Below are 144,179 nucleotides of genomic sequence, written 5' to 3'. Positions count from 1 at the left end.
ACTGGGAATTCAAAGAATATATTGGGGTTACAAATACCCTCATTTCTTGCTACTGCCATATAGTGCCAGTTTCTGACTGGTAATTCAAAGAATATATTGGGGTTACGTGCACCCACAATTTTTGCTACTGGTATATAGTGCTAATTTCTAACTGGGAATTCAAAATGCGCAAGGCTCCCGGAAACGGACGTGGACGAGGCCGTGGGCGAGGTCGGGGGAATGGTTCTGGGGAGCAAGGTAGCAGTGAAGCCACAGGGCGTCCCGTGCCTACTCCTGTGGGGCAGCAAGCATTGCGCCACTCCACAGTGCCAGGGTTGCTTGCCACATTAACTAAACTGCAGGGTACAAACCTTAGTAGGCCCGAGAACCAGGAACAGGTCTTGCAATGGCTGTCGGATAATGCTTACAGCACATTGTCCAGCAGCCAGTCAGGCTCTGCCTCCTCTCCTCCTATTACCCAACAGTATTGTCCTCCTTCCTCCCAAAATTCCCAAGCTTCACAGAACAATAACCCCAACTGTCCCTGCTCCCCAGAGCTGTTCTCCGTTCCTTTCATTGTCCCTCAACCTGCCCCTCCATGTCGCGATTCCACGGACCTAACAGAGGAGCATCTGTGTCCAGATGCTCAAACACTAGAGTCTCCTCCATCTCCGTTCGATTTGGTGGTGGATGACCAGCAACCCACCCTCATCGACGACGATGTGACGCAGTTGCCGTCAGGGCATCCAGTTGACCTGCGGATTGTGCGGGAGGAGGAGATGAGACAGGAGTTGGAAGAGGAAGTGGTGGATGATGAGGACACTGACCCGACCTGGACAGGGGGGATGTCAAGCGGGGAAAGTAGTGTGGATGTTGAGGCAGGTGCAGCACCAAAAAGGGTAGCTAGAGGCAGAGGCAGAGGTTAGCAGCTTAGGCGAAGCCAGGCCACACCCGGAATCTCCCAAGATGTTCCAGTTCGTACCCAGCCCCGAAAAACTCCCACCTCGAGGGCACGTTTCTCGAAGGTGTGGAGTTTTTTCAAGGAATGCGCCGAGGACAGATATAGTGTTGTCTGCACAATTTGCCTCTCGAAATTGATTAGGGGCTCTGAGAAGAGCAACCTGTCCACCACTTCAATGCGCCGTCATTTGGAATCCAAGCACTGGAATCAGTGGCAGGCAGCAACGGCAGGACAAAGGCCGCCTGCCGTTCACGCCACTGCCACTGCCTCTGCCTCTGCCACTGCCACTGCTGACTGTGCTGGCGATGCACTCCAGAGGACGAGCCAGGACACCACTTCATCTGCCTCCGCCACTTTGTTGACTTCTTCCTCATCCTCCCCTGTTCCTGTCTTATCTCCTTCTCCTGCACCATCAAAGGCACCATCAGGCGCTTCTTTACAACAACCCACCATCTCTCAGACATTGGAGCGGCGGCAGAAATACACTGCTAACCACCCACACACGCAAGCCTTGAACGCCAACATCGCTAAACTGCTGGCCCAGGAGATGTTTGGCGTTCCGGCTTGTTGAAACTCCCGCCTTCCTGGACCTGATGGCAACTGCGGCACCTCGCTATGCCGTCCCTAGCCGTCACTACTTCTCCCGGTGTGCCATCCCCGCCTTGCACCAGCACGTGTCACTCAACATCAGGCGGGCCCTTAGTTCCGCGCTTTGCACAAAGGTCCACTTGACCACCGATGCGTGGACAAGTGCATGCGGACAGGGACGCTACATTTCACTGACGGCACACTGGGTGAATGTAGTTGAGGCTGGGACTGCTTCCCAAACTGGCCCGGTGTACCTCGTCTCCCCGCCTAACATTCCTGGCAGGGACACGAGAAGAACACCCCCCTCCTCCTCCACCGCCTCCTCCTCCGCCACCGCCTCCTCCTCCGCTGTTAGATTGACCCCAGCTATGAGTTGGAAACGTTGCAGCACTGGCATTGGTAGACGTCAGCAGGCTGTGCTGAAGCTGATCAGCTTGGGGGACAGACAGCACACTGCCTCCGAGGTGAGGGATGCCCTCCTCGATGAGACGGCAATATGGTTTGAGCCGCTGCACCTGGGCCCAGGCATGGTCGTTTGTGATAACGGCCGGAACCTGGTAGCAGCTCTGGAGCTTGCCGGACTCCAACATGTTCCATGCCTGGCCCACGTCTTCAACCTAGTGGTGCAACGTTTCCTAAAGAGCTACCCCAATGTTCCAGAGCTACTGGTGAAAGTGCGGCGCATGTGCGCCCACTTTCGCAAGTCGACAGTAGCCGCTGCTAGCTTAAAATCTCTCCAGCAACGCCTGCATGTGCCACAACACCGGCTTTTGTGCGACGTCCCCACACGCTGGAACTCAACGTTTCAGATGTTGAATAGAGTGGTTGAGCAGCAGAGACTTTTGATGGAATACCAGCTACAAAACCCTAGGGTGCCACAAAGTCAGCTGCCTCAGTTTCACATCCATGAGTGGCCATGGATGAGAGACCTTTGTGACATCCTACGGGTCTTTGAGGAGTCCACAAGGAGGGTGAGCTCTGAGGATGCGATGGTGAGCCTTACAATCCCGCTCTTGTGTGTTCTGAGAGAATCCCTGATTGACATCAGGGATAACTCAGATCACACAGAGGAGTCAGAGATAGCATCCGATCCGTCACAGCTGGAGAGTAGGTCCACACATCTGTCCGCTTCATCGCGTTTAATGGAGGAGGAGGAGGAGGAAGAAGAGTTGTCCGATGATGTGATGGTGATACAGGAGGCTTCCGGGCAACTTCGAATCGTCCCATTGTTGCAGCGCGGATGGGTAGACATGGAGGATGAGGAGGAAATGGAGATTGAACTTTCCGGTGGGGCCAGAGGAGTCATGCCAACTAACACTGTGGCAGACATGGCTGAGTTCATGTTGGGGTGCTTTACAACCGACAAGCGTATTGTCAAAATCATGGAGGACAACCAGTACTGGATCTTTGCTATCCTTGACCCCCGGTATAAAAACAACATCTCGTCTTTTATTCCGGTAGAGGGGAGGGCCAATCGCATCAATGCTTGCCACAGGCAATTGGTGCAGAATATGATGGAGATGTTTCCAGCATGTGACGTTGGCGGCAGGGAGGGCAGTTCCTCCAGTAGGCAACCAAGTTCTCACCGGTCCACACAAACGAGGGGCACACTGTCTAAGGTCTGGGACACCTTGATGGCACCCCCTCGCCAAAGTGCCGCCACGGAGGGTCCTAGTGTCACCAGGCGTGAGAAGTATAGGCGCATGTTGCGGGAATACCTTTCCGACCACAGCCCTGTCCTCTCCGACCCCTCTGCGCCCTACACGTATTGGGTGTCGAAGTTGGACCTGTGGCTTGAACTTGCCCTATATGCCTTGGAGGTGCTGTCCTGTCCTGCCGCCAGCGTCCTATCTGAGAGGGTGTTCAGTGCAGCCGGTGGCATCATCACTGACAAGCGCACCCGTCTGTCAGCTGAGAGTGCCGACTGGCTCACTTTGATAAAAATGAACCACCACTGGATAGAGCCTTCATTTTTGTGCCCACCTGTGTAAAGCACCCCAACATGAAACTCCATGTCTGTACTCAACCTCTCCAATTCCTCCGCATCCTCATACTCATCCACCATAAGCGTTGCACAATTCTGCTAATACTAGGCTCCCTCCACCCTGATTTCCCCCAACTCTGCTGGTTAGAGGCTCCCTCCACCCTGATTTCCACCAACTCTGCTGGTTAGAGGCTCCCTCCACCCTGCTTTCCCACAACTCTGCTGGTTAGAGGCTCCCTCCACCCTGCTTTCCCACAACTCTGCTGGTTAGAGGCTCCCTCCACCCTGATTTCCACCAACTCTGCTGGTTAGAGGCTCCCTCCACCCTGCTTTCCCACAACTCTGCTGGTTAGAGGCTCCCTCCACCCTGATTTCCACCAACTCTGCTGGTTAGAGGCTCCCTCCACCCTGCTTTCCCACAACTCTGCTGGTTAGAGGCTCCCTCCACCATGAATTGGTCCAAACTGGGCTGTTTAGAGGCTCCCTCCACCATGAATTGGTCCAAACTGGGGTTTTTAGAGGCTCCCTCCACCATGAATTGGTCCAAACTGGGGTTTTTAGAGGCTCCCTCCACCATGAATTTGCCCAAACTGGGCTGTTTAGAGGCTCCCTCCATCATGAATTGGTCCAAACTGGGCTGGTTAGAGGCTCCCTCCACCATGAATTTGCCCAAACTGGGCTGGTTAGAGGCTCCCTCCACCATGAATTTGCCCAAACTGGGCTGTTTAGAGGCTCCCTCCACCATGAATTTGCCCAAACTGGGCTGTTTAGAGGCTCCCTCCACCATGAATTGGTCCAAACTGGGGTTTTTAGAGGCTCCTTCCACCATGAATTGGTCCAAACTGGGGTTTTTAGAGGCTCCCTCCACCATGAATTTGCCAAAACTGGGCTGTTTAGAGGCTCCCTCCATCATGAATTGGTCCAAACTGGGCTGGTTAGAGGCTCCCTCCACCATGAATTTGCCCAAACTGGGCTGGTTAGAGGTTCCCTCCACCATGAATTTGTCCAAACTGGGCTGGTTAGAGGCTCCCTCCACCATGAATTGGTCCAAACTGGGCTGGTTAGAGGCTCCCTCCACCATGAATTGGTCCAAACTGGGCTGGTTAGAGGCTCCCTCCACCATGAATTTGCCCAAACTGGGCTGGTTAGAGGCTCCCTCCACCATGAATTTGCCCAAACTGGGCTGTTTAGAGGCTCCCTCCATCATGAATTTGCCCAAACTGGGCTGTTTAGAGGCTCCCTCCACCATGAATTGGTCCAAACTGGGGTTTTTAGAGGCTCCCTCCACCATGAATTGGTCCAAACTGGGGTTTTTAGAGGCTCCCTCCACCATGAATTTGCCCAAACTGGGCTGTTTAGAGGCTCCCTCCATCATGAATTGGTCCAAACTGGGGTTTTTAGAGGCTCCCTCCACCATGAATTGGTCCAAACTTGGTTTTTTAGAGGCTCCCTCCACCATGAATTGGTCCAAACTGGGCTGGTTAGAGGCTCCCTCCACCATGAATTGGTCCAAACTGGGCTGGTTAGAGGCTCCCTCCACCATGAATTGGTCCAAACTGGGCTGGTTAGAGGCTCCCTCCACCATGAATTTGCCCAAACTGGGCTGGTTAGAGGCTCCCTCCACCATGAATTTGCCCAAACTGGGCTGGTTAGAGGCTCCCTCCACCATGAATTTGCCCAAACTGGGCTGTTTAGAGGCTCCCTCCATCATGAATTGGTCCAAACTGGGGTTTTAGAGGCTCCCTCCACCATGAATTGGTCCAAAATGGGTTTTTTAGAGACTCCCTCCACCATGAATTTGCCCAAACTGGGCTGGTTAGAGGCTCCCTCCACCATGAATTTGCCCAAACTGGGCTGTTTAGAGGCTCCCTCCATCATGAATTGGTCCAAACTGGGCTGGTTAGAGGCTCCCTCCACCATGAATTGGTCCAAACTGGGTTTTTTAGAGGCTCCCTCCACCATGAGTTGGTCCAAACTGGGCTGGTTAGAGGCTCCCTCCACCATGAATTGGTCCAAACTGGGTTTTTTAGAGGCTCCCTCCACCATGAATTGGTCCAAACTGGGCTGGTTAGAGGCTCCCTCCACCATGAATTGGTCCAAACTGGGCTGGTTAGAGGCTCCCTCCACCATGAATTGGTCCAAACTGGGGTTTTTAGAGGCTCCCTCCACCATGAATTGGTCCAAACTGGGGTTTTTAGAGGCTCCCTCCACCATGAATTTGCCCAAACTCTGCTGGTTAGAGGCTCAATCCACCCTGATTTTCAAAACAAATGTTGGTGCCAACCTCAACTTACTACAAGGGCCAAATTCACTGCTGGTGACAAGCTCTCCTCACTGCAAGTGCCAAATACACATGTTTCAAGGTGTTTTCCTACTGTCAGAGAGGTGGTATTGAGTGTGTAAAGTGTGTAGTTGTTAGGCTGTGATGTTGGGGTAATAGAGGGTCTTTGGTGTGTTAGATGCCCCCAGACATGCTTCCCCTGCTGTCCCAGTGTCATTCCAGAGGTGTTGGCATCATTTCCTGGGGTGTCATAGTGGACTTGGTGACCCTCCAGACACGGATTTGGGTTTCCCCCTTAACGAGTATCTGTTCCCCATAGACTATAATGGGGTTCGAAACCCGTTCGAACACACGAACATTGAGTGGTTGTTCGAATCGAATTTCGAACCTCGAACATTTTAGTGTTCGCTCATCTCTAATATATATATATATATATATATATATATATATATATATATATGGTCCGTTAGTGCTATTAATGAGTTAATACATGCACTCAAATACCTTTTACAAGGTTTTGAGTGATTTCTGGGTACCTCTGGGAGCTCCTGTTACTTTCTGCATTTGTTTACAAGGTTTGCCTTCTGGCTATGTAACTTACAAACTAACCCCTCTCACCTCACTCCCCCTCCCTTCCTGTTTCCCTCCGTTTCATACACTCCCTCCCTTTCTCTCTAGCTATACCGCCCACTACTAACTCTTTCCAAATAAAGCAGGCCTCCCCCCCACATCGTCATACTTACCGATCTTCCTTCCATTCTTCCTCCTGTGGGACAGCCCATCCTTCTTTTCTGACTTCTGCATGTGCTATAGACCCAGTGGTGCTCTGTAGCCGACGACTGGGGTAAAATCGGAAAGGAATAGAACTTGGCTGATATTCAGTTAGTAGAGGTTAACATTGGTGTACGTAACGACGAAAATTTCACATATTAGTAAAAGATATTGAGCATCAGGATCTATGAGAATGTCAAGGATTTTAAGAGGGAGGTTTTTTTCCTGGGAAGCGGGCCTGGAACTGTTCCAGATCATCTACCAGATGCAGTGTTGCTATAACCGTCTTCATCACATTTTAATCTTGGCGCCAGACCTTCTTGAAAGAGTGTTAGCGCTAGAGAAAGTGCAAGTTGGGCCTGTAGCTCTGGATGGCCTTGGTTAGCATGGGTGGCCATTTCAGGCAGAGATAGCAGTAGCATAAAGCTGGAGTCTGCAGTGGGGTGGGGTCCTCAGTTTTCCCTCTGTAACATGCAGGAGGAGGGGTAGTATCTTCCTCTGAACAGCTGTCAGGATCCTGAACAGAGCATCAGTGTCCCTCTGAATGTCCCTTGAGTGTTTGGGATCAGAAGAGATGTAGGGGTGATTGGGAATTTGGATGAAGGATGTGTGAGAGTCTCCGATGTCAAGTTTATTTGTGCTGCCACAGAGCTACTAGCAGCAGGTATTTGGTGCTGGGCGCATGTATTAGGAGAAGATGGCGGCTCACTGCCCATGTCTAGAGAGGGTGAAGTGGGAGTCTCCAACGTAGGAGGGATGTAAGTCACTGGGCCCGCCCAGGAAGTCGAATCTGATTTGAAACTGACGGGCGAGGTGAGTGCAGCTCACAGCAGTCTTTGCAGGCGGTGTTCAGCGTATGAGAGCAGTAAGATGGTGAAAGGCCCCTAGCTGGCCTCAATATCAGATATGAGGAGCTGGTGGCCCAGAGGCTGAAAATAATTGGAAATAGGCACCTCAGGTGTCTGAGGCACGAGGGAGCCTCCATGTGTCTTCCTCAAGTGTATTTTGCCTATTGTGGTGACAGTTTGTCCCCATGTGCTTTGGGCTATCTGGAGAGCTCGGCTCACATATGACTTTTCTCCACCATGGCAGGACCCACTCCCTGCATTTTATATTTTTTTAGTATTTTATTTTGTATATCAGAAGTTTTAATTTTGAGATATGAGTGCTGGTACATACTAGCAAGATTTTCCTAGGAGACATTTATCTTTGAATGTTTATATTTCTATTTGTTCTAAGAACTTATGACCTAGAAAATGTAGCAGTAAATTAGGATTTGTTGTGACATTAGATGGGTCAGCCATGACAGCTTCTGCCTCGCCCATGATAACCTCATTAAGATGAGGTGATGGAATCACATGATTTCCCCAAACCCTTTCTCTCTGGACTTAGATGTTGAAATGTTTCAATTGTTGATTTCCTGGTCTTGCTTTATCAAAAGAAGGAAACTAGCAATTGTAATTCTATCACCAACTTCCTCAAGTTCCAATTATCTTAAGTATCTAGCCTTACACAGCACGGTTCATCCTCACTATATGGCATAAGTATTTATCCTGAACTGCTACACAACATGGAATACATTACATTGTCTTCTATGTGTTATCAAAACTTCTTTCTAGTTATCCTAGTAAAAAAAAAATTATATGGTGAATCCTGTAATGGCTGCTGTCAAGTTTATCCTCACATTGATAATCCAGTTTTAAGTTAAATGGTCACCAACTTTTCAACAAATTTAGCATAAATTAATAGTACAGAAACTTTGTTATATATCCTATCAGAGAAGAATGATTTATTTTCTCTCATATCTGTTTCCCTGCTTCCCCCTTTGCTAAACTGAGTCTCACTCTGAAAATTCTGCTATATTTATCTCAAGATGGATTTCAGGTCACATGCCTCAGTTTACACATCTTCTGAATGAAAGAGTGTGCAGATTCTCCACTACCTACTGTGTGTAGTATTTACTACAAGGAATCTACTACACATAGTCTTTGTAGAAGATCAGTCATATACGTATTCCAAAGAATTTTTGGCTCCCTACTACACCGCCGTACAGTAGAAGGCTTTTTTTATGTTTACAGAATTGTACCATGCACCATTGCATGTGTATTTGCAAAGGAATCCAGGGTTAATGGGGCTAATCATCTTGTGGCAACATGTCTAACTGGAAGAGTTAGGTCCTCACATGAAAAGATGGCTGTTTTTGGAATGGTTGTCGCACAGCCATATCTAAGACCATTAACTTATTCACGTTTGATTTTTTGAAGGACAATTTTTTTAAAAAAGTGACATGCTCTTTGGTTTTCTTGTTGAACATAGATATAGAGATGTGAATTCATTCCAGACATTCATGGGGTGTAAAACGTGTAATGGCTGTTATGCTACTAATAATAATAATAATACATTTTATACATATAGTGCCAACATATTCCGCAGCAATGTACATTTTGTAGGGTTCAAATACAGACAAAAATTAGACATTCCAAAGAAATAGTCACTTCACACAATGGGACTGAGGACCCTGCTCGTAAGAGCTTACAATCTATGAGGTAGCAGGGGCGGAATTGCTTGTACAGTGGTCAGACAAGTTTGTAATAGAGGTTACTGGCTTTACACAAACATAAAACTGTATGAGCCGTCACCAGTTGTGTCCTTTAATGTGCAAATGATGCCTGGACATATAAAGTTAGCCTGAAACGGCATCGTATTGTGTGGAGTAATGTGGGAGCTGGAACAGAGAAGGGTTCATTTTAGGGATTCTAATTACGGTACGGAAGGGTTTACATTAGGAAATGTTAGGAAACATTAGGTTTACATAACAATGTGTCTTTAGTTTGCACTTGAAGCTGTAGAAATTGGGAGTTAATGTGATTGTCCGGGATAGAGCATTACAGAAAAGTGGTACAACTAGGAAGAAGTCTTGTATATAGGTGTGAGAGGAGGTTCTGATAATAGAGGATGTAAGTCGTAGGTTATTAAGTGAACGGCGAGCACAGGTTGGGTGGTAGAAAAAAATGAGGAAGGAAATGTAGGAAATATTATGGAGAGCCTTGTGGATGAGGGTGATAAGTCTATATTGTATTCTATAATGAATAGGCAGCCAATGTAGTGACTGGGACAGACCGGAGGCATCGCTGATAGATGATCCTAGCTGCTGCATTCAGAATAGATTGTAGAGGAGAGAGTTTAGTAAGGGGAAGACCGATTAGTAAGATGCTACAGTAATCAAGGCGAGAATGAATCAGAGAGACAATAAGTGTATTTATTTACTGTTGTATGAATAAACCTCTTCAACGGTTTCAATGGACCAACATGTTTTGTAAAAACAGCACCCTTGTATAAATAAGGCCTTAATGTGGTGCTGCTTTTTTTCAATGATGTAGAAATCATTTCTGTGTTTGTTAAAAAAGCATCATATGGAAACCAACAGGACATGTATTTTGTAGTATTTTTATTGTTTATTTTAGCACAGAATACACCCTGGCATCAAACATATCCTAACACTGAGACAATGAGACAAGTAATGGCAGTTAATTAACAAATACAGATTTTAAATAGAGATGGGCAAACCTCATGAGATTCATTTTGAATATTTGGAAGGTTCATCTGCCAGTTTAGTTTTGTATCGAACTTATTTGGTTTAGACCAGAATTACTATTGTTATACTCTGGGTGCAATAAGTGGAGGGTTGGGAGAGGTGTGGAATATAAACACTTAGGGTCCATTCACACTGAGTATTTTGGCGCAGAATCTGCATCAGAATCAACATGGAAAAAAATCCTACTATTGAAGTCAATGGGAGGCTTTTTTTTCCACGCTGATTCTGACACGGATTCAGCGCCATAATCAGCCCCAAAATACTCCGTGCAAATGGACCCTTATACTCACCTTCCATCACCCATCCTGGGCTCTCTTATGGTTTCTAGTGTCTGTTCCTCAATGTCTCTCCTCCTCTTCAGTCCTCTTTTCTGTCCTCTTTTCTGTCATGTCGCAATGCCTGTGGTCATTGCTGGGGTCCTTGATAGCGCCCCAGAAGTCACTGAGGCTCACTAACTTTATTTCCACTTCCCCACACTACCAAAGGTTTGAGCATACAATTACTAGACTGCTATAGCTTAGTAGAAGGGCTTACCTGTAACTTTCCAGTGGCAAGTCTTCACAAAGCTCCTGTCTGCTATTGAAACCAAACAACTCCCTTGATCTTGTCGTTGGAGAGGGCTGTCTAAGCCCACTCCCTTAAAAATTTCCTACCGGATACCATTGTTGCTTATGGCATCTGAGGGGTTAATTATCCATGAGTTCTCTCTATCATGGACGTTACTGGTAGATGCCAAATTACTGTACAATTATAAGGGTATTAACAATTGCTTGGTATAGACTAAATAACTACATGATCACTTTCTGGACATCTGCCGCACACTTAGTACTACATGTTGTCTTTTGCATGTATGTATATAAAAAAAATAAATTAGCTAAAAAAAAAATAGGAAAAAAAAGGGAAAAAGCAGAGGCCTAGTCAGTTTTGCTGGAGAGCATTAAAGTAATTATATGTATGGCTCCCTCATTCATCAATTTGTGTGACAGTCTCATTAAACGCAGACCTACATTTTATGTTTTGAATCCATTTAATAGGGTGTTTTGTAACAATAAAAATGTCTCTCTGCAGAGCATGAGCAGTAAACTATCAGCTTTATAATAGCAAACGTCTTTAAAATGAATCCATGCGTTGATGGGATACAGCAGATTCTATCAAAGAAAAACAAGGTAGAGTCATATGCAATTTTAGAAATTCCCCAGAAACTGCACATTTCACCTACATCAAGCATTCTTTTGCATTTAAACATGGCCATTAATAGTTAAAATTATTGTTTCATGAAACCACCCCATAAAATTTACATCAAACAATTTGCTGCAGCTATAATGAACTTGTTCTACTATGTTTAATACGGGAACACCTTGAGCCTTAACAAAAGCCTTTTATTTTCTTATTTTCGGTAGAATAAAACCGAATAAGAATATATTAAAATGTGAAGTTCTTTCAAAGTTCACGTAGCTAAAAAAAAAAAAAAAAAACTAGATAGATCATACATACATTAAAGGGAATTTATTGTGAGAACTGAGGCCCCCAAACTGCCTCCAAACTGTTATCCAGGGCCCTAACAGGTTCGTAATAATGTTCTTCGATATTTTGGCAGATTTGCATTATGCAATAGGCATAGGCACCCTGGTCCGTCTCCATTGAGGCCAGACTGACGCCCTGCAGGCAAGGGATGCCATTACCAACCCCATATGAAATGTGCAGTGGAATAAGTTTTACTGACCTTGGCTTCTTCAGCATACTCTGCATGTATAAGGACCCCTTGGTCACCTTAAATCCACTTCCCACAATATAGTCATAGATGTGTACCACCACAATGTGGTCCCTCATTCGTCAGCCAGCAAATGCAATCTCACATATCTGTAGTGATGGTTAAACTGGTTACTTACTCGTATGGAAGTAGTATACATATACGAGAGTCTCTTACATGTGTCTAAGTCTCTCAAAGTCCATAAACCACTCACGTGGTACACGGTCATCCAAATGTCCTGCAACAATTGGTTCTATAAGCTCAACTATGGAATAACTTGGAATGTGTGGTCAGTTTCATACTGAGGCAAAGCAGTTTTTCAGCCATGAAGCGAGGTATGGGAAGCCAACTCATTGGCAACACAATTCACTAGAGATTCGAAACCATGGTTCATAGATGATATATTTGCTGCATTTTGGAAGACAGCACAGAGGTGTCAGGAGTCAGAACATAACACCACTGAAACCCAAACTGATGAAGTGTCACCCAGGTCCTATTTAGGGACTGGCTGCCCCATTGCATAAGTACAGCATTAAGCCAACGCACAGTCCTACTGCAAAGTGTGTTCATTGATCTTCGACCACAGTATAGCGTCCAGTCTATATAAAGGTTCGGCTTCTTCTAAAATGTCTTAAGAGGGAAATGGAACCTTATTTCTTAATGTAAAGAAAAATTAACATTAACCAGCTGTCTACAAATCAATAAGACATGATTCCTAGCTCAAGTAATGCACATCAAGTACATGTCAATGCACAGTAAGATAAAGTAAGACACATCCCAAAATACCATTATAACAGGATATAATAAAGTCACAGGCAATAGGAATCCTCCTAATCAGGCTAGATTCACACTAGCTTTTGAGTCTCTGTAGGAGACTCCGCCATAGAATGTGCCTGAAATCATCTGAAATTTCTACAAGGAGGACTTTTCTCTCCATCGGTTTCAGTATAAAAAAGGCAAAATGGCAGAAGCCTGGTGGTCCCTATCATAATCTATGGAGTCCGTGGGTCTCTGTGTGTCACTGCTTTTTAAGCAGACAGGGTCTCCATCTTTTGGGTGTCCATGCGAACCTGAAGAACAGAAACCTGAATGCTAGTCTGAACCGAGTATCAGGTTGGTAAAAGGGAACTCTGACACCAAAGATATTTCCACCCCTGGCACATGCTCTTGGTACTACAGAGGGTGGCTTGTGATGATGTACCTGAGATATCAATCAACCAGAAGGAGAATCGGTAGGCTTCATATTGTGAGAACTCCTAGTCAGTCGTTTCCGATTTGGCAGTGTGTATTCAGAGATAGCTGTCAATCACTGATTATGACCGCCCACATGACCCCTACTCTTATATGTACTAAACTCTGCAAGACAACAACAAAAATAGGTTCATACGGAATAAACAACAACCCAGCTGAATACAATTTAATTTCATTCAAAACTAAAGTTTGAATTTATCATGGATTTAATGTTCATCCGAAAGACATGACCCAGAATTACCATTTTATCTGAAGATCTAAATAACTCCAGCGTCTTACCATAAAGCACAGTAATTATGATAAGTGACCCAGCTAAGGAGGAATAAAATGACAAAAAAACAAAGCAGTTTGTATTGTAAGCTACCAAAAATAATCATTATAGGTCAAAGAAGCAGAGCAAATTGCCTAAATGGAAGTTAGATTGACAGGATCTGTGTGTACCTTAATGTGATTAATTATCTTTCCATAAAATGTTTGCTTACATTTTAACAGCTGCTCCGTTACTTTGGACGGGAGCCACAATAGCTGAAAAACAAGTCATTGCACAAATAAACAAAAACAATTGATGGCGCTTTAATATGAGAAATGATACTGCAATCTGTAGCGCAGACACTCGCACTCTGCAGACCGCTCGGTGACATTCAGCTCTTACCCACGGTTAGCAGAAGTGCCGATTAATTGCTCTCAATATTCTCTTATGAGTCAGAGTTAAATAGGTCACATTGTTCCTTTCTTAGCTCGCTGTTTAAAGTCAAAGAAATTATAGAAACAGTTTGAGAAATATCACAAAATTAAAGTGTTTTAAATTCATTGCCTAATGTCGTATTATGAAATTTAAAATTTATGACTTAAACTTAAAAAGTTCAATATCTTTGCTAAAACTTTGATTTGGTAACTTTGGCTCTGGACCTGATGTCGTAGTTAGTATACAAGTTAGTATACAATTAGTTGACAAATACATACCTTACAGATTAAGGCAACGTTCATGTTGCGCCGCACGTCCGTCTGCTGCAGATTCGTCAGAAATCACGAACAGTTACCAAGCAGTAATTTTTGGGTATTGGTCTTTTTCTTCAGTCTCCCTCATGACTGTTCAGAGAAGACACTATTGCTGCCTCTGTACCTTGCCATCTTGGTGGTGGGTGAGCTTCTCAGCTACAACACCTTCTCTTCTTCTGAAGGCCTCACCAAACAGAATGATTATTGGACTAGTTATGGTTATGATGTTACCATGTTGGATACTCAGTTCTTATATATCATTGGTTCTGTGATGTCATTACGTGTACATATACATGCACATGGTTAAAGGGATCCTATCATTTAAACACATTTTTTTCTCCCTAACATGTCAGAATAGCCTTAAGAAAGGCTATTCTTCTCCTACCTTTAGATGTCTTCTCCGGGCCACCGTTCGCTTGAAATCCTGGATTTCGCTGATATGCAAATGAGTTCTCTCGCAGCACTGGAGGTGGGCCGCAGCGCTCAAACAGCACTGGGGGCATCCATCTTCTTCAGGAACGGGGTCTTGACGTGTCTTCTTCCGGGGGTTGGCTTCAAACTTCTAGGGCTCGGGCCTAGGGCAAAGCTGACTGCACATGCCTGCCAGCCACAAGAAAGTACTGTAAAGCCACAGTATTGTAAGCGGCCATTTTCTTGTGGCCAGCAAGTAAGCGCAGTCGGCTGCCTGAGACCTAGAAGTTTGAAGCCACTGCCAAAAGAAGACGCAAAGAAGACCCGTAACTGAAGAAGATGGAGGCAGCGTTGGAGAGTTCTCTCGAAGCATTTGGGGACGCCCCCAGTGCTGTTTGAGCGCTGGGGCCCACCCCCAGTGCTGTGAGAGAGCTCATTTGCATACGGCAAAAACCGAGATTTCGAGCGAACAGCGGCCCAGAGAAGACATCTAAAGGTAGGAGACGAATAGCCTTTCTTACGGCTATCCTGACATGTTAGGGCGAAAAAAATGTGTTTAAATGATAGGATCCCTTTTGTGTATTGATTGCTATATTTTATGCTGCCTTCCCTCTTTTCTATTTTAGCCTTACCCTTAGTAATACAATTATATAATCTGAAAAGTAAACACATTGGCTCAGAGTTACCAATAGTGTAAGTCAGAGGGTAGTCTGAAAATGTGCTAGATTTACTACAGAGGCTGATGCTGATTAATAAATCTGATGTATGTTTAGGCCATCTAGTTTAAGTTTATACCACCATTTAGTTTGGTTACTTTGAACTGAATTTTAAAGCACAATTTGGGGTATCTTGGCACATTTTCTTACATTTGCACCATTCTCTCTTTTTCTGAGAAGCCACACTCATATCTGGAAAATTGGGAACATTTTTTAGCTTAAACTAGATGTGCTAAGATGTGCCACATTGTGCCAAGAAGCATCTAAGATGTGTCACAATTACGCCAGTGTGTCGTCGTAACCACAATATTAAATCTGGGACATTGTGTAATATTAGACTTTGACTACAATCTTAATGCTTTAAATGACAGATTATAATTGTGGCTTTGTGTGCAGGCTTTTGCCCAGTATGTTCTCTGTAAGGCTTTATACTTTTTGATGACAAGGTGTATTTTTCTCCAAATTCCCTTTAAAGGGATTTTATCATTAGAAACCCTTTTTAAACTAAATAAACAGAGGAACAGCGTTAAGAAAGTCTATTCTTCTCTTACTTTTATTATCCTGATCCACACCGCCGTTCCTTAGATATACAGTTAGGGCCAGAAATATTTGGACAGTGACACAATTTTCGCGAGTTGGGCTCTGCATGCCACCACATTGGTTTTGAAATGAAACCTCTACAACAGAATTCAAGTGCAGATTGTAACGTTTAATTTGAAGGGTTGAACAAAAATATCTGATAGAAAATGTAGGAATTGTACACATTTCTTTACAAACACTCCACATTTTAGGAGCTCAAAAGTAATTGGACAAATAAACATAACCCAAACAAAATATTTTTTTTTTCAATATTTTGTTGCGAATCCTTTGGAGGCAATCACTGCCTTAAGTCTGGAACCCATGGACATCACCAATCACTGGGTTTCCTCCTTCTTAATGCTTTGCCAGGCCTTTACAGCCGCAGCCTTCGGGTCTTGCTTGTTTGTGGGTCTTTCCGCCTTAAGTCTGGATTTGAGCAAGTGAAATGCATGCTCAATTGGGTTAAGATCTGGTGATTGACTTGGCCATTGCAGAATGTTCCACTTTTTTGCACTCATGAACTCCTGGGTAGCTTTGGCTGTATGCTTGGGGTCATTGTCCATCAGTACTATGAAGCGCCGTCCGATCAACTTGGCAGCATTTGGCTGAATCTGGGCTGAAAGTATATCCCGGTACACTTCAGAATTCATCCGGCTACTCTTGTCTGCTGTTATGTCATCAATAAACACAAGTGACCCAGTGCCATTGAAAGCCATGCATGCCCATGCCATCACGTTGCCTCCACCATGTTTTACAGAGGATGTGGTGTGCCTTGGATCATGTGCCGTTCCCTTTCTTTTCCAAACTTTTTTCTTCCCATCATTCTGGTACAGGTTGATCTTTGTCTCATCTGTCCATAGAATACTTTTCCAGAACTGAGCTGGCTTCTTGAGGTGTTTTTCAGCAAATTTAACTCTGGCCTGTCTATTTTTGGAATTGATGAATGGTTTGCATCTAGATGTGAACCCTTTGTATTTACTTTCATGGAGTCTTCTCTTTACTGTTGACTTAGAGACAGATACACCTACTTCACTGAGAGTGTTCTGGACTTCAGTTGATGTTGTGAACGGGTTCTTCTTGACCAAAGAAAGTATGCGGCGATCATCCACCACTGTTGTCATCCGTGGACGCCCAGGCCTTTTTGAGTTCCCAAGCTCACCAGTCAATTCCTTTTTTCTTAGAATGTACCCGACTGTTGATTTTGCTACTCCAAGCATGTCTGCTATCTCTCTGATGGATTTTTTCTTTTTTTTCAGCCTCAGGATGTTCTGCTTCACCTCAATTGAGAGTTCCTTTGACCGCATGTTGTCTAGTCACAGCAACAGCTTCCAAATGCAAAACCACACACCTGGAATCAACCCCAGACCTTTTAACTACTTCATTGATTACAGGTTTATGAGGGAGACGCCTTCAGAGTTAATTGCAGCCCTTAGAGTCCATTGTCCAATTACTTTTGGTCCCTTGAAAAAGAGGAGGCTATGCATTACAGAGCTATGATTCCTAAACCCTTTCTCCGATTTGGATGTGGAAACTCTCATATTGCAGCTGGGAGTGTGCACTTTCAGCCCATATTATATATATAATAGTATTTCTGAACATGTTTTAGTAAACAGCTAAAATAACAAAACTTGTGTCACTGTCCAAATATTTCTGGCCCTAACTGTATATTCCTCCCGTTCGTCCACAGGACAAATGGCTGATGAACATGTGCACCCAGCGCTTTTTGAAGAAGAGAAGAGGAGCGTAAGAGAAGAGGCGAAAAAGAAGACAGAGGCCATCGCTGGAAAGTTTTCAAGCATCACGGGGGACGCCCCCAGTGCTGCAAGAAAACTAATTTGCATAAGGAAGAAAGAAGATATTTCTAAGGAATGGTGGTGCGGATTAGAATAATAAAGGTAAGGGAAGAATAGTCTTTCTTAAGGTTATTCCTACTTGTATTTAGTTTAAAAAAGGAATTGTAGTGATAGAATCGCTTTAACCAATAAATTACAGTTATTTTGTATAAGTGAAAGACACATAATCCCAATCTCAGTTGAAATATATTTTACTTTGACATAAAAAACATAAATGAAAATATGACTTGTATTGGCTAAGGACTAAAAAAATCTGGGAACTAGATAAATAGCTCTTGATGGTATAATTAAGCCTAGATAGATGTTTGTGTTTTGTCCTATAAGCCTTTTAATTGAACTAAATATCCTCTACATTTTACCCACGCCCATACATCCAGGAATCCAAGTAGGCAGTGTGATAACATTGGCATACATGGCTGCCAGTAGCACTGGGTCACTAGTGGTTATTGATGATGTGACACAAGCACAAGGACAGAAGCAGCCAGATAAATTCTGGGGTATTCAGAGACATACTGTGTGCACAAACCCAGCCAAACTGATTGGTCGACGTTTCATTGTACAGATGGACCATGACCCAAAACATAAGGCCAAAGTGACCCAGGAGTTTATTAAAGCAAAGAAATGGGATATTCTTGAATGGCCAAGTCAGTCGCCTGATCTCAACCCGATTTCACTTGTTAAAGACTAAACTTCAGACAGAAAGGCCACAAACGAACAGCAACTGAAACCGCTGCAGTAAAGTCCTGGCCAAGCATTAAAAAGGAAGACACCCAGATAAAAGTTCTCTAGTGCCAGGCACATCTTAGTGCACAACTTTCACCAATGATGATCCTGACATCCATGCCAAAAATAAAATATTTGCCTGTGAGTGAGCAAAAATGTTGGCGAGGACTTTCTCTCTCCCGAGTAAGGAGAATGAGCATCCTTTGGAGGACTATTTACAGGACAAATAAAATACACCGGTAGATCCAATGGTCCTCCAAACAAAATATTGAAAAAGGTTCTGAGATGTAACATGTCTGATTTACTCTAATTCAGACATATAAATGTAGCATTTCTTCTTGCTTGTGTTCGCCATGTGTAAACAGCTCGGAGAGGAATATCGTAGAATATAAATGCGTTGCTTTGATTCGATAGAAAATTCTTATTTTCTCCAACTCAATGAAAATCATGGAAATATTGTAATTCCAGCAGCTGTTAGGACAAGCAGATTGTACCTTGTTTTCTTCACACGCCAGTTATTTGTAACTCCTAAGTACCTGTATTAAATAGAAGCACTGTGCAGCAAGTGTACGCCGCAACGCGGAACATTTATTGCACAGATTAAGGTGGAAAAACAAAGAAGTCAAACTTGCTGGTTTCCACCTTTCTTACAGAACACGTGAAACCTGGTTTATTTTTTTGAGGGTATGATTTCTGAAATTTTACATAATCCAGACATTCCACCGTCAGCTTCTCCTGGCAAAACTTTAGACCTAACAATAACCTTGTGTATATGGGGCCAAAAACAGCAGAAGTGCCGGGGCATTGAAAGAAGATTTGAAACTTTGCCTTACACATACAAGCTGGCAACAGAAGCCGGGCATTATGCACATGGATACCAACAAACAAGGAGCCTTTCAGCATTTTGACATTAGATTTATCTCATTTGAAGATTAGATAGATCTACACCTCAGAACTTGTGAACTGAAGTGAAATGCATTTTAAGTTTATTTTGTTAAGTCGGTTATGGAAATACTTTTGGTAGAGTGAAATGTTTTACCAAGTAAGTGTGCCCTGAATATACTGTATGTTTTTCCTGTTCAATGGCCTGTGCTCCATCCGGTGCCCACTTTTACTCCATATATTATAAGAGTGGATGATTGTTCGTATGTTTATGCACAAGGAGTGGAGCAAATATACTTAGTTGTCTGAAATGAATGATATTTTACAATGAAGTGCCAGACCTTGTGTCAGCTAACATATGCAGTAAAGAACTAGAGGGGCCCTTGTACAGATGACTGAGCCCACCCAATTTGCTTCTGGGTAGTGAGAACTTCTACAAGATTTCTTTCTAAAGGAAGGCTCTGTTCACATTGCATTTTAGTCTATTGTTTGCAATATACGTAAAGGGATAGACTAGCCACAGCAAGTTACCCCCTATTCATAAAATAAATGAGTATCGCTCTGTATCTCAAGAACTGGGGTGTTGTGACCCTCACTTTTGAATGGAGGGGTTGGTTTGACTGTGCACGGTGGTCCATTTCATTGAATGGGGATACCAGCGCAGTTATTTCCGGTGGTTTCCATTCAATTGAATGGTGCAAAACGTGCTGTCTTACCAGATACACAATTGGGATACACAACACTTCATTTCTTGAGATCAGTGGAGGTTCCAGCAGTGTGACACCCACCAGTCCCCATATACTCTAAATATGGGGTAACTTGCTATAGGTGGACAACACCTTTAAGGAAAGCTCCCAGTATAGATGTCAAATATGTTACCCATTCAGTAGGTCTCCTTTCAACTTAAAGTGGTCAAAAGTACTTTTGATGTCTGTTGACCTAGTATACAATGGTATACCATTTTTTTTTTATTGTATACAATTTTGTGGATGCTATTTTCTGCAGATACATCCAGTAATAAATGTATACCAAATAGTATACATTATTATTTTTTACAATGGACCTAATGGATGATGTATGCCACTGTATGCCTTGGCAGGGAACAATGAAAAATGAGATAGAGACAGCAGGCAGCTCTTCCAGAACGGCTAGGTGAGTACAACTTTTTTTTTAAGTTGTATGTATTACCATATTTTCCAGACTATAAGATGCTCCAGACCATAAGGCGCATCTAGGTTTTAGAGGAGGAAAATAGGGAATAAAATTTTTAAGCAAAAAATGGTAAAATATGTAATATATCGGAGTTGTAGTTTTGTAAGAACTGCAAGGCCATATTGACATGTGACCCTGCAGCTGTACCGGCATGTACAGGGCATCTTTTTTTGCGGGGCCAGATGTACTTTTTAGTAATACCATTTTGTGGAATGTCTATTTCTTACAACACTTTTTATTCTAATCAGAGACGAAAGAGTGAAAAAAACATCGGTTTGGAACTTTTGATTTTCTTTCCTGCTACGACATTAACCATATAGGTGAATATTTTTATAAGTTTGCAGACCGGACGTTTTTGGACACAGGGATACCTAATGTTCAACAGAAATATTCTGCTTTTACATGTATTCTTGGGAAAGGGGGTGATTTAGAATTTTTATTTATTTTATTTTTTTAAAAGGTGTTTTTTTTTTTTGGTACTATTTTATTAGTTCCCCTACGGGGCTTAAAGATTCTGTACATTACTATTGAAGCTAGTCATAGACCAGTTGCAATAGTAATATTGCTATGACAGGCCAGTGGACTCGATCGCAGGCATTAATTTCTGGTCTCCACTGTACATTACAGTGGAGACCCGCCATCATCTTTACAAATGCAGCTCTAATTGTAATAGTGCGAAGGATGCGGAGTTGGGTTTGCTGGGACACCTTGTCCTCGCAGCCCAGGCCCACACATCATCCCACTCCGGTTGCCTGAGAATAAGGCTATATACACACAACTGTGATTAATGGCCATGTGATGTCCATTTTTTTTAAATGGACATCACATGACAGCATCAAATTCAATGGGGACTATTCACGGGACTGTTAATTTGATGGTCCGTAGCAACATATATTTAAAATATAGGACATGTCCTAATTTTATCCATTTTTATGGATCCCTCCATACACTCAAATGTATGGGAGATCCATGAAAATGGATGCCCCTCGCATGCAAGATGAAGACCACAACAAATGAATGTTTTTCATTTTTCATGAACGTTTTGCAACTCGGGGGGTCTGAATATAGGCTGGTTCACCCAACAGCTATAGCCAAGTAAGCATGTCTACTGTCTGGCATAGGGAATAAGGTGCAGCCAAATATCTCTGCCTGTTATATGGCAATGGGTTAAACCATCATCTCATCCTCTTCCCACCAGTCTTAAGAGAGGCAGGTTTTTTTTAGTAATGATTTTATAACACTAAGCCATAAAAGTGCTTTTTCTCAGTTTAGCAATTAATTTAATGTGTTTAGAACTCTTTTAGCTCTTGGCATCTGGTTAGTGCCCTAAAATGATTGTAAATTAAAAAAAAATAATAAAGCAACAAAGCATTAGATATGCGGTGTGTGTACTCTGATGAAGAGTCTTTTTTTACCCTGGAATTCTCTATGAGGTTGATGATCTGTTACATCATAAAAATTCTTATGCTTTCAATTTTGAGATAAAATCTTTAGTGTTGAATTTAGAGATTACATTTTACAGTTCATGGTACATAACCCTGGACACGTTCACGCTTTCACTGTAAATAATTATGTATTTAATGTTTAGTAATTAGCAAATCCGCCGCTTCTGTTAGAGCATGTTTGTTTTACACAGTCACTTAATACAGATAGCGGCTCCTGGGTAACAAAATGCCACAGCTTCACAACTCTAACCATATAAGCAACCTACAAATCAGTAGTTATGTATTTAATAGGCCATTAGTAAGTGGCTATTGTAAATGTGTCCAAGAGACTAATGGCATTACAATACTCCTAAGCTGAATGTGGTCAGTAATACAGTAGCTTATTTTTAGCCTCTCTTAAGGTACCAGTGGACATAAATCACACCCTTGACATATAATCAAGTGGACATAATATATCAGAAGTTGTGGTTGCATGCAATAAGCTGAGATAATATTCGTAAAATCTTATTTTAACCCCTTTTAGCTACAGCCATGGCTCAATACAAGAAAGAACTCTGATTAGTGTAGTTTGACTGTAACGAGTCATTCACCAGTGTGTATATCACATGACCATGGACTGTATATCACATGACTATGGACTGTATATCACATGACCATGGACCATATATCACATGACCAAGGACTGTATATCACATGACCATGGACTGTATATCACATGACTATGGACTGTATATCACATGACCATGGACTGTATATCACATGACCATGGACTGTATATCACATGACCATGGACCGTATATCACATGACCATGGTCCGTATATCAGATGACCACGGACTGTACATCACATGACCAGGGACTGTATATCACATGACTATGGACTGTATATCACATGACCATGGACCGTATATCACATGACCATGGACTGTATATCAAATGACCATGGACTGTATATCACATGACTATGGACTGTATATCACATGACCATGGACTGTATATCACATGACCATGGACTGTATATCACATGACTATGGACTGTATATCACATGACCATGGACCGTATATCACATGACCATGGACTGTATATCACATGACCATGAACCGTATATCACATGACCATGGTCTGCATATCACATGACCATGGACTGTACATCACATGACCATGGACTGAATTTTATCCACTGGAAGTAAACAATGAATGACAGCAAGCAGAGATCTAGAAAACTGTAAGGAATTGATACAGGAAGTATATTGGAAAATTGTACAATTACCGTATTTTTCGGACTATAAGACGCACTTTTTTTCCCCAAAATTTCGGAGGAAAATGAGGGTGCGTCTTATAGTCCGAATGTGTGGGGAGGAGTGGATTTGCAGCATGGCCGCACTACTGCCACCGCTGGTTTTCTTCAGCGGCAGGAGCGTGACAATCTTAGCTGCCGGGGCCTGCAGATTGCCACGCTCCTGCCGCTGAAGAAAACCAGCGGTGGCAGTAGCGCGGCCATGCTGCAAATCCGCTCCTCCTCCGCAGGTCCCGGCAGTCAGTTAGCCCCGGGGCAGGTCCCCACCGGCCCCATACCTTTAGTGATGCAGGCCGGCTCCTGCACGGCGAGGCCGCAGGAGCCGACCTGTTCCGATGAGAGCCGAGAGCCTAATGAAGGCTCCGAGGCTTGTCATAGATATATATTACTATCGCGGCTGGTCTATGACACTCCGCGATAGTAATGTATAGTATCTCCCATAGACGGCAATACACTTGTATTGCCGTCTATGGGACTTGCAATCAAATGATTGCAGGTTCAAGCCCCCTAGGCGGGGGATAATAAAATAGTAAAAAAAAAAATAAAAAAAAAACACTTAAAAAAAATATAATAAAAAATAAAATAAATAAAAGTTCACCTCCTTTCCCTAGAATACATATAAAAGTATAACATTACTGTGAAACATATACATTAGGTATCCCTGTGTCTGAAAATGCCTGGTCTACTAATATTTTTATGTACAGTGAACGTCAAAATCAAAAGTGCTAAACCGCCGGGTTTTTCTCACCGTTTTGCCTCTGAATTAAATAAAAGGTGATCTAAGCAATAAACATTTCCCAAAATGGTATATCTAAAAAGTACACCTGGCCCCACAAAAAAAACGCCCTATACATCCCCGTACAGCTGCAGGGTCACCTGTCAATGTGGTCTTGCAGCTGTTCCAAAACTACAACTCCCATATATTAAATATTTTACTATTTTTTGCCTGAAAATTTTTTTTCCCTATTTTTCTCCTCTAAAACCTGGGTGGGTCTTATAGTCCAGTGCGTCTTATAGTCCAAAAAATACGGTATATTATGCAAGCAACAATAACATACTGTAGATTTACTGGAACAAATATTTGTGGGATGGAATGAAAAACAATTCCACCATTTTTTAGGATTAAGGCCTGGGCCTCATGTTTCAGAAATACGGCATTTTTTGTTGCAGAGGTTGCTCCGTTTTTTGAACCAAAGTCAGGAGTGGAATTAACAGATAGGACTTGTATAAGTGTTTCCTTAATATTTTCCATTCCTTTTGTAGCCACTCATGACTTTGCAGCAAACGTAGCAAAATCTGCAACAAAAAAATGCTACATTTCCACAACGTGAAGCACGAACTGCCGCGGCAAAATACACTGCATTTTACAGTACCTGCAAAGTGAAGGGGATTCTGGTTAATTCCAGCCACATGTTGCAGAAAAAAATCTGCAGCGGAAAAGCTGAGTTTTCAAAACACGCTCATATTTTTGAAAACCACAGCTCATTATACCAACGGAAACTCTGGTGTTTTCTGTATAGGTATAATAAGGGCAAACAGTCCGACGAAAACACAATCCTAATATACCACTTCTGCTATTATGTTTGGTATAATATCGGGAAAGGGTTTAAAGTACTAGAAATTCACAGAATAAAATATCAACCACAATGTTCATTCTGACATAGCTATTTGTCAGTTTCTCTGCGGGATTCTTTATTCTCATTTTAGTAGATTTTATAAACTGTGCAGACAAACATCAAATTATAGAAGAATTTACTGCAGTTATTTATTACAATATGTTTTCACAGCAGATTTGATGCATAAATTCCTGAAAATCTGTTCCATACATCCTGGTTTCTGTAACACATGCAGGGTTTTTACAAACTCCATTCACAAACTCCAGCAAGAATGAGAATTACTCCACAGCAAATACTGTTGGTCTAGTTAGTGGGGCAGAAGGTGTCACTAAGGAAATGTCATCTCTATGAGGCCACCATACCAGAACTTACCGTATATACTCGAGTATAAGCCGACCTAAATATAAGCCGAGACCCCTAATTTTACCCCAAAAAACTGGGAAAACATTGACTCAAGTATAAGCCTAGGGGGGGAGATGCAGCAGCTACTGGAATTTCAAAAATTACCGTATTAGGCCATGTATGTCCTTCTATGAACTGTGGGAAAGAAATATGCATATAAGTCCTACTTGGTAGAAAGGGAGGCCACCTTTTAGAAGATAGCTCACTATAGCTCAATGCCTGGTTTTTCCTTAAACCTAGTAGCATCTTTAGATGGGTTCTTCTTCCTTTTTGGATTGAGGTATTCTGTCTTGGCTTCATTCCTAGATTATGCTACTAATTTTCATTGATCTATAGGGAGCTCCCTTCCAAAACTTCCCCTTTAACACCAAGTAGGACTTAGTTGCTCAATTTTTTCCCCAGAATTCTTAACAGGTGATACATGGTCTAATAAATCCTTATTCTCTCAGACAGCAGTCTCATACAGGTGACCTCTCCCGAATTAGACATAGCATCCCTTCTGACCAACATTGATAACCTCTCAACGAGTCAGTCACATCCCTGCTAGTGCTGATGAAAAGCAATAACCTAACCAAATAATACAAATAAATACAATACAATACAATAACCAAAACAGGAAGGTAACTATTTGGTGCAATGAGAGTTATGGTGGCATTCATTCTGCACCAGACAGCTCATATCAGGATAAAAGCTAAAGCCCCATGCACATGACCAAGTGTGGAGTCCCAGGCAGGTTCCATTTTCCATTCCAAGGAATATAGAGTATTTCCTATCAGGCTCCATGGGAATGGAGCTGAATCCCCATTGAAATCAAAAGAGGATGGAAGTGTTTAACTCTAAGTTGTCACAATGGAAACTTTGTCAAAAATATTTTTTTTTAGCTTATTTGCACAAAAATTTTGTGACTTTTTGATTTCTGCCCCACCAAAAAAGTGAGTAGGAAAGTGGTCATTTTCAAACCATTCCTGACTATGGCTCAAAAAAATGCTAAATCTGCAACATAAAATGCTACATTTCTTCAATTTGGGGCCTCAGCCTAAGGCCTGTTGTACACGATCATGTGTGGGCTGCCGGCCGTGCCGTTCAATCATGGCTGCACACAGATGTCATCCGCATCGGCCATGATTCTACGATCCCATTATTTTATTTAGCTTACTTATATAGCACCATCATATTCCACAGTGCTTTACAGATATTGTCAGTCACTGTCCTATATAGGGCTCACAATCTACATTCCCTATCAGTATGTCTTTGGTGTGTGGGAGGAAACCCACGCAAGCATAGGGAGAACATACAAACTCCTTGCAGATGTTGCCCTTGGCAGGATTTGAACCTAAGACTCCAGCACTGCAAGACTAACCACAGCGCCACCATGCTGCCATCACTGAGCCACCGTGCTGCCGTTCCCCATTCAATGAATGGGGAACGTGGAAGCACAGCTACAAAACCGGACAGGAATAGGACTTTCCTGAGTTTTGCGGCCCGGACTATTGGGCTGACAGAAATTAATGGGTCAGTTGGGACCACATGGTGGCTCAGTGGTTAGTACTGCAGCCTTGCAGCGCTGGGTCCTGGTGTTCAAATCCTACCAAAGGCAAAAAAACATCTGCAAGGAGTTTGTATGTTCTCCCTGTGTTTGCATGGATTTCCATCCCATATTCCAAAAAGACATACTGATAGGGTAAAAAAAAAAAGTACATTGTGAGCTCAATGTGGGGCTCACAATCTACATTAAAAAAATAAAATAAAAAATAAAAGAAATGAATGGGTCAGTGTGCTATCCAGGTAAAACCCGAAAAGCCCACTGACCTAACCCACGGTTGTGTACAATGGGCCTTATAGCTTCATGATACTAATTCTGAACAATTTGTCTAGAGTTTCACTTTAAGAGCTGATATACAGTATATACATATATATATAGCAGGAAGAGTGCTGGAATCTCGCTATATCTCCCCCAGGTTTTTAACTTATGTGTGGTCCATTGCGAGTCTGTAGTAGGTCTCAGCAACAAGGTGTGAGTCCTTAGCTCATTACTGGGCCAGAAAAAATCCTGCACTCCAGTCAGAAGAGTCAGAGAGACCGCCATGTGGCACAGCTATAGATATTTATAATATTGGTTATGTGGCTGGCCGAATCTAGCTGTAACTGGGTAAACTCTTTAAATGCACCATTTGTCTTTATCTGACCCAGGAGAAACAGTCCCTGACGTTCCCATGGTGAAAAGAACTCCAATCAAAAGAACTCCGGTTGGTCAGGATTACGCCAGAGTGAGGAAACCTCAGTGAAACCAATAATGTTTAGGATTTACTTCAGTTTGAACCATAGTCAGGTGAATTTTGATGTAAATTAAGATACAGACGTGGTATGGTCAGGGTAGTTTACCTGTCTGGCATGAAACCAGACTGATTCTCATGTATTAAAGAAGTAGCCACAGTCAGGAGTCTGAGTACGAGGACCTTAGCAATGATTTTAACATGGACAGGCAGTAAAGATAAAGGGCGATAGGCGGCTTTGCTCCCTCAAATCCTTTCCTGGCTTAAGAATAACAACTATGACGGCCTCCTTCTTTGATACAGGGAGCACACACTTCTTATAGGATTGTTGAAACACCTCCAATAAGGCAGCAGAGTTTCTTGATAAGATTTGAAAAAATTTACTTGGGAGCCCATCTGACCTTGGGGCCTTTTCATTGGGAAACATGGAGAAAGTTTCCTGTTGAGTCAGTACCATAGATAGGGCAGGCAAGGAGAGGTCAGCAAGGTAGCCATCTATCATCTCTAGTAGCCACGCATTGCAAGATTTATGAATCACTAAAGTACTCTTGATATGTGCTAATCAGATTTCTTTCCACAGTAACCAACTCTCCTTCTCTATTTAATATCTCTACCACGTGATACTGGGGACTCTGTGCCTTTATAAGCCAACAAATGTCCAGCACTTTCCCCATCTATAAAAGATTTCTGTTTCATAAAGAATGGTTTCTGATCTCACTTAACTAATAAATGATCTCTATAATGCCTTTGAGCCTCCATCAATGAAGACTCAGCCCCATGGGTCAGGCAGATACAAGGTCTGCCTCCATATCCAAAACTCTCTGCTGGAGGAATTCAGTATACTGTCTATTTTTTGTTTTAGGCTTAGTTCACACGTAAATAACGTGAGGCTTATTTTGGTACCGGAAAAAAGCGCTTCCTAATTGGGAAGCGTTTTTTTTACCTTGGCACGCTTTTTGTGGAGCGTTTAAAAAAATAAAAAAAATAAAATGCTTCCAGGCGGTTTTCCCATCCTTTAAAAGAACGTGCTGCAAAAAACGCGTCGCGTTTTTTACAAAAAAACACAACGCGTTTTTTTGCAAACAAAACGCGCTGTAAAAACGCTTCCCATTCACTTCTATTGCTTTCTTCAGGTGGAAAACGCCTGAATAAAGGTCATGTCGCTTCTTTTTCTCTGCTAGCAGTCTACATAGACTAATATTGTATGGAGGAGGATTATGACATGGATTGCGCTGTCAAAATCCTCCTCCATGTCCCCGTGTGAACTAGCCCTTATGGGTATTAATCTTTCCAATATAGTGACTTCAGAAATATGCATTCATATAGTCCCAAACGGGTCATGCAGTCCTGACATTCAAACTATAATACTCCTCTGTGGTAGTCATCAATCTCAACGCAATTGGAAGATCGTTACGGGACAGGGGGCAATGAGAACCCGAGTAGAATGAATATTGTCTATTAGTGGGATACCGTATACCATGGTTGTACCTGAGCCCAGGAGCCTTAGACCAGTACTATAAATAAGACATTGAAGCCAAATGAACCAGTACTAGTTTTGCATTGGGGTACAGGAACTATGTTACGTCTCTGGCCCTAATACTGTATTTCCAATTCTCATCTCTTTCCTGTCCAGCCATGAGCTACAGCCTGAGACAGACCACTATAAGCTAAGTATAACTCATTAGCTCTTTGTGATCTTTAGGGACAATGTCTTGTTAACAAGCAATTTAGAAGAGCCAATGTTCCTTACAAAGAATCGTCTTCATTATTGTAATATAGGGAATTGTATGTCTTTATGAATAAGTGTTTCGGTTCTCAATCAAATTAGTATTAAGCGACAGGGAAAACGTAGAAAATGAAACTTTACATAGTAGCATTCACTTTCATTTTCTCTAATTTAATGACCCATATCAGGTCACAGATAATTAAAGAAGTATCTACTTGTATCCACATCTATGGCTTTAGTTGCACCATTATAATATAACTAGTTACTATATTTTTTGCTTCAGTAAAGAATTAGGTATATAGCATACTGTATTATGAGTTGTGTGTCTAGGTACGTTTTTGATTTTTGTTCATTGTCGTAGTGGGGTTTTGGTTTAATGTGTCAGGTAGTCTGGTTGAATTAAATACGGCTCCTATCAAATTTGTATGGTAATTACAATGCACAACCATAGAATAATGCAGGACTTCAGTTAACTGGGATATTAACTTAGCCAATTTACAGGTACCTGTCAAGTGGAGTCAGGAATATGAAACTCTGTATATAGGACACAGGAAGGGAGTCTGGAAGGATAGTCCCCCTTTAATGGTCACATCCAGGGTTACATGTTTTTGTGTGGTGTGCAGATCCCTGACAGCTTGCACGTGTGGCTTAGTGGATGGCACATTTGCAGCAATGGGTCCTGACCGGAAGTAACATTCATTTGTCAGCTAATGGTGAGTTTGTGTAGACAGGGAGGGGATAGAAAGCTAAAGTGCTGGATCTATCACACCTTGCTATACCACCATATGTCTATGACTGTCATATTTTAAAGCGTTGTTGCTAATCAATAAAGGAAGATATATTTTTACTCAATAAGGACGAGCTGGACGTCAGTTTTTATCGTATTTATACGTGCCACATGTTCTTTTCCGGAGGAATGACACATCCGTGCATTTAGTCCGTCTATTTGTTGGCATTGTAGAGGCAAAATGGACCAAAAAAATTACTTCATTCTAAAAAAAAACTGATTGTGACAATACATTCTGTTGGGGCTGAGATGGTCACAGCAACATAATTGTCAGGGCTGACATCACTATGGAGTCTTATAAAGGGTTGAGTTTTTTTGTTAAAGCATTTCATTACCCACAATTCAAAGACAAAATAACTAAGAATCTCTTTGGCTCTTAAGCCCAGAAGACCTGGTCCATAAGGGGTTAGAACAACATTGAAAACAATGCACAGTGGGCGCAATATGGCCCTACGCCACAGGTCTTCCCAAAGAATATGTATGATGGTCAATGTGAGAAGCTCCAAACATAATGATCACATTGCATCAACAAAGAGGCAAATATAACTAAAGTACATAGCACTTACCTAGTAAATGTAAATAGTAAATGTAATAATGAAAATAAATTACAGATCGATTGTACTGTACCTTACCACTGTGGCATACAATGGATCCGGTCTGAAAAAATAACAAAAATCTAGATGCACAATAACTCAGTAATATAGAAAGAAGGTTAGAGTTGCTTCAGAACAAAGCAAATAATCCTTACACACAGTACTGAAGGTCATATGTCCTGAACTAGTAATATCATAGGGATCTATCATCTAGTGAGGATGGTGTTTGATAGGCAGATGGGACATATAAAAGACGAATATATGTGTCTTTATTATGTTCATCTGAAACAAACCTTAAAGGGGTTGTTTGAACCTATGGACAATTTTCATACTGATGACCTATCTTATGGGACATTGGTACTTCATTTGTGGGCGTCCAACACAGGCACCAATCAGGTGCTCTGACTGCGTCTAGGAGATGAAAGCTATACAGGGGACAATATGGAAACAGACAGTATACAACGTCTGTATATAGAGGTGTTCGGGTACGGCTGCTCTGCTCTTGTTCACTTCGGTAGAAACAGAGCAGCATTAGGCTGGATTCACACTTACTCTAATGCTAGTGTTAACTTAGCGTAAGTGAGACATGGCAGGTGTACAGTGGACAATGCTTTCTGCTTCTGGCACGGTCCCACCATATAGCTTCCAGGGCTCTGAAGCAAACAGAAAAACGGATCAGTGCAGGGTTTGGATGTTGGACCCTCACCAATAAGTGGACAGATCATCAATATGATAATTGTCCGAGGGGTAGATTTAAAGGGGTTGTCCAAAATACTTTCTGTATTAATTCCTCACAGCTTCTAGATCTCTGCTTGCCTCCATTCATTCTGTTTACTTCCAGTGTGTAGAATTCAGTCCATGGTCATGTGATGAACAGTCTTCTTGCAAACCTCCCCTCCATCTCTACCACCAGTGCACACCATCCATATCAGTCCCTTTCTTCTTCCTTCTCCCATGTACAGCTCTCACACACTTCTCACACTCTTTAATCACCCCTTTACTTCTTTTAGCAGTGAAACTAAACATAAGTGCCCACATAAATCACTGAACCACCTTCTGTCTCTGTCCATTTTACTCCTCCTTGCTGCTGGGGACATCTCTCCTAACCCCGGCTCTCCTTCTTTCATTAACTCTTCTTCTTCTTGCACACATAGAAGGCCTACAATCCTCATCAATGTTTACCATGTTCCTTCCCCTCATCTCTCCCCTGTCTCTTTTAACTGCTCTCTCTGGAACGCCCGCTCAGTGTGTAATAAACTAGAATATATTAATGACTTATTCCTTAGTAAATTCCTCAGCCTGCTTGCCCTTACTGAAACTTGGATCCAGCAGTCAGATACGGCCTCCATTTCTCACATACCTCTAGGCCTGATAATAAGCAAGGTGGTGGGGTAGGCTTACTTCTGTCACCACAGTGTATTTTTCAGTCCACCAGTACCACTCACATTTGAAGTCCATTCTATCAGACTTTTCTACCAACTCTCCTTACGTGTAGCCGTGATCTACCGTCCACCTGGCTCACCCTACCAATTTTTGGACCACTTTGCTTCTTGGCTTCCCCACTTTTTATCCAGTGAAATTCCTACCCTCATAATTGGGTGACTTTAAAATACCTATTGACACCCCTGTCTCCCCAGCTGCCTCACAGTTTCTCTCATTAACCACTTCCCTTGGTCTTTCACAATGTTCTTCTTCCGCCACACATGTAGATGGCAACACGATTGATCTCGTCTTCTATCAACTCTTCACAGTTTCTAAATTTACTAACTCTTCTCTGCCACTCTCTGATCATAATCTTCTATCTCTCACCATCAGTGCTATCTCCCCTTCACAAGATACCCCTACCCATCACACATATAGGAATTTGCGTGCTATCGACACCCAGCACTTCTCAGATACTCTAGAGTCCTCTCTGTCCCCCATCTCCTCAATCTCCTGTCCCAATCTGGCCACTAGTCACTATAATGAAACCCTTAAAAATGCATTGGATGAGGTGGCTCCCCCCTCCACTCGTAAAGTCCCACGTAGGAGGCAGCAACGCCACACGCCACAGACACGTTTTCTGCAGCGGTGCTCTAGGTGTGCCGAACGTCTCTGGAGAAAAATCACATTCACCTGCAGATTTCCTCAACTTCAAATTTATGCTTAAAACATATAGTTCTGCCCTTAACCTCACCAAACAAGCCTATTTCACTGCTCTCATCTCTTCTCTCTCAAGCAACCCTAAAAGGCTTTTTGAAACTTTTCACTCCTTACTCACACCCAAGGGGCAGACACCATTCACAGACCTTAGTGCTGATGACCTGGCCACCTATTTCCATGATAAAATGGATAAGATCCGTCATGAAATAACTGCCCAAGCCCCAGGTGGCATTGATTCCCACACCTACCATAGTACGGACCCCCTCACCAACTGCACTTCAGACTGTTCAATCTCATCTTTTGAACCTGTTACAGAAGAGGAAATCTCCCAGCTACTTTCTTCATCTCGCCCTATGACCCACAGTAGTGACCCCTTCCCCTCACACCTTCTCCAATCTCTGTCACCTGCTGTCACGACTTACCTTACTAAAATATTTAACCTCTCTCTCTTCTGGAATCTTCACATCCTCCTTCAAGCATGCTGTTATAATCCCACTATTGAAAAAACCCTCCCTGGTCCCATCCTGTGCTGCTAACTATCGACCTATCTCTAACCTCCCCTTAATCTCTAAACTCTTGGAGCGCCTGGTCTATTCTCGTTTAATACGCTATCTCTCTGCTAACTCTCTGCTTGAACAATCTGGTTTCCGTGCTCTGCACTCTACTGAAACGGCCCTCACAAAAGTCTCCTAATGGCTAAATCCAATGGTGACTTCTCTCTACTTATTCTTCTGGACCTCTCTGCAGCTTTTGACACTGTTGACCATCAACTTCTCCTCACTATGCTCCACTCATTTGGCCTCAACGACTCTGCGCTCTCCTGGTTCTCTTATCTCTCAGACGGCACGTTCAGTGTATCATTTGCAGGCTCCGTTTCTTCCCCTCTTTCCCTTGCTGCTGGGGTTCCTCAGGGCTCGGTCCTAAACTCCCTGCTCTTTTCTCTCTACACAGCCCCCATTGGACAAACCATTGCCAGATTTGGCTACCGGTACCATCTTTATGCTGATGAAACCCAATTATACACATCTTCCCGTGACATAACCCCTGCACTAATACAGAACACCAGTGACTGTCTTTCTGCTGTCTCTAACATCATGTCCTCGCTATATCTGAAACTAAATCTCTCTAAGACTGAACTACTACTGTTTCCACCATCTAATACATCTGTCCCTGATATATCCATTGTAGTCTCAGGCCTTACTATAACTCCTAGGCAGCAGGCCCACTGCCTCGGGGTCATGTTTGACGCAGACCTTTCCTTCACCCCTAATATTGAATCACTCGCACGTTCATGTCACCTCCACCTCAAAAACATCTCTAAAATACACCCTTTCCTTACCAGAGATACATTAAAGACACTTATTGTCTCTCTGATTCATTCTCGCCTTGACTAATGTAACTCCTTACTAATCGGTCTTTCCCTCACTAAACTCTCCCCTCTACAATCTATTCTGAATGCAGCGGCCAGGCTCATCTATCAGTCTAGACGCTACAGTGATGCCTCTGGTCTGTGCCAGTCACTACATTGGCTGCCTATTTATCATAGAATAAAATATAAAGTTATCACCCTCATCCACAATGCTCTCCATAATGCCGCACCTCCCTACATTTCCTCCCTCATCTCTGTCTACCACCCAACCCGTACTCTCCGTTCACTCAATGACCTAACACTTACATCCTCTATTATCAGAACCTCCCACGCTCATATACAAGACTTCTCCCGAGCTGCAACACTTCTCTGGAATGCTGTATCCTGGACAATCAGATTAACTCCCAGTTTCTACAGTTTCAAACGCAAACTAAAGACACATCTTATCAGACAGGCCTATCACAATTTCTAATGTAAACCCGTCCATACTATAATTAGAATCCCCAAAATTTAACCCTCCTCTGTCCCCGCTCCCACATTACCCCACATGGTATGATGCCATTTCAGGTTAACTTTATATGTCCAAGCTCCATCCACATGTTAAAGGACACCACTAGTGACGACTCATAAAGTTTTATGTTTGTGTAATGACAGTAACCTCTATTATAACATTGTCTGACCTCTGTATAAGCAATGCCACCCCTGCTACCTCTTGTGTCACCCCCTCTACCTCATAGATTGTAAGCTCTTGTGAGCAGGGCCCTCAGTCCCAGTGTGTGAAATGACTTTCTTTGTTATGTATCTTTCTGTCTGAACCCTACAAATTGTACAGTGCTGCGGAATATGTTGGTGCTATCTATCTATCTATCTATCTATCTATCTATCTATCTATCTATCTATATACATATATATTACAGCTCATTACCAGGCAGATGTCTGATTACTGAGCTGTGACTATAACTAGCTGTGCACCTGTGTGCATCATATGACCATGGACTGATTTGTATTTACTGGGAGTAAGCAGAGTGAATGACAGCAAACAGAGATCTAGAAACCGTAAGAAATTGATACAGAAAGTATATTGGAAAATCGGATAACTTTTTATTATACAAACAATAAAATGTGTCTCTCAATATTGATCTGAAAGTGGCCAACCCCTTTAAATGAGTAGGTTTCCAGGACTTTGCAGGATTTGTACAATTGACAAATATAATTTCTTTAGGATATTTACCTATGTGTTTATATAAAAAAAAACAAAAAACTTGAAAGTCTTCAGTAGGTGATACCTTTTTTAATGGCTAACTCATAATGATGACAGATTATAACGTTTCGAAGCTCTCGGATTCTTCTTCAGATATAATTAAAAACAATTTCTGAAGGCTGCATATTTATGTACAACAGGACACATAGGGATAGGATTTTAGGAGGGAGGGGGGAAGAGGCTTATTGATATATACACGTAAACAATTCCACAGTTCCCAGGTTCTTATCTTTATGGCTGTCTAAGTTCAGTGATTTCTGTAGGATGACATGAACCCATGTGAAAGATTCATTCCATTCTCCAGAGTGTTAAATAAGGTCATGCACTTGTATTCATAAATCCTTCTCTGTTTCCTTGATTTAAAATTCTCTCTTAACATCAAAATTTTCATGTTATTGGTGATATTATGATGTTCATTGCAGAAATGTTTTGACAAAGGAAGGTCCAGTCTCTAATCGTATGGCGATGTGCGTTCATTCTCATTCTGAGCTTCTGACCGGTCTCTCCAACATACAGATTTTCAGTTTATAAGCAGTTTACATGCTGTCCTGCTGAAAACCTCACCGATTGATCCCTACTGTAATCTGTTAGAAAAAAAACACCAATTTATAACAGCCCTGTAGCACCACCACAGGGGAAATGAAGTATTACAGTGCCAATAAAATCAATGAGATAGTCATGTAATGCACAAACTGCCTAGTCTTCCAGAGAGAGAGAGAGATGCTGTTTGTAGCTGCCCTGGGGAACTGATGGAGGGTCTCACCTCTACTAACTCAGAATTTCCTAACAGGATAACGCTATGCTTACACTAGTGTTGGCCTATTCTTTGTTCTGGTCTGTCAGGGGATCAGAACAACGGATAGGCAGACCACTACAACTGCGGTCACATGCAAAGCCTGACAGATCCCATTAACTATAATGGGATCCAACTGATGAAATAGTTGGACTTGCAGCAGTTTTTCATCTAGCGATTTTCAACACACACTGTGACAGAGTCTCCAAATGGAGAAAACAACGCACATGTGAACATAGCCCTAATCTGCTCCCCAGAACTGCATGTGAACCATGACCAGAGCTTGTAAGGAATGTTCCCAGCAGAATGCAGACTATTCTTTGGGCATATAGATAGATAGACGGGCACATAGGTAGTTTTTTCCAGTTATCACCGAGGCTGGCAGAGTCAATAATGTTGATAAGCAGGAAAGAACTGCAGAGAGTTAAGCAAACACAGGTGCCTGTAGGATGTATCTGCCGACACTTCCCTCTCTCCACGTGCTGCTCATGACCGTATACTATATGTGTAGTTTACACAGAGACTACATTGTTTGTGGAAAGAATAATGCCTCTGTTTTACTCTGATGAACATATGAAAATATGCTGTCATAAAAAAGAAGGATTTTATGTACTGGAGGGGGAAGGGGGAGGCCAAACAAAAGTACAAGGCGTACAAGTACAAGGATATTCCACTACTTATACTGTAGTACGGCAAACATTACATGGCGTACTTGATTCATGAAATGTTCCTTACTTTTTGTATCTTTTAAAACCAACTGACCCTAGTTACTGTCATAGGCCCCCGGATCTGGAGCTCTATACTTTCTGCCTGATGGCTTGGAATGGAGGCTCAACTTCCACCTGTATCGGTGTGTTCTGCGGTGCTTATGACAGAGCAGGGAGCTAGCTGTAAAGCCTCTGCTCTGCCATAGACATACAATGACATGCAGGACTGCCTGGCGCACGTGGCATGATAAAGTCACTGCAGGAAAAGGCCACTTAGCTGCTCCACATATTGGAAGATCATAATAAGGAGACTAAAAGTTTTATTATTTTTTGAAAAGAAGTGCGGAGGGCTATTACTGCTAAGGGGACACTTATTTATGATCATGCAACTATTATTTACAGGTGGAATCATATATAACATGGAGACTTACTTATAACGGGGGGGTGGGGGGTGGGGGGACAACTATTTTCAAGGTCAGGCTATAGTATTTTAAACAGGACTATAATAAGGGGGAACTATTATTTACAGTGGCTTGCAAAAGTATTCATAACCCTTGAACTTTTACACATTTTGTCACCTTACAACCACAAACTTAAACATATTTTATTGAGATTGAGATATCCAACACAATGTAGCAGATAATTGTGAAGTGGAAGGAAAATGATTCTGGTGATGATGGCTTTCTAAATGTTAAATAAAAATCAGAAAAGTGTGACGTGCAAAAGCACTCAGCCCCCTGCACTCTGATACCCTAAATAATATCTTTTTTTTTCACACAATAGCTCTTTGGGGGGTATTTTAACATTATATTTTCTTTATGATTTTTCCTGTAATTGGGGCTCATACATTAGCCCTAGTTACAGGTGAAATATAGCTTACTAGTATTAAATGCAGATAATAATAACTTCTGCAGTTCTTTGCACCTGACAGAGCATGACCGCTATGCCAGTGGAAAACCTGTATCATGGCTCCCATAGCTGTGTAGGCAATGCTCATCGTGTATTTTATATACATTGTTCAAGAAGGTAGTGACAATAATAAACGGTTTTCCCCTTTGTTTTGAGAGTCGCTATCATAGAAATTGTGCAAGCTGCTAACACTCTGCAAGAACAGGAACGCATCTTGAAGAGATAATTGCTGACTGCCCAGACGTCACTAGGCAGCCAAGAAATGGTTAAAGAAGATTTCTACTACTATACCTCATTTTGATCTTCTGGACCAGCAATGCAGGGTAATAAAAAAAGACCGTTCACAACTTCCACCAATGCAAGTTCTTAGCACTTCTTAATAACCGCTTCTCCACTGATTTCAGCACAGTTCAGCACAGAATTTTTCTCTCTAGCCCCCACCATTCCCAAGTAATCAGTGCAGGTAGTTTTGGTACCTGATATGCTAGTTAAGCTCTGTAATGTTAGAAGGGGTGGTGTCAGACAGGGGCGTGACTCAGAGCTCCAATCAGAGGCAGCCAGTGTCAGAGCTCAGAGTCACACCCCTTGTCTGCTCCTGCCTGACACCGCCCACCTGACAGTACAGAGCCTAAATAGCATATCAGGCTGCAAAAATAACAGAATTGATTACTTGGGAATGGTGGGGGCTAGAGAAAAAATTCCAACTCTGCCAGAATGAGCGGAGCAGCAGCTATTCATGTAAATAGTTGGACTGGGCAGATGCATTTCTTTTCTTTCAGTCGTACAAATTATATTATTACATGATAGAATTAAATTGTTTAATAATTGGCGACAAATATTAATTATTTTGTTATATTGCTACTAATGTTTTAAAAAAATTTTCATAGAGTTTTTTTGTAAATACAATTCTAACGTACATAAAGAAATGTAAATTGTAATGTGAATGCATCTGGAAAATGATGGTTAAATTATACAGTCTGTTTAGGAGCTTCATAATAGTCAAACAGGCAAATTAACTTTTTATTATGTTGTAATATAATCATCGAAACAACAATAGTTATTTAGAGAATGTTTTGTGTATCAGGACAAGCAATTATCCTTCCTACTGCAGAGTAGACATTTTAAGGAGGCCGCCATTACTGGTCCAGGCCTGCCATCTAGTGGTGGAGAAGTGAAAAGCCAAATACTGACATAAATACTGTTAGACATACAGTAAACAAAGGAAACAAAAGGAACAAAGATGTATTTACTATCACTACCACCAATTACAAAACCTGCACCAGAAGTGTTTTATAGTTGAATCTTTTTTATTGTCTTTTTATGCGACTCTTAATGATGAAGAACTTAAACAGAATCTGTCACCATGATTTTCACCCCAAAAAATAAAGATAAGGCTATATACAATAATTTGTCCCTTTCTATAGTCATATATGGGTTTTCCAGCATTGCACATACATGGCTGCTTTGTTGGCTGGGTTGTGTGTCATGTTCCATTTCAGTTCCATTTCCTTCAGTTGATTCAAGATGTCACACCAGACCTAACCCGTGACCCACTGTGGAGCTGCTGCTTCTGCAAGAAAAAAGCCATGTTTTTTAATGCTGAGCGACCGCTTTAAGGGTCCGTTCACACGGAGTATAGTGGCATTGATTCTGGCACGATAACTTGCGTAAGAATCAGCGCTGAAAAAACCACTCCCATTGACTTCAATGGGTTCAGTTTTCTGCACGGAACACATTGAAATCAAATCAATGGGTAGCTTTTTAACCCATTGATTTCAAAGTGTTCCGCGTGGAAAACGGAACACATTGAAGTCAATGGGAGTCTTTTTTTTGAGCGCCGAATCTTCCGCGAGTTATCGTGCCAGAATCAACACCACTTTACTCCATGTGAACGGACCCTAAGTGTACGGCATTACTTGCCGCATGTCTCAATAAAACGGTATGAAGCTTTGTCCCAGCATCACTTATGTATGTTATGTGCCTTTTTCTTCTGTTAATATTTGTCCAGTGTATCAAAGTATGTTATACTGTTCAGAATCCTTAGGGTGTGTGCACATGGAGGAATTTGGGGGCAGATTTCACCCCTGAATTCTGAGCAGATTCCTTTTGGAATCTGCCACCCATTGTATTCAATGGGAGGCAAAGATAGCATCAGGACACAGAAAAAAGAATCGTCTTGCTCGATCTCGCCATGGATTCCATCTGCGGGGTCCGCAGCTCAAAACTCCCTCCTGATTAGGCCCATTTATGCGGCGATAGAATACTGATTCAATGTATTGGCATCTCGTCGATGCTAGACTGCAATGAAAATACTGGCGGTGGAAAGTTAAGAGGAATTCCTCTTCATTTTTCGCCGTGTAAACATACACTTAATGCCTAGTATACCGCAATGACGAGCCTTGTGAGTGATTGACATCTGTGACTGGTACATTGGACTTTGTACCACGCATCAGGCCACAAGCCACACAACCAGTGGCATAACTACCGGGGTAGCGGCTGCCACAGGGCCCGGGACATTAGGGGCCCGGCGACAGCCACTACTCCTGCTGGTTTTTTTTTTCTTAACAGGCCGAGTAACTCCAGCCGGTAACAGCATAGCTCCCTGCATGTCCTGCATTTATACTCCAGTCCCGCACAGCTCCCTGTGGTGTTTTACTTATTAAAAATTTTTCCACCCTCTTAAAACAAATAAAATGTTGTAACTGTGATAAGAGTGGGGGAAAGCTTGTAGTCACATGACTAGGTGGGCGTGTCTTTATAGCCTGTGCAGTCCTGGAAGAGATGGATAGATGTGCTGATAGGTACTGAAGGGGAGGGGGGATGTGAGATAAAGGATGGAGTGTGTGTCTGTGTGTAAGTGTGTGTATATGTGTGGTGTGGACCAATTGAGGAGCAACAGTAACCTAGGGGCAAAGATGGAAGGGGAACATTATACTGGGGGAAGAGATGGAGGGGAGGACATAAAAATGGGGTAGAGATCAGGGGGCGCATGAAACTGGGGCAGATGGAGGGAGGACATGAAACTGGGGGCAGATGGAGGGAGGACATGAAACGTCATGTGATGTCCGTATGTCAATAAAGATGGCCGACACCACCGAAGACCGCAGTGGAGCCGGAGATAGGTAAGCAACATTTTTTTTTTATGTTTGTATTCCCCTGGGTCTCCAATTATTATACTCTGGGGTCTGAAAAGACACCAGAGTATAATAATTGTTCATGGGTGTTCATTATAGGGCATAATACTGTGTGCAGGGGCCACTATGGGGCATAATAGAGCGCACAGGAATGCAGCGGGGGTGGGGGGGGTTGGCGGTCGATCGAGGTCTTCGGTATGGGGGGGCCATGTCAAAAGTTTGCCACGGGGCCCTGTGATTCCTAGTTACGCCACTGCTCGCAACCCTTAGATGCCCCATTCCTTTCATTCAACTGGTACCTATGTCTTTAAGAGACAGCTACAATTGAAAATAGCAGCATTAGCAAGGAAGCCTTACTAGGTTTTGTGTTCCTTGTGATGCAGGTTGAACAATGACATCTTTTTGCCACTTGCATCATTTCACGTGAACTGGGCACAAGTGGCTGGATGACTGAGGGTGAATGTGGAGAGGTAAGTGTTGGGTACTGTGGTATCTTCAGTGGTCACAGCGACTACATAAATAAATTCATGGGCCACAGATGCAGCAGAAATAAATTCAGGGGACACAGTGATTGCATAACTAAGTTCAGGGGACACATTGAGAGAATATATTTATTCAGAGGGCACAATGGGGGTAGAAATTTATCCTGGGGAAAAGTGTCAGCATATATTTATTCATGGAGCACAGAGGGCATGTTTACTCAGAGTATACACTGGGATCTATGTTTATTCAGGGACAGTGGGGGCATATGGGCATTTGTTTGCATTTATTAAACCCCCTAGGGGTCTTGAATCCCAGGAGGTCTGATCACTAATGCAATGAATTATAATGCATTGCAAAAAATCATCATTTCTTTTGCAGGCTACATAGAGTAACCTGCAAAAGAAAGTGACTGCAGACAAGGCTCCGGCTGTCATGCCAACGTGACATTGGCCCTAAAGCTTGTGCCGGCGATCACTGGCAAAATGGTGGTGCCCCTCTCCCGCTCTGAGATTCTGACCCAAACCTCATGCTCGGATACGCCACTCTTTTCTTGGCAATACTCCCAGCTCTCCCATTTTTTACTCCTCTTCATGGTCTTCCCGGGACCTTCATAGGCCCCTGTCGCCGTTCAAACGTCTCTGTATTACTCCCTCCCCTCCCTCTCACACTGTCTCCCTTCTCTATGGTCTTTTACTGGTTGGGGCTGAGGATTCTCTTCCGTCATTTACTAACGGGTGGGAGAGGGAATTGGGGGTCTCGTTCCCTCCTGGTGTGTGGTCATCGGCCTTTCGTGCGTGTCATACTTTCTCCATATCATGTCGGGCGCAAAAGACCAACTTTAAGATACTTTCCAGATGGTATAGGGTTCCGGCCCTACTACATGATATTTATCCCTCCACCTCTGATAGATGCTGGAGATGTCTCTCCGACCGCGGCACGATGGCCCACATTTGGTGGGGATGTCCTCTCCTTCGTCCCTTTTGGACTGGGGTCAGACAGGTTATTCGGCAGGTGACGGGGATTGACTTGGAAGATGACCCGGCCCCGCTACTTCTTTCCCTATTCTCCCGGATGTTCCATAAACCCACCCGTAGACTTCTTGGATTTTTATTGGTGGCAGCTCGCTCTGTCATTCCCAAGTTATGGAAGTCCACGACCCCTCCCTCGCTCATTTGTTGGCTGAATGAGGTTCTTGCCTTGCGAACTATGGAGACCCTGGTAGCTGAGCTCCGCCAAGATGATACCAAGCATCAACAGACCTGGCTTCTTTGGAATCATTTTTATTATTCTGCCGACTTCCGTTCCCTCTTTCCTTCTGTGTCCCCTGTGTAATGTCCTCCTGTGCGGTTTGTCTGTCAAATTTTTCCTTATTTCCTCTGTCTACTGATATTCATATGTTCTGAGGTTTTCGCATATGTTTTACTTCTCAGCTCTGCTGCGTCAGAGCATTTATCTGTTTTTTTGCCCATCTCCCACCCTTCACCTCCCCCCTCCCCCCCCCCCTTTCCACCCCCTTCTTTCCCCCCCCAAGTTTTGCCATTATTTGATACTTCTCTACATTATTTCATAATAAATGGCGTTTTACAGTCAATGCGAATCCCATCCCAATGCAGTTGTCATGTGTGTGTGTATATATATATATATATATATATATATATATATAATGTGATCTATTTGCGGCAGAGAGCCTGGGGCAGATGTGAATCAATACTTAGAATTTGAAACAGCTCAAAGGTGTCAAGTGTAAAATGCTTTCAGATTGGTCATCCAGAGGCTTTTTCACTCGTGCCTAATTTTTTAAATTTAGAATGGCCAAACAAAGGAAATATAGAAAACAACAATTGACAAGCCTCAGGGGTGCTGGACAGAATGGAGCTTAAAAAAATAACAGTATTTCTGTTTTAACCCTTTAGTGACCAGCTGGTTTTGGACCTTAATGACCAAGCCAAATTTTGGAAATTTGCCCTGTGTGACTTTATCAGTGAATAATTCTGTAACAGTATTAGGCATCCAAGCGATTCTGATATTGTTTTTTCGTGACATGTTGTACTTTACTGAGAAGATAAAATTAGACTGATATAACTTGAGTAAATTTATTAAAAAACTCACAAATGCTGAAAATTTTAAAATCTTTAAATGTTTTCCATTTTCAGCTGCGATATTTCACATATACAAAATAATACAGGGCAAAAAAATTTGTAGTTATATACTTCCAAATGTTCCTTTTGTGTTTCAAGCATATTTGAAATAATTTTAGCATATTTGAGTAATTTAGACAATTTACAAGTTTCTAAGCAAATTTTAGACATTTTGAGTATGTGATTTTTTTTTCCTGTACCAAGCTATGTTTGCAGACAGGAATTGGTGGAATAATGACAAAAACTCCCATTAAATGACCCAATTTGTAAAACTAGACCCCTTCAGGTATTCTTTGAGGGGTTTAGTGAGCATTTTGATCAAACAAATATTGTTTTGCAAGAATTATTACAAATTACGAAAAAAAATACATTTTTTTGCACACAACACATCAAAAAGAAGAAACACACCCCAAGATATATCACCCCTACAAAAAATGTACACTTTGTGGCCTTAGTCCTATGTACGCACGTACAGTAGGGCCCAAGAGGTAGGGAGGGCCAAATGGATTTCAAAACACAAATTTTGCTTGCAGATATTTTAGGCTCATTGCACATTCGAACAAAATTTGAGTTGCCAAAGCAATTGAAAACCCCCATAAATGACACCATTTTATAAACTAGACCCCTTTAGGTATTCATTGAGGGGTATAGTGAGTATTTTCACCCCATCAGTTTTGAAAAACTTTGTGTCAAACAAAATTTTTTATATTTTTTACACAAAGTGTCATTTTAAAGGCAGGGTTTTTTGCACATAACACATGAAAATGAAGAAAAACACGCCAAAATAGATGACCCCACTTCTCCTGTGCTCAAAAATGTACACTCTGTGGCATTAATCCTATGTACGGACGCATGGTAAGGCCCAAAAAGAAGGAAGCACCAACTGGATTTCAAGGCATTCTATCATTAAAATCACATTTATTTTCTCGATCACATGTAGGAATAGCCTTCAAGAAGACTTTTCATCAGCTGGGCACATGTGGTTTTATATACCGCTAGAGAGCCGACAGTGCGCTGAATTCAGCGCACTGTCGGCTTTCACCATCTGTGCCCCAGGTGAAGAGCTATCGGTGCCGTTACCCTAGCTCTTCACCGTCAGAAGGGTGTTCCTGACAGTCAGTCAGGAACGCCCTTCGTCACAAAAGCGCTTATAGCACTGTACTGTAAGAGCGGTGAGGAACACCTCCCCCAGTACTAGTCTATGGACGAGCACTATCAGGAGGGGAGGGGGCGTTCCTCCCTGCTCTCACAGTACAGCACTATAGGCGCTTTTGTGAAGGGTGTTCCTGACTGACTGTCAGGAACGCCCTACTGATGGTGAAGAGCTTTCTAACGGTATATAAAACCGCATGTGCCCAGCTGATGAAAGGTCCTCTTTAAAAAAAAGGCTATTCTTCTACCTTTAGATGTCTTCTCCGCGCCGCCGTTAGGTAGAAATCCCGGTTTTCGTCTGTATGCAAATGAGTTCTCTCACAGCACTGGGGTCGTCCCCAATGATGCGAGAGTAATCTCCAGCGCCGCCTCCATCTTCTTCAGGAACGGCCTCTCTGCGCATCTTCCTGTGGAGCTGGCTTCAAATTTCTACACATGCGCAGTTGGCTCTGCCATTGGGCCTCAGGCAGAGCCGACTGCACGTGGCTGCCTGGTGTGAGCAGCCATTTTCTTGTGGCCGCTTACCCCAGCTTACCCGACTGCGCATGCTTAGAAATTTGAACCCAGCTCCGGAAGACGAAGCGCAAAGAAGCCGTTCCTGAAGAAGATGGAGGTGGCTCTGGAGATTTTGGGGGGAATGGGGGGAATTCAGAACACTGTCAGCTTTCTAGCGCTATATAAAACCGCCTGTGCCCCAAGTGACGAAAGGTCCTCTTTAACGTGAATACAGTCGGTGGTGCCACATACTAACAGTCACAGAAGGCAGCGACACCTGCTCTTACCCGCTCCACTCTATCATCTACCAACACAAAACTGACCCTGTAGCAGGGAGGGAAATTGTACACTATGGAGAGTGAGGAGGAGAGGGGTACACAATGAGAGCAGGCAGATGAATCATGGGAAATGTAGTAAATAACTGTGATAGGAGCGTATAGTCGAATAAAACAAAACAAAGGGTGCACAAGGGAACAGTGAGTATTTAGCACTGCTGTGGATGTTTTTGCAGTTAATGTTTGGAAGCGGGATAACGCCTTTATATATAGACCTAATCTTCTTTATCTTTTTATTGAAAAAAGAAACATCCTGCATGAAATCTACAGCAAGAAAGTATAAACCTTGCCTTTCATGCTTCCTCTTCAGGTGTTGTCCACAGTAAAAACAGCAACTAGCTAACCGTATGTGACCTTAGAGCTGATTCATTACTGAGATAAGGTTAAATATAGTTCTAATCTTTGCTCTGTCTATTATATTCTTATAATCCCACCTTCTTGGGATTTCCCGTAAACTATCAAAATCATTGTGTGAAAGTGAAAGTAACCAGAGTCTTCATACGCAGGGAAAATCCTGGTATAACATCACATGCAATCTGCCATCATCTTCACTGTATCTGAGGCTGTACAGGAGTAGCTCTGCATCTTACAGGGAAAACACAAGATTCAGAGAAAATCTAAGAGTAAGGTGAGAAATGGATGAATCTGATGGCGGGAAAGAATTACTTTATTATTATTATTAATTATTATTATTATTGATTCTCTTATCTGTTCTGGCTTGCTACAGGTGAAGAAGAATCTGGAATATTCTGGAAATAACATTAATCTTGAAGGTAATCACTAAATCTTTCATGCACATCAATAGGTTTAGATGAAATCTCTGCATTACATGTATTATAAGTACAGTGGCCTTGCAGTGCTGGAGTCCTGGGTTCGAATCTGACCAAGGACAACATGCATGGAGTCTACAGGTGCATCTCACTAAATTAGAACATCATCAAAAAGTTTTTTTTTGTTTTTTTTAGTAATTCAATTGAAAAAATGAAGTCCATATATTATATTGAGTCATTGCAAACAGATTGAACTGAGGAGGGGGCGTGGCGGAGTGGGCAGGGCTTAGCGAAGGGGGCGGGGCTTAGCACCATTCGCAGGCAGAGAGCAGGCACGGAGAAGACCTGCTCTCTGCCTGAGCGTGAGGGGAGGCTGCTGGAGCAGCGCTGCTTCAGCGGCCTCCCCAATCCACCGCTCCGTGCTGTCCTGGACTGGCTTAGGTAAGAAAAAATGCCGCCCTCCCTGGGGCCCTGCCATAGCGCCGCCTGAAGCGCTCGCTTCAGGTCGCCTCATGGGAGGTGCGGCGCTGGTCTGGAGTCTCTCATCTTCCTCTTGACAATACCCCATAGATTCTCTATGGAGTTAAGGTCAGGTGATTTTGCTGGCCAATCGAGCATAGTGATACTGTGGTTATTAAACCAGGTCTTGGTACTTTTGGCTGTGTGGACAGGTGCCAAGTCCTGTTGGAAAATGAACATTCCATCTCCAAAAACCTTTTCGGCAAAGCGAAGCATGAAGTGCTCTAGAATTTCCTGGTAGACGGCTGCGCTGACTTTGGTCTTGATAAAACACAGTGGACCTACATCAGCAGATGACATGGCTCCCCAAGCCATCAGTGAATGTGAAAACTTCACACTAGACCTCCAGCAGCTTGGATTGTGTACTCTCCACTCTTCCTCCAGACTCCAGGATCTTCTAAATGAAATGCAAAATTTACTTTCATCTGAAAACACCTTTGACCACTGAGCAACAGTCCAGAACTTTTTAATGATATTCTAATTTATTGAGTTGCGCTAGTATGTCAAGGCTCTTTATTTGTGGGACAAGTTTTACTTTTTATAGTACCAATGTTTGGTATGTATGACTTTTTGATCACCTTTTATTGCTATTTTTTGGGGTTAGTGAGATGATCAAAATACTTTAACTTGCACATTGTCGTAAATCTTTTTTTAAGGCATTCACCATACAGGATAAATCATGCTATTTTTGGATAGTGGAGACATACATATACGCATATGGGGATAAAAAACATTTGTTTATTTTTTGTTTACGTTATGTTGTTAAATGTAAAGGTGTTTGTTTTTTACTTTATATTTGATTATATTTTATTTTAAACTTTTTACATGTCCTACAAGTTGACTTAACCTGACTAGAACCTGGGATCATCACAACTAAGTTCCCTATGGGAACTGTGCATAGGCAGTCAGGAGCCAATGGCAGTGGAGGCGCAATCTGACCCCCCACACCCTGGAGGGTCATCAAGGGGGTTAATCCACCAAAACCAGAGTATCTTCCAACTCCGGTGGTTGCCATTGGGCTGTGTTGGCAGATGAAGATTACAGTGGTAGCAACCTCATATCAGTGAATAGAGTGCCATTCACAAGGAGGATATAGGGTAATTGGATACTGACCCCCCCCCCCTCAGAAGTTAAAAAAGTGCTGCTGGGGTCGGTTCCTAGCTCTTTTTTGCTGTGGACCAATATGTGGGGTCTTAGCCTTAATAACCAGGTGTCTGCCATCGTTTAAAAGAAATAAGCTGAATATTTGTATACTGTCCACAGAGTAATTTCTTGCAGTTAAAGGGGTTGGCAGCTTTCTTCTTCTCACGAAATGACCTTGCATCCGTATGTCATATGGCAATGCTACAGTTCATTCCCATTAAAATGAGTAGCACTGAGCTGAAGCATGGCCATGTGACTAATGAACTTGATGTCACTTCCTAAGAAGAGGAAAGCAGCACCATTTTCTAATCATACACATCATACACATCCCCTTAGGCCGGGTTCACACGACGTCTTTTGGTACGTAATGTGCCACGTAGACGCCGCGGGATCTTTTGCGGGCCGTATACTCTCCCATTGTTTTCAATGGGAGCCGGTACCGCAAAACCTCCCGCGGCGTCTACGTTCCACATTACAAACCAAAATACTCCGTGTGAACCCGGCCTTAAAGTGCCAGCTGCTTAAGCAACTAGGCCATATACATCAAAAGATTGTGAGCTCACAATGTACTTTTTTTTTCCACTATCAGTATGTCTTTGGAATATGGGATGGAAATCAATGCAAACACGGGGAGAACATACAAACTCCTTGCAGATGGTTTTTAGCCCTTGGCGGGATTTGAACACCAGGACTCCAGGGCTACAGTGCTAACCACTGAGGCACCGTGTGGCCCCCAGGGTTGTTGTAATTCATGAGGATGAAGTAGAAATTTTTGGTTACTAGGCTCACGCATTTAAGTCACACCAGTCCTTCAAAAAAACAGAAACCCTGTCAGAACTGCTCATATAGGAACATTTGTCCTTCCTCTATTCTTCAGAACTGCGGTGGTGATCAGCTCGGTAAACAATCAATAACAATATCTCATGAGAAGAGGGAAATCTGGACAACACTCACTAATCTGCATAATGTACTTTATTCAAACAAAGCTAAGCAAGAAAATATTGGGGAGCAGTTTCTGCCGTCTTGTGGTACAGACTTCCGCGATATTGTCCTGCTCAGCTTTGTTTGAAGAAGTACATTATGCAGAATGATGAGAGCTGCTTGGCTTTTCCTTTTCTCACGTGATATTACATCTGACAGTGATGCCATGACTTTGAGTCAGAGTACTATACCAACTCTGCTGTCATAACACTTAAGTCAACAAACCGACTTAGTACCAAGAGCTCTCCTAGAGCCGCTTCAGGTGAACCCCACAAAATTTGACGAATATAATTGAGGTTCGGTGCTATTGTACTCTGGGATCTCCTCAGAGTATAATAAGTAGCGGCAAAGGAAAGTGATTAAAAATAACAAACACTTATACCCACCTTGCCTCACCTGTCCTAGGCATCCTCACTCTGTCTGGCTCTCTTCAGCATCTTCTTTGGTCCTCTTCTCCCTGCGACTGAGGTGATGCACCCCAGACTACAATATTCCATGCAGGAAGAACTGGTACCATTCAATTACAGTACATACATTTATTTTTAACTAAGCATATATTTTATGTATTTTCCAGCATTAAACTACCTATATTTTCAACTACAATGGCAGCCCTACTTATGATGAACCAAATGCAAACCACAGGAACTTTCGGCTTCTGTGACCCACCATTATCTTCAAGGTCAAGTCAGCAAATATACAGTGCTGAAGCTGAAAAGACCATGGATTACATAAAGAATAATCTGAGTCATATAGCAAAAAACCGCAACATCCAGGAACGTGTACTGGAACTTGTAAACGCTATCAACCAAGGTACTTACAAATTATCTACATCAGCCATAAACCGTAACAGTGGTCTAGCAACATACGCACTTCAATGGAAGTGCCAGATATAGCAGATCTGTATACTGTCTGTACTACTAATTTGGCTGTCTCCAGTTTTGGAGAATAGAATGAAGCATTGCACATGCTGCCTGACCACTGCATTCAGAATAAGACACAAAGCTCTTCCATTCTCCTAACCAGCTGGGGTCAAAGTGGTTGGATCCCATCAATCTGCAAGTTATCCATGATCTTATAGTAGTTTCCAAAATGGGGTCATATTTCTGCGGACTCCACTTTACCAGCAATTCAGGGGCTCTATGAAAGCAGTAGGACATCCAAAAGCCAAACTGTGCTTCAAAAACAAATAGGGCTTCTTCCCTTCTGTGTGTGGTTATGTGCCCAAACAGCAGCTTATACCCACATATGACATTGTTAAGTATGTTATCCGTACAACTGTGTCAAACAAGTCGGAATAAACTACTGTCTGGCCACACAGCAGGCTGCAGATGTGAAGGATGACTATGTGGCTTTTGGAAAGCAGATTTAGATTTTTTGTTTTTTTGGATACCATATCATGTTTAAGAGAAGCCCTAAAAGGTCCCTGCAAAATTGGATCACTTCTTGGAGAATTCCAATTTACTGGTTCCCCCAGGGATTTGCAAAAACAATATGGCATCCAGAAACAATCTATAAACCAAAAGCTAAAAAGAACAGTGCTCCTTCCCTTCTGAGCCCTGCTGGCATATTTCTCTAAGGCAGGATTCACTCTACCGTTGGATTCCGTTATGAAGGTGCCGTTAAAAAAAAAAAAAAAAACATTAGCATCAGTTAGTAGAGATGAGCGAACAGTAAAATGTTCGAGGTTCGATATTCGTTTCGAGTAGCCCCTCAATATTCAACTACTCTAATCGAATATCGAACCCTATTATAGTCTATGGGGGGAAAATGCTCGTTTCAGGGGTAGGCAACATTCGATCAAATTATACTTACCAAGTCCACGAGTGAGGGTCGGGCTGGATCCTCCAAGAAGTCTTCTCCTTGCAGCGTCCCCGCGGCATCTTCCGGCTGTGAATTCACTCTGCCAGGCATCGGGCCTGGGCAGAGGCGACTGCGCATGCCCGCACTACAAGCGGACATGCGCAGTCGGCTCTGCCCAGGCCCGATGCCTGGCAGAGTGAATTCAGAGCCGGAAGACGCCGCGGGGAAGCTGCACGGAGAAGACTTCTAAAGGTAGGAGAAGAACCAGCGTTGATTGGCCGACTGTATAGCATTCGGCCAATCAATGCTGGTTCTGCATCGAACTTTTACATTCGAATAGCGAGTGGTACTCGATCGAGTGCGAGTATTTTGAATACCGTAGTATTCGATCGAATACCTACTCGATTGAGTACTACTCGCTCATCTCTATCAGTTAGTGTCAGTTTTTTGGGGGGTTTTGTCTCTGTTTTCTGAGCATGCGCAGATAAAAAAGACACAAAATAACAGACAGTAACTGCCGGCTATCAGTTACTGTCCCTTACTGTCTGTTACCCATAGACTCCGTTAAAAAATGATGTCCATCATGAATCCAATTAATTTTTTTTTATTGGACACAAAAGTCCTCCATGTAGGATTTTTGTCCACAAAAAAAAACAGACATGTGTCGGATTGGGTGTATAACGGACACAAGCAGTCACTAGCGGATAAAGATAAAATCCCAATGAAATCAATGGAATTTTTAACTAACAGCTAGTGTCCATTGCTAAAATGTTGTAACAGACAATAGCAACAGACACTACAGGCAGTCACCAATGGCAGTGTGATCGCCCCCTAAAAATTTCCATATTCATTTTGTAGATTAATTTTTGGGAAGCACTTTAGGGCTCAAAATTATAATAATACCCCTGAGTCCTACTTTTTTTGGGGTATTCCATTGTATTGGTACTCTAGGGGCTCTGCAAAAGCGACGCGACACCTGAAAACTATTCCAGCAAAATCTGCCATCCAAAAGCCAAATAGCGCTCCTTCAGTTCTGAGCCCTGCCATGTATACAGCAATTTGCAACCACATATGGGGTATTGCCATGTTCATGAAAATTGTTTAATGATATGTGGGGTGCTTTTTCTCTTTTAACCCCTTGTGAAAATGAAAAATGTGGGGATAAATTTATGGTTTATTGGAAAAAAAAGTCATTATTCATGTTTCAACGTTAAATAAATCTGTTTCACAGTTGTGGGGTCAAAATATTCACCATATCCCTTGATAAATTCCTTCAGGGGTGCAGTTTCCAAAATGAGGTCATAATAAAACTAATATAAATACCGTATCACTGTAATTGTAAATACCCACTGGACAAAGTTGCCGTGTGTACTTAAAGGGGTATTCCCACGTCGCATACTCACCAGTCTTCACTGCTATAAAATCTTCTTTCTTCCTGGTTTCTTGCATCATTTGGTGGGCGGGGTTTCACATGCAACCTGCCGTTTAAAACGCAATGTATTTCTGTTGCATTTTTTGGCTGTGATTCGCTGCGTGGGGCCTCACCCTTAGGATGGATGCAGATTGTGCACAATCTGTCTGTATCTATCATCATTGACTGTAATGTAAAAGACAAGACAGAAACATGTTCTTATCTTCCATTTTAAAAGTAATCTTCCATTTTGTATTATACATTACAGTGAATGATGATGGATGCAGGCAGAATGTCCTCTGTCTGCGTCTCTCATATTAATATTAGTTTTTTAGACCGTTGCTTTGATCCTAAAATGGATGGGAACATCAGATTTCAAACTGAACTGAGCCTAAATAGAAAAGCAAGTGAAGTGCCTTCTCATAGTCACCACTAGGGGGAGGCTCAGTGAATTGTTATAGCTACCTTTGAATTCAGTGTTTGCTCTAAGAATCTCATTGCACTGCGGATCTATATCAGGCAACAGTAGTGCAGCACCAACCCCTATAGCAGTTACATGATCGACTTCCATGATGTATATGCCACTGTATTCAGCACTAGAACTAGATTCCCTGTGGTCCCCTGACTATTGCAGTGTGACAACATTGTCCTGTAAGAGTTTGATTGGTATAATTAAATTATGTATATCTTATTGGTTTTTTTTTTCACTTAACCAATGCACATCTTATGTATTTTCTAGCCATAATATGTCGTGTAGCTCCACTTGCAATGAGAACACAGGTTGTACAAGCGTTGAACACCGATGATAATCTCTCGACACTTGGGTTCTTAAATGAGCTGCACAACAAAACTCTACAAGAAACACCTAATGTTACAGCTGAAAAGAAGTCCTTCTTAAGGAGATTTGTGGATTACATCAAGGCTATTCCGAAAAAAATATCAACATATTTCCTCAGCGAAGCAAAATTTGCACAAATGGTGTGCCAAGTTGGAATGGGTATTGACTATTTCATTTACAAGATATGTAACCTACTGACAGATTCATATAACTTTAAAGAATTGTCTTTGAAAGAACAATCAGTAAAAGCTATTTGTCTTGGGATTGCTTTTGCCACTGACTGCGTCTTTACCCAGTGCTTGCCAGGTTTGCCCAGTGTGGTAGGTCATTTGGTCGGGATCGTTGTAGGATTGGCAGGACCATTTGTTATTGATCATTTAATGGATTTAACTTCCTGGGTGTACAAAAAAATAAGTGAATTTGTACGTTCCCCTAGATCTCCTGCTATGATTAGTAACTCTAATCGACTGGCGCTTGATCCTACAGTTTTTCTTGGGGTATTCCCTTCCACAACGCTAAGGGATTAAGGAATGATTACTATGTCATTAAAGCTAAGACCCCACATAGCGAAACACAGTTAAAAAACGCAGTAGAAACGCATCACGTTTTTTCTGCAGCACTTTACATTGCGTTTTTGCTGAGTTTTTCTGAGCGAGTTTTCTTCCTCTATTAAAAATATAGAAAAATGCCAGTGTTTCCGCTGGTATAATTCACATGCTGTGATTTTCAAATCGCTTTTTTTGGAAATGCAGCTTTTCCACAGCAAATTTTTTGCCGCAATGGATGGATGGAATTAGCCAAAATCTCATACACTTTGCAGGTACTGTAAAACGCAGCGTTTCCACAGTGGCAAAAACACTGCATTTTTCCATAGTGGGGCTTTAGCCTAAGGGTGCATTCACACTTCGAATACGCTGACTGATTCTGAACGTTAAAACACGTTCAGAATCAGCGCGTATAAAGCAGATCCCATTCATTTCAATGGGAAATGAATGGGCTGCTTTTTTTCTCTACGAGCGCTCCCATTGAAGTGAATGGGAAGTGTTTAGAAGGGCTCGCGTGTACGGCTCGGAATGAACCGAGCGCTTACGCCGTGTGAAGGGGCCCATAGAGAAAAAAGCAGCCCATTCATTTCAATGGGGAGCGCTCGTATGCCGACTCCCATTGAAATGAATGGGATCTGCTTTGTACGTTAAAACACGTTCAGAATCAGTCAGCGTATCCAAAGTGTGAATGCACCCTTAGGCCGAGGCTTAGCAAAAAATCTCAAAAACCTGGGGGAGATATAGAGAGATTCCAGCACCCTGCCTGTCACCTTCTCACTATATACAATTATATATATAGATAAATGAAGATAGAATGATATTACATGAGCAACAGTCACTAAAACACTGCTTTTTGTGTCTTTTGAGCAATTCTATAATCATATAATAAATATGTTTTGTATGCTTTTTCTGTGATTTAATACAATTGTGCTGGTTTGGAGATGTACCTTATACCTTGTATTCATGTACTGACTGCATTCTATATGGATTTTTATTATATGCTACATTGTGAGCCACTGAAGTGTACTAAGTTTCCATTATTTCACAATAAAACACTGCTATAGTACGTACATTGTGTAATGATTCAATTTTTGGTTTAGCTCAATAAAACTAAATAAATATTTTCATGTGACTTTCAGATCTGTGCTAAAAATACAGTCATCAATATGAGACTGGCACCCCAACCAGTCAGCTGTTTGAAGAGATTGCTGTGAGATACAACTAACCAAGCACAGCATCATACACTCTATTATAGTGGGTGTACTTGGTACTGCAGATCAGCCCCATACATCAGAATGGGACTGAGCTGCCGAATAGCCATGTGACTGATGAAAGTGATGTTCCAGGAAGCAGTGCTCACTAGAGAATTGCTGCCATTTTGTTCAGCTAATCGGTGGGGGTTCCAGGTATTAGATGCCAACCAATCTAATATTGATAGCCCATCCTAAGGATAGTTCAACAATACATGGGAACCAGAAAACCCCAATAATGACATTGTCCTCATAATTATTGTGCCTATTTAGATATCCTTAAAGAGGACCTTTCACCATCTGAAGCACATATGGTGTAATACACCGCTAGAAAGCCGACAGTGCGCTGAATTCCACGCACTGTTGGCTTTCCCTTTCTGTTCCCCCGGTGAAGAGCTATCGGTGCTGGTACCGTAGCTCTTCACTGTCAGAAGGGCGTTCCTTACTGTCAATCAGGAACACCCTTCCTCACAGTAGCGTCCATAACGCTGTACTGTGAGGGAGGGATGTTCCTTACTGCCTAGCGATGACGCTGAGCTGTGAGGAACGCTCTCCTCTACTACTATCAGGAGGAGAGGGAAGCATTTCTCACCGCTCTCATAGTACAGCGCAAAAGACAATGCTGTCAGAAACGCCCTTCTGACAGTGAAGAGCTACAGTACCGGCACCAACAGCTCTTCACCGGGGGCACAGAACGTGAAAGCCGAGTTCACGGCACTGTCGACTTTCTAGCGGTATATAAAACCGCATGTACCCCAGGAGGTGACAGGTCCTCTTTAATGCTGCCACCCATCATCCAAATGTCACCCAATTTCACTACAATAAATGCTACCACCTACCATCCAGCTTCATTAATGCCACCACCCTCTCCTAGTACAGATAACGCCATCAAGTTTGATTTTACGTGTTTTGGTGGAATCTTTTGGGGGTCTGAAGTGGTGACAGCTGTTGAATGTGAGGGTCTACCACCATTTTGGTGTTATTCCATGGCCATCAGGGTAACACTGAAAACTGGTCCCTGAGCAAGGTGAAGGATATATGAAAAAGACTCGGTGTTCTTTAATGGGTTTAGAAACCTTAAAAAAATGGCAAAATATATATGGACTGAATTTATACAGATCAACTGGTGTGATCTCTAAAGCCAACAAAATTTGCTTTTATTTAAAACTGTGGTCAACCAGCCAAAATGTACCAGTGTGTTATTTTCAGGGTGATTTTGAACATAGGCCTTCCCTCAGTAGTAGAAGAGTGTACCTACTAAATCTACTAAGATCCAAAGTGTCCAGAAGAAATATGGGACAGAGGTTAGAAAACACCTCTAGGAGAGGCTAAAGGTAGAGAAGAGATAAAGAAAGTGTCTCATCTAATACTAGTCTCCCCCCCATTTTGTATTAATCAGCTATTTTTTTTTATCTTTTGGCAGTTTCTTTGTATTGCAGATGTGACACCATTGTCAGTATTTTGTGCTCTAAAAGGCCACACTGGCGGTATTATTACAATGAATTAAATAAAGGAAAGCCATGAGTTATTATTATGGACTTTACCAATTCTTCTTAACCCCTTAACGCTAAATCACGTACCTGTACGTCAGGGAATGTGGTTAGTTCCCGCATTCCCACGTACCTGTACGTGATTGAGATTGCACGGGCTCAGAAGCAGAGCCCGTGCGATCTCCACGGGAGGCCGGCTGTATCTGACAGCCAGGCTTCCCCTGTAGCAGCAGGGACGGTGATTGCACCGACCCCCGCTGTTTAACCCTTAAGGTGCCATGATCCATAGTGATCATGGCAGCCTAGGGGTTTGGCCGGGCTATAAATCATGTTGCCGGCAGCAGGAGTCTGTGTAAGCTGTAATTTACAGCTACACGCTGCTCCTTAATCCCTCCCCCCCATCGGAGCGAGCTCCGATGGGGGGGAGGGTTAACCCCTTGGATGCCAGGACGAGTGAAAGCTAGTCTATGCATCTGCATAGCTAGCTTCCTCTATAGACTGCAATACACGTGTATTGCAAGTCTATAGTTAGTATAGAACCAGTGATCCTCTCTGATCGCAGGTTCTAGTGTGCTTACAGCACAAATGTAAAAAAGTTTAAAAAAAAATAAAAATAATAAAGTGTGTAAAACAAACAAAACAAACAGTTACATTTCTTGTAAATCTGGAAAATCGCTGTTACACTTGTAAGCCTTGTAACATTCAAAATAAATTAAAAATACAATCAAAAGATGATGCCGATATAAAGCAGAGATATGGGAGATAATATTTATTAATGTATTTGGGTGGTATGACTATCTGCCTGAAAAGCAGAGAATTTCACATTTTGAAAATTGCAATTTTTTCCAAATTTCCATCAAATTTCCTATTTTTTTAATAAGTAAATACAAAAATATTGATTAGTGTTTACCACTAACATGAAGTATAATGTGTTACGAGAAAACATTCTCAAAATCACTTGTGTAAGTTAAAGCGTCTCAAAGTTATTGCCATTTAAAGTGACATGTCAATTTTGAAAAAACAGGCCTGGTCCTTAACATACTTTTGGGCTGTGTCCTTAAGGGGTTAATGATCCTATCTTCCTCCCCCCCACCCCCCAAGTGACCTCTCAAGAATAGTAACCATCACTGCTGATCTGAAGACGTACTGACCAAAAACATTAGAAACAGTTGGTGGCTCAAGCATAGAATCCTGGCAGTGCAAAAACCCTGTGTATTGTACTTTAGTGTGTGTTGCTAAGAAAGTGCGCACATATATTTAGGTTGTGTTTTGTAGAAAGTTAAAAAAAACTTAGTCACTAGTGAGTCTGAAGGACACCGTAATAAATAATGATGATCGGTATCCCTGTTTTTTGCTGGAATTTCCCTTTTACTTTATAACTAGCAGCACTTTATACTTTCATACTGAGCTTTAAAGGGGGTATCCAAAACTGATCATTAATGATCTATCCTTAGGAATAGGGTAGATAATTAGCTGAGATTGATCCAACCCTACACCTGGGACCTGTGCCGATCAGCTGAGCTGTAATAGTGGTGCTAAGAGACTGTACAGAGTCTTTTTTAATTTAATTATTACATATCAAACAAAGTGTATCATCTACCTTACAACCCTATAGGCCAGAAGAGGACAAAAACTAAAAAAAATAACTCATTTCTACGCAACTAAGGCTGCCATACTTCCCATTTTTAAGATTTCCTCTGATAGCTATGATACCATTTTTCATATACCAAAACAGGGATATCACTTCTTTCCAAACATTTACTGGCGATAACCACTTTCTTAATATAATCAATCTGGGCAAAAATATCAATTTAGTAATTACTTTAATATATTTCTGAGAACCTCTGAAACCCTTTACTCAACTGAATGGTGAGATGTACACTTGTGCAGCCCTTCTATTTGATGAAACACTTCCTACCAAAATGCCCATATTTTAGGACAATCCCATAACAATCAACACCCCCTTCCTGTGAACCACAATTAGCACAGTTATACATTGTTCTTTTCTTACAATTTATTTTAGTAAGTACCTTGGTGTAAAATACAACCCAGTGTGATAAAACACTGTGCCATCCTGTGATTATAACTAAGCAAACCTCAAGCAATTATTTCCTAATCGGCATCATCTAATACTGACACTCTGATCAGCCATTTCTCTTATATTATAATTCAGGGTAGGGCGCTATCTGCTTCCAGTTTTGTGTGCTGTTTAAAAACAGCTGATCCGTTCGGGACCAGGTGTAGGACCCCTACTGATCTCATATTAATAACCTGTCCTAAGAATGGGTCATTTATTGTCAGTCATGGAAATCCATTTAAATGCAGCTTTAACTCATTACCTGCTACTGTATCTGGCCCACAATTTTTGAAAGTCAAAAGTTCAGCCATAATAGCCTGAGTAATGTTGTATGAATATACAGTATAGCAGGTCCAGTGGCGTAACTAGGAATGGCGAGACCCCGTGGCGAACGTTTGACGTGCCCCCCCCCCCCCCCCCGACATCGAAGACCTCGACCGACCCCCTCCTCCGCACTCTATTATGTCCATTAGTGTCCCCTGCACATAATATTATGTCCCTTACTGGCCCCTGCGCACAGTATTATGTCCCATAGTGGCCTCTGCACACAGTATTATCCCCAATAGTGGTCCCTGCATACAGTTTTATCCCCCATAGAGGCCCCTGCACACAGTATTATGTCCCTTACTAGCTCCTGCACACAGTATTATCCCCAATAGTGGCCCCTGCATACAGTTTTGGGACAGTCTTTCAGACCCCAGAGTATAATAATAGGAGACCCAGGGGAATAAAAACATAAAAAATTACTGTTTCTTACCTGTCTCCGGCTCCTACGTGGTCTGTCCCTTACTGGCCCCTGCACACAGTATTATGTCCCTTACTGGCTCCTGCACACAGTATTATGTCCCTTACTGGCCCCTGCACACAGTATTATCCCCCATAGAGGCCCCTGCACACAGTATTATGTCTCTTACTGGCCCCTGCACACAGTATTATCCCCCATAGAGGTCCCTGCACACAGTATTATGTCCCTTACTGGCCCCTACACACAGTATTATCCCCCATAGTGGCCCCTGTACACAGTATTATCCCCAATAGTGGCCCCTGCACACAGTATTATACCCCATAGTGGACACCCATAAACAATTATTATACTCTGGTGTCTTTTCAGACCCCAGAATATAATAATAGGAGACCCGGGGGAATAAAAACATAAAAAATTACTGTTTCTTACCTGTCTCTGGCTCCTACGCGGTCTTCTCCGCTGGCATCCTTATGAAATGACGTCAGATGTCACATGACCCGGGACGCAGGCAGAGACGTCAGAAAGGAGGCCTGGCAGGATCGTGGAGAGGTAAGTAACACTGTTTGTTATGTTCCCTTACCTTTCCCGATCCGCCGATCATTATACTCAGGGGTCTGCAAAGACCCCCGAGTATAATGATAGCATTTGTGGGGCCCGCGGTGTCACTTGCCGATCCCGGCCCAGCCAGGATCGGCAAGTGAATAGGAGCCGTAACGGCCTATTAAAAAAAAAACGCAGTGGTAGCGGCCGTCATCGGGCCTCCTCCGCTGCCTCTATGGTAGTTACGCCCCTGAGTAGGTCCTTTCTCAGGGTGTCATGTAGGCTACCATGGGCACTATAGAATACAATGGAAACTGTAAACACAAAATACCAGTTTGATTTGTGAATGTGTTTAGGTTCCAAAGCAAAAACAGAACCCATTACCTACTATTGTGATACAAACATTTGCAACAAAATATTCTACAATGCTATACAATTGTCTATGCTGTGTAGGAAACTTACAACACTGCATAGTACTGGATTCTTTGAACTCATGTGATTTTTAGACAGATGGAAAAATGTACAAACAACTTATAGACTGTGGGGACCTCTAGTGTCTTATTGATAGAAAGAACTTACATACAAAACTGACTATAAAGTACAAGTCACCTCTGAACAACATTCTGCAGTCAATATATCAAATTAATTTGCATAAAAAGTTAAGCAATTTTTCCAAACACAACTAAAAAAAAAAAAAAAAAAAGAATTGATGGAATAGAATAAAACTTCCTCCGTGTGAATGATTACATGTACATGTACATTACATGATGATGTATGTAAGTGGTTACAATATTAGGGTGCATGCACACTACGTAACGCCGGGCGTGTATGAGAGCCGTACACGCCGGCATTTCAGCAGACTGCCGAACACTTCCCATTCACTTCAATGGGAGCGCTCGTAACAGCGGCGTTTACGAGCGCTCCCATTGAAGTGAATGGGAAGTGTTCGGCAGCCCTGCTGTAACGCCGGCGTGTACGGCTCTCATACACGCCCGGCGTTACGTAGTGTGCATGCACCCTCAGAGCGAAAGGAGAGGTTAATTGGGGAAAACTATACAAGTGTAAGGAGGCTCTAGTACCCTGTTGGGGATAAAGACATACAGGTTCTGTACGGTACCCTGCGGCACACTTGCCCACAGATGTTACGGCCATAGATCATGTATAATCATAGGATGCCAAAACTGGCACACAGGCAGGCCAGGGAAGTCTTGGAGTCTGGCAGAGACATTCATAGGAAATCTATGCTGTGTTGTAGGAGAAAATGAAAATTGTCAGACAGGCAACTCATGTGTTCTATATATGGGGACATATCGCTGAGCTGTTAGTATCACTACTACTGATAACTGACTGTGGTATGCAAGAACTCCCCAGATTATCACACCAGCAGTTTGGGCAGTGTCACTCCAAAGCAAAGGTAGGATTGAAATGGTCACTAAGAGGCCTCCATACTCAAACCCAACTATTGTTGGATCACAAACAGAGCCTAGATTTATTGCTAAAAACATAGCAGTCCAGGTGTCTCATTCACAAGACAACTGCAAATTAAAGCGACAGTGCTTGGCTGTCAATGGCAGGACATATAATGGGCACCGTGACAAAATTTCCTTATGTTTAGCACTTGGAATGGTTTGGGCATAAACTGAGTATTGAACAAAGGTGTCACCTGTGTCTTCTCCACTGGTGGTTTGTCTTAGCCACCTTGAGCCTGTTCACCATGTGTACAAGCTCTCATATAACCACTGCTCACTAAGAGCTAGCTCAGAATGCCCTAAATAGTGGGCAATTCAATGAAACAACATCTGTCAACAGGACAAAATGTGTTCAAGTGCAACGTAGAGGATGTCTAGAAGTCAGTTATCTCTCAAATAGGAACTCTACCCAAATGTAACCTATGACAGTGATTTTTATAGGGCAGCAGGGGAAGCATTTTTATGCCCTCTTGTGGTAAGACTCTGCATCAGACCTCACCTGTAATCACTGACATGTCTGCCTGAGATATAAGTGCAGGTTTTTGCAGCAATTCAACATTTCCATCTGGGTGCATAATTTTTTTTGTCAATGAGTGTATCATGCGGGGAATTTTTTAAGTCAGTTTTGCTTTGGTGTAAATTGCACCAAAAGATATCCAATGTCGCAGACTTACTCCGCTCTACTCTCATCCACTCCTCACACAACCACCTCCAAGACTTCTCCCGTGCATCCCCCAAACTCTGGAACTCCTTACCACGACACATAAGACTGACCCCCCACAATCACAGGCTTCAAGAAGGCCCTGAAGACTCATGTATTCAGGAAGGCCTACAACCTCCAATAACACTATCACCGCACCGCCATCTGTACAGTCTCCCCCTCTCCTTCTGTCTCTATCCCCTTCCCTCATAGATTGTAAGCCCTCGCGGGCAGGGCCCTCTACCCCGCTGTGCCAGTCGGTCACTGTTAGTATTATATCTAACTGTATATTCTGTGTATTGTATGTAACCTCCAAATGTAAAGCACCATGGAATTAATGGTGCTATATAAATAAATAATAATAAATAATAATAATGTCACATAATGTTTGGTGGATGCTGCTCCCCTTTCTATGCCATCCACTTACTGGAGTAAGATTGCGACAAAGTTGTAGCTGATAAATCTGGTAAGGACAGGTAAAGCATGCCCACTTTCCCAACCCACTTTTAAAAATGGAGTCAATGGTGTGAAAATCCAAAATTTTCAATGCAAGCAAGCTCAAAAAGTGGTAAATCCCTTATATGATCACAACCCTCGATAGCATGGCTTCTGAACCCCCCCCCCCCCCCCCAGTGTATTACTTACCCTTGTACTAATTCAGAATTATAGCCTGTACTCAGGAGTATATCTATAGAGGGTGGAGCGGTAGAAGGACCCTGACCCTGACGGAGCACCGAAGGTCCCTGTGCAACATAAAGTATGCCACTATTCTAAATGTCACAAGGTAGATTTCGCATTGGGTTCCGAAAGCTTCAAGTTACACCTCTGCCTGTATTGTACTTTAAAGCAGCATGCAGGTTATCACAGGAAAAAAATTTGGCCATGAAAGAAATCCCAGGTTAATTTACATTACTAAATAGCTGATGCAAAGATGTAAAGAGTATACCTACCAAGCAGTAACTTGGATCAATAAAAATAAGTAAAAGAACATATGTACAAAACATTGATGCAGAATATTAAAATTAAAAAAGTAATATTATTCAAATAAATGGTTATCAAGTCACAAGTCATCCAAAACAAGGTACCCCCTAGAAACAAAGGTTAGGGGATAGTTTATTGTATGGTGGGGGTCCAAACATCAATAAACAGATTTAAAAGGGTTACTCAGTCACAGGATGTTCAGAATAGTTACCCCCTATCAATAACAAGAACTGGGTTGTTTTGGTCTGAAATGCACAACAAAGTACTGTACTGAGCTACTGTATTTCTGTCAGGCCCATTGAAATGAATGGTGAGGTGTGCATGTCCAACTATCTGCTCCATTGTAACTACTGTGCAGAACACCCAAATTCTAGTGATAGGAGGTAACATATTTTGAACTTCAAGGGGTTTTCTGGGCAAAAAATGTTTGTTTTTTTTAATAAATGCACCCATATACCTTTATCTGTGTTCCAGGTGTCTCTGGGAGCTCCTGCATTTGTTTATTTGATTCAGCTTCCTGCTATGTAACTTCCACATTAAAGGGGCTCTATCAGCAAAATCATGCTAATAGAGCCCCATATATGCGTGAATAGCCTTTAAAAAGGCTATTCAGGCACCGTAAATGTTATATTAACCCCCGGTCCCGTTTTTAAATAAAAGGATAAAAACATATCTGCAAAACTTACCTGAACGTGCACCCTGGGCAGGGGTGCATGATGCTACGTCAGCTTCGGGCACGCCTGCCTCTTCTGTCTTCTTGGAGTAACGCCCTCTTGCTCCGTGTCTTCTTCCGGCTTCTTCTCGTGAAATCCCGCGCCTGCGTAGTAGCGCTTCCATCCGAATCGCTACTGCGCAGGCTCAGTCCCCGTAGACGTACGCGACAGTACTGCGCATGCGCAATACAATCGCGAACTGCCATTAAGTGAAATGGCAAGTGAGCCTGCACAGTAGCGATTATTAAGTTCACCTTTAATCTCTTTAGAAGTTTTTCTGGGCTCTTTTGTTACCATTCGTATTATCCGTCTCTTTGATTTGTCATCAGTTTTCTTCCTGCGGCCACGTCCATGGAGTTGGCCACAGTCCCATGCATACTAAATCTCTCAATATTATGTGCAACTGTAGTCACAGGAACATCAAGCTGCTTGGAGATGGTCTTATAACCTTTACCTTTAACCTTGTCTATAATTTTCTTTCTAACCTTCTGAGACACTCTTTCCTTCGCTTCTTCTGGTCCATGTTGAGCCTGGTAGACACCATATCACCAGACAGCACAGGGAGTATCTGTAGCCCTATATACAGGCCCACTGACTGATTAGAAGATTGTAGGCACCTATGATGCTAATTAGTGGACACACCTTGATTTAAAGGGGCTCTATCATTGGGAAAAGTCATTTTCACTAAGCACATTCTTGCATAGCCTTTAGAAAGGCTATTCCACACCTACCTTTTGTATGTAAATTGCCTCAGTTGTTTTTGAATAAGATTGTTTTTATTCATATGCTAATTAGCCTCCAGCGAGCACAGGAAGTCTCAGCGAGCACACAGAATCTTTATTTATTACTACTTTTGTCAGATACAAGTGATTTCTGTGACCATTGTGGGTTTTTCTTTCATTAACCACTTCCGGACCGCCCATAGACTATATACGTCCGGGAAGTGGTTGCCTAGTTCTGACAGGATGTACCGGTACGTCCAGTCAGAACACAGCAGCTGCACGGAGATCGTGCAGCTACTGAAGCTGGGAGCCGGCTGTAACTTCAGCCGGAGATCCCAGAGAGATGGCAGGGAAGATTTATTACCTCCCCTGCTATCTCGATCGTTGTGTATACAACGCTCAATGAGCGCTGTATACACAGCTATGGACGCTGCCATAATTCAGCTGCCCTCTGACCCGGCGGACACGTTATCCGCCGGGAGCAGCGTCTTGCAAGAGCTGCTAGGTCCTACAGGACTCAGATCAGCTCAGTAAGCTGTGTATACAGTGTGCAGGACGCTGTATTTCGTCTGCAACTGGGGTTAAATGTAGCAGCCCCAGTTATAGGAGAAATCAGCCTCAAGTACAAAAAAATAAGTGATCAGATGTCCCCAAAGGTCTCTTATCACCTTATGGGGACACAATCTGAAAAAAAAATAAAAAATATAATAAAAAAGTTTTAAAAAAATGTAAATAAAATAATAATAAAAAATAAATAAATAATACGCTAATAAAACGCTGTTGTTAAAGGTTATAGCCCCACCCCCGACGACACATACAAAATAAAAATTACCGTAATGGAGAGGAAAAACTATTTTATAAAGTTTTTCAGTGACACTTTGTGTTATGAAATAAAAAATAATAATAAACTGACACCAGACACAATTTCCCTCCTATTTTGTTTATATTTTCCTTGATATAAAAAAAAAAAATGAAAACACATTTGAAAATAAAAATAACATAAAAATAAAGCCCTATCTGTCCCCGAAAAAAAGACGCAAAGAAAAATTTTACAGACCTCAAAACCGCACATACAAAATAAACCTAAAATGTGTCTGGTCCTGGACCACAAATTGGCCCGGTACTGAAGTGGTTAAACAAAGGGTACCAACAATTTTGGCCATGTGTGTATGTCATGGTCTGGTAAGGGGATAAAGTGAAGGGTTTGCCAATCTCTATTTACTATTAAAGCGACTGCAGTTAGGAATTACATTTACATAGGGATAACTGGTAAGACTGTAACTATGAAAGGCAGACGGTATGTCAGGTATGTCACCTTTTGTACAGTGGTTTCAAATATTTTGGCATTGGAAAACCCCTGGAGAAATGTTATCTCAAGGAAATTCCTTACAATTTACATTGTGTGCAGACACAATGAACAAATTGAGCTGAGCAGAAACCACATCTTAACTTCCTTTCAGTTAGGCCAGCTGATCAGTGCGGGGTCTGGGTGCTGGACCCTCACAAATCAAATAATGATGTGGATAGCTCATCAGCATGAAAAACCACTGGGAGGCCAGAAAACCCTTTAAACCTGGCAATTCATAAGTCAGTATTGAAGAGTCACTGAGGAGCATTATACTTTGTGTATACCATGTGGGGTTCACTGAGTCGCCAAACTGAGGAGCATTGTACAATTTGGCGACTAGAAATCTTTTTTGGCTCCTAAATATTTCAGCTTAGAAGTCAATGGCTCTTAAGCATTTTCTAAATCTGGAGAATTGCATTTGCACTCCAGAGGTGACTCGCCAGCACTTCCTATGTGTCAAGAGGTAGCAGCTAGTAGAGAGAAGACCAGGACTGCAAAGAGTTGGAATGGAAGTGTCAGCAAGGTGAGTATGGATAGCTTTAGCTTAGGCCAATATTAGATCTTTGGGGTTCCGACACCCGGGATCACTGCAGATCAGCTGTACCAGGGCAAAGGTAAACATTACCAGGAGCAATCCCACCCTAACACAACACATTCTCTAGTAGGGCTGAGCTCCTGTACTGAAACTAACAGCAAACTCATCAGTCCACACCACTCGCCACACTCAAAATTAGGGGAAGATGGGGAGTGAGGTAAATAATAGTAAGTTGTGATTTTTGTTTTGCACAACACTTTGGTTTACACAAAAAAAAAATGTGACTTTTCATGCCTTGCATGCCAGAATACTGATGTACAAAGCATGATAATTCTTCTCGGATGTAGGGCCTGCTTTAGTCTTACATAGCTCTCAGTTCACTCCATGTCAAGCACACATCATATTACGTAAGGACAGAGTCTTTTATGCCGCTTTCCCTTAATGGTGCCTTAGGCGGCTGCCTAGCCTCCTCCTATCTATGGTTAATTATTATCATTCGTTTTGTACCCTCTGCAATTATCTTGGCACTGGGAGGCATTATACTGTGTGATGGGCTACTGGGGCATTATATTGTATGGGAGACATTAAGGGGGCATTATACTGTGTGATATTTCACTGAGGGGGGCATTATATTGTATGGGGCTGATATAGAGAGGCATTAGGGCCCCTTCATATGGAGTATACGCTCGCTGATTCTGAACGTGTAACACATTCTGAATCAGCAGCGTTAAAACAGATCCCATTGCTTTCTATGGGAGACGGCATACGTGCGCTCCCCATAGAGATGAATGGGCTGCTTTTCTCCCTATTGCTTTCAATGTGATACGCGCGTATGCCAGCACCCATAGAAAGCAATGGGATCTGTTTTAACGCTGCTGATTCAGAACGTGTTACACGTTCAGAATCAGCGAGCGTATACTCCGTGTGAAGGGGCCCTTATAATGAGTGATGGGTTACTGGAGCATTATAGTGTATGGGGGCCATTAAGAAGTCATTATACTGTGTGATGTTCCACTGAGGGAGAAATTATATTGTATGGGGGCCACTATAGAGAGGCATTATACTGTGTGATAGGTTACTGGGGCATTATACAGTATGGGGGCCATTAAGAAGTCATTATACTGTGTGATGTTCCACTGAGGGAGAAATTATATTGTATGGGGGCCACTATAGAGAGGCATTATACTGTGTGATTTGTTACTGAGGCATTATATCGTATGTGGGCAATTAAGGAGACATTATACTGTGTGATGTTATATTAAGGGGAGCATTATATTGTATGGGGCTTATAAAGAGAATCATAATCAGTGATGGGTTACTGGAGCATTATAGTGTATGGGAGCCATTAAGAATGCATTATGCTGTGTGATGTTCCACCGATAGGACATTATATGGTATGAGGGCCACTATAGAGAATCATTATAATGAGTGATGGGTTACTGGGGCATTATAGTGTATGGGGGCCATTAAGGAGACATTATACTGTGTGATGTTCCATTGAGGGGGGCATTATATTGTATGGGCTTATATAGAGAATCATTATAATGAGTGATGGGTTACTGGGGCATTATAGTGTATGCAGGCCATTAAGGAGACATTATACTGTGTGCTGATCCACTGATAGGACATTATATTGTATGAGGACCACTATAGAGAGGTATTATACTGTTTGATGTTCCATTGAGGGGGCATTATATTGTATGGGCTTATATAGAGAATCATTATAATGAGCGATGGGTTACTGGGGCATTATAGTGTATGCAGGCCATTAAGGAGACATTATACTGTGTGCTGATCCACTGATAGGACATTATATTGTATGAGGACCACTATAGAGAGGTATTATACTGTTTGATGTTCCATTGAGGGGGGCATTATACTGTATGAGGGCCACTATAGAGAATCATTATAATGAGCGATGGGTTACTGGGCATTATAGTGTATGCAGGTCATTAATGAGACATTATACTGTGTGATGATCCACCGATAGGACATTATATTGTATGAGGACCACTATAGAGAGGTATTATACTGTTTGATGTTCCATTGAGGGGGGCATTATACTGTATGAGGGCCACTATAGAGAATCATTATAATGAGCGATGGGTTACTGGGCATTATAGTGTATGCAGGTCATTAATGAGACATTATACTGTGTGATGATCCACTGATAGGACATTATATTGTATGAGGACCACTATAGAGAGGTATTATACTGTTTGATGTTCCATTGAGGGGGGCATTATACTGTATGAGGGCCACTATAGAGAATCATTATAATGAGCGATGGGTTACTGGGCATTATAGTGTACGGGGGCCATTAAGGTGACATTATACTGTGTGATGATCCACCGATAGGACATTATAGTGTGTGTGGGCCACTACAGAGAGGTATTATAATGTAGTGATGAGCCACTGCGGGGGCATTATATGATGTGGGGACACTATGGCGGTATTATACTATGTGGGAACCACTGATTTAGCATTATAATGTCTGCCCATCACTTAGGAGAGGTTATATTGTGTGGTGGCATCATCACTACATTGAAGGGCATTTTTCAGTGTTGTGGCACTAAGACACAATGATATGAATAGGTGGCTTGAAGGGTGACATTGGCGGCCACCACATATCCATCTTTCTATCCCCTGGAAGTTGGGAGGCATGTCTTATGAAGATAATGTTGGGGCCCATGTATGAAGTCTATGCTCTGGGCCCGGCAATGTGCTACTAGCTACGCCCATCGCCATTTTCTCGCCACACACCAGGACATCCGCTCCAATGACCAACACCACTGGAGCCAATGACTACAGGGAGTCCTGGGAGCCCTGGCAGCGCATGCGTGTTCGCTCACGCTTGCGAGGAGTGTCGTGGACGAGCCCGTGATTACGTCAGCGCGGCCGCTAGTAGCAGTGACGAGGAGAGTCAGATCATCCGGACATGGCGTACGCTTATCTCTTCAAATACATTATCATCGGTGATACCGGTAAGGAGCGGCTCGGTTTGTGCAGGCCACGGCGGCTTTGCCGTGCTTTATAGCGCCGCGCTCAGGACGGAGGGGGTTCGGCCACTGTGCTGTGTGCAGGAGGCTGTGCGGGCGGGGCCGGCCGGTCTTCCCATTTCCGCAGTGTTGGAGTAGTTGACGTGGTGGATGCGAGCGGTGCCAGGGCCCGGGCAGCGGATGAGTGTAGGCCCGGGGTCCTGCTGTGTGTCCGGGGTGTGGAGGCCGCTGGCAGACATAGCAGTGTGAGGGGCTGCTGCCCGGGTACCATGGTGCCTGTGCTGGGGAGTATGTGGGTGTACGGGGCGGTACCGGCACCTCCAGCTGTTTACTCCACACCGGCTACATGATGTGTATGCTGGCAGATCTACTACCTCTATGACATCACAACCCAGCAGTATACACATAGAGATCCACTACCTCTATGACATCGCAACCCAGCAGTATACACATAGAGATATACTACCTCTATGACATCACAACGCAGCAGTATACACATAAAGACCTGCTACCTCTGTGACATCACAACGCAGCAGTATACACATAAAGACCTGCTACCTCTGTGACATCACAACGCAGCCGTATACACATAGAGATCCACTACCTCTGTGACATCACAGCCCAGCAGTATACACATAGAGATCTACTACTTCTATGACATCACAGCCCAGCAGTATACACAGAGATCTACTACTTCTATGACATCACAACCCAGCAGTATACACATAGAGATCTACTACTTCTATGACATCACAGCCCAGCAGTATACACATAGAGATCTACTACTTCTATGACATCACAGCCCAGCAGTATACACATAGAGATCTACTACTTCTATGACATCACAACCCAGCAGTATATGTACACATAGAGGTCCATTACCTCTGTGACATCACAACCTAGTAGTATGCACATAGAGATCCACTACTTCTATGACCTCATAACCCAGAAGTATACACATAGAGATCCACTATCTCTGACTTCACAACCCAGCAGTACACACACAAAGCTCAACTACCTCTGACATCATAACCCAGCAATACACACATTCAGCTCTGACATCATATTTCAGCAAAGTATGCATAACCTCTGTGACATCGTAACCAGGCAATACATACATAAAGATCTATGACATCATATCCCAGCAGAATACACATAAAGGTTGCTGATTTCATAACCAGGCAATAAACATATAAAGATCTACTTTGTCTATGGCATCCTACCCCCACAGTACAAAATAAAATCTACTGCCTCTATGGCAACCCAGCACTAGATACGTAGAGATATATGGCCTCTATGACATCATGTCTCAGCATTAGACTGTAGGTTCTCTATGACATAATTGTGGGGGTGTCCAAGATCATTGTTTACTTCTACAAGGCCTAGTATAGCTCTATATGTATTGTTGTATTTCTTCCCACCACCTGCCTTCTGCTGTCCTCAGTGAAGTACAATCTCCCACCCTCCTGTGCCCATGTGGAACTATGGTGGTAATATATCTGCGGCCTAGTCAGCACTCTGGGCAAAGGGAATCCCCCAGATTAAGGACAGAAAGCTCTATTACAAAGTTTACTTTCAATTGTATTGCCTTGCAGAATGCTAAAAAAAATAAATGTCTAGCTCCTCTAAAGACTAAAAATAGCCGTCAGCTGAAGACGTCCTCGCCATCTTCCATATATGTGTGCTCGGCTCAGTGTGTATGTGTTCTCAGTGAGCTCTTTTCAGACACCCCACTTCAGAAAAAAAGATTTGGGCATTTTGGAATGGACAGCTTGAGGCTACCCGCACACGACCGAGACTCTGTGGCCCCATGCATGTCTTTCAGTGAGCCTGTGTATCAGTACAGACCGGTAAGACTTGTCCTGAGTTTTGCCCTGGGCTCACTGGCCAGTGTGTATGTGGCCATACTGATGAGTGGGTCACTGTGATAGCTATGAAAAAAATGACCCTATGCCTGGAGCCTGATTCTTTTTTTACCTCAACTGCTGATAGGGGAATGTTGGTAAGCCCCCCCATACATGGTAGATGGTCAGATAGACCCTCAGTGGGTTTGATCTGTTATTGTAATGTATATAGGGTAGAATCTGAAATTTCAGGTGTATTTTGCCTTTTATTCTCAATACTTGGCACAGTGAGATACACCCAGCAGTCTGGTGGGGTCAGAGCACTGCAGAAGTGTATTAGCATGTGACATGGAGTGAACCTAAAAATAGCAGCTTTGCAGGGTCATGTTGTTTTTCTTGGGTGGCGGGGGTTGTCACTGGTAGCTACTGTATTTTCTCCATGCCACTCACTGCATCTCAGCTAAAGCAACTCTACAGGGTAAGGATACCAACACGCAGCTCCTCATGGCATAGCTTCCTGGATTTGCATGATGTGGGAGAAGTGACGTTTTCCAGGATTTAGATATTCATGGCCCATTCTTAGGATAGATCATGGATATGCAATTGGTCAAGGTCTAAAACATACAGTCCTATGAAAAAGTTTGGGCACCCCTATTAATCTTAATCATTTTTAGTTCTAAATATTTTGGTGTTTGCAACAGCCATTTCAGTTTGATATATCTAATAACTGATGGACACAGTAATATTTCAGGATTGAAATGAGGTTTATTGTACTAACAGAAAATGCGCAATATGCATTAAACCAAAATTTGACCGGTGCAAAAATATGGGCACCTCAACAGAAAAGTGACATTAATATTTAGTACATCCTCCTTTTGCAAAGATAACAGCCTCTAGTCGCTTCCTGTAGCTTTTAATCAGTTCCTGGATAAAGGTATTTTGGACCATTTCTTTCTACAAAACAATTCAAGTTCAGTTAAGTTTGATGGTCGCCGAACATGGACAGCCCGCTCTCAAATGATCTGAAAACAAAGATTGTTCAACATAGTTGTTCAGGGGAAGGATACAAAACGTTGTCTCAGAGATTTAACCTGTCAGTTTCCACTGTGAGGAACATAGTAAGGAAATGGAAGACCACAGGGACAGTTCTTGTTAAGCCCAGAAGTGGCAGGCCAAGAAAAATATCAGAAAGGCAGAGAAGAAGAATGGTGAGAACAGTCAAGGACAATCCACAGACCACCTCCAAAGAGCTGCAGCATCATCTTGCTGCAGATGGTGTCACTGTGCATCGGTCAACTATACAGCGCACTTTGCACAAATAGAAGCTGTATGGGAGAGTGATGTGAAAGAAGCCGTTTCTGCAAGTACGCCACAAAAAGAGTTGCCTGAGGTATGAAAAAGCACATTTGGACAAGGCAGCTTCATTTTGGAAACAAAAATTGAGTTGTTTGGTTATAAAAAAAGGCGTTATGCATGGCGTCCAAAAAGAAACAGCATTCCAAGAAAAACACATGCTACCCACTGTAAAATTTGGTGGAGGTTCCATCATGCTTTGGGGCTGTGTGGCCAATGCCGGCATCGGGAATCTTGTTAAAGTTGAGAGTCGCATGGATTCCACTCACTATCAGCAGATTCTTGAGAATAATGTTCAAGAATCAGTGACGAAGTTGAAGTTACGCCGGGGATGGATATTTCAGCAAGACAATGATCCAAAACACCGCTCCAAATCCTCAGGCATTCATGCAGAGGAACAATTACAATGTTCTGGAATGGCCATCCCAGTCCCCAGACCTGAATATCATTGAACATCTGTGGGATGATTTGAAGCGGGCTGTCCATGCTCGGCGACCATCTAACTTAACTGAACTTGAATTGTTTGTCCAAAATACCTTTATCCAGGATCCAGGAACTGATTAAAAGCTACAGGAAGCGACTAGAGGCTGTTATCTTTGCAAAAGGAGGATCTACTAAATATTAATGTCACTTTTCTGTTGAGGTGCCCATACTTTTGCACCGGTCAAATTTTGGTTTAATGCATATTGCACATTTTCTGTTAGTACAATAAACCTCATTTCAATCCTGAAATATTACTGTGTCCATCAGTTATTAGATATATCAAACTGAAATGGCTGCGGCAAACACCAAAATATTTAGAACTAAAAATGATTAAGATTAATAGGGGTGCCCAAACTTTTTCATAGGACTGTAGGATCCCCACAGGTCAGCAGTTTGAAGACGACACAGTGCTTCGGCCTCTTCCCTGTACTGATGATGTCATGTTTATTGGTCACATGGTCTCCCATACAAGTGAATGATGCTGAGCCGCAATATAAACCAAAACCACTACCAAAAAATATATACATATATATATATATATATATATATATATATATACACGGGCACTGTGCTTGGTATTAGTTGAAGAGGCTATGGGTGCATTGGGTCATCAGTATGTGAGCAGCTGGTTGGAAAAGCCACAGCGTTCACTAGTCAACCCCACCTATCCCAAGGATAGGTCATCAGTAGAAAAGTCCTTAAAGGGATCCTATCATTGTCTGTAGTGATTTTTAACCAAGCATACATTTGCATAGCTTTAGAAAGGCTATTCCAGACTTACCTTTTGTCTAGTAATCCTCCCAGCCATTTTTGAATTAGCCCGCTTTATTGATATGCTCAGTGAACTTATTCAGTGCACCTTGCTGGCTAATTAGCATATCAATAAACACGGTTCAATTCAAAAACGGCCCGGAGGATTACTAAATAAAAGGTATGTCTGAATAGCCTTTCTAAAGTTATGCAAATATATGCTTAGTTAAAAATCGCTAGAGCCAATGATAGACTCCCTTTAAAATGGCCCCTAGATGGACAGGACACATCACCGCTCCCATTCACCTTTTTGGAAGCGTCGAGGGATAGCTGGGTGCTATTTGCTATCTCCAAAAATCTAAATCGCGCTTCTTTGAAATGGTGAATTAATTGAAATAATGATTTTCCCAACCCAACCCCCAGGCCTTTACAGGTTTTTATTCATTGTGGTCCAGTCTCAGGCGTGACGCAGTATAAATGGAGCTCCCGTTTTTTAGTGCAGTTTGGTGAGATGGAAATGGTGTGTCCTCTTCATCCATGTGGATCATGTTGTTGTGCAGTAATCCAGATACAAGTGATGTGCTCAGTAAATGCCTTGGTCGGAGTGGAAGTAATGTCAGCTCATCCTATTAATAGTATACATTATGTGGCAGTAAGTATAGAGGAAGATTAGTCAGCAATTGGGCAGTGTCCCGTGGGGACGGAATACCAATCCTATACTTTCTTACCCTTTATATAATATATTGTCTGACACTCTATAGTCTCCTCTGTACGGAGTCTCGTTGGGTTTCCTACGGACGTCTAGAGATGTTGTTGCTGGGCCTTTGTGGTCTGGCTGGTTTCTTCATTTTATAGGATTTTGGCAGTCGTTTTGATGGCTCTTTCCTGACTTGACCGTATCCACAGTCCACAATCTCTTGGTTAGAGTACACAATTTTTAGATTTTCTTGCAGTTAACCCCAGTATTCTACCCCATGTTACTTTTTAGGGCCCCATTCACATAAGAAAAAAATTGGCTGAACCTGCTGCTTTTGGAGGAACAAGAAGACTTTCATATGTATTGGGACTTACTGTCTCTCCACAAACAGAAGCGAGAATGATTGTACATGTTACATTTCACTCCTATAGTTCTCTGGAGAGATAAGTTACCACTAGGGGTGTCTGGCTGCGGCTTACACCCCTTTGGTTATATTTGAATGATGGGTTAAATCCAGTGGTCAGGAGCATGGGTAGGGAACCTTCGGCTCTCCAGCTGCTGTGAAACTACAACTCCCAACATGCTCCATTCACTTCCATGGGAGTTCCAAGAACAGCAGAGCAAGTATGCATGCTGGGAGTTGTAGTTTTGCAGCTGGAGAGCTGTACGTTCCCTACCCCTGGTCTGGAGGAATAGCTGTTAGTCAAGTAATCACCTGGTGCGCACAGAGTTGGCGTCAGCAGCCGAGTGGGTCCCTGGCACTTGCCCAGGTTTGCTGACTGCGACCTCTAGAGGACCCATGAGGTCATGACCTCAGGGGGGCTCGAAGTGCCCTTGCTGTAATTTTTTTTCATAGGATATTACTTGCTGGATTAACTCCAGCAGGTAACCGGCCCCATTTACTTACTGATCCTTGCTCCTACCCATAGCTGCCTCCACCTTTCCTTCAGTCCACAAACAATCCCGTGTGTCTCATATGATGTTTTTGGTGCTGAACAGGCCTGGAAGGCTGAAAGGGAAGTGAAGGCAGCGGTGGACTGATAAGTAAGTGCACGGGCCACAGCAAGAGTATTTGTTGGGCAAACCTAGTGAGATACGTCTTGCGAGGATCGCCTGCTGTTCTCGTTCAGACCAAAGATGACCAAATCAAAACTGCTATTATTATACCATGGATTAATTTCAGACCCCAGAGTACAATGAGCGGAAGCCCAAGCAGAGGTGATCAAACAAAAAAAAACAAAAATGTTACTCACCTCTCCTGGGCTCCGTTGTCTCCCAGCTGTTTTCAGGCCTATTTAATTACTTCATGTAGGTTAAGCCAGCGTCACAACATACAATGTCACCAGCCTAACCCACATCTGTCACCTCATTGACAAGGCCCGAAGACAGCAGGGAGTCGCACTGGAGCGCACAAGAGTTGTATAAAGGGTGCATTCACACTGAGTATACGCTCACTGATTCTGAACGTGTAACTCATTCCGAATCAGCGGCGTTAAAACAGATCCCATTGCTTTCTATGGGATCCGGCATACGTGCGCTCCCCATAGAAATCAATGGGAGGCTTTTTTCCCCTATTTCTTTCAATGTGATACGCGCGTATGCCAGCACCCATAGAAAGCAATGGGATCTGTTTTAACACCGCTGATTCGGAACGAGTTACATGTTCAGAATCAGTGAGCGTATACTCAGTATGAATGCACCCTAACATTGTTTAGTCACCTCCCCTAGGTCTCAGATCAATATATTCTGGGGTCTAAAAAGACCCCAGAGTATAATATATCGTGGAAGCTAAACCCCTAAAATTTCAAGATCTGCCAAGCCCAGGATTTTTGCAGTATTTGCAATGAGCACTGTAGGGGCCACTATGGTACATTATTCTATGTGCAGGGGCTGCTATGAGGCATAATACAGATGAAAGCGATCATTGAGCTGTTAAACGGATCAGGCCTCATTCACATAGTAGAATCTGGCGCTGATTTTGTGGCGGATTTGGCCTCCTAATCGGCGGCAGATTCTTCCCTCATTCTGCCTCCAGTTGAAAACTATTGGCGCAGGGTGCTGAAAAGGCGCCCTGCTCGATCCGGCTGTGGATTCTGCAGCTGATTAAAACATGTTCTATCTACTTGTATGTAGTGGTCTGTATTACGGTCTAGTCGGTCCACCTCAGCAAAAAACAACCAACTTCAGGTTTATTTAGTTTTTTTGCTGTGGCTTTCATGAGTTGCGCCAAAAAGGCCCCACTGAAGTTCTGTCGCCCAAGGGCCCACACAAACCTTGAGCGGCCCTGGGCACCTATTACAAGTATGGACATGCATTATCTGAATGCCACCCAACATTTCAATGAGGCTGTCCTGATGCTACCCCTGCCTATCAAGATGTTCAGTCCTTTGTTCTTACCGGAGATAAGCGACCTCCATAGGAGGCTGAGCATGTCTTATTTCACTTGCGTGCTATAGCAAATAGATGTATATGAGGTGTAATGTCTTCTGGCCAAATTGTATTGGTAAGGTATACAGGAAGCAGAGATAAAGAAATGTGGGGCTGGTATAGCTGCCCTGTCTTAACCTGACAATAGATTTCTTTTCTTTCTTGACGTTCTTCTATAGTGGTAGCACAGGATGTCCTCATAGATATTTGTATATACATTTTAGTGGTCAGTATACCTCAGAGCTGTACCGTATTTTCCGGACTATAAGGCACACATAAAATACTTCGATTTCCTCAGAAATCGAAAGTGCGCCTTATAGTCCGGTGCGCCTTATATAAGGCTTGAAGCGGCGGCACGCGAGGAGTTAAGCGGCGGCCGCCGGCAAAGTCTCCATGCCGCTTCCATACATTGCAATGGGAGCGTGCTATTCAAATAGTATTCGTTCATCTCTAACTATTTGAATAGCGCGCTCTCATTGTAATGTATGGAAGCGGCATGCAGACTTTGCCGGCGGCCGCTGCTTAAAGAGATTCTACTAGAGATGAGCGAGTACTGTTCGGATCAGCCGATCCGAACAGTACTCGCTCAACTCTAGATTCTACCATTAAAAGAACCTCTTCCCCCTAACCACGTCGGAATAGCCTTAAAAGACTATTCGTCTCTTACCTTTCCCATAGCCAGCGCCGCCTTCTCCCTGAGCTGTGTTCGCGCCTTCCGTGTCGTCTTCTTTGGGCCTCATGGATGACGCATGCGCAGTCGGCTCTGGCTGCGAGAGCCTGTTAGAGCCGACTGCGCATGCGTCATCCATGAGGCCCAAAGAAGACAGAGACGGAGCTGCGGAAGAAGGCGGCGCTGGCTATGGTAAAAAGGTAAGGAGATTATTCCGACGTGATCAAGAAGGAAGTTCTTTTAAAGGTAGAATCCCTTTAACTCCTCGTGTGCCGAGCGCTTCCATTCATTTCAATGGAAGCGTGCCATTGAAATGAATAGAAGCGGCTGGCACGCGGGGGGTTAAGCGGCCGCCGGCAAAGTCTGCCGGCCGCCGCTTTCAATCATATAAGGTGCACCGGAACGCGCTGCGCCTTGTAGTCCGGTGCGCCTTATATATGGACCTAGGCAGGACTATAAGGCGCTCATGGGTAATGCGCCTTATAGTCCAGTGCGCCTTATAGTCCGCAAAATACGGTAGATATTTAGTACTAGGTGGCAAAAAGTGGACAAAAGACATAGTTCTACTCAACTCTGTGGCCCAACTTCCTGCTGTCTTCTGTGGTTCTGGCTGATATCAGGGACCACTTATTGGGCCTCAGTGTTATGTGGTGTTGTGATGTTTACGTTTCTGCTTCATAACGGCACGTCACTGAGTCCCAATCATTGGTCCCTGACATCAGCCAGAACTACAGAAGACAGCAGGGTGTCGCACTGGAGAGGTGAGGGAACCTTAAGCAGTCAGAAGTAGATACTAGCACATAGAAGACTTGTCTTAGGGTGAATTCACACTGAGTAAACGCTAGCTTATTCTGAACGTAAAACACGTTCAGAATAAGCGGCGTATAAAGCAGTTCCATTCATTTCTATGGGAGCGGGGATACGAGCGCTCCCCATAGAAATGAATGGGCTGCTTCTTTCACTCCGTGCAGTCCCATTGAAGTGAATGGGGAGTGCCGGCGTGTACGCTCCGGCATGAGCAGAGCTTGCCGTATACGCCGGCACTCCCCATTCACTTCAATGGGACTGCACGGAGTGAAAGAAGCAGCCCATTCATTTCTATGGGGAGCGCTCGTATCCCCGCTCCCATAGAAATGAATGGAGCTGCTTTAGACGCCGCTTATTCTGAACGTGTTTTACCTTCAGAATAAGCTAGCGTTTACTCAGTGTGAATGCACCCTTACATTGCAGGGATTTTCAGAATGTTTAGTCCCTTGCACAGAGCAACAGTTTGAAGGTGTCGGGAGAATCATCTCCTCCCATCTGCATTCACAGTTTGAAAAGGCCAGCCCCTCCCCCGTCCACTCAGTGTGATCTGTCTTGCATCTATGGAGCAGAAATTAGCTTAGCAACAGGGAGACTTAACTAGAAGAGTGCCACCTAATGGCAGGATCTTTAGGAAGGTTTTCCAGGCAAAAAGCAGCAATATATTTAAATAAAGTAGATTACATTTTGGTCCAGAATCACCTGCTCTACTAAATAAAACTACATTATCTGAAAAGTTAATGATCGTTTAACCATTTGAATTGCAAAGGTCGGTTTTCAGGGTGAAACCTGCAATAAATCTTAATCCAGGGTCACCTTTTCATACAGCTGTAGGGAGTAATAATCCCTAACAAAACAAAGTAGTGACAATAACATACATATGTAAGTTTCGGGAGGAGGGGGGGCACTTTGGTCTTCCCTTTCAGCAAATATGGTTTAGACGTATTGAACAATTGTTTGTATTATCAGAAACGGGCCTTTGTGGTCACATGTCCAGTTACTGTGAGTGACTATGGCTGGCCAAAATCAAAGACTAAGTTGCTAGCGATGAAGATTTCACACCACACAAGAATTGGTATAAGAGCTTCTCTCGTAGCCTCCGCAGTGCACACAGAGACGTTTTATCCACATGTGCAGGTTTTTAAAATCCAGATACAGGAAGTAAACAACAGCAAGCTCTATCATGAGTCTGATTAGTAAGTCGGGGTATCCGCCTCCTGTGATGTCACTTCCTGTGATGTACCAGGCCCTCCCATGCTCTCATGGGAAACCCTGTAGAATCTCCTTGTGTCCACATGGTCAGGTCTACATGAGAGCACAGACACCTTTTATGATGTCTGATACGCTGTCAAAAGCTTATAATACTCAGGAATGTTTTTGTAGTTTCAATCTTCATAATCCCATACATGTATTACAGTGTATACATATGGGCATAATCTTTGGTTTAGCTCTGAACTCCATCCACAGCTAGCCACTAGGTGTGTGAGGGGCTGGGGGTCAATTGAATTTTATCTGTCCATGCTTTATGACAGTGATTGCTTAGAGATGTCCTCTGGAATTGTCTATTCATTGACCTGGTCTATTGTATTGGCACTTTGAAATGTTTAACCACTTTGGCCCCAACACCTACATGTCCATTGTCTCCAGCCAAAAGGAGACACCTCAAATCAGCTGGAGTGGGACTATTGTCTCCCCAGACAACAATGGATTACAAGATGCCAGCATGGACATATGATTTTAGTTTCAACCTGGGACAAAAAGGCATATTATAGCTATATCCAGATATTGCTGGCATTGTCTTGTCACGTAATATCATATTCAGCTTGAAACATAACTAGTTATACTGCAATGTTTTTGTGATCATATATTTACAACCGTCACACTGTGTTAATGTTCTAGTGTCTTTATTTAATATGACCACTATTTGCAATGTGTAATATTTTGGAGCCGTCTCTAGCTTTTTCTTACCCCCTCTAGTTGTGAATAGTTTGAGTCGGGTGTTACCAGACGGTCGGTGTGCGAGCGGCTAAAGTGGAATTACAGGCTTGTTTACATATAATCCTGTCCTTCCATTATATGCCAGGAGCCAGATTTGCACTTCAAGGCTTTCTCACAAAGGAGATTCATTACCTGTCTACAGGATAAGTTCACTCCGTCCACATTAACGCAGATTTACTAGTGCCGTCTAAAAGTAAGATCGTGCACGTGTAAAAGAGACGCCCTTGAATTGCACCAGATTTATCAAAACCTCTATTATAGAATAAGTCCGGCGCACTCACTGTCTAGACTAACATTACACCTGTTAGGGGACATTCACACTACCATTATACATTTTGTACAATGAGAGCAGCAGTGATGGAGCCCTCTCTGTCTGTTCTTTCTCATTGACTCTAATATAAAAAACACGACAGAAGCTTTCTTCCATCATGTTTGTATACCTTTGTAACGGAAGAAAAAGTCACGCATGCAAGAGTTTTTCTCCCTATGAAATAACTTTCCATCATGGGGTTTTTTTTTTTTTTCTTTACATTAAAGTAAATGCAAAGGTACAGGAATTTGAAGCTGATTTTTCCACTTGTTCAAATTCCATGACAAAATCTGTACCCGCCAAGTGATATTTTCTACTTCCCATTCTCTGCCTGAAGATGGAGTATGATGTTTATTTTTCTGCTAGCTGAAAAAAATCTGCTTGAGGAAAAAAGCATCTGACTCCTATTGAAATGAATATAGTCTGAATTTGGAGCTGATTTTGATGCAGAATGTGTCAAAGTTTTGGCCCTTTTGGCACACAGCGTCACAGTTAAATCCAAACCATTTTACCGATAAACTTCATCCCTTGTCTAGGGAGGAACAGAGAGCGCCTAAGCCATAAAAAAGGGGGAGAATAAGCTGCTGATAGACATCTCTAAGGGTGCATTCACACTGAGTAAACGCACGTGTATTTTTGCAAAATACACGTGTAAAAATAAGACTCCCATTGACTTCAATGACATTTTACAGGCGTATTTTTTACACGTGTAAAAAATATCATTGAAGTCAATGGGAGTCTTATTTTTACACTTGTATTTTGCAAAAATAAACGCGCGTTTACTCAGTGTGAAATGCATCCTAAGGGCTAGTTCACACAGGGCAAGTTGTCAGCGGATTTTGACACGGAATCCGCCTCCAAATCTGTTGCTCCCATTGACTTCAGTGGGAGCCGCTCAATGCTTTTTTCCACTAGCTTGTAGCGGGAAAAAAAGAAGCAAGCTGCCCTGTTTTGCCATGGATTCTGCGGCTGATTCGGCCACGGCGCAACTCTCCGGCCCATTGATTTGGCCCTAATCCATCGCGGAATGCCACGACAGATTGTGTACACACGTAACCCCATGTGAACTAGCCCTAATGGTGGGTCTATCTCCTGTGAGAACAAAGGATCAGGCATGCTGAAATTTAACATGTCCAATCTTTTATTTCCCTTCTCCCCTCCATTACAAATTAAATGTAGGTTTGCAGCAAATTTTCTCCTGTACACAAACTCTTAAAAAAAAAAAAAAAAAAAAAAAAGTAATTTTGCAGAAACCAAGCATTTGGCTAAGTTAGGGATAATTCTTACATCAAAAATGGACTCCCAGCTAACACCCTCGCCCCCCTCCAGTCCACCTTAAACTGCGCTGCTCATTTAATTCACCTCACCTCCCGATCTTCATCGGCTGCTCCCCTCTGCCAGTCCCTCCACTTGCTACCCATAGCCCAGCGAATTGAGTTCAAGCTAGTAACACTAACATACAAAGCCATCCACAACCTGTCCCCTCCATATATCTCCAACCTAATCTCCCGCTACCTGCCCACAAATAACCTCAGATCCTCTAATGACCTCCTACTCCGCTCTGCTCTCATCCGCTCCTCACACAACCGTCTCCAAGATTTCCCCCGTGCATCCCCCATACTCTGAAACTCCTTACCACGACACATAAGTCTGATCCGCACAATCACAGGCTTCAAGAAGGCCCTGAAGACTCACCTATTCAGGAAGGCCTACAACCTCCAATAACACTATCACCGCACTGACATCTGTACCGTCTCCCCCTCTCCTTCTGTCTCTACCCCCTTCCCTCATAGATTATAAGCCCTCATGGGCAGGGCCCTCTACCCCACTGTGCCAGTCGATCACTGTTAGCATGATATGTACCTGTATATTCTGTGTATTGTATGTAACCCCCAAATGTAAAGCACCATGGAATTAATGGTGCTATATACCGTATTTTTCGGACTATAAGACGCACCGGACCATAAGACGCACTAAAGTTTTAGAGGAGGAAAATAGGGAAAAAAAAAATTAAGGAAAAAAAATTGGTGAAATATTTAATAATATAATAATATAATATTTCACCAATGTAAATAGAACCGGGGGCTTTCGGACACAGGGATACCAAATGTGTATGTGTTTCACAGTAATGTTTTTGTTTTATATGTATTGTAGGGATATGGGGGTGATTTGAACATTATCTATCTAATCTATCCTATCTATCTATCTATCTATCTCCTATCTGTCTGTCTGTCTATCTATCTATCTAATCTCATCCATGGATGGAAAGAGACACCCTGCAGTGAAGCTATGTAAGAAGAGAAAAAGGGGCGGGCCAGACGGGTGAAGGAGGTGTGGTTTTCTAAGCAAACTTGAAAACACACCTCTTTCACCCGTCTGGCTCGTCCCTCCTTCACTGCCTCTCACATCTTGCTCCGGCAATGAAGCCACACAGACAGGGAAGTAGGGGCGGGCCAGACGTGTGAAGGAGGCGTGGTTTCAAGCTTGCCGAGAAAACCACGCCTCCTCCTCCCGTTTGGCCCGCCCCTCCTTCCCTGTCTGTGTGGCATCATTGCCGGAGCCAGATCTGAGAGGCAGTGAAGGAGGGACGAGCCAGACGGGAGAAGGAGGCGTGGTTTTCTCGGCAAGCTTGAAACCACGCTTCCTTCACCTGTCTGGCTCGCCCCTACTTCCCTGCCTCTCATATCTCGCTCCTGCAAACACGCGACACAGACAGGGAAGGAGGGGCAGAGCAGGCAGGCACCGTGCTGCTCTCCGTGCTGCTCCTCATAGACAGGACACAGACGCTGCACACGCTGCATTCGGACTATAAGACGCACACACATTTTCCTCCCATATTGGGAGGAAAAAAAGTGCGTCTTATAGTCCGAAAAATACGGTAAATAAACAATAATAATAATAAAATAATAATGTGCCTAACCAGACTCCTCCTCGTAGCCTGTCTGCTGGCAATGGCAGGTTCTTCTCTCTTGTCAACCTGTGCAGTTGGCAGGAGGAGACAAACCTGCGTCGGATGTATCAGAGTGCTGCTCCTGGAACCAGTTTGCTGAATTTTTTTAGTTTGTTTTGACACAAAACAAGAAAATAGAGATAAAAATCATCAATAGGCTTGAAACAACGCAGGTTCTGGCCGTATCGTCTATCCTTCTGTAGCACTCTGTGTAGTGTCATTTTTCAGTGTTCTTAAAGGGATTCTATCATTAAAATGCAATTTTGTCTGGGTAACCTGTAGGAATAGCTTTAACGAAAGCTATTCTTCTACCTTTAGATGTCTTCTCCGCACTGCTGTTCAGTATAAATCCTGGTTTTTGTCGGTATGCAAAAGAGTTCTCTTGCAGCACTCGAGGCGTCCCCAATGCTGCGAGAGAACTCTCCAGCGCCGCCTTCATCTTCTGCGGGAACGGCCTTTCTTCGTGTATTCTTCCAGCACTGGCTTCAAATTTCTTGGCCTTGGGCAGAGCTGACTGCATATGCCTGCCGGCCACAAGAAAATGTCCGCTTACACAGTACTGTAAGCGGCCATTTTCTCGTGGCTGGCAGACAAGCGCAGTCAGCATCAATCATATCTTGTCACTGGTTACTGTAGATAGCAAAGACAAATTTTTAACACACACACAGAATGTGTCCATAGAAATGATGTGTATAGGAATGTACTTGTGAGCACACATAGCAAGATGCTGCAGAACCGTAGCTACCTATTCAGACACTATACACAAGAGCCTGCCTTCAATGGGTTTTGTGCATTTTGCGTTTGAAACATTGTTGGATTTACTAACCCACTGACTCTGCAGTGAAACTGTTTCTTCTTTTTTTTTTTTTAATCAGACATGCAGGACTTTGCATCCGGTTAAAAAAAAATTAGTTTTGAATGATTAAAATGCTGATGCTGCTTATTTAGTGGCTGTGAAACAGTCTGAGGGTCCTTTGGGTCAATGGCCAGTGAATTTCATCTGTTTGTAGAAACGGTTTGTTAAAAACTGATGTCAGACGGATGAGCCCGGCCACCACATATGGACAAACTGATATGGGATGGATACAAAACACCTGTTAAAAACGGAGCGATTTGTCTGTTTTTTTTTTTTACAGCCAGTAAACTGACTTGGTCATGTGAGTTTAACTCCTGAAGATTAGAAACTTTTTTGGCAGGGAGTTGTGGAAAGCGTAGACGGGACTGAGCTACGTTGTTTATGCCACTCTCATGGAAGTGAATGTGAGTTCCGATGGCGTTCATAAATCGGCCCCTCTGTGTATATGTTACACACATGCTGGTTACGTAACCACCTTTCCTCCAGATGGGCTCATGTGACTTGTCATACTGCCGATATTCTGAGAACACAATCCCTGACTAAACAGTTTCTGAAATAGAAAGCATCTAAGATTTCCGCCATGAACTAAACAACAAGATCTCCTCCAGCTTTACTGCGGCTTTTTAGTATTGTTAGGAATCACAAGTAGGAATTTGATGTTGGTTTGGGGGCGGAATCCACATCCGAATCAGTGGCAGATTCGACTCAGATTCCTCCTCCCATTGTTTTCAGCAGAAGGGAGAGATCAAAAAATCCATGATGGAGTGCTGATGCTGTAAATCGGCGTTCTGCCATGGGTAGCTGGCGGACGGAAAATGAAGCGCAATTCCTCCAGCCACTTAGGGTATGTTTACATGGAGGAAGTGGATGCTGATATTGGGGTGGATTCCTCCTCAAAATTCTGACCTAATTCCACTTTGAATCTTCCTCCCATTGTTTTCAATAGGAGGTAGAGATCGAAACAGAATTCTAGAAGGATGTTTGTCTTCCTTGATATTGGCAAGGATTCTGCACTCGCTTGATCGACCCCATTCACGCTGCAATGGTCAGCCAAAGGACCAGAGCATGAAACAAAATCTGAGGCAGAAGTCCACCTCAATTCCTCTTCAGCCCTCTGAATGAGCTCTTACACTTCATCCACTAGTAACACGTGGGGTATAAGGGTGCAGGTGGTTGGCATACAAACCTCACAATGGCCCCATTACCAAATACAACTAAGGCTAGATTCACATTTGCGTTTGGGTATCCAAATAAGAGCGTTTACCTTAGGAAACCCGCGGACCTCATAAACTATAATGGGGTCCGTGTGATTTCTGCATGAAAAATGCAGACAGAAAAATGCTTCTTGCAGGATTCGAACTCAGAACTCCAGCGCTGCAAGGCTACAGTGCTAACCACTGAGCCACCATGTTGCCCCTTGGTATACAGGCATTTGAAGAATACCCCACAGGCTCCCATACTATGTAATAGAGCAGTGAATGGTATAAGAAATGTAAGGGTCTGCAGATACCGGGCACCACAAGTCGTTGCTAGTGAGCTACACGAGACCATATGACGAGAATTCACTTATAACTAAGGCCACAACCATATCTGCCAGCAGAATCCAGTATCCTGTGTCTGGCGCCAGCTAATAAGACTGCATGTCTGGTCCTAGACCATATGTTGTGTCAAGATTAATATTGATGTATAGAAAGCAATATGCCGACAACATTACTGAGTTGTTATAGGGACAGTCCTAGAACAAATGGAGCAGTATCAGATCAGTATTGTAGAATGACATTGACACGGCCATGATGAGTGTGCCCAATATAGTTAGGATGGCATAAACTACCGTACACTGAAGTACATGAGCCACTGTCTTTGACCTCAGTTCTCTTTAGCCATCCCGTGTAGATCTTAGGACTGATAGTTTGGGTCCCTGCTGCTTCATTGCTTTAATACTGTACATGTATATGCATTAAGCTGTATAAATGTGAATAATAAAAATTTCCCATTTTTTTTTGTCTTGGTTGCAGGTGTTGGTAAATCATGCCTACTATTGCAGTTCACAGACAAAAGGTTCCAGCCAGTTCACGACCTGACAATTGGTAAGTTGATGGCAAAGAAATGGTCCTGTATAAGGGTTTGTGCGGATAGAAGATATGCATGGCTGACACCAGCTACATTTTCATACAAGATTTCTTTTTCTGGCGCTAAAAAGACTATCTCTGTATTGCCAACAGAGATCTGTACAACGCTTCTCACTGGAGTATGGATGGACAAGCCCTTATCTAATGCAAGGGGTTACGTCAAACAGTTATATTTGGGGTATTGTAATACTTAAAGGGGTTGTGCCCATATGGACATTTCTTCCCTACCCACTAGAAAGGGTATAAGTATACGATCTCTGGGGGTTTCAATGCTGTGTCCCCCAGTCATCACGAGGAAGGGTGACTGAAAGTCCCTCTAAAGCCTCCTTTTGAGTGGAGTGCCAGTGTCCTTGTGTGATCGGCGCTCTATTCACTTTTGTGAACCTGCAAGCACTGGAGATTACAGTCCTGGCAGCACCATAGAACTGAATAGAGCACTGGTCACACAAGTGCACTGGCACTACATTCATAAAGATGTTTGCAGGGGGAATCTCGGTCCACCATCCTCCTGTTCACTGTTGGACCTGGCATTCGGACCTCCAGCTGATTGGACATTTATCCCCTATCCACAGCACAGGGGATAAATGTCCATATTTGCACAATCCCTTTAAAACAGTGATTTTGGTGTCATATGAAAAAGGATACTCTCATATTTCAAATCCCAGATTTTCAGATTGCAGTTCTATCTATATTATCATGCAATACCACTTGAAAATATAGTTGGGATTGAGAGCAGCCGAATATAAGTATGGCGAGCAGAACTGTTATCAACTGATGATATCTGTGGAGATAATACAGATAGAACTGTGACTATCCTCTATCATATGATTCCAAAACTGTTTGAAGGCCCTCCGCCCTTCAGCCTCATATTCCCTGCATTAGAAAAAAAACTCTGTACACCCCTACTCCATTCAGAAGTAATGAGAGAAACAAGGCAACGAATACAGGAGGTATGGAAAATGGATCTCAGCCCAGGATTTCACAGAAAGGACCCAAGATCTGTAATGAAGTATATTGTAAGATGTATTAATATCACAAACTGCCAGAAAAGTCAAAATTGTTTGAAAGTTAAGATTCACTTTAAAGTGTAACTAGTCTTTCTAACAACTTTTGAGACGGACCTCCTCGGATCCCTCTACATTTTGCAGTCGGCGCTCCTCATGGTGGAATACCGATTCAGGTCATCTTCATTCTGCCGCTGCTGGTTGGGCCGAGTGAATGAGACTAATCATCAGGTAGTCGTAGACGCTGTGCTTATTTTTTTTGCGTCCTGCTGTAAGGGCTAGTTCACACGTAAAAACCTCCTGGCTTATTTTGGTCCTGAAAAAAACTGCTTCCTAATTAGGAAGCGGTTTTTTGACCTTGAGGCGTTTTCTGGAGCAGTTTTTGGTAAAAACTGCTTCAGAAAACGACAGGTGGTTTTCCCCTCCCCTAAAGTGAAGGGACTGTAAAAAGAAAAAACGCTAGGCTTTTTTTTGCAAAAAAAAAAAAAACGCTAGGCGTTTTTTGCCTCCCATTCACTTCTATTGCTTTCAACAGGCGGAATCCGCCTGAAGAAAGGTCATGCCGCTTCTTTTTTCTGCTGGCAGTCTCCATAGACCACCATTGCATAGAGGCAGATTTAGAGGCGAAATCTGCTGTCAAAGGGTTAGTTCACATGTAAATAACGTGTGGCTTATTTTGGCATTGGAAAGAAAAGCTTCCTAATTAGCAGAATAACATTGTATGGAGAAGGATTATGACGTGGATTCCACTGTCAAAATGCTTCTCCATGTCCCCGTGTGAACTAGCCCAAAATCTGCCTCATTGCCCGCGTGTGAACTAGCCTTGAGAAGCGACAGATTCTGGGCATAATCTGAATCCAAATCAGCATCAAAGTCCTATGTGTGAACACCCCCTTAATATACGGTAATAATACCTCCATGCCTCTCGCATATCAGTAACCTACTCCGTTATCAGAACAACAGAGAGCTGGATCGCTAAAGCAGTGGTTACCCACAGACACCGGTGCACCCCATAGACTATAAATGCATCTCCTGGGTGTCAAACTGACGGAGAGAAATGTTCTTGATGAAGGACCTTTCTCTGTGATCCCGCTGTATAGAGAGCTGGTGTGTCCACATCTAGAAGACTGTCCACTTCTGAGACCTCACCTGCACAAGACATAGATGAAATAGCACAGATCAAAAGGTGGGCTACAAAAATGGTGGAGTATTTGAAGCAGAAAAGTTATTAGCCTTATTGTAGTGTCAGCTCTTGCATTTCTGCAGGTAAAACTGACATGCTGCCTTTTTCAAAAACAGCAGCATTTTTTTCCCCAAGATGTGTGAATGGGACTAGACAGAATCTGATTTACTTTGCTGTTTCCGTAAAACACTGCAGTATTTCTGCTGCGTTTCCAACATGTGAGGCCTTAGCCTTAAAGAGCTTATTCCAACATTAAAGGGATATTCCCGTCATGCTTGTTCACCAACCTGCAGGCTGTGTGCTCTCTTCACTTCCTGGTTTTCTCAGCACATTGGTGGGCGGGGTTTCACTTGCTCTGCTCAGTTAGTAATGAGGGATTGGTTGTAAATTAATTACCACAGTAGGAATCTGATGTAGAGGCTGATGTAGCAGAGCTGAATTTGAATCAGTTTGTAATACATACAGAGGTACCGGACTCCCCACCTCAGCCTTATCAGCCAAATTCAATTAAACCAGCTGATAAGTGGAAGAGCTGAAGATAGACAGCACAGTCCCCTCACCTCCCCCCTCCCCTATCTGAGGAGCTCCATTGCTTGTCTGTGGCAGAGACATACAAAGCTCAGAGCTGCGCTCAGCCCTTCCATAGAAGTAAAGGAATGATCACACTTTTGCTCCAATCACATGGAGCGCTCAGGGATCCCATTCTTGTGTATTCAGCAGTGGAACTACTTTGTGGAGTTTTTGGTAAAAAAAAAAAAAATATAACCTGGAATAATTTCCCATATAAATGGAGTAGATGATAATCCCAAGACACCCAGATGTTACATACATACTGGATTAGCTGGCGTTAGTGGAAGCGCATCATACTGAGATCAATGTGCAGGTCCTCCGAGCTCTCGAATGTTTGCTGATCTTTGTCCATTAGCTTCCTGGTATAGGAAGCCTCGGTCTTCCTATAGAGAATTACTTGCCATGTCACTAATAATATGCTCAGATTAGAATGAATAGATTTTTGTAGAAAGAAACATTAACATCTTTCATTCTTCATTCGCAGGTGTAGAATTTGGTGCACGAATGATAACAATTGACGGCAAGCAAATTAAACTTCAGATATGGGACACAGTAAGTAATGTTTCTGATAATCCATTACACACCTTCTGCTAGGCATATATGCTTAGACTGTCACATTGTAATATGCAGCATGCAGTGCGACCTTCTGTAAAGATGATGGGCACCGCGACAGAACCCCTCTACTAGACGAAACTCTGCCTATAGAAAACAATACCAATATAACAAAATTATTGAAAACCCCAAAAGCTGTCTAATGCAAAGTAGTATATACTGATGCACACCAAATGCTGTGTACCTATTTAGCCTTCTGTGCTTGCAATCTATAAAACACATCGACTCCTGGTGTTGTTTACATGCTGGTTCCCTTTTTTAAAGCATACCTTTATTGTATTGTAAATGCTGCCGGGAAAGATGGTGAGTGAGCACTTCAGCTCTCACCATGTAAACAATACCGGGAGTTGTAGTCCCTAAAAAAAAAAAACCTGCTGGGGTCCCAACAGTCTGACCCCAGCAATCTAAGATTGATGGCTTATCTTAAAGGGGTTGTGCAGGATAGGTCATTATCCAAGGTCGTTTGGAGTCTGACACCTGAACCAACCAGCTGATATGGCTGGCTGAAGACATATACTAATTATACGGCCAGAAGAAGTTCCAGGCGCCACTGCTATACTGCACAGGTATACTACATACAGTGTATGAAGCTCCATACACTGTAGTGGGGTCCCTTGGAACTGCAGCGCCGCTAACATTCACCTGCTTCTGACGGCATACTTAAAGAGGACCTTTCACCATTTTGGGGACATGAGGTTTAATACGCTGCTAGAAATCCGACAGTGTGCTGATTTCAGCGCACTGTCTGCTTTTCTTTTCTGTGCTCCCGTTAAGGGTAGGACATCAGTTTTATGAAAGTGACTAATCCCTTTAAGGCTAAGGCCCCGTGTTGCGGAAACACAGTTTGTTTGTTTTTTTTTGGTTTTTTTTTGTTTTTGTTTTTCAGATTTTGCTGCGTTTTTTTGAGCCAAAGCCATGAATGGATACAAAAGTAATGGGAATATACAAGAAGTTCTTATACTTCTCCCTTCTGCTCAATCCACTCCTGATTGTGGCTCATAAAACTGCAATAAAATCTGCAACAAAAAAGAGCTGCATTTCCGCAACGTGGGACCTTGGCCTAAAGGATTATTCCCCTCATTGCAAATTCATTCAGAGACTAGAACAACCACTCACAAATCCTAGGCATTAGGGCAGGACTTACAGAAGCAGGTAAGTACTGCTGCTCTGCATTGTTTCCGTATCTCAAAGAGAGGTGAACTGGAGCCATGGAAACTACAGGGCACAACTGAGCTACCCTGTGTGTTGAGTGGCACTGCCTACCTGTTTCTATAAGGCTGGTCTTACATGACAGTAAGTTCAGTCCGCAATTGTGAGTTCTCAATTGCAGACCAGTTGCAGACAGATTATATTCAGTACGGCCTCTTACACCACCAGATATTTTATCCGTGCTATGCCGTGACCGAGGTCCGCAGTGAATACCGCAGGTCCGCAAAAGCTGTGAATTCACGTTACGGCACGGACTGTCCCATAGAACTCTATTGGCGTGTGCGGCTGGCAGTTGTGTAAGACTAGCCTAAGGTCCTGCCATGGTGGTCGCGACTTGTGAGTATTTTTTCCAGTCTCTGCATCAATTTGTTGGGGGTAGGAATAAGCCTTTTACTGCCTAGGACAGTGATGGCGAACCTTTTGGAGACCAAGTGCCCAAACTGCAACCCAAAACTCACTAATTTATCACAAAGTGCCAACACGGAAATTTAACCTTCATGCTTTGCGGATCCACAATTACGGACCCACAAATGTGAATGCGCCCCCACACAGTCCAATCTGCTTTACAGTGACCTCCACCCAGTCCAATCTGCTTCACAGTGGCCCCCCACACAGCATAATCTGTCCATAGTGGCCCCCACACAGTATAATCTGCTCCACAGTGGCCCCCACACAGTATAATCTGCTCCACAGTGGCCCCCACACAGTATAATCTGCTCCACAGTGGCCCCCACACAGTATAATCTTCCTCAAATGGGTGCCCACAGAGAGGGCTCTGGCACCCATGCCATAGGTTCGCCATCACTGGCCTAGAATAACCGCAGTATATATGTCACTCTCTCCGGAGGGTACAGGGTCTGACTTGGGACATCCAATGATTACACAGCGACTGCATATTGTTTGCCTGCAGTTCTTGTACTACTGATGTCAGTGTTTTCATTTCTTTGTATATTTTTTTAGTAATAATAATAATTTACTATAGAAATAAGTAACTTTTTGGTGTATACAGCATTTTACGCCTCCTGTAAACCCCTCTCTGTCACCACTGTTGGGTGCGAAGGTTAAAGGAAAAGTGTTGCCCAAAAACGACCTATTTGTTATATGTTAATCATATTTTTTAAAAAATAATTTTTGGCGATGTTTTTAATTTAAAAACCCTACAAACTTGAAATTCCAACTCATGCCGCTAAGGGGGCGTTCACACTAGCATCGGATTTTGGCATCGGACACTAGCTGCATCCGTTTGCAATTTGCATTACTTTAAATGGAATATCATGTAGTGTCCGTGGGTGTCCTTAAAGGGGTATTCCCACTTCGCATACTCACCAGTCTTCACTGCTGTAAAATCTTCTTTCTTCCTGGTTTCTTGCATCATTTGGTGGGTGGGGTTTCACATGCAACCTGCCGTTTAGCTCCGCCCCAAATTTGTGTGCAGCTCCGCCCACCCATATTGGACTATGAAGTACAGGCAGCAGCAACTCCATTCTGTGTTACATACAGAGACTGCCTGTCTCTGCCATAATGAACACAATTGAATTAGCTAGCCTGATAACTGGGAGAACAGAAGAAATGAAAGCAGCTCCTTTCCTCTATCTGAGTGCAGGACCTAGGTCACATGGTGTAGACACAGGAATAGCTAGATACACAGGCTGGCTCCCTGCACTTAGCCCCTCCTCCCTCCCCCCTGAGAGCAGCAGATACATCATTTGACTCAGGAGCAGCTAGGTCAGGGCTGTGGCCACAAAGAATTGAATAAAGTAAGATAGTGGACAAACAAAGCAGTTTTGCTGAAGCAATGTATTTAGGAAAAGTCTTACATCCACATTAACCAGCAGTATGGATAGGATCCTTGTGATGGGACAACCCCTTTAGGTGTCCATTTACAAAGATGTCCGATTTTTCAAGCGGACAGCAAAATCCTACATGTACAGCCAAAAATAGTTTGGCTTCCTGGCTTCTGAAGATGGCCCATGGCCCGTAGTCTCAATGGTCTGGAGCCGCCTCTGTTGTCTTAAAAAAGTTTGCCAGACCTGCTCTGTGACCTGGCAGAGGTCATTGTATATTGTGCGCTGTGATATCAGTATGCTGATAAGTAGGGGGCTGCTGCAAAGAAATCTATTAAACACAGGAAGTGTCTGCATATTATTTATTTTAGTGGTCAGAGACAGAACTGCTAGAATTTTAGGTTTTGTTTTTTTCAAATATAGGTAACCACCAGGGATTTTTAAAAACCTCATCAAAAAGATGTGTATCATAAAACTTGATTAAGGGTGACATTCCATTTGAGGAACTGCTGGACAATGAAGATGAGTGGCGTGTACATTCACCACATGCACCATTTATATGCAACACTGCCACCAAGGAGTTGAAGGAGATGTCCAGTTTTTACTAATAATGTTAGGCCTGGTTGACATCTGCGTTCGGTATTCCACTCAGGGAGTCCACATGGGGACCTCCTCCCCGAACGGAATACCGAAAGCATTGACAAGTGGTGAACATTGAAAGTACATGGACCCCATAGACTATAATGGGGTCCGTGTGTTTTCCGTGCAGTGTCCGCACGAGTAATGTGGACAGGAAAGTAGTTCATAAAGTACTTTTCTCTCCACATGACTGGTGTGGAGTCTATGGGGTACATGTGCTTTCATTGTTCACCACTTGTCGATGATATTGGTATTCCAGTCGGGGGGGGGGGGTCCCAATGTGGACTTCCCGAACGGAATACCGAATGCAGATGTGAATCGGACCTTACTGTTTATATAATGAAGAGTTATACAATGTACAATTGTACTCCCCTCACTGTATAATGCTCCACACAATATAAAATGTTCTAGAGTGCCTCCACATAATATAATGCTCCACAGTGGGAGAGACCTCACAAATATTTGATACACTTACCCAGCGTTATAATATCCGCGTGCCCCATGTGACTGCTGAGGTCCCATCAACCAGGATAACAAACCCAGTGAAAAAACTCACATCACTATTATTATTATTATTATTATTATTATTATTATACTCTGGACTTTATTCAGACTCCAGCATATAATAAGAGAAGGGCTAGGATGGATGATCAAACATGACAAATAGTCTTACTAACCTCTGCTTGGCTCAGTTTTGACTTCCTGCTGTCTTCGGCACGTCTGACTGACGTCAGGGACCGCTGAGGCCCAATCACAGGTGTGCGGCTGGGGTTTGAGTGTAATAGCTTTGGTTCGGCTTCATTCGGTCATAACGAAACCACGTGCGAACCTCGCGAGACGAATCTTACTGGGTTTGCCCTACTGTAAAAGGGGGTGTGACCTAAATAATTGCCATTGATTGTAATTGAGGTAAAATACCCAAAAGTGGCCCTCACTTCAGTTCTAGAATCGGTCACCTATAGTAGATGCGAGAGACCCAGCACAGGACATCCCGTGGCTGTGTGCACTCTCTCTTGTCACAGGGTTTCCCAGGAATGTCTCTGGCAGACTTGTAACCCTTCCATGGCGTGCCCGGTCGTCAGATTTATTGTCGGTCGAGTATTTATCGGACCTGCTGAGACTGGCAACATATAAGTGCGCATGATCTACAGGCCCAGCTGCAACTTTTCGGCAAATGTGCCGGTGGATACCATAAGGAACTTCTATGGTCCATGTCTAACTATCTCATCTTATATCCAGACTAGAAGTGACCCCACAGGGTGTTAGAGCCTCCTTCCACTTGTACAGTTTTTCCCATTAAACTTCTCCTTTTCCTCTAATATTGTAACCACTTACATATGTCATTATTACCTTTCAAATAGAAATTCTCAGTCAATTCCAACAAATTCTTGTTGCAGTATTTTTTTCTTTGATAGTGAAGGTGCCGTATTTTCTGGACTATAAGGCACACTGGACCATAAGACGTACCTACGTTTTAGAGAAGGAAAAAAAATTAAAAAATTTGCAGCAAAAAATGGTAAAATATTTACCGTATTTTTCAGACTATAAGACGCGCTTTTTCCTTCTAAACTTGGGAGGAAAATGGGGGTGCATTTTATAGTCATAGCAATATATAGATATAGTCAATATATAGTCATAGCAATATATAGATATACATATAGTCAATATATAGTCATAGCAATATTACTATTGCAGGTGCTCTATGACCAGCCTCAATATTAATGTATAGAATCTCCCATAGACGGCAATACACTTGTATTGCCATCTGTGGGACTTGCAGGTTCAAGCCCCCTGGGGGGGGGGGGGGGGGGGGGGGGCTAATAAAATAGTAAAAAAAAATAATAATAAAAAATAAAATAAATAAAACTTCTACACATTAGGTATCCCTGTGTCCAAAAGTGCCTGGACTGCTAATATTTTTCTTATACAGCGAATGTCAAAATCAAAAGTCCCAAACCGCCATTTATTTATTTTTTTGTTCACCATTTTACCTCTGATTTAAATAAAAGGTGATCTAAGCAATAGACATTTTCCAAAATGGTATAAATAAAAAGTACACCAGACCCCGCAAAAAAAAACAAAACGCTGTAAGTATCCCCATACAGCTGCAGGATCACCTGTCAATGTGGCCTTGCAGCTGTTGCAAAACTACAACTCCCATATATTAACTTTTTTACCAGTTTTTGCTTTAAAATGTTTTCCCTTTTTTTTGATCCTCTAAAACCGAGGTGCAACCTATAGTCCTATGGGAGTTGTAATTTTGTCACAGCTGCAAGGCCACCCTGGGGGCTTGAACCTGAAATCATTTGATTGCAAGTTTATTGCAGTCTATGGAAGATTCTATACATTAATATTGAGCCGCAATAGTAATATTACTATATTTGGCCTGGGAGCCTTCATTAGGCTCCCGGCTGTCACAGGAACAGGTCAGCCCCTGCAATCTCGCTGCACAGGAGCCGGCCTACAACAAGAAAGGTAGCCCGTGGGGGCTATTTTCACACTTTATGGGGGCTTGAAGTGGTAATGCCCACGATCAGACTGGACTCTGATTGTGGCATTAGGTCTGGGTCTTCACTGCACATTACAGCGGAGACCCGGTAGCCATGTCAACCGCTCAGGGCTCACGCATCATCCGACTCCTTACGCTTCAGGAAGCCAGTGATGGCAGGAGAGAGTCGATGATGCGGCCCCGCTCCACTGCGTCCCCCCCCCCCCCCCAAACAAATCAAAACACACACCCTTTTTCCTACCAAATTTTAGGAAGAAAAAGTGCGTCTTAGTCTGAAAAATACAGTATATGATTTCAGATGGGGGACTTGCCTTCTGGTAACATCTAGCACCCGTCATTTTATTTTATTTTTTTCTGTTGTTCATTTTTGTCTCTGGGAAAACTTAATTTCTTTAGGACCAGCAAACAGCGCAACCATTCAGGCTGTTGTTGAATTTTTTTTTTTTTTTTTTTGCCTAAACAGATTAAAAGGGGAAAAGTGACAGCATTAAGTCTAGGGAATGCTGGAAGGCTGGCTGCTGCTTCCGATATAAGGGATAAAATCTGCATCCTTGGCCTTCCAACAACCTTTACACCAGCAGATGGTGGGCGTAAAGATGTCATTCATCATTTATTTACAATGGGCTTTATTTATTCTAGTGTCAACAGCTGCCCCGGGGAGCAGGTTATTGAATTGAAATGCGCAGCTCTGGGTTATTTGCTTCCTTTCAGATTTGTCTTGTGCGCTCAGTTGCTAGGAGTCCTTTCTGTGTTCTAATAATGATTCATGTATTGTGAAGCCATTCAGTAAATTGGGATGTCAGGGATTGCCAAGGAAGGGCCGCTGGTTCCTCGAAACAAATAGAAAGCAGAAGGCTCTATAAGCAGCTACCTGTCCCCGTCCTCCGCTCCGTCATTCCCTTCTAATGCTCGATAAAGAACATTATAGCCTCATATCTATTGCCGTCTCCTCCAGGCACCTTAAACACCAGAGAGGAAGAGGGAGACTACTGTAAAATGTCAGCTCCCGACACATAAAAACGTGAATTATAGGTAGAAGAGCTTGAAGAACTTTTCATTTATATGCAGGGTACAGAGGATATTTTCTGGGTGACTGATTCAACATAGACAACAGGATCGTAAAGATTTATTTCCAGCTGCCCTTTTGAGGTTGGGAATTTAGTGAGCGGCGTCCACCTTGGACGTCCTGCATTGCACAAATATAAGGTGTGCGTTTTGCGACCTGGGCACGGTATTGTGCAGATTGATGGCACATCCTGCATTGCACCTTCCTTTACCTTGTTTTTATTTCCATTGACTAGTGCTGATAAACCTATTAAATAATAATAGAGTCAGAGCACCCCCTTAATGATGAGTAAAGGGGATTTTTCATTGTTTAATCCAGTCTGGTACAATTGACAGCCTATCCTTCATATCAGAATCATGGGGGTCTACCTTTTGGCACATGGCATTCTGACAAGCCCCACACCCCCTTTGATACAGGCTAAGCTATGAACTTTCAGTAGTTGATGTGCCTGCTCTAGTATTATTATTATTATTGTTGTATTTATTTATTTATTTATTTATTTATTTATTTATTTATTTATATAGCACCATTAATTCCATGGTGCTTTACATTTGGGGGTTACATACAATATACAAAATATACAGGTAGATATAATACTAACAATGACCGACTGGCACAATGGGGTAGAGGGCCCTGCCCGCAAGGGCTTACAATCTATGAGTTCTGTGCCATTCATTTGCATTAGATGAGACTATAGTAAACTGCAGTACCAGGCCTTACCACTACCGAAAGTACAGCGCTATATCTGGTAAACAATGAGGGGGACGTACACACGTGGACAATATTGTTGGTACTCATCGTTTTATGAAAGAATAACCCACAGTGTCACAGAAATAACTTGAATCTGACAAAAGTAGTAAAAAATAAAAAATTTATGAAAATGAGCAAATTAAAGTTTCCAAATTTTCTCTAGAATCCCTTTTGATAGTCTTGAGATTTCATTGTACCCTGCACAGATTCAAGACACCCTGCGCCAGAAGCAGCAAAGCAGCCCCAGAACATAACAGAGCCTCCTTCATGTTTCACAGTAGGGACAGTGTTCTTTTCAGTATATGCTTCATTTTTCCATCTGTGAACATAGAGCTGAGGTGACTTGCCAAAAAGTTCGGTTTGTGTCTCCTCGGCCCGTAGAACATTCTCCCAGAAGCTTTGGGGCTTGTCAATGTGTAGTTTGGTTATTATTACTTTTGTTAGGTTCAAGTTATTTCTGTGACCATTGTGGGTTTTTCTTTCATTAAACGAAGGGCACCAACAATTTTGTCCATGTCTGTTGTTTTTGTTGGATGGCAGTGGCCCCTCCAAACAGCTGATCAGCAGGGGTGCCGTGAATTAGGCCTAATATTAATTAGTTAACCCCTTTAAAGCTCTGCTGCATGTAAATGTAGTGATGGTCAGGGTTGTTCATGTCTAATGTATGAGACAGAAGTAGGAAATAAGTTGATGGGACAGACATGCTTTGCATGGACAGCATGTGCGCAACATTTTGGGACACAGATATGGCGGACATACTCTGAGCGATACACAGCTGTCCTATAGATGGCACAGAAGGAATTGTGGCTTATGTAGACCCAGCTGGTGAGTGTGTTACTCGCAGGGTCACTGAGGTCACTGTGTGATATAAAGAACCCATAACAATCCCAACCTTTTGTTCCTTACAAGTAGGATGGGTAGAGAGAAAATTAAGAAAAAGTCCAGTGTTGCAGAATTGCCCATATTATGATTGTCTGCTATGTATTTTACATAAGCTCCGTATGCATTGCCACCCCAGGGCTGTGATGTACTAGAAGTCACCTTACCAGGAGGTAAATGGAGAAACCACCAAAATCTTCTCAAGTTCTGCTTGTGCCCTATTCTTCCCATTAAGCTTTATGGTCCTGGTCCTCCTGCTTAGCAAGCATGAAGGTGTCTGTGTTTTGGGATACTGGAGCAGTCTGTCCATTTATACAATAAAGTAGAGGATCAGAAGCTCTTGTGTGTGACTCTCCTTATGTTTCTTCCTTCCAGGCCGGCCAGGAATCTTTTCGCTCTATCACACGGTCATACTACAGAGGAGCAGCCGGTGCTTTATTAGTTTACGATATTACAAGGTGAGAGGTGTCATTTTTAGGATTGTTCTACATGTAAATGTCCAGCCTTTGCTTCTTGATATTAGAAATATATGAACGTGGACTTCTCATGTCCACTATTTACTACAATCTATTGCGGTGTATATAGATGTTACCTTCAAGTGTGACGTCCTATGACACTAATAGGCTCGCTTCATTGACTAACATTGCTTATGTAGCTCCAGCATATGCCACGGCATAGTTTAGAAATTGTCATCCTTCACATCAGTCCCTTTTCCTTTTAAATTCCTTTGCTCGCCCTTGCCATGGTCAGTCCCATAGAAGAGCAGTTAACCTATAAGAGTGTTTTTGGAGTATGGAAAGAGACGGATGTACTTGGAGAAAATGCGCACAAAAAAATTACATTTGTTTCATACTGAATGTATGCTTATACAGGTGCACATGCCTGCCATAGACATAAAAAAAAAAAAAAACTCAAATATGGCCCATTTTTGCAGTTGTATTGAAAAGTGCCATCAACTATGCATTTCATTAGATTTGGGGCTCAGTTATCAGGGCTAGTTTTCACGCAAAAGAGCACACCATTGGAATAAGCATGCCTACTAAAGTTTATGGGTACGATTTATAGCTTGTAAATAATTTAGGTGCCCTGGCCTAGGCTACTATATACTATAGGTCACATAAGTGAAAATCTGGTCCTATATTGCCATGTTATTCTTTGTGTTTGTACCCAGGAGAGACACATTCAACCATCTGACCACCTGGCTTGAAGATGCCCGCCAGCACTCAAACTCAAACATGGTGATCATGCTCATCGCCAACAAAAGGTAACGTTACGTCATAATGTGGTTGTGTGTGCCTGCTGTAGCCATAGAGGTGACTGAATCCATGGCAGACTGTGTTGGCCACCTGACTCTCCTTAAACATGCATTCATTTGGGCCTAATCCATCGTGGGATGCTGCGACGGGATGCTAGTGCACTGCACCGGCAGAACCCCGTGTGAACTAGACATTAGATCAGCAGACCTTCACCATCCCATTCCTTGGTGCTACCCTAGACTTGCCAGGATTAGGGTTTATTCACACTGCATGTATACTGACTCGAAAAGATTTGATAAGTCAGAGAAGGCTGATATGCTGTAAAGCAGGTAAGGTTGTCAGAGAAATGCCACCTGTAGGAGCCTGTATACTTATTAATAATGACCTAGATGACCAACATGACATATAGGAGTGTTGCACCAAAATAATTGAGATGAAAGTCTGCTGACTTTCTTCATTTTGTTGGAAGGCCACATCTATCTGCAGACTTCTCGCAGGCTATTAATAAGCTAGCTGGTTATGTCTCAAGGCCTTGCTAAGTTCTTACATCCATTTGGAAAGCGAAGCACTTTAGACATCACATTGATCCCCGGTGCTGAGTTGCTTTGAAGCCAGTCTCATGAGACTAAGTATATAGAACTGTAGTAAGTTGTTTTCCATATATTTGGAGAAGTACATCCACTTTTACGTCTATCATTTCACTTAACAGGGACTTGAGGAAATGTCTGTCATAAGGAGTGGTGTTATTGACGCACAGCCATATGGGTGTATGTACTGTGTGTATCTATCTATCTATCTATATAGTATTTGTTAGTTTGGTTGTTTCTCTCTAAACAGAATTTGGTCCTTTCCTTTCATTACTACATTTGTTAATTATTGAAGACCTTGAGCTGGCAGGCAGGAAGAGGCCCAGCGTTCAGTATGCTAACAAGTGCGCCATCTTTCTTCATTGCCCCTGCAGCTTCTGTGCCATTGCTAATTGTGCTTAGCTGATCTCATTAAAGGTATTAGGATGAAAGATTCAACGAATGCAGAAAGGCATTGCTTACAGTTATGTGCACTACCTCCTATGTCACCAGGAACACTGGATTCCCTTAGATTTTTTTTTCCTATCAAAATGATGCTTATATTTCGTAGTCTTGTACATCTTTTACACGTGTACTATTTTTTTTTTATGTGTTTAAAAGGGATTCTCTCATTAAAATAGTATTTATTCTGCCTACCACATCGGGAATAGCCTTAAGAAAGGCTATTCTTCTCCTACCGTTAGATGTCTTCTCCTTGCTGCCGTTCGGTAGAAATCTCAGTTTTCTTCTGTATGCAAATGAGTTCTCTCGCAGCACTGGGGGCGGTCCTCAGCGCTCAAACAGAACTGGGGGCGTCCCCAATGCTGCGAGAGAACTCTCCAGCGCCATTTCTATCTTTGTCTGAAACGCCTCTCTCCGCTTCTTCCGGCACTGGGCTTCAGCCTTCTAGGCATGCGCAGTCGGCTCTGCCATGGGCCCTCGGGCAGAGGCAACTGTGCATGCCTGAGGCCAATTTTTTTGTGGCAAATTACGCAAGCATACTACGCATGTGCAGTACGCTCGTGTATTTCTACAGAGTACAGAATATACTGAGCAGGCTCAGTAGCTCTGTACCAGCGACACTTACATGTTAGGAAGAAAAAAATGAGATTCCAATGATTGGATCCCTTTAATAATCTGTAATTAGCTTTTTTTAGAATTTCTTTCTTAGGCCTGGTTCGCATCTGAATTCGGGGAGTCTGCCTGGGGACCCCCTGAACGGAAACCTATATGCATTAAAAAAAACAGTTACTGTGTGGTTTCCACATGAGTCATGCGGAGAAAAGTGCTTCTTGCAGGACTTTTCTCTCTGCAACTTTCGTGTGGAAACTACACAGACCCAATGATGTTCTATGATGTCCGTGTGCCTTTCTTAGGTAACCGCTTTTTAATACATATACCGTATATACTCGAGTATAAGCCGAAAACTGGGAAAACTTATTGACTCAAGTATAAGCCATGGGGGGGGGGGGGGAATCCACCATTGCAGATAAAAAGTCTGGTTTTGTGCTTTACAGCTTAGTAACTCCATGGGGATCATAGTGATAGCAGTTAACCCCATCATGTCCCTCACATTAACCCCCTGTGTTCGTATCATAACTAAGGTCCTTTATTAGTACCCCCATGTGTCTCACATGTTAGTAACCCTTATATGAAGCACACAGGAGTTAATGTGAGGGACATGATGGGGTTAACTGTTATTAATGTGAGGCACATGGAGTTACTGAAACTAAATTAATAACACCAAATGCCTGACATTAATAGGCAGAGTAACTAAAGGAAGGTCCCTGTGTGTGTCACGTTACTGTAGCTTCCTCTCCTCCATACAACAGACATCTTCCATAAGACACAATGAATCCTGGCCACTCATCTGCAGGGTAGATGCTAATCCTAGTGTGCTAAAGGACCTCTGATGACGTCATGCCCATGTGATCAAAGTGGATTCCCCGAACGGAAAACCTGAATGCCTATGAGAACCGGGCCTGAGGAATTCAATCACTAGTTTTATTTTACTAGCGCTGTCTGACAATGGATCTGTGCCATTTATTAGGGATTGGAGTAAGGGCAGAAGCGGGAGTTAAAGTTTTCCATAATATCTAATTGATGTGACCCCCAGCCCCAGCTTCCCTGCATTATTTATACAAAAGTCCACCCATTTGTACACCAATGAGAAGTGCTGTTGCGATTTCTGATGGTGAATTTCAGTGCCAGATTTCACAGAAAGGAGCCAAAATTCATTATGAAGGATTATTACAACATTTAATGTCACACATGCTGCCAAAAAATCCATAGTTGTTCTGAAATGTAAGTACACTTAAACTGTTACTCATGTTACGTATGCTGCGTCGGGTTGTAAACCTCTTTCTAATGTGTACATTTTCTTTGCAGTGATTTAGAATCAAGGAGAGAAGTAAAAAAAGAAGAAGGAGAAGCATTTGCCAGAGAACATGGTCTAATTTTCATGGAAACCTCAGCGAAGACAGCTTCAAACGTGGAAGAGGTAATTTACTAATCTGGCATGAAATTGTCGTCGCGTTGTATCGATTGTACATTGTCTTACAGCAGAAGGCCGCACTGTCGTATGGCACTTGGCTATAAGGGCAGCTGTAAAATGCTGGAAAAAATGTATTCAATACAATTAAGTGCCGGTTATTTATGGGAAATTCCTTTACGCCTTTTTATAAGCTCTAGAGTGAAAGTAGAGCTATGTTGCTGCATTTCTAACACAAGGTGACACGTAGCCCATGAAAACAGTTGAGGTGTAGTGTTATACATATATATACCGTATTTTTCGGACTATAAGACGCACATTTGGGGGGAAAAGAAGGGTGCGTCTTATAGGCCGAATGTGGCGCCTGGCATCCGCTGTAATAGAGAGGCGGAATCCGGCAAGTGATAGACGCCATTACAGGTGCCGGGGCCTGAGACATCGCTGCCCTGCCCTGCATGAAGCCAGCAGCGGGAGGAGTGATGCTGCTATTCCGCTCCTCCGTCCCCCCGCCGCTGGCTTCATGCAGGGCAGGGCAGCGATGTCTCAGGCCCCGGCGTCTATCCCTCCCCGGCATCCGCCTCTCTAGTACAGCGGATGCCGGGTCAGTATCAGCGGCCCCTTCTCCCCCGGGGCCGGTCCCCACCGGCCCCGTACCTGTAAAGTTGCAGGCTGGCTCCTGCGTGGCGATATCGCAGGAGCCGACCTGTTCGGGTGACAGCCGGGAGCCTAATGAGGCTCCCCGGCCTGTCACGGCTATATTAGTATTGCGGCTGGTCTCTATGACCAGCCGTAATACTAATAGACAGAATGTCCCATAGACGGCAATACAGTTGTATTGCCGTCTATGGGACTTGCGATCAAGTGGGGGGGGGGGGAATAAAATAGTAAAAAAAAAAAAAAAAAAGCTTTAAAAATATATAATAAAAATATGAAATCAATAAAAGTTCTAAATCACCTCCTGTCCCTAGAATATATATATAAAAGTAGAAAATCATATATCATAAACCACCGGTTTTGTTTTTTTTTCAATAAAAGGTGATCTAAGCAATAGATATTCCCCAAAATGGTATAACTAAAAAGTACTTCTGGCCCCGCAAAAAAAAACACTCTATGCATCCCCGTACAGCTGCAGGGTCACCTGTCAATGTGGCAGGGCAGAGGAGCGTAGCGATGTCTCAGGCCCCGGCACCTGTGCCAGCGTCTATCCCTCCCCGGCATCCGCCTCTCTAGTACAGCGGATGCCGGGTCAGTATCGGTGGCCCCTTCTCCCCCGGGGCCGGTCCCCACCGGCCCCATACCTGTGAAGTTGCAGGCCGGCTCCTGCGCGGCGATATCGCAGGAGCCGACCTGTTCGGGTGACAGCCGGGAGCCTAATGAGGCTCCCAGGCCTGTCACGGCTATATTAGTATTGTGGCTGGGTCTATGACCAGCCGTAATAGACAGAATGTCCCATAGACGGCAATACAGTTGTATTGCCGTCTATGGGACTTGCAATCAAGTGACCGCAGGTTCAAGCCCCCGGGGGGGGAATAAAATAGTAAAAAAAAGCTTTAAAAATATAAATAAAAGTTCTAAATCATCTCCTGTCCCTAGAAAATATATATATATATCATATATCATAAACCACTGGGTTTTTTTTCAATACAAGGTGATCTAAGCAATAGATATTCCCCAAAATGGTATAACTAAAAAGTACAGCTGGCCCCGCAAAAAAAACACTCTATGCATCCCCGTACAGCTGCAGGGTCACCTGTCAATGTGGCCTTGCAGCTGTTGCAAAACTACAACTCCCATATATTAAATATTTTACCATTTTTTGCTTCAAAATTTTTTTTTCCCTATTTTCCTCCTCTAAAACCTAGGTGCGTCTTATAGTCCGAAAAATACGGTACTTAGATATTTACTTACTATTATTGTGACTATAGCGGCCATCATGCATTTAGTGGTACCGGGGCCTCATGCCCACAATCCTGCCTAATCGCACACAGTGTATCGTGCAGACACAGGGATTTTAAGGATGAATGCCTGGCAGGGATATAAATATAGAAATGTTACAGTGTATTATACCAGCCACATAACTCACAGAAGTTCAGGTCTGCAAGAGGAGCTTTCAAACATTGTCCACCGCAGTGCTAAATCCTCACTGTTCTCTTGGGCACCCTTTTCTTGGTTTTATTTTACTTGCTGCTCCTTGTGTTGCCGTTACATTCATGCAGTGAATCTGTGAACAGACTACATTTCCCATGATTCATCCGCCTTCTCTCTCTCTCTTTGTACCCCTCACTTTTCCACTCCAACCTGCAGTGGAATTACAGGTAATAAATCACTCCCACATCTGAGGTCACATGATGCTGTGATGTTTCGTTTGCACACCCCCCCCCCCCCCAAAACCCCCCGCCCTCCTGTGAGCAGCGAAGGAAACCTCACAGCAGCACCTGACCTTGGATTTGGGAGTGATTTCGTCTTTGCGAGTGGAGTAAAGGCTAGTTAACACGTTAATTATGTGTGGCTTATTTTGATCCTGAAAAAAAAAACGCTTCCTAATTAGGAAGCGTTTTTTGGACCTTGCTGAGCTTCTTTTATTTTTGGAGGTTTTTTTAAACCGCTTCAAAAAACGCCAGGTTGTTTTCCCCTCCCGTAAAGTGAATGGGCCGCAAAAAACGCAGCAGTTTTTTTTCCGCGCGTTTTTTGCCTCCCATTCATTTCTATTGCTTTCTTCAGGCGGAAAACGCCTGAAGAAAGGTCATGTCGCTTCTTTTTTCTGCTAGCGGTGAAAAACTGCTAGCAGGGGAAAAAAAAGCGAGCGGTCTACTTAGACCACTATTGTAATGAGGCGGATTTTGAGGCGAAATCCACTGTCAAAATCCGCCACTTTGCCCCCGTGTGAACTAGCCCTAAGAAAAGTATCCCATGGCACAACATATTCGCATATTTGGACGCTTGGTAATTATTCTAGCCGTTCTCTAATGAAGCTATTGCTATATCTCCAGGCCATACTTTACTATGTTCACTATCAAAGATAACGCACGTGGTGATGGAAACTGTTCATGAACGCACCGACGTCTGTGTTACATCCGTTCTACAATTATTAACTTATAACTGTTCCTCGAACATGTCAAATAATTCATTAACTCTTTAATTACTTTAAAAAAATAAATTAAACCTGATACCAACCAAACACATGAAGGAGTTATGTAGCTATGGGGTACTGGGTATGATTTCCTAGTCAGTCAACGGGTGCAGTGTTGTAAGCGAGATAGATATTACTAAAACGGATTCAACTAGATTTCGAGCTCTATAGTGTAGACAGTGATCTGATCTAATGGCCATCCAAGACTTAATCTGTGCTATTGTCACTTGCAAGATAACCACTAGGAAGTTTAAAGGAAAAAAAAAAAACCTCTAATAAACAGCTTTATTATGTTATGTTTTTTGTTCATTCCACTTTTATACGTTTAGTTTTTTTTATTTACAATGTATGTACCCTAAAATGCAGCTATTAAAAATAAACTTGTTCTGAAAAAAACAAACGTATACCAACAGAAAAATAAAAGTTCCTCTGAAGGCAGTTATAGAATATAGAAAAAAAAACTTGGGCTTGTCAGTATAAAACATTTGATCTTGATGGACTATATGTAACTCTCTACCACTTACAGACCATAATAGGACATATCCTCAAGGAGTCATAGTATTGTGAAGCAGCATAAGAAGTCACCTGAACTATCTGACCCTTTCATTGCCCTTATATAAGTTTTCGGGCCCTTGCAGATGGCCGTGGTGTGTGTCTGTGTGCTATCTATGTATCTCGTGGAAAACGCACTGACCCATTTGTGTATTTTCACAGTCCCGTATGCGGGCTGACAGTCTGGGCCACATCAGATAGGACAGGTCCTATTCCTATCCTATTTTGCCGCCCGTGCCTCCATGGCTCCTACTCATTTAATGAAAGGAGCCGCAACAGCATAGCCCGTGCACGGCCGGCACACGGAGACACAACTATGCGTCCAGTCCTCTGTTATAAATCCCATTCACACACGGCTGTCATTTCTTCTTATGGCACCTAAACCATGAATAGACTGAATGTCATGTCTTCCCTAAGGCACCTGCAGAACTCGCAGTCTCCTCTTTCCTCCTGTGCTCTCTGTAACTACAGGTCGTTTCTATGTTCAGGGCAGGATGGCTCCTTTCTTCACTAACATACAGACGTCCCGGCCTACGTTTCAGTAGTACACCTGGGGCTATCCATTATATGTAAAAGCTGTGTAGCAGCGGGTTAGGTGTCTGACAGCAGTTTTTAAGGGGTTTTATAAATTTAGTAAGGCCGATCTGCATTTTCTGTCTCTGTACAGCGCCACTCGTGTCCAAGGATGGTATCTGGTGGCCGCAGCACAAACCTTTTACTTATGAGCTGAAGATGATCTGAATAGGAGCCACATACAGATCTGTAACCCCCATCTTTTGTCACACAACTTAGCAGAGAATGGAAGACGTGGGGGGAAGGGACAGAGGAACAATGGGCTATACTGAAGATAGCCAGCAACATGGTGGTCTTCTGTTTGCACAGTTCTCATTGTGTATGCTGCTTGGGGTCTTTGAAAAACAAAAAAATAAAATGCTACAAATATGGCTGAATGTTAGACGGTCCGTGTTGGCTGTCACTCCTCATGACATATCCTAGGATGATAGCTGCTTCTTATACCTTATAACTTTCTGAATCCTATTATTCACCACATACTTTCATAATCTTCCATTGTTACTAGTATCTTGTTTCGGATGATTTTCACGTATAGAACTAGTTACTAAGGTGGATAATGGCACAAGCTTTAGCTCTGAGCAAAGCCAGATGTGTGTGTATAATATATATATATATATATATATATATATATATATATATACAGTATATGTGTGGAGCAGAATGCTGCTGGCATATCAAATACTAAAGGGAGTCTGTCATTACAACCAGCCCTGCAGATAGGTAGGTTACCTGCATCAAGCAGTGTTTTCCTCCATTGCTGAGCGATCTCTGTTTTTGTCAATATGAAAACGATCCCGTTTTGAGCAGTGAGGTTGTTGGTCCTAGATAGGTAAGCGACAACACCCACATTGCTCCAAAAAGCACAATTGTATATTGCTAAAAACAGTGGTATTTCGACAATGGAGGTACCAATTCCCAAGGGGAAGACTATTTGATTCCTGTGACCCTCTCCTATCCGTCTGCAGGACTGGGTTAATATGTTGGGTACTCGGCCTGGTTAGTGTATTTGTGAATAGTGGCAAAGGATAAGCCAAGTGCGCCAATTCATGCCAGTCACATACAGCTTCAGCCAGCCTTAGCCAAAATTTTCCAATCTGACAAGTCACATTTTCTACAGACATATTGGCATAAATGATTGTAGCGCGACGTGGCCAAAGCTGTCCATATCCCGTGACCTTTGTAGTGTGTGATTTAGGCCTGCGATGGCCGACACGGAGTCAGGATGAAATATTTCTCCGGACTAAATGTAGATATTAGAGATTGCAGAAATAATGAGGCCGGGTTCGGCTTAATTACAAGTGGCATCCCATTAATTAGGTGCTGAGAAACTTTCCGCTTCCTTACCTTTTCATTTTTTTTTTCTTGCTCCTTCTACAAGGGAGGCTTGGGAAGGAATGTGGAAAGTCAGCCAGCTTAGCAGGGTCCCCCATCAACATGACAGCTGAAGATGAATTAGCAGCTCTCTAATAATGGAGACACATCTTCTCACCAAGCTTTCGCTTTCCAGAGCAGATTTATCACTTGAGCACAAGCGGCAGGGGGCTTTCCTGGAGATTGCTACCCCGAGCAGCTATGTGATATGATTCTGGAGGTCACTGGATCCGGTAACTTTTAATAGGAGGTGAGACACTGCTGTAGGTTAGTGGAGCGACCGCCATCTTGACTTCAGGTCTTGTCTTGACCAAACCTATTTGCTTGGTAACCACGGCCTCCACTTTGGGCAATTCCTGCTCGTTCTTGACAACATTTCCAGTGCTTTCTGATGAATAATTTTGACCATTTTTGAAGATTTCCAAAATAATTAAACTAGATTTATTCTTAAAACCTAAACCATTGAATTCTTCATGTTATTAGGGAATTTTGAGATAATACTGGGGCTACCTTAATGTGCCTTACTCTGGAGGATTCGGGGTGTCCACGTGAGAGCACATGGCCCCATAGAAAATAATCTTTCTATTCACTCAACAGTTTTTTAATGGTTTTTGTGGCTGATCTGTTAAATAATAAAATGTTCTATTTCACTGCCCATTTTTCTCATAAATCCTTCAATAGACTGAAGTCTAAAAGGGGTCCTTGAAAACAGATTATCCTCACACTTGGCCCTATCGTGTGAATAAGCTCTTAGACCTTGTGCATGTGACCGTATTTTTCACGGCTTGCACATGAACCATTCATTTCTGTGGCCCCAAACACTGTGTATGTTCACAGTCCTGTCTATGGGGCCGTGAGCTGAGAGCATGACTCCAGACAAGTCCTATTCCTGTCTATTTTGAGATGTGTGCACTTTGACCTCACGGAGGCACAGGTGGCACACTGATGTCATCCATGTGCCATTTCATAACAGCACAGCGACATGCACGGTGGTCATGTGCAGGCTGCCTGACTTTGTACAGTCTATTGATTTGACTGGGTGACTTGTAATGATTTATTTTCCCCAGTGGTGGCGCTGCTGGGGAATTAAAAACTTGACCACCACTATGGGGAGTGAATTTAGATATCATTTATAAACCGACTCTTCTTATAGAAAGGAATTGTGCAGGCAACCTCTTTAGATGGACTTTACCTTTGTGCCTTTTACAAAGTTGAATTTTCTTTTTGTTTTGGAATTTGCTTAGCATTTCCACTAGGTGGCAGTGTAACACACACAATCTGACATTATTATGCATGCCTCTGGCGGACAAACCAGCCAAGGCTGAAGATCAGCAATGACATTCCCAAGTTTTCTTACGTAATTGATATATATTCATTTATCATTTAACTTCATGTAGAAATTTCGTAAATTTTAGACAAATATTGTTTCTTTAGGTTTATTTCATCTATAGCAGCCTGCAGGTAACTTGTGTGGACTAGTGGCGCACGTTTTTTAAGGGATTATTCTAGAGTCCATATTGACGTCCTGTCTTTCAGATAGGTCATCGGTGTAAAATCTGTGGTGATCTGAAACCCCAAACCCCCATTGATCTGCTGGTATTTCCACATTGTACAGAATCAGAGACCTATGGCTCTTTACGTTGTATATCCCTACAGGATAGCGTCTCTCCTTTATATACAGAGCCATAGGCTTCTGATCCTGTACATTGTCGGCTGATCGGTGGGGGTGTTAAAATCCGCAATCTCATTTTTTGCAACCTATTCTCAGTATGGGTCACCTATATGAATCAAGGATTCCACCTTGAAAAACTCATTAAAATCAATGGGAGATAAGGAAAAAATTACACTAACGTTTTTTTTATGTTTTTTGATGCATATTCCAGCCCCATACAGTGTACTATACTATGCGTATATGTATTTATTGGGTTGCGATGTCTTGTGGTTTAGCTGTCTTGTATATTCAGGTGTTATTTTCCTCAGGCAGATGTATATCCAGTCGTCCTCCCTCCATCATTTATTATATGCAATGTACTATGGCTATAGCCAGATACAGGAGCCGGTTGTTGTCTTGACTGGATCCTGTAAAATCATGTTGGACAGCAGATGCCCAAATATTGAGGCACAGTTAGAGGTGACAGGAGAGGACGCGGAGATTGAAATAATTTTTGATCTGCTGTGGAGGGAGCCGGTGTTATAAGGTGGGTATGAGCCATTCCCAAAGAGACGAGCTCCATATAAATAATACCTTGGGGAAAGCCAGTGATGAATGAGGCTGTCATCTGCCTTCAGTTTCCCGCTAGTATTTCAGCCTCTCACTAATCATGCCGTCTCCATTTTCTGTCTCGTGATGTTCATTTCCGCACCAAGTATCATACATCCCAGCGCGTTGGTGTGGACCTAACTATTAGAGCTGTACGGTGCTATTTTGTGAGGAGATTTGCAGTGCGGTTTCTGCTTTAGTTATATATTATATGGGTAGTGTAGCTACATTATTATTATACCATGTCTCCTAGGTTGTATAATAAATCCTTAAAGGGATTCTACCACTAAAAAAACATTTTTTCTATTTACCACGTCGCAATAGTCTTAAAAAAGGCTGATCGTCTCCTACCTAGCTCAGTCACCTCCGGCCCGCTGTTCCGTAGAAATACCGGTTTTTACCGGTATGCAAATGAGTTCTCTCGCAGCAATGGGGGCGGGCCCCAGCGCTGAAACAGCAATGGGGGCGTCCCCGCTGCTGCCAGAGAACTCTCTCCAGCAACGCCTCCATCTTCAGCTGCATCCTCCCCTTCCGTCTGGGTCAACTCTACTAAAATGTTGTTTTAGCGGTAGAGTCCCTTTAAAGACAAAGGCTTACATGCCACCCAGTTACTGATTGTCACATGACCAGAATAGCTGAAACCCTCTTTAAAAAAAAAATAAAAGAATACACAATGGGTACAGAAAAAAATACTCTTAAATTGGTTTAATGATGGGTACATTACAGTTGCGGTAGTTTTCATATATGAGCCGGACTATTACGTCTATTTTTTTTTTCCGCGCATAGAGCGGGGCAGTTCTGATACCCATAGAAGTCGCCGTCATTGTAGACTAGTCCCTAGGTATTACGCCAGGTCAGGCTCATGCATCACAATGTGTGTATGGTTACATGAATGGTGACCTGACATTGTGGCAACTCCACACTGTTACCGCTCATTTCTGTTGTTGTTCACCTTCAGTTTTCAGAGTATTTTATTGTTGGTAGAAAGATGTCGAGTAGATCAGGCCTAATCTAATTTCTTGGACCTTTTGGAACAGGAGCTGGTAGACTTGGTGGTCCCAGAGCTAATAAACAGTAGTTTATTGAACCCAGCGCCATTATTATTAGCTTATAGCTTTCAGTTCCCAGAATGTGAAGTATGACGAGTGGTCAAGGTTGCACTTTTTTCTTTTTCTTTTTCTTTTTTTTTTTGCTTACATTTTTTTTTTTCCCCTCTATGTACATCAAAGGGATTCTGTCATTATAAAAAGTGTTTTTAAACTGAAACCACATAGGAGTAGCCTTTATAAAGGGTATTCATCTCTTACCTTTATTTTGCATGTCCGCGCCCCCATTTTCCTCTAATTGTGCTCAGAAAGCAGAGGGGACTTGTCCCCCGCCCCCCATATGCTCAGAGCATGTTCCTCACCGATTCCAGCGATGCCTCTGTGTTCTGCTCCTGACGCATCTTCTCTTACATGAGACCACCACAAAATGGCGACGGAACATATGCAGTTGCCTGTTTTTTAACATTTGTCACCAAAGGTCAATGTACGGGCAGAAAAAAACTTCTGCATCATGTGCATGAGAAATAGAAGGCGGCATATTATAGAGCAGGAGGAGCTGCGCCGATATATAGGTTACTGGGATAAGCTTCAATCTAACTTGTCAATTGTTCTTTCTATGCTTACAAAAAGTAGTACAGTCCAGTTTTTTTTTATGTAGATTGTGAGCCCCATATAGGGATCACAATGTACACTTTTTTTTTTTTCTATCAGTATGTCTTTGTGGTATGGGAGGAAATCCACACAAACATGGGGAGAACATACAAACTCCTTGCAGATGTTGTTTCTGGCAGGATTCGAACACAGGACTCCAGCGCTGCAAGGCTGCAGTGCTAACCACTGAGCCACCGTGTTGCCCCTGGGTTAGACCAAATCTTTTCCTACAAAACTATACATCCGTTTGCTCCCCTCCCGCTCTAAAACATGATGGCTGTTGATTATACTGCATTTTCATGGTGACAGGTTCCCTTTAAGATGGGTAATACCCCTTTAACATTTAAAAATGTTTCCTTCCATTCCAAGCAGAGACGAAATCTATTCCCCCCATAGCTTTTCCAGCCCATCTATCTCTGCCATCTTCTCAGCCTGATTATAGTCATAAGTCACAATCACAATTTTTATGCAAATGAAGATACTATCCATCTGCTTTCTTAGAAGACATTATTTCTTTCATCTTCTGTAACTTTTTTTTTCTTGTAAATGTTTTTAAATATTTTTTCATATATATAAATAGTTTGCAGCTAAACATGACGTGTATTTTAAATACGTGGCGTAAAAATATGCGTTGTCCAAACAATAAGGCATATTTTGTATGGGAGGCAGTTTGCAGGGATATTTTAGTGTATTTAGGTAGGTAAAAAGGCGCAGAAGCTATTATGGCTCGGTCTTGTTGTTGTATTATACAACCAGCACCCTTCTTTTATTGCTGGAGTCGGAGAGAACTCCAGAACATAACCTCTTAGGCTAGATTCACATCTGCGTTTGGGTTTCCATTCGGGTGGTCCGCTTGAGGACCCCTCCAAATGGAAACCTAATCCACATAAAAAAGCAGTTACCTTAGGAAACCCATGGACCCCATAGACCAGGGATAGGGAACCTTTGGCTCTCCAGCTGCTGTGAAACTACAACTCCCAGCATGCTCCATTCACTTCCATGGGAGTTCCCAGAACAGCAGAGCCAGTGTGCATGCTGGGAGTTGTAGTTTTGCAACAGCTGGAGAGCCGTACGTTCCCTACCCCTGCCATAGACTATAATGGGGTCTGCGTGGTTTCTGTTCGGATTGTGCACGAAAAATCCTGAGAGAAGTGCTGCTTGCAAACTGGTGCAATCTGTGTCTGATGAAGGTCTGAAACATTATTACTTTTGATGACATTGGGTTGCCATCTTACTCTAGGTTTACACCTGCGCTTGGGTTTCTGTTCTTCAGGTCTACTGTGGGACTTGAAAAACGAAAAACCAATCTGCTTACCCGTGGATCCCATAGACTATAATGCAGGACTTTTTTCAAGTGATTTCGGGGATGGAATCAAAGCTCTGGTGTGAAACCAGCCTGACTTAATAAAGCTTTCCTAAATGCAAGTATCCCATGGAGTGCCTAGTTTCTGTATCTACTTGTACGGCTGGGTGGAAACCTACTTGAACACCCAGTGCTAGTGGAGTGATGAACCCTGTTATAGCAACACTACTGGTGCGAAGATCTCAGTTCTGCAGTATCATTTTCACATCTTTAAGTCTCCTTCTCACCCCTCTAAACATCTGGTCCTTTTATTTTCTATGGGTAGGAACATGCTTGTGCCATCAAGTAGCTTCAGCTCCCCGGAGTACCTGGCAGTCTGACTCTTTCTACCTCTGCTCCTAGTTGGGTGCGCCTTATACAGTGTCATAGTACATGCTGAGTGGAGGAACATAATAGCGGATCTAGGTGGCACTTGGGGACCTTTTGGAGAAGCAAAGGGATGGACAAAATGTGACCACCATCTTACAGCTGCTGGTGGTTGTTCTTAGGGCTCATTCACACGGGGCATGAGGGGGCGGATTCTGACGCCGAATTCACTTCAGAATCCGCCCACTCACAATAGAGGTTTTTCCGTGAGCGATATGTTCTGGCTCACGGGAAAAAGAAGCGAGCTGCCCTTTCTTCAGGCTGAGTCAGCCCCGGCGTCCGCCGCGCGACAGCACCCTCTGAACTAGACCCATTCATTTGGGCCTACTCCGGAGCGGAAAGCTGCGACTGTTACATTTTGGTCCTATTCTGACGCGGCTTCCCGCATCAAATTCAGGACCAGAATATGTGGTCCCGTGCTTTGTGTGAACGAGGCCTAAGGGCAACCAGATAGAAGATGTTCTTCACACCCTATAGAAACACATGAGCATAGATCTTGATTCAATGAAGATCTAAGGCACGTATCAATAACTTCTTCACTGTATATTTTAGGGCACGCTCCTTACACTGTGGGAATACCCCTTTAAGTCCATATTATAGCCTACAGAATTTAAAAAACAAGCTATGTGTTACGATGTGACCATTCGCTTTTAAGAATCCAGTACTTGAGAACTGTCTGTCCTGGCAGCTCTGGTTTCTAGGCCTCGTCTTTGCCAGCTTGGTGTTCTCTTCTCTTGAGCCAGAATGTGCAGCCCAGGAAGCATCTAACAAATTGGGGTTTTTTCTCGCCAAGAGGAATAGTGGGCCGGAGCGTGGAGCTAGACAAAGAGCACATGGAGACATGTATTTTTGTAATTTAACTTGATGCGTGTTGAAAGATTGAATATATAGCAGTGAACAGTAGGGGAATGTTAAGGTATGTTGGAGTAAGTGGTGCATGTGATTCCAAACATCTGGAAGCGCGGCCCTACTGCTGCACGGGGATTCATCTGGTACTCGTTCTCCTAACAAAGCTGGTTTGTTTAAGCCGGCGACGACATAACGCGCTAGAAAGAACAGCTTCCATGTCATTTTGATGTCGGCCATTGAAAATTGGAATTGTCTGCTGTTTATTTGTGGGTAATTGCCGCTAAACGGTATATTGCTCTAAAGTTACAGTAATCCTTTCTTGGCGCTGTCACACGTACAGTACGAGGTTTGTGAAGCCATAAATCAGCATATAATTTCTCTTGACCTAAAATAAACTGAGCCCTTGGACTTAATTTAACTGATTTTCCCCCGTAATGAAACCAGGGCGGGCGGAAGCGGCGAGCGCTGTAATGCTTCCCTCCATGTGCCAGTTGTTAAGTGCTTGTTTACATGAAGTTATCATAACACATTTTCAGGATTTCATGGCTCTGTTTAATGTTTTACTTAATGTGAACAACTGAACACCCCATACGGGATCCCAGCTGGTTGGATTTGTGCAGCTTTTGACCGCCGTTTTCAATTAGCACGGTTTGTTAGGCCATCGCGATAATTGGTATGTTAATCGCAAGCCCAGGAAATTTTTTTTTTTTTCTTTCCCCCCTCCCGTCCTTATTCGAAAATTAAAAACTTCCATTTCAGAGGATTGTGAATCAATTCACGGCTGGCTCGGGGCCAGGTTTTTCCTCCATCCTAACTGCACGCCTGGAAAAATGCACTTGCTTCCCTAAGTGCTTGACGAAAGTGCGAGATGATTAATTCCTTTCATTATTTTGCTGCAAATTCTCCTGACCCCTCTATGATGATTCGATCACCCACTTAGAGCCCATGCATATTCATATTGCTCTCCGCCTGCTGCAGCCTTATTTAGCTGCGGCCGGGCTCGGTGCAGTAATTGAGCTGCAGTAGATTGATTGCTCTGGGGAGCTGTAAGGCCTTTAAAGGTGAAAACATATCAGTCCTGTTAATTAGGAAACAAAGCTCTGGTGGCAAGTTCAACAGTCGGTGCGGCACTGCTCAAATGAGGCGCCCATCATGGCGTTCTCCACCGTGGACCTTGTTTACTTTCTTAGATGTGCTCGAGATTCCGCTACGTGCAGACTGATCCAAAAGCATCAAAGAATCGTATAGCAACAGCACCCCGGAATTTATCCTCACGCTACATGGATGAACTATTTATGGATTAATAAACTTCCTTCTTGTACACCTAGAGGCGTTGCAGTGTAATATCTCCAATATGAAGAGGTCCATTAACTTCTGAATACTTTAGGTACACTTGGGCCCGGTTCACATCTGCGCTCGGCCATTCTGTTCCTCTCTCCGCATGAAAAATGCTGAGAGAAAAGTCCTGCAAGGAGCACTTTTCTCTCAGCATTCATCGTGCGAAAACGACTTGGACCTCATTATAGTCTATGGGGTCCACGGTTTCCTTAGGTAACAGCTTTTTTATGTGGATTAGGTTTCTGCAGCAGACTTCCCGAACGGAAACAGAGGTGCAGATGTTAAATGGTCCTTAGATGTATGCATGCCTGTTTGTCAGATTATATAGTGTACTCTTGACCTTACTGGTGCAAAAAAAGAGAGTGTATGATCATAAATTGCCTATTTTTTAAAAAAACTGGTTTTTATGTGAATTTTTTTGATTTTTTATTATTCATTTTCCGTTATATTTGGAAAAAAATTACTATAACTTGGAGTTTTCACTTTGGCCACTAGGCCTAATTGACTGACACTTGGCAATTATATAGGGATTTTCATTGCATCATTTTAGATCACAAACAAGACAAACAGGATCACAATAGAAGTTCTAGCCTTTGTAAAGAATACCCATAGTTATCCAACATTTTGCATCACGTACGTACTGACAATCGATAATGTCACAGAGCATGCCTAGAAAACGCTGCCATAGACCGTGGCTGCGCTGTAAAGCATCTAACTAAATATTAATAGAACAGAAGAGAAGCTCAGACCCGATGACCCCCATAGCCATGTGCAAAAAATAGAATAAAAAAGTCCTCAATATTAAAACAAAAACATTTTAGAAAAAAGAGATACATTTCACTTTCTAGTAAACACAAAAGTGCAAACTACCCCTCCATTCCTTCCTTGGTCTCTTCCTGTTTTGTCAAATATTTAAAAATAATAATCCACTTTTATGCCAAATGTATAATTTACTCCCCTTTCCAGAAATACAGACCTGACAACTTGTATTTCTGAGTGACCCCATTTCTTCTCCTGTTTGTATTGTCGATCCAGTGACCTTTTCTATCGGGTTTCTCTATGGCGCCAATGGTTTCCCTGGTGTGGTCCAACCCATGTGGTGGGATTTGCAGAATGTAGATGAACAGCCATATAGACATGGCATTTGGTCAGCCTGCGTGTGCAACGTTATGTATGTAATGGGCCTATGTAGGGAGATACAAGGTATACCCGGTGAGTAAATCAGTCTTAATAAAGGCCCTGACCGGCTCCAAACTATCCAGAGGAGCATGGCTGTGCACCAGAATGGAAACTCGCGCCAAAACCTGGTATATAAAATGTCGTGCGAGGCAGAAGTGCATACAGGGGCCTTGAGGCCTTGTGCCAAAGATGTCCCACGTGATCGCCCGACTACACCAGAAAACTGGCAAAAATTGATTAAATTCCCCCTAATGTACATAAAATCCTACAGACTGACAACCTAGTCTGGTGTTCCTTTAAAGGCGCTTATTATTGAATAGTGATGTTATGTTCCAAAATGCAATTCCTGCTCAGATATAGTGAAAATTGGAGCAGTAGCGACCAATATCCAATGTGAGAATTCTTGGTGCTTAAGATTTGTCAGGAATAAAGTAGTCAGAACAGTCGCAAAATAACCAAAACTGTCGGCTCATTTAATGGTTGGGAACCCTCACATGGAATATTTCACGTTTATGACATCTTGTTTCATAGGGGAGTAAATTTTACCCCCTATCATTCTGTTTATTGGGGTTCTCCAGCCTTTAGGGGGTAGTGCGACTTACGGTGTATGTGTGTAGGGTCACATGCGCTTAGTTGAGTTACTCCCTGAGCATTGAAGTGCATATGACGTGGCTGGGAAGAATCCTGCTGTCATAAAGGTATACATAGCCTAAAGGAAAGGCTGAGGCAAACACCCCGGTCAGAAATGCAGTGAAATTGCCTGTGTTCTATTGTTTAGTCTGGTAGTTATGGAAATGTTGATAATAAGACTCAAGACTATATAGAAGACGGCACAGACTCCGTGGGTGAAGGATTATGCTGAAGAGGCATCTCAAACTTCAGAGACGAGAGCCCAAACCACAAGACAGCTAATCCTCTGAAGAATCTGAGAAGCATCTGTCTTGGTGTATGGATTGATTGATTGGCCGGCCACGTATTGTCTGTCAGCATTTGTGTATTATCAGTCAGCAATCATTTACATCTCCCTCATCTGACCAGAATTAGCAATAGGAAGGGGGGAGGGCAGTGGTTACTTCCTGCGTGCTTCCGACTCACAGGCTAGGTATTAGGCCCCAAGCACTCCAGTCTTCCATTATTTTACAGGCCTTGCTCTAGAAACATCAGGGAGGGATAGATCTGGGGCACGAGTCCTTAGTCGTGTACATGAGGCCTAATTCTGTGCCGGGAGGTTTTTAGGTTCCCACCATAGCAGTTGTGTTATAGAATTGTGTTCAGCAGGGCTGTGGAGTCAGGATGAGATGGGGATCTAGGTAGGCAGCATTAGGGATCCATGAGCCCATCATATCTCTACCAGAAAACCGCAAATTATACCTGAAATCTGCACTAGTTCTGACTGCCGTAGATTTCCATTCAGGCCCAATATCTAAGAGCCTTGCACATCTTGCACTAGTGGCAGCATTCATATAGACTTGTGTGGGAAATGCCAGTCTTAATAAACTCCTTATTTTATTACATGCTGTAGAATCTGCTTTTTTCTATATACAATGGTTTTATTCTGTCTGCACTAGATGTTATACGTCAGCCTCAATATCACTTCCTGTAATTCTTAAGCTATTTGCTGGGGCAGATTCTCAGGAGAACCCATAGGGTCAGTTAAAATATCCTTTTAATACTGAGTTTTTACTTAATTTATTTAATATTATTATTTAATATTATGTTCACCTTTGCGCTGCTCTGTCCATTGCGCTGCTTCTGCAGAGGACCACTATAAATTCAGACACACATGGTGCCCGGCGGACCCCATTGATGATAAAGGGATCGACCGGGTTTACGTTTCTTATAAACTGAAACCTCCAGTTGAAATAGGCAGACTTGCCGCACATCGTCCAGCGATTTTCGACGGTCACTGTGACAGAGGCTCTGACACACGTGAACCCAGCCTTCATAAAATTGTGAGTCCTAACCCTGAAATGTGTGCTTGGGGGGTAAAGCCCTTAGTGCAGTGGATACTAAGAAGCATGAAGTCTGTCTACTCCTCCATGAGATGTAGTGCAGGATCTTTCCTGTAACTGGCCCTGCAGAATAGCATTGTGCTGAAAAATGTTCTCTGCAGTTTTATCCGCATGGCGCGGTTTCCTTCATCTTCTGAATTACATGCAAGCACCTTGTGGAAATTCAGGAACAGAGAAGGTGCTTAGTAATATTGTCCTCCCCTGCAAAAATGTTGCGGCCCAATGCGGCTGCACCATACAGAACATAAAGCATCACAAGTGTCATCTTCCCCTAGTGCACTCTGCTGAAGCGTAACATCTCTAGTGTCTGCTGCCCAATGTTAGTAAGGTCACCATTAATATTTAATGGCTCTAGCTCGGCAGCAGGCAGCTCGTAAAAGTGTGTGCCTGCTATCTGTTACTGCGGTGACTTCATAGCCGCTCTGTAATTTCACCATTGGTTAATATAGCTGCCTTCCCTGACAGCTCAGGAAAGATTTCCGGGCTGTGGAATCGATGCTTCTAAGCCCAATTTAACGCTTTCCATGGCTGGAGCATGTCGTAGCCTATACACTGGCGCCCTTTACACACAAGTTAAATGCATATATTTTAATTGCTTTTTATTTTAAAAAAAAATGTTGCTATGTATTTGTTGCTATTGAGATTTTTTTTGAGGACTTAAGATTTTAAAGATTTTTTTTGTCTTATGTCATGATGACCTACTGTAGATATATAGAAGGTAATATTGTAGGATTCCACTAAATTGTCTTGCATGTTAAATGTCACGTCCTATCTGCTGACAGCATATTGTAGAGCTGACTATATGATATGTAATAGTAGTATAGTGTGATGTATATACATTCATACTGATTCTGGAGTCCAGTGGGCGGTCCTACACTGACGGCTGTCTCTACATCCACACATAGAGAAGGCCAATAATCACTGGGAGGGTCCACAGGACTCCCCTGCTCAGAATATGGACAAATTTAAAGTATGTGCCTGTCCCAGCAGGTTACCCCCTCTCCTCAATATAGGGGATAACGTGCTGCTCAGTAGATAGCGGGTAAGATGTTGTCAATGGGATACCCGTTTAAATGATTTTGTAGGTCATTGAATATATGGTGTCTTCCTATTCACTGTATTTTTCATGGCGGTGTATAGTCATGGGTTTCATTTTTGGACATTATAAGGATAACATTATTGTATTGCACCTTGATGCTGATGTATAATCTTTAAGAATTTAATCACAAGTCATTGCTCACCAAACTTTCTTAAAAAAAAATTTGTCTTCCAGGCATTCATAAACACAGCAAAAGAAATCTATGAAAAAATTCAAGAAGGCGTCTTTGACATCAATAATGAGGTAATTTTGTATTACATGTCTATTTACTTGTGATAGATGTGTGTATGCCTTCTTGTATATTTCTAGTCACAGTAGAGACATTAAAGGTAGGTTCACACTGAGGAAAAGGTCACGGAAACCTTTTCTGCCATGTGAACATTCTGCGCAGCTAGCCACAACTGGATGCCGATGCAGCATTACATCGCGGCATTCCACTTCTGTTTAGACCCAAATCAATGGGCCTAAACAGGAGCGTGTCTGGAGCCACGGACTCGGCGGCTGAATCAGCCACGGAATCCGCGGCAAGATAGGGCATGTCGCTTCTTTTTTCCACTACTAGCTAGCGGGGGGAAAAAAAAGCTAGCGGCTCCCATTCAAGTCAATGGGAGTCGTTTTTGGAGGCGGATTCCAAGTCGAGATCCACTGCCATAAATCTCTGTGTGAGCATACCCTAAGGCTAGAGCTCTGTGATGGCTTTTTGTAGTCATTGACTGTCCAAAATGGTTGGATTTGTTGCACTTAGAAAAATGCTTCGTTCTCCATTGATTCAGAGACGTCTGTTGACAGGAGAGGTGGAGGGGGCTGCTAGAAAAGAAACGCACGACAAATCTTAAGCTCCTACTACTTTTACTGTGAGAGCACTTTTGATTTTACTATATGTAGTAAAATAATGCCTTACCACAGTATACAATGTGGCAACAAATCACTTACTAGCCAGCAGCAGCCTCCTCCCTCCATAGACTTCTGTATGGGTGCTACTAAAGGAATTGTTCATCATCTGAAGTTATTTGATACTGATGACTTATCCACAGGAACATCCAGCACCTGAACCCCCAAACCGATGACCTAATGTGACTGCTGGAAAGTTGCAGTTACCTAGCGTCACCACTAGAGTGTTTAGAGCTGTGTATACTGCGATAGTGACACCTGGCAACTGCATCCCCACTCCCATTCCCTTTAATAGGAGCAGGGCTGCTTCTAGTTTGGGGTTTGTGTGCTGGACCTAAACTGATTTGATATTGGTGCATCAGTATCAAATATCTTCATATCCTGGACAACCCTTCTAAGAGTCTGAGTGAAGGTAAGGAGGATGAGAGCAGCCTAGTAAGTGGAGAAGGAAAATATTTCTTTAATAAGATGGATGGATGGATCTCACAAGTTTCTTATTCTCTCCTTATGAAGGGCAGTCTTTATTATAGGACACGGACTTTAATAGTTTAGTATAATTAGATAATGCCGACATCTTTTGTATTTCTGGGAGGCAATGGCTTATTATAGTCATTCTGTCAATAAGAAGTGAAGCTTTCTAGAATATTTACTCTTAAAAGGTTACTTATCAATAATCCGTCATCTCAATGAATTCCGTTTCACTGAAGACCTGGGGTTATAGAAGGCCGCCCTTCCCTTCACAATGCCCGAATTATGTGCAGAGTGCTCCAAGTCAATAAGTGTGGAGCAGAAAATGATGGAGAGAAAAGCCCCGTACATCTGTAATGAGGAATAAACCATATCAGTGAGAGCTTCATTTTGGGATTTATTCAGGAGCCAAAGCCTCATTGTCCACACTTATAGGCCAGGGACTCTTGGACAGTATTCTCAGCAGCTTATGCACCTTGAACGGTGGCTAACGCAGTGCAGGGTACAGTAGCCGTCTTGTGGATGAAATGTAATCTCATCCACATGCGGTGACTAAAACCTACAGTGCAAAGTGACCTCCTCACAAATGAAGCACATCCATTGCTTGTGCAGGGGACATCAGGACTGGCATACACTACGCCAGTCTTGATGAATCCCCCCATAGCATCAAATGAAGTTTATACACTAATAATAAGACATATCCATGCCCACCGTCACGATCCGTAACACACTGGTGAATCTACTTTAATGGAAAAAATGTATCTTCTGTTAGTTGCAGAACTTAAAGAGTAACCCCAATTATACAACTACTTCTCATGAATGAACCACACAGGTGATTTTAAGGAACTTTGTAATGTATCTTGTTACAGAAATATGTTTTCATCTCCACTTACCAGGCTGAGTTACTTTTTACATAGTCGTCTATGGAGAGGGGAAGGGGAGATGGAGGCTGCTGAAAAAGACCCACAAATAACTTCAGCGGCTACAGTGTGGGTCAGGGAGCTCTTCTAACACTAAAGTACAGAGTACAGTGGTATCATGCTGCTCTCCTCCTTATCTGTATAAGTGGAAGAGGGAACAGATTTCCTTAATAAGATATAATACAACGTTTATGATATTAATCTATACTATACATTTATGGCAAGTTGTTTTACAACTGGAGGTACGCTTTTAAAATCAGTTAACTAAACATACAGTGGTTAAATAACATATCATCTACTTAGAGCTGCCACTAGGGGGTGCTAAGTGCATACAGTAAAACACTGTTCTAATCCCCCCCTAGTGGTGCCTGCTTACATTCACAAAGCTTTACCTCCTGTAAATATGAAGAATAACCCAACCCCATAAAATTGTGACTCCAACTGCTTATATTCCTATAAATAATACTGTACGCATTAGTCAGGAGAAGGGTCGGCAGCTTTTTTTTTTTTTTTTTTTTTCCGTCTCTTAACCCAGTACAAGCTGTAATATTATATCAGCAGAATCTCTTCACTCATAGACTATTTTTTTTTTTTTTTATTTATTTATTTTTATTTATTTATTTTTTTTACATGGTGAATAAAACTCCGCTTGTCCAGCTTTTATTTTCAAAAGTTAAAGGGGTCATAAACTTAAGTGGGACACTAATGTAGCACCTAAAGCCGCTGCTATAGTTTGTACAGCGAGTGACGAGCATGAACATTACCAGGAGCCGTACTATCCCAAAACCAGGGTCCCGAGGGTCACAGTACTGATGGCCTCACCTAAGAATATCAATATAAGAAAGAAGGAAAAAAACAAGCAAAGCATTTTTAACATTTTTTATATGGATCTCATTTAAAGAGATTTTCTGAGACTTGTATATTGACGAGCTGTCCTTAGCTGGGGGTGATGACACCTGGGACCCCCTCTGATCAGCTTCCACTGAATACCATGCACAGCACCGAACATTACATTGGTGCTACAGCTCAGCCCCATTCACTTGAATGTACCCTGTGATCAAGGAACATGATGTGGTCAACCTAGGGAAGAGTCCACCTCGATCCTGCCTGCCATGGTCTCTTTATAGAGCTGATCTGTGGGGGTCCTGGGTGTCTGATCGCAACTGATCACATATTCATGACTTATCTAGCTTCTAGAAAACCGCTTTAAGAGAAATACTCCCTCCTCCCGACTAGGTCCGTTCATTGGGCCTAATCCGGAACGGAGTGCACGACTGGATGCTGGTATACGGCATTGGCATCCAGTCGCAGCCTCAGTTTCCGGACCGAAAAACCCCGTGTGAACCCGGCCTAAGAGTTCACGATTCTAGGATGACATAGTGAATTTTAATTAGTAATTTTTTAATAAAATCTGTAAAGCTCTGCCTGCAGTCTATGGAGGAATATTATTCCTTGTCGGGACTTTTCTGAGCCATTTTGGTAGTATATACCCTGTTCATGAATAAGTCAATTTCCCAGCCTTGCAGGACTCGGCTAGCAATGGCCACAAGGAGGCGCACTGGAAGCGCTCTGAGAACGTGTGCAATGCTTGTGCGGGTCAGGGGTTGCAGACGTTGGCAGGGCATTGTGGGAACGCTCCAGCAGCCCTGCAGCTGCTTACACTACATGTGGCCTGTGAGTAAATGGAGGACTTAAATTTCAAGCACTAGCTGTTGGTAAAGCGCAGATACTCCAAGGGTCGCCACCTGGCCCCGCGCTGACTGCCACAGGACTTGTTCTCTTTTGTTTTCCAGTTTGGAGACAAGATTGACTGCTGGTTTTGGATCATTAACAGTTTGCAGTCTGCTCCAATACATTTCCCCCCAGAGTTTACTGTTTCTAGTCAGATCTTTGAAGTTTCTTTGTGAATCCGCCTCTATTCTCGTAGCATTTACTATCCATTTGCTGTGAATGGAATCATTATGCTAATACACCGTAGGGATGGGAATAACTCATTTATCGTTCTCCGGCCCATCTCCATCTCCTATGTAACCTGTTGTTGGGCGGATTTATTACATACACAACGTCAGATACAGAACTTCACGCCTTCTGTGATCATGGAAGCTATTGTTTCCTGTTATCAGGTAAAGGTCTCCTTATATTGACTGTTAAAGGGGTTGGCCATCTAATAAAAAAAAAAAAAAAAATTCCTGGGGGCAACACTGTGGCTCAGTGGTTAGCACTGCAGCCTCGCAGCGTTGGAGTCCTGGGTTTGAATCCCACCAGGAACAACATCTGCAAGGAGTTTGTATGTTCTCCCCGTGTTTGCGTGGATTTCCTCCCATTCTACAAAGACATACTGATAGGAAGGAAAAATAAAATGTACATTGTGATCCCTATATGGGGCTCGCAATCTAAAAAAAAAAAAAAATTCCTGAAAAGGCTAGAAATTGATAAATAGCGATGGTGAAAGTATAGCTGTATACCATACCCCGCTGTGTATATAGGTAAATATTAGCGACATGCCATCCTCACATCTATACGGTGTAAGAACTTATTCACACAACAGGGTTTCATACAGGGTTTGTGTTAAAAATAACAGCAGGAAGCGGATAGCGCTGTTCTCTGTGTAGTGGAGAAACTGAGTCACTGCAATGAATTCAAGTGAATACAATGTGATTTGCAGTACCTGATCTGACCACTACATAGAGAACAGAGCTGTCTTCTTTCTGCTCAATTCAAGCACAGCTGATCGGTTGGGGAGTCGGGTGTGACACGCTCACAGATCTCATATTGATGACCTATGCTTAGGATATCTCATCAATATTTTAATCCCGGAAACAGCTTTAAGGCCTCATGAAAGTGATCTCCAAGGCTCTGATGGACATTTCCATCAGTTCAATCATTGATGCCGAAACCAGCGATTTGTTACGATAGTTGTCCGGTGTAATAGGTAATGTATATAGTAAATGTCACCAGGAAATAACCTATTGTTTTTATCCTGTTTTATGTTAAGCATATTTTATTTTAGTTTTTTTTCTGCTTTGTTATTTTGCAAATTAAAGGGGTTGTCTGGGATAACCATATTTGTAATATGAGACTGGAGTAGGTGGGGGGGAAAAAAAAAAAAAGAAAAAAAAAAACCTGTCCCTGGCCCTCCGGTGTCCCCCAGCATGGTCTGGTCCTGCTGGCCCACTGTCTTGTTTTGGCAGGAATCCATGCCACACAGTTACGTCCCATGTTCCCTTTCCTTAGGCTATTGAATGGCCTCAGTGGTCATATGTGGTGAGACACTACAGATGCAGCAGGAGCCGGCAACCCTTGCAGACACCAGAGCAGCAGGGACAGGTGAGTGGTTTTTGTTTGTTTTTTTCGTTTTTGTTTTTTTTTCCGTTCACCTTCCTCCTTTATATAAAAGTGGTCATCCCGACCACCTTCGAGCCTTAACCACTCTGTGACTCGCTATTTCCTATAGGACTGTGGACGTTAGACACCGTTGTCTGGAGCTGACCCTACTTACTTGTATGGGATTGTTTACTAGGCATGCTGTGACCTGGGCAGAGGTCATCGTGTAGATAAACTGTGACGCTCGCCTGTTGTGGTTGGTGGATTCCGTGTCTTATCTACATATACATGATTCTGTGACCATCTGTGTGCTGTAAATGAGGGCGCTGCTGCAAAGAAATCCTCTACTGAAAACAGGAAATCTCAGCATATTATATAGCCTAGTGGACAATGTCAGAACTGCAGGATTTTTAGGATTTTTTTTCAATATTGTAACATCACCAAAAATTTGTTACAAATAAGTTTAGCATAAAACGTCTTTTCTCTTCTGTCGAGACATTAAGTATCCTATGGTTGCCCTATTCTAGCGTTAGTCCATCGCTTATGGAATTGCAGTATGAGCGATTCTCTACCGTAATATAATCATAGGGATTTGCCCTATAATATAGGGAGCGGTTCTGATAATCTGTAGGATAAAGCTGCTCTTTACTATAGGGAAGGGCTTCTATATTTCATTGACAATACTAGTGGACTGGTATAGGGGGAGGTGACGTTAGAAATCTCCCCATGTATATAGATTTGATATATTCCATGCACATTGATAGCATCAGATTAATGTCCGCTGGCTGGAGCCCTTAAAGTGATTATCAGGTTAGCTGCAGGAATATCCTCTCCACATGGAGACACACAGAGCCTCTAATATCCTGTCATCTGTTTAGTTTATTTTCTGTTTATAGCTCTGGGTCTGTGCCGCCCCCTCCCCCTTCCCTTCCTCTCCTGCTCTCTTTCACGCGGTTTCCATGTCCTTCTCGCTTGCCATCTTTATTATCTCACCTTATGTTTTTTCCCTCCTTGCCTGCTTTTCTTCTCTCTCCTTCCTGCGCGTTCATTCGCTGTCAGCAGCGCTGCGAGGAAAGTACGCATGTGTGAGAGAGACGGGCGCCATCTATGGTGTGTAACAGTAAGGACCCCGGTACAAATTACATCCGGCCATCTAATAGAAATGGGGGGAAAGAAGAGGCACATAATCCATTTTAGGCCTGATGTATCACAGCCAGAAGTCCCCGCTAGTGGATTATTCTCCTTTTCCCATTGAAAGTACACGCAAGCTCAGCCAATCCGCGTGTGCTTCTGTGTGGGAGGTTTGGATGAATGGCTGTCGGAGAATCACCATTCATATCATAGGTATTTGAAGTTTATGGACAGCGTGAGAACGAAGACCCATCCAGGAAATTCTGTCCGTGTGTGGCCTATAATCCTGAGACTAAACATGGCTGCATCATAGTGAGTTATGATACATTGAGCCCCCAAACAGCCGGATCACTACTGTACTGATCTCACAATACTGTAGTGGTCTGGCCACGTGGGAGGCCACTGGGAAATTTGGCCCATACACAGATGTGAATCGGTCACATAAATGTAAAATCCGTTTTGGTTTCTTCACAATTTTACTTTGCTCTCATATTGACCATAAGAGCAAAATATCCAAAATTTTAGCTCACCGAACAAGTATATTTATTGTAGTACCCCATTCCCTCATTTAAAGAGGACATTTCACCACCTCTACCAATTCAGCCTCTCTGAATCTTTTCACAGGCGCTGCTCCACTGATTGTAGTGCAATTGGATTTTTTTTCTCACACCATTCCTGAGCAATTGATTCTACTAGGGATCTCTACTGTCAAGTGGGAGGTCCTGGGTTGGAGCAGATAGTCCATGACCACCCACCTGACAGCATACTGGTGCTGAAGCTAATAGAAATGATTGCTCAGGGACCATGGGGGGCTAGTGAGAAAATTCCACATGCACCAAAATCTGTGGAGTGGCAACTATGAAAGGATGCTAAAGGTTAGGTTGGTGGAAAGGCCCTCTTTAAGACCATATTATCTGCGGTACAGATCCATCCATTATAGGAAATAAGGGACCAGCACGGACTACTGAGCACCCATGAAGTGTGCACATACACTATATAACGTCACACCACATACACAGATATTATGCCTGGTTTAGATGATTTACTGGTGTAATCCCATCCACCTTCCAGTGCCCCATTTGTCGGCCCTCTGCCCGCATCCTCCACCACCACACCCCCCAGTGTCTTTGTACTGCCGTTGGCTCTCCCTCCCCGTCTCTCGGCTATTATCTCATTCCCTTTGTCTTTCTGAGTGAGAGTGGATATGACACACGGGGGAGGGGAGATCATGCATTATTCTAAGCCAGCAACGCGAATATAAAAAGCTGTAGGAAAGTTGGGCAGGTCGTGGATCATTTGTTGGAGAAGTTGCTTGTTGGTGTGTAGCTTAATCCAGCACCTGACTGCTTCCCTGTGCCTTTATGGAGCTCTGGTTGCAATCTGCTGTGCGAGCCAGCCGGCTGTGCTACTTATCTGGCCCTGCGCCAAGTCTGGCTCTTGGAGTCCTCAAGAACTTACTACCAGCCAAGAGGGGGCAAAACCAATGAGCCATAGGGCATGCTTTTTATTAAAACAGAGTCAAAGAAAGCCCTGAAACCACTTCAGCTGCTGTCAATAGCCAGCCATTGCCAGAAACCCCAAGGCTACTACAGTTGCAGAACAACTGCCAAGCCCTATAAATCTGAGATTTAGTGTGACGCAAATTTCCTTAAGAGCTTAATTTCTGAAAGCTACTGTATTCCTCCTCCCCCCACCCAAAGTGCTGTGTTCTTCACAGAGACCCACTTGAGGTAGCGAGCACGAAGATAGGAGTGTGATCTTGATGAATGAAAGGAGCTGCTCGGTGTGTGGGTTGTTGGCGAGCTGCCATGTCTTTGGGGATCATAGAAATTATTGATGACACTGAACACTTGTATGCATCTACACAGCTGATTCAACACGGAAAATACACGCCGCGGCCGCAGAGCTCTGCGCTCTCTCCCTGCTTTGTATCAGGGAAAGTTTTAGGAAAAGTTTAATCATGGGTCAAGGGAGGAAGACACAGGGATGTAGCAGAGCTTTGTGTGTAGTCTAGCTCTAAAGGGTTTATCGAACATTGGTGAAGTGTTTTTTTTTTTTTTTTTGGGGGGGGGGGTTGCACAGTAGCGCGTTCCAAGGCTGAGAAGGATAACCGAAACCGGCCATCAGTCCAGATAACCGTGATTGGGTTCAGTTATAACAGTATTCACATAGTCCAAACCAGAACTGCTGCTATACTCTTTTCAGACCTAAAAGTATAATAATGCAGAGGACTAAGGGTGGTGAGGAAACATAAAGGGTGTCATGGCGTCTCGGCAGTCACATGGTGTTATGGCACAGAGACACAAGCATGGAATAATAGCAGTTCCACTTCAGATGTGTTTAGTCCAAATGAATGAATGAATTGAGTGAGGTTGGCCCTACACGCACTCTCCTCCATAGACTCCGGTGCCCTACAACAGTAATAAAATGTATCTGCGGATACCAACCAATACAGGAGATTATAATTGGGGAAATGGGCAATTACTTGTGGTGAGCCCCAGCCTACAACCCATATATGACAACCTCAGCTCTGCAACTTCTTTTTCTAGTGTCCTTTTTAGCGTCGCATTCAGTAGGAAGAAATATCAGTAGTATCACAACCATTGGAAAATACAGAACGGCTAATTCTCTATAAAATGTTTGCATTTCTTTTTCCTGGCGGAGGTCCAGGGAATACAAGAACGACGTGAATATATCGGCTTTGTATATTGTGGCATAAACATCTGTATACACTGTAGAGGGGATAGAGCTCAGTCAAGCAGCGAGCCGCCTTATTACCATAGAGGATTCCTATTTGCCTTGTACTCATTCACAGAGGACATATGTACTCTATGATGGTGTCCACTAATCCCTGCAAATAATACAAACGTTACTTAAGTGTAGAGTGAACATTGAAGAACCTACAGCACTGTGCAAATGTTTTAGGCAGGATTGGGGAAAATGCAGCAAAGTAAGAAGGCTTTCACATATAGAAGTGTTAATAGTTTTGTTAGTTTGTGAATGAACAAAAGAGAACCCACTGTGTCCGTCTTCCATCATTTCTTCTAGGCAGACAGTTTTTGTAGGAATGCCGCAGGGAGGTTGTTCCAAACATCTTTGGGAACTAACCATAGATCTATGGATGTAAGCTTGGTCAAATCCTTCTGTCTCTTCATGTAATCGAGGACAGACTGGATAGTGATGAGATCAGGGCTCTGCGGGGGCCGTATCATCACTTCCAGGACTCCTCCTCCAAAGGGCGGTCACACCTAATATTAATGTCATTTAGATTTCTCTTTTCTTCATTCATTTCATTTACTTTGTTGTTTGAATCCATCAGAAAATGTTAACAATGGAGATTAACCGATCCGTTAAAAATCCCATTGATTATAGTTTATGCCAGAAATCTGGTGTAAGTGATGCTGGCAATCTACGGCAACTAGAAGCTGCTATAGATTTTCTTCCAGTTGCACAGCTTGGTGGAGGATACGTCTCATTTATGTGGAAGCGTTCGCCTGGTCATAAATGGGGTGCACCTTCCGTTGGCTCAGGAGTTATGAAGACTGACCCCGTTATTTTAGTACTTTTACTGCTTTGTTTGATTTAAAGGGGCAGAAAATCTATAAACTGATAGAAGGTGCAATGTAAATACTTATATAATAATGGCAGTTTTTGGAAGCTTTCTGGGACAGTCTTATTGCATTGATGGTTCTGGCTACATTTGGAGGGCTTATTGCTGTAGGCAGAGAAGTGGGAGGGGTCTGTCTGTGCCCTGCCTACTTTTTTCCAAATTGTACTGTTATACTTCACAGTAAGAGCTCGTTCGCAGGGGGGGGGAGGGGGGTGGATTCAGACGCCAAATCCAGCTTAGGATCTGCCCCCTCACAATAGAGGTCTATGTAGACCGCTAGCTTACTTTTTTCCCTCAGCGATATGTTCCAGCTTACGGAAAAAAAGAAGCGAACTGTCCTTTCTTCAGGCGCATTCTGCGGCTGAGTCAGCCCTGGCATCCGCCTCGCGACACCACCCTCCGGGCTGCGCCCATTCATTTGAGCCTACTCCGGAGGGGGAAGTCGTGCAGGCAAATTTTAGTCCAATTCTGATGTGGCTTCCTGCATCAGAATCGGGACCAAAATATGCAGTCCTGTGCCCCGTGAGAACGAGGTCTAAGGGTACACAAAGTTGATGCCTCCTAGGACAACTATTTTGTCATAGAGGGTGTTATGGTAAGTATTTTAGTATATTTACAGCCAGAAAGGATTTAGTAGATCTGGTTCAAAGACGGAGGGACTTAAGGTACCCCTAAAACCTACCCAATTGGTTATGATGGTCCTAACGGGCACACAATGTAGTGACTGTTGTATAGTGACAACAACTATCCATAACACTGTCAGTAAGCAAAGACTTCAACCTTTTTTTTTATTCTTCTTTTAGGCAAACGGCATTAAAATTGGACCACAAAACCCAATGCCTGGACCACCCGGACCGCACAACGCAGGACAAGCTGGTGGCAGCTGTTGTTGAACCTATTTTCTTCTTCTTCTTTTTTTTTTTTTTTATTTTATTTTTTTTTTTCCATCCGAGGAGCCTGCTGTGGCTACTTACCTTGTCCATAGGCTATTTACATGTACTTTTACCTATTGCCCCGCCCCTGCCCCTCCTCCAGAGTTTCAATGTTCACTTTAAAGAGAGAGATTTTGGAAATTGTCTCCATACTGTATCGATTTGCTTTTTTTTGATTTCTAGGTTTATTGATTGTGGTTGTTTGTTTCAATGTCGTCTTGTTCCCTTGACTAAAAACTGAATTATCAACACTAAAATGTTTTCCTAGTATTTTAAATGGTTCGTGTAGCGAGGATTCACAGATCTGTGGTGACCTGTTCCGAGGGACATGAAATCCCATAATAAAGAACATTTGGAGACGCCTTTTTTTCTCGCTACCAATATGTTTTTTAATGAAGGAGTTGGGATGACAGTGTATCCGTAATGTGACCCTGCAGGTTATAATGGTGGCGTCCAATGTTTCGCAAAGTGCAGCCCCCCCCCTACGTACTTGGATGGGCAGGATTGTAATAATTGAGATTTTTAAAGAGCGCCTGTCACCTCATCTGACATGTCTATTCCACTAAATTCTGTGTACAATCCTGAAGGATCTCTTATAAGTGTGTTGTGCTGTTCCTCTGTTATTCCTCCTAGAAATTGATGAATAAATTACCAACTGGGCGTTACCATCCACCTTTATAAATGGATGTGACCCTGCAGTCTGATACTAGCACCACTGACTGATTGTACAGCAGTTTTTTGGGACCTCCCCAAACGGGTAACCCCAGATACCAATTTATTCATTAAACAGACTTGTCAAGAGAGTTCGCAGTTTCCCTTTAAGAGATATTCTGGATTCGGCAAATAAAGCTAATTGATTTATAATTCAGTTTCCAAGACATCTGCTTGCAGTCATTGAGTGTGAAGCCTCATTGGGTATTTCCTTAAAGGGGTATTCTGATCACAAGTTCCTCACTGAAAGGAGAAGGGATGTCTGTTTTCTACCACTTCCTCCATCCCAACAGGGGTGTAAAATCTTTCTAGCTTTGGGGTCACATAGGTTCAGGGCTTGTCGAAATACAATTTATGGTAAGAACACATTTGGTAGCCACGATGCTGCGTTTGTGGACATGCCACCATTTATATTGTAAGGTTTATGATCACCTCCCAACTCTCCCATTCATGTTAACGGGAGTCAGGCAAAATTTTTCCTGTTGATTTTTCAACTAGAGGAAAACCAGAGTGTCATGTCCTATATTCAGCAGGATTCCACCTTGCAAAGCCCATTGTTGCACCCCTGCCTCCTTGCAAAGCCTGGGTGTCGCACCACTGCCACTACTGATCCCAATTCTAAGGATAGGGTCTTCAATTAGACAAAACCCCTTTAAAGAACAAGCCATAAGTAAACAGTTGCAGAAAGCATGGCTACTGCTCATTGGGATGTCCTTGCCCTCCTCAGAGCCCTCTCGTATAGAGCTGCGCACACGCATACACATCACATCACCTGCTTACATTTCTATCCCCTGTAAACAATGACTATTCCTATTCTCTGACTGCAAGCGGAGATCTGGAAACCGCCGTATATTAGAATCTCATTTTAGTGTGAATAACTTTACTTGCTGAAGCAGACATATCTTTTCTACGGATAACTTGCGGACGGCGTTCAATAACTCGGTATAACACTCAATGAGCGGAACTGTTGATTTTAAGGGTTTGTAACATTTTCAGCTGATTTTTGGGGCGCGATACACACATTGCCAAGTGCGAATGTCAGACGTGACGTCTTAGATGTCCCTCGAGGGAGAGCCTTAAGTAGTTTACGACACATGAAACTGGGAAGGAAAATCTTTTATAATTCTAAATATTGGTAGACCGGAAAACTGGCGGTAACGCTAATGTATATGTATCCTATTTACTCATGTACGGTGTGCATATTCCTGACATGTAATGCTGCCACATACACAATCCAGGTGGAGGAGTGAACATGACGTTTTATTAAACCTATTGAAATACTGGAGAGGAGAATCCTAATCTGCTATAGTCCTGCTTTTTGTCATTGAGTAAACCAGTTGTATTGTCATTTACTGAACTAGTGAGGACATTCATGTGGTTTTCTTCGGACTCCAGAATCCTTGACATTTTCTTGCACTGTTATCATTTTGCACATCTTATTGTGACTGAAGTGACTTGTTCTCGGTATCATGTTGGATGACATACTGATGTATTATGCTGCTTTTCCATGGCCTGTGTATTCTTTGGAAAAGGACACTGCAGTTTTGCAGCTGCAGTAAAGTGATTTTCAGACACCTTCTCTAACCTGTAAGTACTTTCTCCTCCTATCTAGGGGCAATGCCACTGGTAAGATGGTTGACTACAGTTTGTCTTTGTACGCTGCATTCAGCTGCGTTGTGGACCAGGATTTGCGCTATTGCCCCAGTAACCACTCAGAATCCATCTATAATATGAGCCCTACTATATTTGCACATGGGGTCCTCTATCCATCCTTCTATGTAGTTATAGGATGACGTTTCAGATCATTTCAAGTCCCACCTCTACAAACACAATTTCTCATCTTGTTCTGAGGCATTCCCTTGTTTTACATAGTAAATGGTGGGCCTGATTTATTACAAATAGGCCACAGGTCCCATAGTTGACCTATCAGGGCTCAGCTCTCATTTCTTAATCTCTGTAAAAATGTAAGCTGTGTTGTGATTGGTTACTATGGGCCACCAAGGCCCGTCGTTCCCGATGTACGTAGTCTTTTCGTTCCTCTGTATTATTGCTATAGATATAATAATCATATACATAACATACACCCGTCTCTATTATATGCCTCAATCCAATTTTGTCAATTCACACCGAATCATTGGTACTAAACTAAAAAAAAAATCTGTAAATTTGTTTGCCCAGTTTTATTCTATGTGCTGGTACATTTGTGGACTTCTGGATCACTCCTTTTTAAAATAGGTATACAGGATTAGGAAAACATGGCCGCTTTATGGCAAAAACAGCGCCACCCCTGTCCACATGTTGTGTGCCGGATGTACTGGAGCGGAGTTACAATACCAGACACAACCATATAGACTGTTGTGGCGCTATTGCATTAGAAGAAAGCAGCCATGCTTGTTGGAAATCCTGTGTATCCCTTTTATACCTATATATGTGTGTTTGTATAGATATAATCTTAAGACTGTGTAGTAGAACATGACTTTCTTTCCTGGATTTACACATAGATACAAACAGAACTCCTTTGACTATATATAAATCAGTCGGCCTCTTCCTCACACATATTGGTGGCCTCCACTAGATGGCGGCTACACGTGCACTTTAGTGTATGATACATTCCAGGTTCTGGAGCATTGAAGGGGACGACCCAATTGGGGTAGAATTCATTGGAGGGGTCTAAAGAGAAGTAGAAGGCGGCGAGTTAGTGTGCCGAGGTAGACTGCAGGACTGGAAACGGTATGTTCAGTATTTTATTCTTTGCAGCAAGGAAGACGCCCCCTCCTAATCTCCGCTCTTTCCATTTTCTTTGGGGTCGTGAATTTAGTTTGCGTAGGTCATGTTTGTAAATACATGGGATATTTTTATAATGCAGAATATGTTATCTCTAAATGCTTTCTCGTTAATCCTGGCATGATTATGGTTTACGCTACTGGAAATCCTTTCTTTTGCCTTATTATTGTGCTCTGTGTTTGCAATAAAGATTTCTTTCACTGTAACCTTGTGACAATGTGAGGTTAAAGGACTTGTTTTTTTGGGGTGCGGTGCAACATATAGGTATCGCCAGCTTATCAGCTCACATTTAAAGGGGTTGTCCAGGACTGTAATATTGAGCTCTACTCCCTCTTCTCAGGACAGTAACATCATGTCCTTGGGTCACAGGACCATGCTGCAATTGTGTCATTCAAACGAATGGCTGAGCTGCAGTACCAAGCACAGCCACTATACAACACACAGCACAGTGCTTAGTAAGTAGTAAAAAGAAAAAAAATCATAGTTCTAAACAACCCCTCTAAAGTGTTTGGGGGTTTCACCATTCTACAGAGATCAGGTAGGGAAAAGAAGAATCTGACATGTCCAATTTTACCACTCAATTCTTTTGATCTCCCTGGAGATAAGTTGCCACTAGAGGTGTTAGCCAGCAGCTTACTCCACTATCGCCATTGTGAACACATACTGAGCACCTATGTGCATTGGGGAGTGAGGAGTGATAGCTGTCAACCAAGCAAGTGTTCAGCCAACAGCTTATTATGGGCACCATGACTTCTCAGGATGCCCCTGCTCTACTACACACACCTTTGTACCTAACCATTAAGAAATCCTTTTACAATGTAGCCTTCCATTATCAATCACGGAACATTTCCATTTCTTTTTGAGTTTGTGTGTTAACCCCGATGTAAAATATATCGTTCCACTGCCCAAATCTGAAAATGCAGATCACATGTTGTCCTGTCTATGGCCATATTGAGATCCATCCAGTGTGATAGGTACAGTTGGCCATACAGTACTGAAAAAAGTTGTCCAAATTGGCTGACGGCGTTCAATACGTCTAACAGTAGCTTATTCCCATTGCAACAACCATGAACACTTGAGCAAAAGAGCATGTTTATGGTGACGTCCACATGAATAAGTTTTGGCTTAGCCACCATTTGCCCAACAACTATATGGTATATGGCCAGCTTAAGGGTATGTTTTACACTACAAATATTTCATTGAGTATTCCAAACTGAAATCCACGTGAATAAGTGGCAGCCTTTGATAGATACTAATACAACTCTGCTTTACATGAACAACTCACGGCAGACACTTAAGCATCAGCCACAAATTCTATAGCGGAATTTTCTACATGAAAAATCCATTGTGAACAACACCTAGGTGATGGTCTGGTGTGCTCCATTGTGTGTATGCCATAAGTACACTTCCAACGCCAACATCGGCAGTGCCACAGATTTACTATCCACTTGGCATGTGTAAACGTACATGAGTAAATACGTGTCCCTTCTAATAAAACCATTTATCGGAATTGAAGCTAATTTTAATTAATGCTGTATTTATCATTTCCATATTGTATATAACGTGTAAGATGACGTGCCTTGGTGTATAGGCTAAGCTAAGATTGCTATGACTTTACATTCGAGCTTCTGCAGAGCATCGCTTTAGGATTTGCTTTGGCATGTTCATCTTAGTCCAGTGACTGCTTTTAATGTACAGTATGTTCTTTAACATAGTGGAAGTAGATTTGCGTGCCAATGGTTTGGAAAACCTGTGCCAGTCTGAGGAGATATGGCTACTCATCTGTTAAGGCATGAATATTACAGGCTTTTACATATGGAGAACTATATATTTTTGTTTGTGTTCAACACAATCTTAGTTTTTCATCTAGATCCTTGTTCGGGTGGACTTTGCAATGTGTAAGAATATAATGTCATAAATGTAAAACAAACAAAAAACTAAATAAAAGTACTTTTTCTTAATATTGTAAACCACCTCTCTAGTAACTGCTATATTTTTTACATGTATATCTTGTGTATGAAAGTGTCTCCAGTCCCCAGTCCTCTCCACCACTACAGACCACCATGTTGGTAGCCTGCAATATTACTAGTAAGCCTATTAACATTGAAGTTGGTATTGACAATCTCACAGTATTGGGATCTGCTCCCTACTTCTGAACAGTTGCCCAATATGGCTTCCGAAACAATCTTCTAGAAATTAGGTATTTTCTCCTCCATTGGGTTTTCGTGTCCTATTATTTTATTTTTGGTTAAATTTGTCACAGGAGTGTGGTAATGGAGGTAGAATGGAAGATGGCTGTTTCAGCTACTCTAATAGAATTGATAGGATGCCAACAAGTAACCTAGTCAAAGTTCTGATGTGAAGAACTGAAAGTGCCGTAATGAAGTAGAAGAAGATCCCACGACTTGGCAGCAGTAGGCCTTATAAGCTCACAGAGAAGAGCCACAGAGTTTTAAAGAGGACCTTTCATCTACTGGGGCACATGTGGGTTTTTTATACCGCTAGAAAGCCGGCAGTGAGCTGAATTCATTGCACTATTTGCTTTAACGTTCTGTGCCCCCCCGGTGAAGAGCTATCAGTGCCGGTACCGTAGCTCTTCTCACAGTCAGTCAGGAACGTCCTTCCTCACAGTGGCGTCTATAGCTCTGTACTGTGAGAGGGGGCGTTCCTTATCGCCCAGAGATGAAGCTAAGTCGTGAGGAACACACATCCCAGTACTTGTCTATGGACAAATTCTATCAGGCGTAGGTGAGGTGTTCCTCACCGCTCTCACAGTACAGCGCAATAGACGCTACTGTGAGGAGGGGCATTCGTGACAGAAACGCCCTTCTGACAGTGAGGAGCTACGGTACCGGCACCAATGTCTCTTCACCAGGGGCACAGAACGGGAAAGCTGATCGTGCACTGAATTTAGCGCACTGTCGGCTTTCTAGCAGTGACGTGAAAGATCCTCTATAAGTGTATAGTTCACGAAATCCTCTGTCTTTAGTTGCAGCACTTCCACTAAGTTGTATCTGGAAACCATGTTGGTTTATGTTCCTATTCCTTGAGAGCTTTATGGATAAGGTTTCAGTGGCCAAGCTACCACATAGAAACCTGAAAATCCCATGTACCATGAGTTGTATTAGGCACTAACTCTGGAACAATGAAATTGCATTCTCTGATACAATAAATCACATGTCCAAAGGCAGGCAACTAAAGTAATAAATGAAACGGATGGACTACAGCACTCAGAGATTACAACTTTTTTTAAACTTTAATTTTTATTGAAATTTTGAAACAAAATGAGAAACGAAGATGAAATAGTAAGACAAAGGCCTTACACAACAACACGTGGTTGGAACACCCTACTATATACAAACAATAAGGGAAAAATACGATAAATTGGCAACAAAACTATGGGGGGGAGAAAATGCAATATGCATCTCAAGATTCTGAATAAGGGAGGCAGCCAGACACTCAATTACAATTAGTCTTATTTAGTACAGGTCATTTTTCAATGCAATATTGGATGGTTGGGTCAACGTAAATCGTAAATATACGTAATATCAGGTGGAACTGAAAATGTTTCGCAGGAAATTGGTCTGGATACAGACGTCGTCTTTGTGAAGGCCCTCATGATGTCGAAAGGAAAGAAACGGGTCTATGGAGTCGAGAGGAGTTTGAGGCTGAAAACCAGCGCTGTATTGCCTAGTTTTTACGGCCTCGGCAGCCAGTGATCTGCGGGGTCAGAAAACCAAGACCCTCATAGATCTAATATTGATTGCCCATACTAAGATCAGGCCGCCATCCATTGTGGAAAGTGGATAACCCCTTTAAGTCCCATTATGAGATTGTACAATAAGATCTGATTCCTGGTAGCATACACTACTAATACATTGCACTGTATTCTGTAGGATCTGATAGTACACTAAAGATGGGATACTTGGGAACCTTGTCAGTGCCGTACCTCGACAGTCCCCAACAAAAGTTCTGTCACTTATCCATGTTGTGGAATCAAAAGCTTATAACAACTTTAAATTCATCCATTGGTTTTAGAAATGACTCCTATGAAAGCTGAAACCCTCCCAAATGTTTATTTTGTTAAGAAAATAAATTGGCTTCACTGCTGAAATATTGATCATGTAATGAACACAGAAAGGTCAGATTGTGGCAAGACAAAAGTTTTGTCGCTCACATAAAGTAATGTGAAAATCAAACCAATAATTCAGTTCAAATACAAAGATAGGTTTCCTAACATTGGTGAATGAAGTTGTGGTGCTATTAGAGCCAGATTTAATATTTTGTGTGACTTCTATGAGCTTGAAGGACGGCATCCATGCGTTTAGACAATGATTCATACAGTTTATTGATGAAGTCATCAGTAATAGCAGAGAATGCCGTCTTACAGCCTCCCAGAGTTCATCAAGAAGCTTCCTCTTTCATCCTACCCCAAACATGGTTAATGATGTTCATGTCTGGTGACTGAGCTGGCCAGTCCTGGAGCACCTTCATCTTCTTTCCCTTGAGGAACTTTGATGTAGAGATGGATGTATGAGATGGCGCACCATCCTGCGACATAATGTGACCCCTTTTATTATTGGGAATGTAAGAGGAAGCTAATACTTCTTGATATTTTAGGCTATTGATATTGCCTTCCACCTTGCCAATGTTTCGCACACCCCCCTACTGAATGTAACCCCAGACCATGATCATTTCACCACCAAAAGTAACTGTTTTCTGGGTGTATCTTGGATCCATACGGGCTCGAGTACGTCTTCTGCAGTATTTGCGGCGGCTGTGATGTAATTCAACTGAAGATTCATCTGAGAAATCCACCTTCTGCCACTTTTCCAGCGTCCATCCGTTAAGCAGGCTGTGAGCCTTTGATTACCTTTTGTTTAGTGATGGATTCTGGGCACTGATTCCACCATGGAGGATATTTCGAGGCAGAATCCTACAGACTGTTCTAGTTGACACAGGGACTTGAGGTGACCAGGCCTGTTGGAGCTCTGCTGCAGTGGAAGAGGGGCTAGCTTTTGATTTTCTAACCAACAAATGTTCCTCCTGAGCCGTTGTCTTGTGGGGTCTGCCGCACCTGGGCTTGTCAAAAACATCTCCAGTCTGATCAAATCTTTTTATAACCCTTTGTACTTGACGCTGAGACACATTAAAGGTGCGGCCACCTCTGCAGTGGATCTGGTCTTCAGCTTCTTGATAATCAAGACTGATCACAGAGTTGATTTTTGGCATGTTGTCAGAGATGAAGTTGCAGTTCAAGTGAAGGTCTGGGGTGCTGGAGTTCTTCTTATACACCCCCACTAATTAACCGATCAATTAGTGATCACCGGCGAGGCTGTACACTAGGATTGGGGGCATCACATGACAAGGCGACAAAACTTTTGTCTTGCCAAAATCTGACCTTTCTGTGTTCATTAAATGATCAATATTTTGCCAGTGAAGCCAATTTATTTTCTTAATAAAAAAAAAAAAAACACATTTGGGAGGGTTTCAGCTTTCATATAAGTCATTTCTTACACCAATAGATGAATTTAAAGTCCGGTTATAAGCCTTTGATTCCACAATGTGGATAAGCGACAGAACTTTTGTCGGGGACTGTATGATATTGAGCATTACGTACCCTTGCTCTTTGTTGTAGGTCTACGACACAGAATATCAAGTGGCTGAAGCTGCTTTTTTTCTCCAGATCCGCTGACATAGATCTACAATATAATATTTGGTTGCCTACAGCTAACAGAGGAAGATTACGACATACTGGGCCATTACTGTGTTTAATGTATAGCAGATTGCAGGACGCCACTAAGCTCCCTCTAGTGATGGATACAGGCAGCCAGCATGTTATCTTTCTAATCTATGTATATGCAGCAGATATAAAGCTCTGTATCAAAATAATAGCGCTCAGACCAGCAAAAGAATAGATTAAGAAATTAATCAGTCCAGAACTTTAAACCTATTTTAGATAGGAAAAAATCCTTCAGGGCAGGTTCACAAGTGGCAGATTCATTGCATAAATTCTGTGCTAGACTCTCCATGTCTGAGTGAGGTTGTTTTCACAGCATGGATTAATGCAAACTGGAGAGGAAAAGGATTACGACAGAAAATTCTGTAACTAAACTGCTGCTAAAAGTACCCTTACGGTAAGGCTCAGTTCACATGATGGATTTCACAGCGGAATAGGAGGAGCGTTTCCACCTCAAATTCCTCTCCATATTCTGGCGCTGTGTAACCCACAGTGGAAAGCTGAAGTAGAGTTACAGATTTGCTCGCTGTTTAGCCCCAGAGCCGAGGGTTTGTTCACTGATTCATCTCAGACATAATGGGGTTAATCATCGGTAGTTTTGCGTTGGGTTCTAGTCCGTCATGTGAACATATCCTAAGAGTTCAACTTTTGTCTCCATTAATGGGTTATGCTGTGAAAAGTATTTATCCTCTGTCCCTAGGATAGAGGATAAGTATCCGATCAGTGGGGTATGACTGCTAAGACGCCCACCAATCTCAAAAATGTGGTGTCCTTTCCTCAGTTATCTCTGGCATTCCCATTGAAGTGAATGGAAATGCCATTCACCCCCAGTCCCGCCAACATTCAGCCTAGTTGTGGTCAGACTGAATGTGCTGCAGGGGAAAGGACCTTCCATTATCAACTCATGGCATAACCCTTATAAGAGACCACAAGTGCTGTATTAGTGGACACCTGATTATCACACTTAGATTAGGTGGGCTTTGTGGACATCACATTCCAAATCCTTAGGCATTAATATAGAAATGTACCCTCTGTCACTCTTCAGGGAAGAATTTTTTTAGAGTGTTTCTATAAATTTGTGCCTATTTCACCAAAAATCAATTGTAAGGATATGAACCGATGATGGACATAAGATCTGGATTGCAACTGGCGTTCCACTTCACACTGAAGAAGCTCAATGAGTGTTGGAGTCAGGACTCTGCGAAAGCAAATTGGGCAACTGCACTCCAAACTCATGAAACCATTTCTTTATGTTATAGTTGAGATGCAAGGCCAAACAAAAGCAAAAGTAGGAACTGGCTGAAAACAGCGAGCAGTAGAACGAGCTATTTCAAATCAACACAGCACTGCGAGCCAAAGCAGACCCCCAGACGCCATCACCAGCGCTCTTCACAAGGCCAGTTGGACTTTGCAGAATCTGATGGTCTGAATTGTCACCAAACAGCTGACTTAAGGTCAAAACCAAGCGAAGGCATCAGAGGCAGAATCAGGAAACAAAAACGATATCCAGTAGAAAGCCAAGGGTCAAATCTGAATGGGTACAGCAATGACAGAATCAGCAGCCAAACATATATCAAAAGAATAACCCAAGGGTCAGAATGGTGCAATCCAAAGCGCCCACACTATAACATATCAAGCCAAACTAGAAAACTAAATTTGTCAGCCCCTGAGTCAGGAGGGAGGGGTCTTATGTATGCCCCTTCAGCTGATAATTGGAAAAACCTAGGGTGCTTCTGAAACTGCAAAAGCTTCCCAGTTTGGCATGGAGACCCAAAAGGTATAGCAGCTGAATTGAGAATCTGAACACTAAAATTGTCTAAAATGTCTTTTTAATGCAGTAACATTTAGGCTGAGGCTACAAAAGGAATGGGAAATATATAGGAAGCCCCTACATGTCTACCTTTTGCTCAATCCACTCCTGGCTTTGGGTAAAAAAAACCACAACAAAATCTGCAATAAAAAAGCTGCGTTTACGCAATGTGGGACTTTAGCCTAAAGCAGATTTCCTTGGGATAGGTCATCATTATCACATCAGTTGGAATACAACCCTTCATACCCACTGATGAACTGTCTAAAGGGGTCACAGCAGAGAATACAGCCTCTTCTTCATGATTGTGGAGACTCATCCATCAGTTACTTTGCCTTTTTTCCAGCTTAGTCCCATTCATATAATTGGGAATGAGCTTCAATACCAAACACAGTCACCAAGTAATGCAAGGCGCAATGCCTGATAAACAACATAGAGCTTGAAACACTCATCTGCAACGGCCCCTTCAATTATCTGATCAGTATGGGTGCTGGGAGTCAGACCCCTACTGATCTGATATTGATGACCTATTATAAGGGGAGCTTATCAATGCTAAATTCATGGAAATTCACTTAAGATCAGCCATCACTCGAAATAAGGGACCCAGCCCACTCTCTCAAATTCAGCCCCCTACCATTATCCCCACATCCACCATATTGTACAGTAAGCAGCAGCAGGTAGTGTCATCCGAGCGTTCACTGACTGCAGATTTGCCCACCAGATTGCAAGAGAAATGTGCAACTTTTGGCCATATACTGTAGTGCATTAGGGAATTGCATGTAAGTTATGAATCTCGAAGAGTGAAGGTGACTTTACTGGCAATCCAGAAACAAGGGAGTTACATAAAGCCGCCAGAAAAAGTGAAGAATCTAATCAGTGGAAATAGCCGTAATCTAAATAGTGGATATGTAAGTAAATAATTATTACGTGTGGCAGTCTGCAATCAGCGGATCTTTCATGTCAGGATGGAACGCTGCTGTTACTCTTTAATATTAATAGGGAAAATGACTATTTATCTTAAAGTCAACAGTTACGCTAATGGCAAGTATTAAATAAAAATTGTCAGTCAAAGTCTAATTAGGACAAGTCTTTTCCGCGGCGCGCGCTGTCAGTCG

At 42.8% G+C, this 144,179-nt stretch overlaps 2 protein-coding genes across 2 annotated transcripts; both read left to right on the top strand.

Annotated features, from left to right (window-relative positions):
* The first annotated feature begins 46,150 nt into the window (after positions 1–46,150).
* Positions 46,151–53,680, top strand: LOC142200248 (uncharacterized). Its single transcript, XM_075270466.1, has 4 exons — positions 46,151–46,220; positions 46,320–46,365; positions 49,580–49,815; positions 52,956–53,680. The coding sequence occupies exons 3-4, from the start codon at positions 49,608–49,610 to the stop codon at positions 53,579–53,581; spliced, it is 834 nt and encodes a 277-aa protein (XP_075126567.1). The 5' UTR covers positions 46,151–46,220; positions 46,320–46,365; positions 49,580–49,607; the 3' UTR covers positions 53,582–53,680.
* Positions 53,681–69,029: 15,349 nt separating this feature from the next.
* Positions 69,030–137,490, top strand: RAB2A (RAB2A, member RAS oncogene family). The gene is made up of 8 exons (XM_075270475.1): positions 69,030–69,153; positions 86,326–86,397; positions 89,681–89,748; positions 99,020–99,102; positions 99,816–99,908; positions 102,855–102,966; positions 120,921–120,989; positions 131,894–137,490. Exons 1-8 carry the CDS (start codon positions 69,108–69,110, stop codon positions 131,981–131,983), a joined length of 633 nt encoding a protein of 210 aa, XP_075126576.1. The 5' UTR covers positions 69,030–69,107; the 3' UTR covers positions 131,984–137,490.
* Positions 137,491–144,179: the final 6,689 nt, after the last annotated feature.

This window comes from Leptodactylus fuscus, chromosome 4 (assembly GCF_031893055.1).
Source record: "Leptodactylus fuscus isolate aLepFus1 chromosome 4, aLepFus1.hap2, whole genome shotgun sequence".
In the NCBI taxonomy this organism is placed as follows: Eukaryota; Metazoa; Chordata; class Amphibia; order Anura; family Leptodactylidae; genus Leptodactylus; species Leptodactylus fuscus.
Note: the sequence above shows the minus strand (reverse complement) of the source record. Positions and strands in the feature narration are given on the sequence as shown.

Bases quoted from the DNA above. Each gene is read 5' to 3' on its own strand.
- LOC142200248 (XM_075270466.1), top strand. From the start codon at position 49,608: ATGGCAGCCCTACTTATGATGAACCAAATGCAAACCACAGGAACTTTC. The intron at 49,816-52,955 runs GTACTTACAAAT...TGTATTTTCTAG, and splicing joins TGTAAACGCTATCAACCAAG to CCATAATATGTCGTGTAGCT.
- RAB2A (XM_075270475.1), top strand. From the start codon at position 69,108: ATGGCGTACGCTTATCTCTTCAAATACATTATCATCGGTGATACCG. The intron at 102,967-120,920 runs GTAATTTACTAA...TTTGTCTTCCAG, and splicing joins CAGCTTCAAACGTGGAAGAG to GCATTCATAAACACAGCAAA. The intron at 120,990-131,893 runs GTAATTTTGTAT...TTCTTCTTTTAG, and splicing joins TCTTTGACATCAATAATGAG to GCAAACGGCATTAAAATTGG.